Here is a 144179-nt window from a genome sequence, read left to right as displayed (position 1 = left end):
ATAACCATGCAAAAATTGGTCCACATCGGTCCATAATTATATATAGCCCCCATATAAACCGATCTCCCGATTTGGCTTGCGGAGCCTCTAAGAGAAGCAAATTTCATCCGATCCGGCTGAAATTTGGTACATGGTATTGGTATATGTTCTCTAATGACCATGCAAAAATTGGTCCACGTCGGTCCATAATTATATATAGCCCCCATATAAACCGATCCCCCGATTTGGCTTGCGGAGCCTCTAAGAAACGAAAATTTCATCCGATCCGGCTGAAATTTGGTACATGGTATTGGTATATGTTCTCTAATGACCATGCAAAAATTGGTCCATATCGGTCCATAATTATATATAGCCACCATATAAATCGATCCCAGATTTATCCTCCGGAGCCTCTTGGAGGAGCAAAATTCATCCGATCCGGTTGAAATTTGGAACATGGTGTTAGAATGTCGTCTCTAACAAACACGCAACAATTGGTCCATATCGGTCCATAATTATATATAGCCCCCATATAAACCGTTCCCCAGATTTGATCTCCGGAGCCTCTTGGAAGAGCAAAATTCATCCGATCCGGTTGAAATTTGCAACGTGGTGTTAGTATAAGGCCGCTAATATCCATGCCAAAATTGGTCCATATCGGTCTATAGTTATATATAGCCGATCCCCAATCACACAAAAATTGGTCCATATCGGTTCATATTCATGGTTGCCACTCGAGCCAAAAATAATCTACCAAAATTGTATTTTTATGGAAAACATTGTCAAAATGTTATTTCTATAGAAAATTTTGTCAAAATTTTATTTCTATAGAAAATTTTGTCAAAATTTTATTTCTATAGAAATTTTTTCCAAATTTTATTTCTATAGAAATTGTTTTCCAAATTTTACTTCTATAGAAAATGTTGTCAAAATGTCATTTTGTCAAAATTTTATTTTTATAGAAACTTTAAACTTAATTATATACGTATTTAATCGGCCTTTTTTAGTTTAATATATACTACGTATGGACTACCTTGTAATTTAGAAGACGATGTTAAATAGGAAGTTTTAAGATACCTTACCATCGGCAAGTGTTACCGCAACCCAAGTAATTTGATTGTGGATGACAGTCTTCAGTAGAAGTTTCTACGCAATCCATCGTGGAGGGTACATAAGCTTCGGCCTGGCCGACCTTACGGCCGTATATACTTGTTTCTTCTAAAATGCGTTGAATTTTGCAGGGTATGCAGTTAGGGAAACAAGGATTCGCCCACTTCTCGCAAATCAGACACATAAATAACATGGTTGCGACAAACATGTTACATGTTCCCCGTCCAAATATAACTTTTTGCTGTTGAAAGATGTTTAAGGTGATCTTATGTTATTCCTTCTGTGGGTGTAGAATTGACAAGCAATCGCTGATGAGAGAGAAGTTCACCACGTGTGGTATCACAATGAGTGAGCCTGAAAATAACGGGCTGCCACACGCAAAGAAAAAAAACGTTTGGAAAACGTGTACAGAAAACGTTTTTCTTTTGTTAGAGTTTTTTGAATTGCTTCGAAAATTTTAAACTTTTATCACCAAAAAAATTCGTTTGTTACAAAATTTTTTATTTTTTTTAATAAAAAAACGTTATTTTTGAAGCAACAACACAGTCCATTTCGTTTATGTCAAACACTGTTCTTTTCTGACTTTAGGTCTTTAATAAGACACATTTTACAGTTCAGAATTTAATATACTACAATGTAATGTTGAACATTTTTTCGGAATCTTCCGAACATATCTGGAATATATTAAAAAAAACAAAAAAAAAACTTTGGTCGAAGCAGGGATCGAACCCACGACCCTTGGCATGCAAGTCGGACGTAGCAACCACTGTTCCACGGTGCCAAACTAAGTATTTGTTTCTGTTAAATAAACTTTGTTTATTCGGTTCGTGGGCGCCGTAGGCTATGCTATATAAATATATCGTATATGGATAATTATCTATTGATGACCATAACAGGTACATAGCTCAGTGGTTAGTGTGTTGGCTTACAAAGTGCATGGTCCGCGGTTCGATTCTCCGTCCAGGCGAAAGGTAAAAAAAATATTAAAATTTTAGAAAATCGTATAATTTCTTCTACATTGTTGGTATTACAGGAAAAGGTGTTAAGAACTAAGAAACCTCGTGGATGTGAGAAAGATATGAGGGAAAATGCAATTAGCAAGAAAACAATGTTTTTTTTTGAGTTAGTCTTTATGACATTGTTTTTACATCCTGGAAAAGAATACACGTTTATCACAAAAAGTATATACTTTTCTACCAAATACACTTCCTTACAGCGAAAAGCAAATGAGAAACGAACTTTGTTTGTCTAAAATTTCGTCTACCTAACCACCAGATCAATCTGAACGCATTTCAGTGATGTATCGCTCTTTTGTTGGATTTTTGGAGTGAACGAATTTGTGATTATTATCAAAACTTATCAGGTACGCGAACGGAACTATTATTAATATTATCGGTCTGCAACAGGAATTTTTTCAAACGCTTTAATGCCCTTTGCAGAAAGATGTTAGTTCTAAATATCGAAATTTCGTGCCTAGTGAGAACGTAGGATTTACTGGTCTTAATCCTACGTTCTCACTAGGCACGAAATACAGTTCTAGCGTATATTTCGTTTACACGCCAATAACACAGTTTTGCCATGTATATCTTATAGTAGAAAATATTCGTTAGATAGACTTTTGATAATGAATAATTCTTAATGTGTTATTTTCGTATCAGAAATTTTCAGTGGAATGACCCAACGTGAGGTGTCGTTATCGAAAAAAAATACATGCACTGCAACCTTCGATATATGAAATTTATAAATAAAATGTTATCCCATCATTGTGTTGTAATAATTTTAAATTAGGAAAATTTATGGGCGACCCATATTTATTCATTTTTATAGATTAAAAAACAAAAACTGAAACTGAAACAAGAAAACTTCTGATCAACATTATGACTTATCTATGAGACGTGTTGGAAATTTCCAATAGTACAAAATTTTCGCTGGATTACAAACAAATGTTTATGGCCCTTTTTTTGCACAATACGTAAATATTTGTTTATCATAAAGAAAATAAAGCTTAATTAAAAAGCCTTTAGGCATATTTATAATTTGCTTTTTACACCATTTTACAAACTGCAAAACCTACAAAACAAATATTCAAAATTTATTATTGGACAATACAAAATGCACAATGGCATCATATAGTAGAACAATACAGCAATGACCTTCCCCTCCGCCAGGCCCACAGCAAGCTTTGCACTTTGGTGTTTTGTTTAATATTGGTCCGTCCCATTGCCCTATGAGGCCCTTTGGCAATTATGTTAATTGCTTAAGCGAATACACTGACATAGACTCAGTCTACCTTTGCATGTGCATATATGTACTCACTGATTCTATGATAGTTATCCAACTACCATGTTTTGTAGAAGTTAATTTTGTCATACAGCAGCCAACTAAAATATATAAAGTAAAAATCATAGATAGTCAACAAGGATATTTAGGGCCTTTAACTGCTAGTGATAAGTTAAAGTTTAAAAAAGTATAAAAAATTATTATCGATATTATTGGATTACAATAAACTATGCTCTTCTCAACAATAGCGTGTGACTCTTAACCCTCTAATGTCCAAGTACTCCTATAGACTGCATTTTATTAAAATGGAGGACATTCAGTGAAATTCGCCCTAACACAACTAAAATGATTTCGATATAAAAAACGTTGCTTGAACTATAAAAGACAGTACAACATATACTAAGTTTTACCGCATTAAAATTTCGTAAGCAAAACTGTCTACATATTTCTTATGGTAGCTGGGTTAAGAAATATTTAATACAGCCTATTTCTCATATCCGAAACGAAATGTGATTTTCCTTTACAAATTCAGCTGTTTAGGTCTCTAAGCATGGTTGCCACTCGAGCCAAAAATAACCTATCAAAAATTTGGATCAAATTTTACTAAAAAACAAGTAAGGAAAGTTTAAAGTCGGGCGGGGCCGACTATATTATACCCTGCACCACTTTGTAGATCTAAATTTTCGATACCATATCACATCCGTCAAATGTGTTGGGTGCTATATATAAAGGTTTGTCCCAAATACATACATTTAAATATCACTCGATCTGGAAGAATTTGATAGACTTCTACAAAATCTATAGACTCAAAATTTAAGTCGGCTAATGCACTGGGGTGGAACACAATGTAAAAAAATATGGGAAACATTTAAATCTGAAGCAATTTTAAGGAAACTTCGAAAAAGTTTATTTATGATTTATCGCTCGATATATATGTATTAGAAGTTTAGGAAAATTAGAGTTATTTTAAAAACTTTTCGACTAAGCAGTGGCGATTTAACAAGGAAAATTTTGGTATTTTGACCATTTTTGTCGAAATCAGAAAAACATATATATGGGAGCAATATCTAAATCTGAACCGATTTCAATCAACTTTGGCACACATGACTAATTGTACTCGTAGTGCAAAATTTCACCCAAATTGGGCCAAAACTCTGGCATCTGGGGCCATATAAGTCCATATCGGGTGAAAAATATATATGGAAGCTATATCTAAATCTGAACCGATTTCAATCAAATTTGGCACACATGACTGTACAACCAATTGTACTCCTTGTACAAAATTTCAAGCTAATTGGGATAAAACTCTGGTTTCTGGGTCCATATAAGTGCATATCGGGCGAAAGATATATATGGGAGCTATATCTAAATCTGAATCGATTTCAACCAAATTTGGCACGCATAGCTACAATGCTAAATCTACTCCCTGTGCAAAATTTCAACCAAATTGGGCCAAAACTCTGGCTTTTAGGACCATATTAGTCCATATCGGGCGAAAGATATATATGGGAGCTATATCTAAATCTGAATCGATTTCAACCAAATTTGGCACGCATAGCTAAAATGCCAAATCTACTCCCTGTGCAAAATTTCAACCAAATTGGGCCAAAACTCTGGCTTTTAGGACCATATTAGTCTATATCGGGCGAAAGATATATATGGGAGCTATATCTATATCTGAACCGATTTCAATCAAATTTTGCACACTTGACTATACTACTAATTATACTCCTAGTGCAAAATTTCAACCAAATTCGGCCAAAAATCTGGCTTCTGGGGCCATATAAGTCCATATCGGGCGAAATATATATATGGGAGCTATATCTAAATCTGAACCGATTTCAATCAAATTTTGCACACTTGACTATACGACTAAGTGTTATGTTTGTACAAAATTTCAAACAAATCGGTATAAAACTCTGGCTGCTGGGTCCATATTAGTGCATATCGGGCGAAAGATATATATGGGAGCTATATCTAAATCTGAACCGATTTCTTCCAAAATCAATAGGGTTCTATTCTGACCCAAATTAGGAACATGTGCCACATTTGAAGGCGATTGGACTTAAATTGCGACCTAGATTTTGATCACAAAAATGTGTTCACAGACAGACGGACGGACAGACGGACATGGTTATATCGACTCAGGGACCCACCCTGAGCATTATTGCCAAAGACACCCTGTGTCTATCTCGTCTCCTTCTGGGTGTTACAAACATATGCACTAACTTATAATACCCTGTTCCACAGTGTGGCGCAGGGTATAAAAACTACCAAACAAAAAAATCTTATTTTGTCAAAAGTTTATATTTAGTAAATTTGGTCAAAATTTTATTTCTAGAAAATTTTGTCAAAATTTTATTTCTATAGAAAATTTTGTCAAAATTTTACTTCTGTAGAAAATTTTGTCAAAATTTTATTTCTGTAGAAAATTTTGTCAGAATTTTATTTCTTTAGACAATTTTGTCAGAATTTTATTTCATTAGAAATTCATTCAAAATTTTATTTCTATAGAAAATTTTGTCAAAATTTTATTTTTATAGAAAATTTTGTCAAAATTTTATTTTTATAGAAAATTTTGTCAAAATTTTATTTTTATAGAAAATTTTGTCAAAATTTTATTTTTATAGAAAATTTTGTCCAATCTTTATTTCAAAAGAAAATTTTGTCAAAATTTTATTTTTATAGAAAATTTTGTCAAATCTATATTTCTATAGAAAATTTTGTTAGAATATTATTTCATTAGAAATTTATTCAAAATTTTATTTCTATAGAAAATTTTGTCAAAATTTTATTTTTATAAAAATTTTGTCAAAATTTTATTTTGATAGAAAATTTTGTCAAATCTTTATTTCTATAGAAAATTTTGTCAAAATTTTATTTTGATAGAAAATTTTATCAAAATTATATTTTTATAGAAAATTTTGTCAAAATTTTATTTTTATAGAAAATGATGTCAAAATTTTATTTTTATAGAAAATTTTGTCAAAATGTTATTTTTATAGAAAATTTTGTCAAAATTTTATTTTTATAGAAAATTTTGTCAAATCTATAGAAAATTTTGTCAAAATTTTATTTTTATAGAAAATTTTGTCAAATCTTTATATCTGTAGAAAATTTTGTCAAAATTTTATTTGTTTTTGTTGTTCCTTAATCATTGTTGTTGTTTTTTATTTCAGCTTAAATCCATGCACCCTCTACTTGCAGCAAAAATATCAAACAATTATCAGAATAAATTCAGGCAGTTCACTAAACCCAAAAGTGAACCACACTTGAACCTTCCGAAAAAGGATTTACACGATAGCCGGCTTAACATATGCCGAAATAAATTTGTACGAATTTATTTCGGCATAAGCCGGAACCACACTTGAACCTTCCATTTTTCGGAAGGTTCAAGTATGGTTCGCTTTTGAGTTTAGTGAACTGCCTGAATTTATTCTGATAATTGGTTGATAGTTTTGCTGCAAGTATAGGATGCTGATGAGGAATGTGATAATTCCGAAACGTGCGTCCATCCAATCATCTTGCAGTCTATAGGGCTTTGCCCAAATAAATTTGACAAACATTATTTTCCTCTGTTGGTTAAGCTACACTTGTAGTTTTCAATGCATGGTTTTAAGCTGAAATCAAAAACAACAACAATGATTAAATAAAATTTTATTCTTTTTTTATAGAAAACTTTGTGAAATCTTTATTTCTATAGAAAATTTTGTCAAAATTTAATTTTTATAGAAAATTTTGTCAAATCTTTATATCTGTACAAAATTTTGTCAAATCTTTATTTCTATAAAAAAAATTTTTCAACGTTTTATTTCTATAGAAAATTTTGTCAAATCTTTATATCTATAAAAAATTTTGTCAAATCTTTAAATCTGTGGAAAATTTTGTCAAATCTTTATTTCTATAGAAAATTTTGTCAAAATGAGGAACTTGCTGATAGTCTGCCACATTGACACGCAACAGGAATTTTCGCTAGAGATGCATCCGAGCTTAATGCCTAAAACCACCCAATACACGCGTCAGCGATTGCGTTTCTTAAGCACGATATCATTTAGGTCCACCAGAGTATAAAGACACAAGTGAGTAAACATAACCAGTGCGATAGACGGTATACGAAACGTTTATTCCGCGAATAAACTTGGCGGCAAAAATAGCATGAGTCCTCCTGCATTTAAATGTGAATATATGTTTTGTTTCTCTGGCCATTGCTCGCTGCCGTGATATGTCCAAAAAGTGGACGTATAAACGGTACAAAACCAGAAATGATCCGAAGAGAGAAGGCCAGATTTGTTCGAAATCTACGTCGCAGTGGTAGAAAACTTGCTTCTGAGCGAGAATGATACACTGCATATTGAAAATTAGCTTAGACTAAAGCCATTGAAGGGGGCCAATGCAATGGTTAGCATGCCCGCCTTGCATACACAAGGTCGTGGGTTCGATTCCTGCTACGACCGAACACCAAAAAGTTTTTCAGCGGTGGATTATCCCACCTCAGTAATGCTGGTGACATTTCTGAGGGTTTCAAAGCTTCTCTAAGTGGTTTCACTGAAATGTGGAACGCCGTTCGGACTCGGCTATAAAAAGAAAGTCCCTTGTCATTGAGCTTAACATGGAATCGGGCAGCACTCAATGATAAGAGAGAAGTTCACCACTGTGGTATCACAATGGACTGAATAGTCTAAGTGAGCCTGATACATCGGGCTGCCACATAACCTAACCTAAAGCCATTGAAGTTCCAAAAAGTGCAAGAGCTAACCGATGCACAAAACAAGTTACACTGGAAAGAGCAAAGGAAGGTCTTCACTCTCACGAAAGTGGCCAATTATCAAACGTAGTTTTCTCCAATGAGAAGTAACGTAGGAACGTAGTTTTCTCCAATTAAATGTAATGGGGAACAAACAGTACGATCCGATTTACTTGCCACCATTATTGGCCACCAGAACACAAACGCCACCGATAGTAATGGTTTGGGCGCTTCGTCGGGACTGGGCAAAGATACCGCAAAGCTTCTTTCGCGCAGAGTGTGATAGATTTTTCGGTCATTTGAAGACTATAATCTGCGCCAAAGTTAGTCTGTAGTCTGAATGGACCAAAATATCGCAGAGTAACTTTTTCGCGCAGCGTGAGATGTATTTTTTTTGCCGTTCGAACACCATAATTCATGTCATGATAGGAGGAAGGTTTTCGACATTCCTTATGGCAATCCGAAAATATGCGACACCATAGCGTGACGGTTACCATCGCGTGGACAAATTAAAATCTATTCTAATTCCTTGGCGGAAAATGGGATTGTGTTTCCATCGCTTATCAATTTTTTAACTCAGTACTGGGGATTGTTGTTACCTGGATATGCGGAAATTCTTGTATCTTTAATTAAATCAACAATTGCCGAGACGTTTTTATTCGACTCCAGTGTTAAATATCAAACAATAAAGGGTGATACGGTCAAAATTTGGTCAAGGGAAAACGCGTGTAAATCGGTGAAATCGTTTATTTAAAAAATCAAATTAAATTTCTTTTTCAAGTTCAATTAGTATAAAATTCAGGAAAAATATTCAGTTAGGCTTTCGCTTTTCCAAATCCGAATTGCCGGGCCTCACGCTTGACACCTGCCATCAGATTTTGTACAGCCACCTTGTCCACCTTCTTCGCCGCAGAAAGCCAGTTTGCCTTAAACTGCTGCTCGTCCTTAGCAATTTTTTTTTGGTCTTCTTTAGGTTCCGCTTGACAATAGCCCAGTATTTCTCAATTGGGCGGAGCTCTGGCGTGTTGGCGGCGTACTACTCAATGGCCTTTTTACCGTAATGGCAAGATGCCAAATCCGGCCAAAACAGTACGGAACAACCGTGTTTCTTCAGGAAAGGTAGCAGACGTTTATTCAAACACTCTTTCACGTAAATTTCTTGTTGGCAGTCCCGGAAGCTATGAAAATGCTGCTTTTCAAGCCACAGGTACAGATGGCTTGTCAAACCGGATATTTCTTTGCGAACTTTGACAGTTTTATGTGCTTGAAAATATCTGCTACCTTTCCCCTTCCTTTTGCCGTATAAAATTCCTGTCCCGGAAGCTGCTTGTAGTCGGCTTTGACGTAGGTTTCGTCGTCCATTACCACGCAGTCAAACTTCGTCAGCATCGTCGTGTACAGCCTCCGGGATCGCGCTTTGGCCGTCGTATTTTGTTTATCATCGCGATTTGGAGTCACTACCTTCTTGTAAGTCGATAGTCCGGCTCGTTTTTTGGCTCGATGCACGATACACCCAGCTTATTTGCGGCATCTCGGAGAGAGAGGTTAGGAGTTCGCTTGAAACTACCGGCAACTCTCTTTGTCGTCTCAGCGGCTTCCGGTTTTCGATTTCCCCCCGATCCAGACTTCCCGGCTGTCGACAAACATTCCCCAAACACTTTAATTACATTTGTAACGGTTGATTTGGCAACTTTTAGCGATTTTGCCAATTTTGGGTGCGAGTAGCTCGGATTTTCGCGATGCGCGAGCAACATTTTGATACGCTGCTCTTCTTGCTTGGACGGCATTTTGACAACTGAAGAGTGAATTCCAAAATCAAAATAGGAGCAACATTCTACACACACACACCTGAACACCAAAATGTTCAGGTTTTTTAAATGCAAAATTGAAAGAAATACGTCAAGTTTATATCGACCAAATTTTGACCGTATCACCCTTTAATGTAGCAGAAAAATATTTCGTCTTCTGCCTATCGCCATGTTTGCACACATAGTACCGGCCTATGAACTACGGTGTAGAATGTGTAATTATTCGATTTTATTGTGGATAAACGTTTCCAAATATATCCCAGCGATAGCCTGAAATTTTTTCGTGCTCTGCTCAATATAGCTGACTCTCTGTTTTACCTACAATATCATCAAATTGGAAATCTATGACCTTTTACCTCTTTTTCCGTCTCTGTATACTCACTAATTTTGTTTGAGCTTGATATGAACTGCATGTGGAAGTTGCTGATGGTGCTTCGACTCAAAGTGCCGCAGCGCATCTAATGGCCACTATGAAATTGCGACAGAAATGACAAATAACAGACAGTAACTGTCATTTAATGCCACCAACATTCACACTTTAACTTTATTATGGTTGTACCCAAACACAAACACAATCATTCGCTCCCATGCACACACACACATATAACGCATCCTTGTCCCTATGGCTTGCGTCACAGGACTTCATACGGATGCATCAATGGCATCACCATAATTCGCGTTAGTTCTTTCACTACAACGAAACTCATACCCCATAGCGCAGAGACATGGAAACAAAAACAGGAGTGCGCGAATTGTATTCGCAAATCCTGACACATTCATGCAGCCGCTTGTCTGTGTGGTAACCAACAGCTGTCAAATATTATTATGATGCCTGATCATATTGGTTTGGGCCACCCGGGTCCCGGGAATGGTATCATATTGATAGCTCAGTGTGTAACACACAAAACGTGCGTCCCAAGCAACCATCACTGAGTCTGCATAAAATATGGGATTTTAGCGGAGGGCCAGACGAACACTGAATTCGAGGAGTGATGGCCAGCACCATTGTTTGCCTTTTTAGAAATTGTTTCCAATTAAAGTTTTAACTTTTCCAAAGGCCAACGCATGTGACCATTATTCTGTTTGTACCAAAAATTTGTTTGAGTTTAAAAATTTAATACCCCCAGCCTGGAAAATTATCACGTTTGACATCGTTTGACAAGCGAAACGGAAAGGAGAACGAAAAGCCGACACTATGTGGTGTGGTGCTATGGTGCATCATCTACTGATAGTGTCCTTCTTTGAAAGACTTAAATAATGCAATGGCAGCATTTGCTATTGAATCAGCTGCGAATGCAAGCGTACGAAAATTAAATGCCACTCTTTGGGGCGAAGCAAATTGCATTGAATGGTATGGAATGACCTCACAAAGGCATCATTAGAAATGGATCAACAAATATTTGTAAGAGTAAAACCATCATTAATACATTTTGTAGAATATTTAGTAGGAATAATGGAGAATAGGTTGAAGAATGTAATATATTTTTTTTTGTATATATTTTTTCGCAACAATTATGGAAGACTTAAAGTGAAATGGGGGATATAACGAAAAACTTTTCCTCTGAACTCAAATGAAGCATGTAATTAAAAAATTATTAAGAGATGCGTATGCAGTATCTTAGACAGATGAAGGGGAGAGTGTCTACATTCAGTTTGGCCGAAATGAGCTGCCTCTATTAGATGCCTGGAGTTGGTGTCAAGTCCACAGGATTAGCAGACACGCAATAAGACCCCTGCTGATTGAGTTGAGTGGGTACATTTGGGACATTTATCTGTAAGTCTCGGGTTTTGCGGCTGCAATAACGTAAAATGGAAGATCTTAGTTGGCCTCTTCAAATTGGCGCTTTCATCATTGCTGAGGGCGGTGCTGTCTTTCTCCCATTACAATTCTGCGCTTGTACAAATATATGACTTTTTTGAAGCGCCCCAGTGTATACCTTTCTCAATTCCACATGCCTAACTTCTCACATCAATTGATTACACGATTCTTCCATACTGATAGACTACGACGCTAAATACGTCATGATTTATGTGGTCTACCCAATGGCACTTCATAAGGTCCTGGTGAATGAGAAATGATATTTCCGAGTAGCTTCAGGATCTTATTTCTTGCCTCCAGAAAATTTGATAGACAATTCCGCTGGTTTCCTATGCGGGGGTTTTAAAACGACACACCACGAACTTTGGGGTTCCTGGACATGGGAACATCACTGGTGAGCAGTATGCAATATGAGATGGCAGGCATTAGCTGGACTCTTCAAACAGTCGCTTTCGTTATCAGTGGCAGATCTGCAAAACACAGTGCCTACCAGAACTATTGATGTTAAGCCCCACAAAATATATACCGATCGACTCAGAATCACCTCCTGAGTCGGTTTATCACTTGGTGTCCGTCCATCTGCCCATGTATTTGTTGTTCACATGATTCCGGTCGCTTTAAATAACCGATTTTGATACAAATTTGGTACAGTGTTGATGGAAGAATGGATGACTATAGGTGCAGATACAACAAAAAATTAGTCCATTCAATGTCTAGACGGCTTGATGCTGTTATCAAACAAAAAGGAATGTCCAACAAGTACTAAATGTACCGAAAAACGAATTGAGAACTACCACCGTGGTGCAATGGTTAGTATGTCCGCCTTGCATACACAAAGTCGTGGGTTCGATTCCTGCTTCGACCGAACACCAAAAAGTTTTTCAGCGGTTTCTCAGTAATGCTGGTGATATTTCTGAATGTTTCAAAGCTTCTCTAAGTGGTTCCACTGCAATGTAGAACGCAGTGCGGACTCGGCTTTAAAAAGGAGGTCCCTTGTCATTGAGCTTAACATGGAATCGGGCAGCACTCAGTGATAAGAGAGAAGTTCATGTTCACATGTGGTATCACAACGGACTGAATAGTCTACATGGACGAAAAGGACGGTTTATACCCTTCACCACTACTATGGTACAGGGTATAATAAGTTTGTGCATTTGTATGTAACGCCAAGAAATAGTGGTCATAGACCCATCTTTTAGTATACCGATCGGCTTAGAATTAATTCTGAGTCGATTTAGCGATGTCCGTCTGTCTGTATATGTAATTTTGTGCACAAAGTTCAGCTCGCAATTTAAGTCCGATCGTCCTCAAATTTGGCATAGGGCCGTTTCTTGGGACAGAGACAATCGCTATTGCTTTTGTTCGGTTCAGATTTAGATATAAAGCTGCCATATATATTTTTCCCCGATTTGGTCATAGTTAGCGTGTTTATCAACCGATTTTCTTAAAATACCGTACATCCAAATATTTTATTAATCTCGATAATCTTGCAAAATATCAGCCAAATCGGTTCAGATTTAGATATAGCTCCCATATATATCTTTCGTCCGATTTAGACTCATATGACCACAGAGGCCAAAGTTTACTACCGATCTTCGTGAAATTTTGCAAAGAGGGTAGAATTGACATTCTACCAATGCTTGGTAAATTTGATTGAAATCGGTTCAAATTTAGATATAGCTCCCATATATATCTTTCGTCCGATTTGAACTTATATGGCCACAAAAGCCACAGTTTTGCCGTGATTTGCTTCAAATTTTGCACAAGGGGTACGTTTAATAGTATCGTTAAGTGTGTCAATTTTTGTTAAAATCTGTTCAGATTTAGATATAGCTCACATATATATCTTTCGCCCGATTTGGTTTATATAGTCTCAAAAGCCAGAGTTTTGTTCTGACTTACTTCAAATTTTGCACAAGCGGTACTTTTAACGAAACTACCCAGCAAAAACTGGGTAAGCACTAGTGATTCTTTCAGTAATACCGGTAATCAAAAAGTTACTACTTGCAGTATTACCTGGGATTTAAAAATAATAACTTACCTGTGTAGGCAAAAAGTGTTTCTTTCTATTAATACCGGTAATCAAAATCATATCTGGAGGTCCGGGTTCGGCTCTACAGTGGGCACATTTAATAGTAGCGATAAGTAATGCCAAATTACATTTCAAGAAAAAATTGCCAATAAAATATACCTTTGTTTTCTAAAGTTGTATAGTACATAATTTATTACAAAATAACATCATTGAATAGATCCATGTCGTGGACCGTGGAATAGTGTTTTTGATTACAAAACAACAAGGGTGAGTTCGCACTTTTTGGGTATTTTTATGGTAAAGATATTATTTTTGGAGAGCTGGTATGCTTGCGAAGAAGTACTTATTTTTCGACTGCTGGTATGCTTGCACGGAAGTACTTTCCTCCAATGTCATGCCCATGTAAAAGTATTACTACTGATATATGTACGAGGAAGTTGTTACCAATTTGGCGCAGGCATACTTGTACTCATACCTGGTAATAGGAGTTTTTGCTGGGTATTGTATGTACCAAATATGGTCAAAATCGAGTCAGATTTAGATATAGCTCCCATATATATCTTTCGTCCGATTTGAACTTATATGGCCTCAAAATCCAGGGTTTTGCCGTGATTTGCTTCAAATTTCGCACAAGGAGTACGTTTAGTAGTATCGGTAATTGTGCCAAATTTGGTTAAAATCGGTTCAGATTTAGATATGGCTCCCATATATATATATATATATATATATATATATATATATCTTCCGTCCGATTTGCACTCATATGACCAGGGGGGCCAAAGTTATACTCCCATTTACGTGAAATTTCGCATAGATAGCAGAATTATTATTCTAACTATACATGTCAAATTTAGTTTTTCTACCAGTGTATGCCTAAGGTGAAACATAATATGTTTGAACAATACAAACAATATTTTGTTTGGACCAATCCTGAAAATATATATGCTTGAAGCAGAATGTGTTTGGGGTATATGTTACAGAAGCGATTTTTTTTTTTGAGGGTGTAAGTGAGCCTGATATATCGGGCTGCCACCTAACTTAACCCAAGATGGGTAGTGGCTGAGAAGTTTACAACACTGATTCAATGCATTCATGCTACAAAGTAGAGGTGTGCACGTGAGTAATATTTTACTCACGCTCACGCACACTCACGACGGAGAAATCTTATTAACGCACACTCACGCACGATATTTTTTGGTAGGACTCACGCACGCCCACGAAAAAAAAATTGTACTCACGCACGAAAATCTTTTAAATGTCGTGACTCACGAAAAATGTCGTGACTCACGAATCATTTTATGAGTAATTTACCTATAGAACCTGACTGAAAATATGAGTATGATTGAAATCGAGAGCGTTATAAAACTTTTAACACTTAGGATGTCACTAAAATTATAAATGAATTGAACTCGTAAGCATTTTATGTTCGAAGCGGGATTATTTTCTTGAGCGTGTTTTTCCGAAATTCGTTACTCACGCATACTCACAAATATATTATTTTCGTGACTCACGCTCAAGCACGACATTTGGTTAGCTAATCACGCTCACGCACACTCACGCCGTTATCATCAGCGTGACTCACGACTCACGCGTGAGTCACGAAAATTTCGTGTCACGTGCACACCTCTATTACAAAGTATTAATCAGTAAATTAGGCCGCCTAGCAGCGCCGCCGATTTTAGACGCCGCCAATTATTTTTGGCCTGACGACCCTCACGAAAATTTCGTGTCACGTGCACACCTCTACTACAAAGTATTAATCCGTTAATTAAGCCGCCTAGCAGCGCCGCCGATTTTAGACGCCGCCAATTATTTTTGGCCAGTAGATGACCCTGCCGATTATACCAGTTAATATCGACTGAAATATACATTCCTCAAAAGCTGAAATAAATCTCAAAAAAAATTATCTTTCATCCAAACTAATGCAATACTTCGATTGTATAATAATTTCCAGTAAAAACTTGCAAAGATTTAATTTTTTGATATTAGCAGGAAAATTCGCAAACAACTTGCAGTAAAAATTTTCCAATAACTAATCTGCAAATATAAATCGAACGAAAGTTTTTTTATAAGAGTTTTATTGAAATCTGAACCGATTTTAAACCAAATTTGGCATTCAAAACTAGAAAGCTATTTCTACTGGCTGTGCAAAATTTCAGAGTTAAACTTTGACCCCTTATCTAAATCTAAACCGATTTCTTCTAAAAGCAATAAGGGTTAATTCTGACAAAAAAACCATACTTGTGCCAAATTTAGAGTCTATAAAAATATGAGCTAGACTTTGATCACAAATATGTGTTCCCAGACAAACGGATGGACGGACATGGCTGGATCGGTTCTGGGACCGGCCCTGAGAATTATTGCTAAAAACAACAGCCCAGAGAAAATATATACAGAGAAGTTAATAATTAGAATAAGGTCGATAAACAAAATAATCTTATACAACATGTGTCTATCTCACCTCCTTCTGCGTGTTGCAAATATATGCACTAACTTATAATACTCTGTTCATCAGTGAGGCGCAGGGTATACAAGTTTCTAATTAAATTTTTATACGTTTTTTCCATGAAATTATGAAGTCTCGTGTTTATCTAATTAGATTTGATAAACGCAATATTAATTTATTTTTTAAATTTCGTGGCAAATGAATCCTTAAAATTAACAATTCTTGGGAGAACCCGATTTATGTGCTACAGAAAATTTTCTTTGCATACTTTCAGGCGTCAGAGTGGTCCGCCTGATAACTTTATAGTTTGAGAAGGAAAAACGCTTAAAATTATTATTTCGGACACATTATTCGGACACAGGGTGATGCGGTCAAAATTTGGTCAAGGGAAAACGCGTGTAAATCGCTGAAATCGTTTATTTAAAAAATCAAATTAAATTTCTTTTTGAAGTTCAATTAGTATAAAATTCAGGAAAAATATTCAGTTAGGCTTTCGCTTTTCCAAATCCGAATTGCCGGGCCTCACGCTTGACACCTGGTATCAGATTTTGTACAGCCACCTTGTCCACCTTCTTCGCCGCAGAAAGCCAGTTTGCCTTGAACTGCTGCTCGTCCTTAGCAGTTTTTTTGGTCTTCTTTAGGTTCCGCTTGACAATAGCCCAGTATTTCTCAATTGGGCAGAGCTCTGGCGTGTTGGGAGGGTTCTTGTCCTTGGGAACCACCTGCACGTTGTTGGCGGCGTACCACTCCATGGCCTTTTTACCGTAATGGCAAGATGCCAAATCCGGCCAAAACAGTACGGAACAACCGTGCTTCTTCAGGAAAGGCAGCAGACGTTTATTCAAACACTCTTTCACGTAAATTTCTTGGTTGACAGTCCCGGAAGCTATGAAAATGCTGCTTTTCAAGCCACAGGTACAGATGGCTTGTCAAACCGGATATTTCTTTGCGAACTTTGACAGTTTCATGTGCTTGAAAATATCTGCCAATTTTCCCCTTCCTTTTGCCGTATAAAACTCCTGTCCCGGAAGCTGCTTGTAGTCGGCTTTGACGTAGGTTTCGTCGTCCATTACCATGCAGTCAAACTTCGTCAGCATCGTCGTGTACAGCCTCCGGGATCGCGCTTTGGCCGTCGTATTTTGTTTATCATCGCGATTTGGAGTCATTACCTTCTTGTATGTCGATAGTCCGTCTCGATTTTTGGCTCGATGCACGGTTGTAGACGATACACCCAGCTTATTTGCGGAATCTCGGAGAGAGAGGTTAGGGGTTCGCTTGAAACTACCGGCAACTCTCTTTGTCGTCTCAGCGGCTTCCGGTTTTCGATTTCCCCCCGATCCAGACTTCCTGGCTATCGACAAACGTTCCCCAAACACTTTAATTACATTTGTAACGGTTGATTTGGCAACTTTTAGCGATTTTGCCAGCTTTGCATGCGAGTAGCTCGGATTTTCGCGATGCAAAATTTTGATACGCTGCTCTTCTTGTTTGGACGGCATTTTGACAACTGAAGAGTGAATTCCAAAATCAAAATAGCAACATTCTACACACACACATCTTCAAAATGAGGGGTGTTAAGGTTTTTTAAATGCAAAATTGAAAGAAATACGTCAAGTTTATATTGACCAAATTTTGACCGTATCACCCTTTAGTTCAATTTTATGTTCAAGCACCAAACACCAAACGGATCCAGAATCCGAGATAAATATTTACGAAAACTATTGATATTAAAATGGAATTAATTTTAAATGTGGCAGGCGCAATTGCCACTAAAGTGTCACAACGATAAAACTGATGACAATTGAATTGCATATAGGATAACATAATTATGTGTCTTGCATTTTCCAGCAATCACATGTGGTCAGTTAAAAGTAATACACCATCTTTGATGGCTTCACGATCTGATTCCGTTCTCCCTTAACAGAAACTGCCAGCAGAAATAAGCCTACTTTCTTCCCTGAGCAAACTAACATATGTCAGATATTCAAGTTACAACATAATTAAACTATGAGATTATTTAAAAGGTTTCGATACCACACAAATAATGTCGGACATCCAAAAAGCAATTCTATGTTTTCACAAAAATTACTCGGACAAATTTAAAATGACCAAAATTGAAATGGAAACATCTCTTAAGACTGCAGATTACATTAATTTTCAGATCCCCATAAATGAAAGACTACGACATGGTTGTATCCAACATTGATTGATGGTGCATCCATCATTGCATAGAGACATCGACCGGAATCAGCCAACACTGCACTCTGCAATCTGCAGGTACTTATTGGAACATGTTATTTAATTAAACTTCTATAACAAGAATTTAGTATTTTGGAAATATTTCAAAACTTCCAAATAGAAAATGCAAGCACCAGCAACACCAACAACATCAAGAATCACTCACAAGTACATGGGGGTACCAGGCAGTAAGAGCAATAACATCGATAACAACAGGGATAACATCACATCCATATTGTCAGCAAAAGCAGCAGCATCATCTCTCCAAACATCAGAACTTGAGTAGTAGCAACAGCAGCAGCAACAATGATAAATGGCTAACTTTCAGTTTGATTGCCACAAATGCATCAATGTTTACCCCAGGAAAGGACACGTACGTCTACGTGTATCAAATACTTCAATGCTGCAACAACACAACACAAAGGTGGTACCGTAGTCATGTGATATACATGTGAACCATGGAGAGATGGAGACATGAAGGTAAAGCTAACCCAGCTTATCTAGCTGAATATGTCAATGTGTTGATATTCCCTCCTTGCATAGCAATTTCATGTTTCCCAAAAATTCCAAAAAGGGATTTTTCTAATGGTTACATTTATTAATGTATGCTGTAGTCACATCTAATACCCAATACCAAAAATTGTTATTCCATTTCTATCATAGCGATCTCTGGATGTGTGTGTGTGAGACAGAGAAGGATATCATGGTCATGTCCAGGGTTACCATTTTGATCCGATCGAACCATAATTGGTCCACAAAATTATTAAATTTTAAATTTGGTCCGATGGTCGGACCAAATGGAATTTGGTTGATTTTTGTACATTTTCTTAAAATCGGTATTTTTTAAAATTTTTTAAATCTTGACAAAACTTTTTGTAGAAATAAAATTTTGACAAAAATTTGTATAGAAATAAAATTTTAAAAATTTTTTCTATAGAATCAAATATTGGCTAAATTTTCTATAGCAATGGAATTTTGACAAAATTCCTTAAAGAAATGAAATGTTGACAACATTTTATATAGAAATAAAATTTTGCTATAACTTTCAATAGAAATAAAAGTTTGACAAAATTTTCTATATAAATAAAATTTTGGCTAAAATTTCTATAGAAATTAAATTTTAGCTAAATTTTCTATAAAAATTGAATTTTGACAAAATTTTCTATAGAAATAAAATTTTGATAAAATCGTCTATAGAAATAAAATTTGGACAAAATTTTCTATAGAACTAAAATTTTGGACAAAATCGTCTATAAAAATCAAATTTGGACAAAATTTTCTATAGAAATAAAATTTTAACAAAATTTTCTATAGAAATAAAACTTTGAAAAAAAAAATCTATAGAAATAAAGTTTTTACAAAAATTTCTATCGAAGAAAAAATTTTGGAAAATTTTTAACTTTAAAGTAATTTGGAAAAATGAACCGTTAGTCCAAAACAACTATATACGGCCGTAAGTTCGGCCAAGCCGAATATTATGTGCCCTCCACCATGGATTGCGTAGAAACTTTTACGAAAGACTGTCATCCACAATCGAATTACTTGGGTTGTGGTAATACTTACCGATGGTAAGGTATCTTAAAACTTCTTAACATCGTCTTCTAAATTGTAAGTTAGTCCATACGTGGTATATAGACAAAAAAGTATATATATAGGTAAGTTTAGATACCCAGAATTGAATTTTTATGTGTGATTGGGGATCGATTTATGTGAGTGCAATATATAACTATAGACCTAGTTAAGCACAGTTAGTTAACGACCATATACTAGCACAATGTACCAAATTTCAACTGACTCGGATGAAATTTGCTCCTCCAAGAGGTTCCAAAATCAAATCTCGGGATCGGTTTATATTGGAGGATATATAATTATGAACTGATATGGACCAATACCTGCATACTTGTTAGAGGCCATATACTAACACCACGTACTAAATTTCAAACAGATCGGATGAATTTTGCTTCTCTAAAAGGCACCGGAGGTTTAATCTGGGGATCGGTTTATATGGGGGCTATATATAATCATAGACCGATATGGACCAATTCCTGCATGGTTGTTAGAGACCATATACTAACATCACGTACCAAATTTCAACCGAATCGGATGAATTTTGCTCTTCCAAGGGGCTCTGGAGGTCAAATCTATGGATCGGTTTATATGGGCCTATATATATAATTATGGACCGATTTCGATTTTTGTATGGGTGTTTAAGGCCATATATTAACACCACGTACTAAACTTCAAACAGATCGGATGAATTTTGCTTCTCCAAAAGGCACCAGAGGTAAAATTTGGGGATCGGTTTATATGGGGGCTATATATAATTATAGACCGATATGGACCAATTCCTGCATGGTTGTTAGAGACCATATACAAACATCACGTACCAAATTTCAACCGAATCGGATGAATTTTGCTCTTCCAAGGGGCTCTGGAGGTCGAATCTATGGATCGGTTTATATGGGGCTATATATAATTATGGACCGATGTGGACCAATTTTTGCATGATTGTTAGAGATCATATACTAAACCATGTACCAAAATTCAGCCGGATCGGATGAAATTTGCTTTTCTTAGAGGATCCGCAAGCCAAATCTGGGGGTCCGTTTATATGGGGGCTATGCGTAAAGTGGACCGATATGGCGCATTTGCAATACCATCCGACCTACATCAATAACAACTACTTGTGCCAAGTTTCAAGTCGATAGCTTGTTTCGTTCGAAAGTTAGCGTGATTTCAACAGACGGACGGACGGACATGCTTAGATCGACACATAATTTCACCACGACCCAGAATATAAATATTTACTTTATGGGGTCTTAGAGCAATATTTCAATGTGCTACAAACGGAATGACAAAGTTAATATCCCTCCATTCTGTGGTGGAGGGTATAAAAATCTTTGCGGCAACGTTGGTCATGTCTCAGATATTGTAAAAGATTTACGAGTTTGTGGCGATGCAGTCCTTTCTCTTTATACCCATGAATTGCTAAACTTATTCCAGGATTGAAGCCAACTTTGGGTTATGTCCAGGATTTAAGTGCGTATTTATTAGGGTGAAATCCTTAAATCTGAATAAAGAGAATGGAGTTGCTCCACTTTTGGTCGATGGCGGTCGATGACTGCCAAAATTTTGTCTACACGGCGGCGGACTACTACCTAACAGGTTGGTTGGTATGTCCCCGGTCTGACACATAGATGGCGTCGCTAGTATTAAATGCATATTATTTTTATATAGTACCAAAAAATAGTACAAAAAAAATGGAAAAAAAGGAATTTCGTGTTTTGATAAAATACTGTTTTCTGAAGGGGAAAAATACGGTGGAACCAAAAACTTGGCTTGATAATGAGTTTCCGAACTCTGTCCCAGGGAAATCAACAATAATTGATTGGTATGCAAAATTCAAGCGTGGTGAAATGAGAACGGAGGACGGTGGACGCCCGAAAGAGGTGGTTACCGACGAAAACATCAAAAAAATCCACAAAATGATTTTGAATCACCGTAAAATGAAGTTGATCGAGTAGCAGAGGAACGTGTTGGTCATATCATTAATCAATATTTGGATATGCGGAAGCTATGTGGGTCTATGGGTGCCGCGCGAGCTCACATTTGACCAAAAACAACAACGTGTTGATGATTCTGAGCGGTGTTTGCAGCTGTTAACTCGTAATACACCCGAGTTTTTCCGTCGATATGTGACAATGGATGGCTCCATCACTACACTCCTGAGTCCAATCGATAGTTGGCTGAGTGGACAGCGGCCGGTGAACCGTCTCCGAAGCGTGGAAAGACTCAAAAGTCCGCTGGCAAAGTAATGGCCTCTGTTTTTTGGGATGCGCATGGAATAATGTTTATCGATTATCTTGAGAAGGGAAAAACCATCAACAGTGACTATTATATGGCGTTATTGGAGCGTTTGAAGGTCGAAATCGCAGCAAAACGGCCCCATATGAAGAAGAAAAAAGTGTTGTTCCACCAAAACAACGCACCGTGCCACAAGTCATTGAGAACGATGGCAAAAATTCATGAATTGGGCTTCGAATTGCTTCCCCACCCACCGTATTCTCCAGATCTGGCCCCCAGCGACTTTTTCTTGTTCGCAGACCTCAAAAGGATGCTCGCAGGGAAAAAATTTGGCTGCAATGAGGTGATCGCCGAAACTGAGGCATATTTTGAGGCAAAACCGAAGGAGTACTACCAAAATGGTATCAAAAAATTGGAAGGTCGTTGTATCGCTTTTGAAGGGAACTATGTTGAATAATAAAAACGAATTTTGACAAAAAAAATGTGTTTTTCTTTGTTAGACCGGGGACTTATCAGCAAACCTGTTATATGTTGTGATATTTTATTCAGAGAGCGACAGAGAGAGTGTATAGAGAAAGAAATAGAGATGGAAACCGGGAAGGTTGACGAAAGATATCAACATAACACAGCGAGAGAATGAAAAGAGAGCAATTTCTGTGAAACCGCTTGTATGTTGTTTCGGAAAACTGTTTTATGATAAGGCCAAAAATTTGATATGCTTAAGTCTAAATATTATTTAATTTATTTAAATATTAGAATGAGTATTCGGAGTAAAGGGAATAGATATTCGGAACCAAGAGAATAGACATTTGAAGAAAAAAACAGCGTTTGTTTTCGTCTTGAGAGCAGCATTTTATGTATGTGTGGACATGTGTTTTGTTTATCATTTTGGCATTATGGGAACATTTTTTTTCTTGGTTCGTTAAAAGAAATCGGAACGTATGCTAACCACTGCTCCACGTGGCCAACAAATGTATGTTTCTGTGAAATAATGTTATGTTTGCATGGGCTCGTGGGCGCTGCAAACTATGCTATATAAATGTAACTTATAACGATAATTGTCTATTGGTGACTATAAAAGCTACGTAGCCCAGTGGTAGTGTGTTGGCTTACAAATTGCATGGTTCCCGGTTCGATTCTCCGTCCAGGCGAAAGGTAAAATTTAAAAAAATTATAAAATTGAATAATTTCTTCAACATTATTTGTATTACAGAAAAAGGTGCCAAGATCTAAAAATTTCGTGGAAGTGAAAATTATGTGAGGGAATAAGCACAATCTTCGTGGGGAGAAAATTCTTCCAAGCATATAATATTTTTGGGCTCAAAATGCTTCCAAACATATAATATGTTCACATAAAACAAACATAATAATGTTTCGGCAATATCCAATAATATATGTGCTTCCTGCAAAATATGTTTGGATCATATGTTAGAGAAGCGACTTTTTTTGAGGGTGTACATCCTAATAAACCAGAATACTCTCACAAAGACCACCATCCATTCATTCATTTAAACCATCGTTTATTTCAAGATAAATCAACAGTTGCACTTGCAATATTCTATCCATGTCTCTTACCCTGACATAGAGCCCAAAAACATGGCCATTAGAACTCAACAACTCTTCTCAAAGACATCAAAAATAGCCTCACTCTTAATAAATTGATGGATGATGAATTCGTTCGTATTTGGTAAGTGTGGATTAACTTCGAAACCACAGGAACCTTGGCAAAGGTAATGACTCAACTATGAATGTGCATCTTAAAAATGAAATTCAGTATGGCTATTTCTAGAAAATAAAACTAAATTGATGATTTCGAGCTTTCGTAGAAATGGAAAAGAGCCTAGTACATATAAATACAGGCTACTTATTTAACCATCCACGTATTTTGTAGGATAGTATAATATTCTAAAGTAGCACTAAACGTCTGATGTGACCATAAACCAATACAACACCTCCGTTTCAAGATCAAGGCCCCATCACCCAAATATTCGAATGTGAATTTGATGTAGGTTGGAAATATCAAAGCCATATAACATAATCTCCAAACCATTCCAGAAAAATAAAATACCTTTCGCATCACCGATAGAGGTAATTGTGATAAGCCGGGAATAATTGTTTGTTACCTTATCAGTAGATAGCTTTCGATTATTGCTTACAATTGCCTATTGCAAATATGTCATCTGTAGGGGGAATTTTTTTTAGAATTCACATCGATAAATATATATAAGAGTAGGTAAATACCTAATAACGGCTATTAAGAAAAGACTATTGGCCTATTTATATTATTGTAACAATTTATTGCTGTTGAATAACTCACAAAGAAAGTTAACATGAATCCAAAAATTTTAAAGATAGGTATCCTAAGAAGTTTAATAAAAAAATGTAAAGCATTTAATATTAAATAGACGTATACCTAATTTTTTTACAGAAGCTTGGTGTTAAATAAAGGGTAGTCGAAAATGTTTTTTAAGTATTTTGTCAATAGATGTCGTTGAAGTCGTCTATCTTCAGTGCTACCAATCGTATTCTTAACATATGGCATTTGACAACAAAAAATTTAAATTTTGCGTATTAGCTGTAGAACATTTAATGGACGGAATCAGTACCAAAGTTGCACCACTTTAGTGGCAAATTTGCAACATTTTAAAGCTTTGATAATTTTGTGCCATTGAATGACACATGTTTTGTCACTTTTTTGCCATGTTGTAAACATTTTTAATTATTTTCTTTTTTAAGGTTGGATTACATACCACGCGCCCCTTGAGCCATATCCGCCCGTCCGTATGTCTGTGAACACATGTTTGTGCTCAAAGTCTAGGTCGAAATTTTAGTCTAATCAACTTAAAATTTGGCAAACGTTTTTTTTTTTTTGTCAACCTAATTTTTTACAGAAGCTTGGTGTTAAATAAAGGGTAGTCGAAAAAGTTTTTTTAAGTATTTTGTCAATAGATGTCGTTGAAGTCGTCTATCTTCAGTGCTACCAATCGTATTCTTAACATATGGCATTTGACAACAAAAAATTTAAATTTTACGAATTGGTTGTAGAACATTTAATGGACCTAATCAGTACCAAAGTTGCACCACTTTAGTGGCAAATTTGCAACATTTTAAAGCTTTGAAATTGTTATGCCATTAAATGACACATTTTTTGTCACTTTTTAGCCAAATTGTATATATATTGAGCCATATCCGCACGTCCGTATGTCTGTGAACACATTTTTGTGCTCAAAGTCTAGGTCGCACTTTTAGTCTAATCAACTTAAAATGTGGCAAACATTTTTTTTTGTCAGATTAGAACCCTATTAATTTTGGAAGAAATCTGTTCTGATAACTCATATATCGAAAATGTATACCTTCAAATTGGTGTTGCCCGACTTTTGAGTTTCCTTACTTGTTTTATATATTATAAAAAAGTGTGCTACTTTCTTAAAATTAAAGTGCAACCTTTTATTTCACATTACACTTATTGTGCCACTTTTTAGAAATTATCAGCGGTAACTCAAATTCATAATTTTATAGAAAAAACTTATATAATTAATTTTATTCATATTTTCTCCAATGTGGAACTTTTTTAAGCATATGCTACCTTTTATTGAATGTGGCACTTTTTGTGCCACTTTTTATACCCTCCACCATAGGAGGGGGGTATATTAACTTTGTCATTCCGTTTGTAACACATCGAAATATTGATCTAAGACCCCATAAAGTATATATATTCTGGGTCGTGGTGAAATTCTGAGTCGATCTGAGCATGTCCGTTCGTCCGTCCGTCCGTCTGTTGAAATCACGGTAACTTCCGAACGAAACAAGCTATCGACTTGAAACTTGGCACAAGTAGCTGTTATTGATGTAGGTCGGATGGTATTGCAAATGGGCCATATCGGTCCACTTTTACGTATAGCCCCCATATAAACGGACCCCCAAATTTGGCTTGCGAGGCCTCTAAGAGAAGCAAATGTCATCCGATCCGGCTGAAATTTGGTACATGGTATTAGTATATGGTCCCTAACAACCATGCAAAAATTGGTCCACATCGGTTCATAATTATATATAGCCCCCATATAAACCGATCCCCCGATTTGGCTTGCGGAGCTTCTAAGAGAAACAAATTTCATCCGATCCGGCTGAAATTTGGTACATGATGTTAGTAGGTGGTCTCTAATGACCATGCAAAAATTGGTCCATATCGGTCCATAATTATATATAGCCCCCATATAAACCGATCACCAGATTTGAACTCCGGAGCCTCTTGGAAGACCAAAATTCATCTGATTCAGTTGAAATTTGGTACGTGATGTTAATATATGGCCTCAAATACCCATGCTAAAATTGTTCGATATCGGTCCATAATTATATATAGGCCCCATATAAACCGATCCCCAGATTTGACCTCCGGAGCATCTTGGAAGAGCAAAGTTCTTCCCATTCGGTTGAAATTTGGTACGTGATGTTAGTATATGGTATCCAACAACCATGCAGTAATTGGTTCCTATCTGTCCATAATTATATATAGCTCCCATATAAACCGATCGCCAGATTTGACCTCCGGTGCCTTTTGGAGAAGCAAAATTCATCCGATCTGGTGGAAATTTGGTACGTGGTGGTAGTATATGATATTTAACAACCATGCCAAAAGTGGTCCATTTATAGCCCCCATATAAACCGATCGCCAGATTTGACCTCCGGTGCCTTTTGGAGGAGCAAATTTCATCCGAGTGAGTTGAAATTTGTAGATGATAGTCTTTCGTAGAAGTTTCTACGCAATCCATGGTGGAGGGTACATAAGATTCGGCCTGGCCGAACTTACGACCGATAACGCTGGACTGACTTAACATTTGCGATTTTTACTGAAAAGAAATGAAATCGAACTATTGAAGGGATTGGTAAAAAGATTGACAAAAGACGAAACGTTATGGTGCAAAAAATTACATGGTGATCGCCAAGCCAGGATTGTGACGTCGGAAATTTATGCTAAGAGTTTATTGGGATTCGAAAGGCATCATTCACTATGACCTGATCGAGCCTGATCAAAAATTTTTATATACACTTTACTACCAATAACTTATGACATGGGGAAAAACAGTCAGAACCATTTTTATCGGCCGTGGCTGATACTAAACTTTTGCCTCCGGCAGCGGCGGCGGCTTGACGGCTAAGCCGAACATGTATCTTCGACGGCGGAAAATTGTCCATTATAAAATCTATTTGAAGTTATTCGAATGGTAATGAGATTTGTGGTACAACAAATCTTACAATCAAATTTACATTTCATTCAAATTTTCGAAGCCAAATTTGTGCAAAATTATTATAGCAGCTTGAAATTATTTGATTGTGGGTGAAAAGTTCAAAATTTTGGCAAAATATACGACAATAAATAATAAATTTTTCTGATGTAAACCGATATTTTTGACTAATTGGCGGCTAAATTTGAATCGACTTGTTCGGCGTCGACTGGCAAAAACATGGTCGGCGGAGGCTGTAATCGGCGGCGCGACTCGGCGGCTTCATTCTCTGGTCGGAACTGATGAACAGAAAGGTCTTCGTCTTCCATCAGAAGACTACAGACGTCGTTAATGGAACAACTTGATTGGGAAGTGTGTATGCAATCACACTCAACTTCCTTAATGGAATAAAGTTGGCTTCAACAGAAGCCTGTGGAAATTACCTGTCGAAGTCTTTGGTTGAGAAATTACAAAAGTTTTTCACTGATGGAATAATGTCTCTAGGGCGAAAATCGCAAAAGATGATGCGTACACCCTCAAAAAATCGCTTCTGTAACATATACCCCAAACACATTTTGCATCAAGCATATATGTTTTCAGGATTGTTCCAAACAAATATTGTTTGTATTATTCAAACATGTTATGTTTCACCTTAGGGCATACACTGGTAGAAAAAAATTGTAATGAAACTTTGTTTGTGTGGATATATTTTTAAGGCGCCAATTGGTTACTCCCATTATTTTACTTGCAGCTTACTCTCTAGGTCTCTCTTTCTAAATTAATATATGTTTGCATCTGAGCATATTATATTTACAAACATTTCATGTCCCAAACATAATATGTTCTAACATATTAACATATATGTCCCAAACATGTTACGCTAGTTTATGAACATTATATGCTTGCACTTAAAAATATTGTGTTAAAAAATTTGAGTTTCAAACATATAAAATTAATTAAATTTGTAATTAAAACAAAAACTTACTATCTTGAATTAATTAATTTAATTCAATTCAAATAAATAATTTAATTGGGATTAATTATATATGTTTTAATTTTTGAATTAATTAATTTAATTCAATTCAAATAAATAATTTAATTGGGATTAATTATATATGTTTTCATTTTTCATTGAATGAAATAGTATTATTAATAATTAATTTAATTATGACAATTAAAATCAAATATATTTTTGGTGTGAGTCCCAACATTTTTCCCCCAAATAAATTCTATTAAGCATACTCTGCCGTGTGATTAAAATATTTTCAATTTTTTATTATGATTTACAATAGAAATATTAACTAAACATACATTCAACAATATTACAACTTAACAAGAGATTATTTTAGCCACAAATATGAGAATTATCATGGTGAAAATGCTGGATGAATAGGTACCAACGGAGTTTTTGGTATTGCATAAATCTTTCGAACACATATTGCAGGTATGTCTAGTCCAAGTTCCATTAATCAAAGGAGTGGTACAGTTCACTGTACCAGGATTAATGCAGCCACGTATATCCGCAACGGTTTTGTTGCCTATTGAAAAAAAAAGAAAAAATCAATTAGTAAAGTTAAAAAAATTTCAGAGCCTATGAAAGGTAACTCTCTTTTTCATGAAACTCCACTAGTGCAAGGTTAGATAACACACAAAATTAATTGATTCAATTAAATTTTAATTGAAACGTTTTCAATCACAGAAATGATGATATCAGTCACCAAAGTCAATAAATAAATTAATTGATTCAATTAATAATTAATTGATACTATTATTTTTTGTGATTGATTTTTGTTTTAGTTGGAAATATTTAGGCGGAAATTTTCTATGTGAACAAACTTTTTAAATGTGCTACAGATATAACCTTAATTTAGGCATAAAACCTTTTTCTCGTTTTTAGTTCATATCATTAAAGTAAACAAAAGATTTAGTTTGTAACAAAACTTAACTACACCCAAAGAAATTTGTTAGTAGGGACAGCAGAAAAGTCTGTTAAAACAGCAGAAAGTCTGCTGAAAAAGGGACAGCAGTAACTGTTTGCTGAAATGGCAAACATTTCCTGCTATTTTTTAAGCTCGATTACAGCAAAACATGTTTTATTTTGGCTGAAACAAATAAAAATGTCAACTGACATATATTGTTTTAACATAATTAAAACAATATTTTATGAATATCTAAAGTATTTGACCAAAAATCTGAATATTTATCGAATTGAGGCATAATTAGGGTTTTTTTCCCGGGAACGGGATCCCGGGAATTCCCGGGAAATTGCTATTTTTTCGCTCCCGCTTTCTTTACAATATTTTATGTATAATAGAGGGTTTTATATGACAGTTGAAATCTAGTTAAAGTGGATTTTGGAAGTGTAATGTGAATAACTATGGTACCAAGTCGTAGTAGTTGCCTTGAGGATCATACATAGTCGTGGGTTCCAATCCAGAATCCAACGGGCTCCCAATTGCTAAAAAGAAGTTTGCACTTCCTAATTTATGATTGTCATATTTCTGTAAACCGACATTCCGATAGACTGGTAGACTGAGTAAACCTTTAAAAACAACGGGACATTTTACCTTATGTAACCCACGTTGGCAATTGCATAATTTCAAAATTTCATAATTATTGCAATGATGTTCTTTTTATGAAATAAGTAAATTCCAACCTTTTTAAAGATGTTTATTTTAATTTCAAATTTATACCTTATACACATTAAGCTTGAAATCTATTAAAATTGGGGTTTAAAGCCCTTATTTATAGGACATACGACAATTGAAATCTAGTTAAAGTGGATTTTGGAAGTGTAATGTGAAAGTCGTATTACATGGTAGTGTTTCCCTTTTGGGAATATTGACTGAATATGTGCATTTATTGACCCCGTTGAACGATGATCGAAATAAGTTTCTTTCATTTTCAAACTGGTTTTTAGTGTTACAAAAAATCCCACTATATTAAAAGTGTTCTTCCGAAAACTATACCGAAAGAGACTGCTTTAACCATTGTCAAAATGTTTTGTATTACAAAATATTTCGTATTTTAGTATGATTTTTGGTGATGTAAGAGAACAACATATATTATTATTATTACTACCTTAATAATAATAATAATAATAATATATATTATTTCTAATTTATTAAAATGTCTAAATGTATTCCACATCAAAGTAGGTTTCCCTTTGACCGGGATCCCGGGAAATTCGAAAAAAATTCCCGCTTTCCCGGAAATGCAAAAATCCGGGAAAAAGAAAACCCTAGGCATAATAGCAAACAAAATGTTTGCTGATCGTATTTAGGAGCTTGTAAGAATATTAAAGTGCAAAAATATACCAACAACTACTTTTGGTTCTTAAATATGCTTTGAGGAAAAATTTATAACCTAAAAATTTTATAATTTGTTGTTCATTAGGTCCTGAAGTACAAAAATATAACAGCAGACATCGACTGCTGTTTTAGCAGACTTTTTTCTATGAGTGTAAGATCAATTAATTTGCATAAACCAATATAAAATTACATTGGATATATACATTTGCGTTGTATTTTATATGAGACAACAATCAATATTTAACCATATTATTATGTAAATGTTACTACCACTAATTTAAAAGGGTATAAAATTTACTACCACTTCCGGATATGCTACAAATTTTCACCTAATAGGTTTAAGGTTAGTATTATTTTCATTTACTTCTTAGGGGAAGTTAAACAGATTTATAACCTCGTTTAGATACCTATAGGTCTGGTTTTGTACCAGTTCCCGAATAAATAATAAAAAATAAAATAACTTTTCGAAGTGGTGCAAGGACTAGTTCCAGGTAATCTAAGAGGAGACAATTAATTGCATTATGTCCTATAAAAGTGTTCGAGTTCTTTTGAACCAAAATTTTTTCATCCCACTTATCGTAAAATATATATCCACCTCCATAGATAAAGACAAATCAAGGAATGTACACCCAAAAAAAGTGAACCCACCGTGGAAGAAAATGTAGGCTTATTTTAGAAAATTTTAACTAAAATAGTTTTCTAATTGCAACATGTTACAAATAATTTAATACTTTTTGTCAATTTGAAGAAAAATTTTTTTAAATAATTAATTTTTTTTTCTGTTGTTTAAGAAAATTTCATATGTTGAAAGAAAAAATTGGATTTAAAAATTGTTAAAATGTCTTTAGCGCTGTACGAAGTTCGAGACAGGAACAATTTTAGTAAAACTTACTCATTTGAGAGACTTATGAAATCAGTTTAAGCAAACTTCTGCCATTTTAGGAAAATATGAACTATTTTATTTTTTAGTAAAATTGTGCACTATATTTGTATACAACTTTTTTTGTTATTTTTAGTTCACTTCATTAAAGTTAGCAAAATATTATTCAAGGAACATTTACTCATATTGTGCAAAATTTAACTAAACTCAAGTAATCTTCATGAACTAAAATAAAGTTCGGTTTGCATTAGAGCCCCTTTTTTCTGGGTGTAAATAAACGTAATTACGAAACCACCAATCTACATTCAAATATTATGGAAGTGAATACCGAAAGTCCGGTCAACAAACAGTCAAGATGTGAGGATTTTAATCTGGATATTTCCAGACTTGGATCCTGTCAAATTGAGGAAAGAGAAAATCAAAACAGATTTGCCATAGGTTAATACCTTCTCGAAGTGATGCAAGGACTAGTTCCAGGTAATCTAGGAGGAGCCAATTAATTCCATTATGTCCCTATAAAAGTGTTCGAGCTCTTTTGAACCCAAATTTTCTCATCCCACTTACCATAGGTGTAAAATCTACTACCAACACCTCCACGGATATGCAAAAAATGAAAACCTCATAGGTTAGGTTAGGTTATGTGGCAGCCCGATGTATCAGGCTCACTTAGACTATTCAGTCCATTGTGATACCACAGTGGTGAACTTCTCTCTTATCACTGAGTGATGCCTGATTCCATGTTAAGCTCAATGACAAGGGACCTCCTTTTTATAGCCGAGTCCGAACGGCGTTCCATATTCCAGTGAAACTACTTAGAGAAGCTTTGAAACCCTCAGAAATGTCACCAGCATTACTGAGATGGGATAATACACCACTGAAAAACTTTTTGGTGTGGATTATCCCTCCTCAGTAATTTCTGCGGGTCTCAAGCTTCCCTAAGTGGTTTCCCTGGAATGTGGAACGCCGTTCGGACTCATAGGTCAAAAAGTATTGTTAGTTTCAGTAACTTTCTTGGGGGAACTTAAATGGACTTACAATAACTTTAGATATATTCTTGTACCAATTCCTAACTAAATAATTCTCATAAGGATTCGGAATAAAAATACATATTTGCGAAACTATAATGTAAAATATTCTTCTCGAAACGGACACAAGAACTTGTTCCAGCTTATCTAGGAAAAGAAAATTCATACCATACAAAAGTGTTCTAGGCCTTTTGAAACAAAATGTTGTCATCCAACTTACCATAGGTATATACTCCGACATAACAGGTGTAATCTGTAGTATTCTTAATATCAACTTGGCTATAGATGGTAAAGAGAGCATCACGGGTGTTATTAGCCTGGCTTTGATCGCATTGAACTGATGCGGGTTTTTGGCACTCTTCAACACTTCGACATGTATGACATTTTAAAGAATTTACTATAATAAAGAAATTTTTATTTGTTTTTATTAAGTAGTAACACATTTAATCATTACAACACTTTACCTAAAGGCAATGCAACAAAAGCCACAAGGATCACAGTGAAAATTAATTTTCCGTACATTTTTGAATATCTATGGATATTTTATTTTTATTGAAAATATTGAATTCGTTTGTTCGATTCTTAACTGTCGTCTACACTAATTGAAATGTAATTTAATACTGTGAATTTTCTGTGATGACTTTATGGATTTTATATATAAATAAAATTCCGTGGTTTTATCTCTAAGACCTTATCGCAGGGTGCCTTTGGTGAAATACACCAAAACGGCTTATACTTTTATTTTTATTTCACCGAGAAATCTTTTTATTTCGACACACTTATCTACCAGCACGAATGGTGGTCACCACCATCATACACTGGCGGGAAATAATAGTATTTTATTTTTAAAATAAAGAAATCAATTACTCATATTATGGTGATGGCGGATGAAAGTGGTTATAGATTTTTTCGTCACCATACGGAATTAGTCACTATACTGTATTGTGATAAGCAGATATTAACATTTTTTCTCACACGAAAATATCCTCAATGTTGAATGTCAAGTGTGTGGAAAATATATAAATATAAAAATATACATATACCAATATACTCATACTTGGCCCACCATAAATATAATGTCTTGGGCCTTACCGGAAAAAATAATCCTAAAATTTTTAAGAACGGGCAAAAGATAATATAATAATAACAAATACATATATGATAGAAAAGTTTCAAATGGTATGAAGACGATGCTGGATTCCGCCGGACCAAAGCTCATACTCGGTCCACCATGCTCATACTCGGTCAGCACAAAATTCTCAACATTTTTACAAACGGACAAAAAATGGTTTAATATCCATAGCACTTAAGTCTGTGGGTCGAAATAAGAGTCGAATTTCTAGAAGTGGAAAATCAGAGTAACCTTCGGATTGAATTGAAACTGATCCAAAGATTGGTATGCAACTTCCTCCTCCCCAAAATTTCGTACGGAATACTTTCACAAAATTCTCTCTCTATTTTTCAACTTATTCTCCGTGGTAGTCGTTTTCGGAGCACATAGGCGTACTTTATCAACATCCAAGATGTGACAACGATGAACTCTTTGAACACCTCTTCCAAAAACAAGAATCTCCGGCCGATATTGCATGTGTCCATTTTTCTGGCTGAAAATGTATCTTTCGGGGGAGGAGACGCTCCTTTGGCCCGTATTTTTGTCTAGCATCAAAATTTCCAGGGAAATATTTGGCCGAAAATGTGAACTATTTCTTGTCCGACTTTTTTTATAAAAAGTTATTCAGAGGATGGTTAGGTTATGTAAGCAGAGGATGAACTTGTGACAAAACTTTCATACTTCATATCTCAATATTTAAAAACCCACTTTTAAAAATCCATTTTTTAAATTTCAAAATGTTATTTCTATAGAAAATTTGATTAAAATTTTATTTCTATAGAAAATTTTTTCAAAATTTTATTTCTATAGAAAATTTGGTCAAAATTCTATTTCTATAGAAAATTTTGTCAAAATTTTATTTCTATAGAAATTTTGATTAAAATTTTATTTCTATAGAAAAATTTGTCAATATTTTATTTCTATAGAAAATTTTATCAACATTTTATTTCTACAGAAAATGTTGTCAAACTTTTATTTCTGTAGAAAATTGTATCAAAATTTTATTTCTATAGAACATTTTATCAAAATTTTATTTCTATAAAAAATTTTGTCAATATTTTACTTCTATAGAAAATTTTGTCAAAATTTTATTTCTATAGAAATTTTGATTAAAATTTTATTTCTATAGAAAATTTTATAAAAATTTTATTTCTATAGAAAATTTTATCAAAATTTTATTTCTATAGAAAATTTTATCAAAATTTTATTTCTATAGAAAATTTTATCAAAATTTTATTCTATAGAAAATTTTATCAAAATTTTATTTGTATAAAAAACTTTTTTAAAATTTTATTTCTATAGAAAATCTTGTAAAAATTTCATTTCTATGGAAAATTTTGTCAAAATTTTATTTCTATAGAAAATTTTGTCATAATTTTATTTCTTTAGAAAATTTTATCAAAATTTTATTTCTATAGAAAATTTTGTAAAAATATTATTTCTATAGAAAATTGTGTCAAAATTTTATTTCTATAGAAAATTTGATCAAAATTTTATTTCTATGGAAAATTTTGTCAATATTTTATGTCTATAGAAAATTTTATCAAAATTTTATTTCTATAGAAAATGTTGTCAAAATTTTATCAAATTTTTTTTTTGTATAAAACATTTTGTCAATATTGTATTTCTATAGAAAATTGTATCAAAATTTTATTTCTATAGAAAATTTGATCAAAATTTTATTTCTATAAAAAATTTGTCAATATTTTATTTCTATAGAAAATTTTATCAAAATTTTATTTCTCTAGAAAATTTTGTCAAAATTTTATTTCTATAGAAAATTTTATCAAAGTTTTATTTCTATAGAAAATTTGATCAACATTTTATTTGTATAAAAAATTTTGTCAAAATTTTATTTCTATGGAAAATTTTGTAAAAATTTCATTTCTATAGAAAATTTGGTCTATATTTTATTTCTATTAAAAATGTTATCAAAATTTTATTTCTATAGAAAATTTTACCAAAATTTTATTTCTATAGAAAATTTTGTCAAAATTCTATTTCTATAGAAAATTTTGTCAAAATTTTATTTCTATAGAAATGTTGATTAAAATTTTATTTCTATAGAAAATTTTGTAAAAATTTTATTTCTATAGAAAATTATGTCAATATTTTATTTCTATAAAAAATTTTATCAACATTTTATTTCTACAGAAAATGTTGTCAAACTTTTATTTCTGAAGAAAATTGTATCAAAATTTTATTTCTATAGAAAATTTTATCAAAATGTTATTTCTATAGAAAATTTGATCAAAATTTTATTTCTATAAAAAATTTTGTCAATATTTTACTTCTATAGAAAATTTTATCGAAATTTTATTTCTATAGAAAATTTTATCAAAATTTTATTTCTATAGAAAATTTTATCAAAATTTTATTTCTATAGAAAATTTTATCAAAATTTTATTTGTATAAAAAACTTTGTCAAAATTTTATTTCTATAGAAAATCTTGTAAAAATTTCATTTCTATGGAAAATTTTGTCAAAATTTTATTTCTATAGAAAATTTTGTCAAAATTTTATTTCTTTAGAAAATTTTATCAAAATTTTATTTCTACAGAAAATTTTGTAAAAATATTATTTCTATAGAAAATTTTATCAAAATTTTATTTGTATAAAAAATGTTGTCAAAATTTTATTTCTATAGAAAATCTTGTAAAAATTTCATTTCTATGGAAAATTGTGTCAAAATTTTATTTCTATAGAAAATTTTGTCAAAATTTTATTTCTATAGAAAATTTTATCAAAATTTTATTTCTATAGAAATTTTTATCAAAATTTTATTTCTATAGAAAATTTTTTCAAAATTTTATTTCTATAGAAAATTTTATCAACATTTTATTTCTGTAGAAAATTTTGTAAAAATTTTATTTCTATAGAAAATTTTGTAAAAATATTATTTCTATAGAAAATTTTGTCAAAATTTTATTTCTATAGAAAATTTGATCAAAATTTTATTTCTATAGAAAATTTTGTCAATATTTTATTTCTATAGAAAATTTTGTCAATATTTTATTTCTATAGAAAATTTTATCAAAATTTTATTTCTATAGAAAATGTTGTCAAAATTTTATCAAAAATTTTTTTTTTTTATAAAACATTTTGTCAATATTGTATTTCTATAGAAAATTGTATCAAAATTTTATTTCTATAGAAAATTTGATCAAAATTTTATTCCTATAAAAATTTTTGTCAATATTTTTTTTCTATAGAAAATTTTATCAAAATTTTATTTCTATAGAAAATTTTGTCAAAATTTTATTTCTATAGAAAATTTTATCAAAGTTTTATTTCTATAGAAAATTTGATCAACATTTTATTTGTATAAAAAATTTTGTCAAAATTTTATTTCTATGGAAAATTTTGTAAAAATTTCATTTCTATAGAAAATTTTGTCTATATTTTATTTCTATTGAAAATTTTATCAAAATTTTATTTCTATAGAAAATTTTACCAAAATTTTATTTCTATAGAAAATTTTATTAAAATTTTATTTCTATAGAAAATTTTGTCAAAATGTTATTTCTTTAGAAAATTTTATCAAAGTTTTATTTCTATAGAAAATTTGATCAAAATTTTATTTGTATAAAAAATTTTGTCAAAATTTTATATCTATGGAAAATTTTGAAAAAAATTCATTTCTATAGAAAATTTTGTCAAAATTTTATTTCTATAGAAAATTTTGACCAAATTTTATTTCTATAGAAATTTTGATTAAAATTTTATTTCTATAGAAAATTTCGTCAACATTTTATTTCTATAGAAAATTTTGTAAAAATTTTATTTCTGTAGAAAATTTTGTCAAAATGTTATTTCTATAGAAAGTTTTGTAAAAATTTTATTTCTATGGAAAATTTTCTAAAAATTTTATTTCTGTAGAAAATTTTGTAAAAATGTTATTTCTATAGAAAATTTTGTTAATATTTTATTTCTATAGAAAATTTTATCAAAATTTTATTTCTATAGACAATTTTATCAAATTTCTATATTTCTATAGATAATTTTGTGAAAATTTTATTTCTATAGAAAATTGTATCAAAATTTTATTTCTACAGACAATTTTATCAAAATTTTATTTCTGTAGAAAATTTGGTGAAAAATTTTATTTCTATAGACAATTTTATCAAAATTTTATTTCTATAGAAAATTTTGTCAAAATTTTATTTCTATAGAAAAATATGTTTAAAATTTTATTTCTGTAGAAAAGTACCTTTTAGTTGGATAGTAACACAAACTAAATTACTTAAATAATTATTGAAGAAAATTGATTTTGATGGGAAAATTCCTATAGACAAACATTAAAAAGCCAAGGTTTGGAATGGACATCGATTTACATATCCATTGCTATCACAAATAGGCAAATCTTCAACTCAGAAATTTGCTATTCCCTGTTTTTGTTCTATTGTAGAAATAATAACACGAAATATATAACAAAAAAAATAAAATGATACGTGATAGTAATACACGAATCATATCCACATCCCATATGTACCCCTTGCGAAAAGGATATATGGGAGGCCAGCCCATGAACATGCAAACGATGGGTGTCGAGCTCATGCCCGGAACATCTATAAACATGAGTATGATGTGATACTATGCCATGCAATGTAATGCTTTGTGATGGGACATTATCCAGGAATGTGGTTGTTGGATGAATTTCATCTAACTGCATGGAGGAGTGCCTTAGTAAAACCAACAAAACAAACATTTACATTGTGACAACATTGGCGAATGAAGCATTTGTATGCGACGATAAAATGTTTGAGGGAATGTGACCCAAGACATAGCAAAAAAAATAGCAAAACTACCCAGGATACGGAAATATATAGAATTGTTCCAAATATGAGATCTGCACAACATAACTGCCTACGAGGAGGGTATTCATCCATAGTCAAACTAAAAGGGGACGGTATACATTGGCCACATCTATGAGTATAAATGTTTCTTGTTTTGCATAACCTTTCCCATTGTCAAACAGAATTCTTTGCTGGCTCATCATCGACATGAAGGATCTGTTTCAGTATGCTGTTGTATTTTTTGTCATTTGTTTACTATTTTTTTTTTTTAGCCTACTAGCTGGTGCCTTATGACCCTTTCCTCTACATTTACTCAAAATCTGCCATATCTTCCTCGATTTGTCGTTTCCCGTTTGCTATCATCATCTAAGCCGTGGCTCGTGGAAATTCATTGTTTCAAATAGTTGTGTTTTTTAGTTTAATCTTTCTAGTCACGTATCCTTTTTAATCCTGACAAGAATATTATTCCCATAACATGACACACAACTACATGGCGGATGAAGCTTACCAGCTCATCAGCGTTAAAGCAACCTCCAATGGAGACAACTACACTGTTAGAAAAATATGTTTTTCATATGTTCCGATATAAACAAAATGTGTTTCGGGCACGATTTTAAACCACAATATATTTAAGTGCGAACATGTAATTTTCCTAAACTAACACTAAATGTTTGGGACATCTATGTTAATATGTTAGAATATATTATGTTTGGGGCATGAATGTTTCATAAAAATCATATGTGTGAATACAAACATATATAAATTTACAAATTTCAACTAAACATACATATGTTGTAATATTTTATTCAAAGCGACAGAGAGAGTATAGATTGAAATAGAGATGGAAACCGGGAGAGTTGACGAAAGATATCAATATAACACAGCAAAAGAGTCAAAAGAGAACAATTTCTGTGAAACCGCTTGTATGTTGTTTCGGAAAACTGTTTTATGATAAGGCCAAAAATTTGATATGTTTAAGTCTAAATATTATTTAATTTGAATAAAGAGAATATACATTCTGAACCAAGAGAATAGACATTTGAAAAACAAACAGCTTATGTTTCGCCTTGAGAGCAGCATTTTATGTATGTGTGGACATGTGTTTTGTTTATCATTTTGGCATTATTTTTTTCTTGGTTCGTTAAAAGAAATCAGGGGTCTTCATAAAAATAACGAAAGGGCACTATACTCTTTTTAGAGTTGGGACGGTAAAATGAAATAAGGAGGAAATAGTGAAAAATTACACAGTAAAATGTAAAAAAAAACAAAGTTTAGTTTTTCTTTATTAAAAAGTAGTCCACGAGGAGTTGACGGACACCATCAAATATAAAAGCGGGCATTAAGTTCGACTTTTACAGCTAAAACAATTTAAAAAGTTTATTTTCTTTAAAATGAATTATTAAAGAAAAATAAAAGGAATTTTAGAGCGATGGTGTTAAATGCTAGTAAAAAACTGTTCACTCCTAAATAAATTTATGTTTATATTATAAAATTATGTATGTATGTTTATACTCGACTCCACGTTCTTCTTTTGTTAGTTTTTGAATTCCTTCCAAATTTTAAAGTTTTGTACAAAAACAGTTTTTGATTACAAGATTGTTATTTTTGCAATAAAAAATAATATTTTATCCAAAAATCATTCAATTTCGTTTATATCAAGCACTGTTACTGACTATAAATCTTTAATAACGCACACTTCGATGTTTCATTTAAAAAATTAAAAAAAAAAAAAACAAAAAAACAATGTTCGGTCGGAGCAGGGATTGAACCCACGACCCTTTGCATGCAAGGCAGACATGCTAACCACTGCTCCACGTGGCAAACAAATGTATGTTTCTGTTAAATAATGTTATGTTTGCATGGGCTCGTGGGCGCTGCAAACTATGCTATATAAATGTAACTTAAAACGATAATTATCTACTGGTGACTATAACAGCTACGTAGCCCAGTGGATAGTGTGTTGGCTTACAAACTGTATGGTCCTCGGTTCGATTCTCCGTGCAGGCGAAAGGTAAAATTTAAAAAATTTATAAAAATGAATAATTTCTTCAACATTATTTGTATTACAGAGAAAGGTGCCAATAACTAAAAAATTTCGTGGAAGTGAAAATTACGGGTATGTTAGGGAATGAGCACAATCGTGTTTGGGAAAAATTCTTCCAAACATATAATATTTTTGGCTCAAAATGCTTCCAAACATATAATATGTTCACATAAAACAAACATATTAATGTTTCGGCAGTATGCAATAATATATGTGCTTCCTGCAAAATATGTTTGGAACATATGTTAAAGAAGCGATTTTTTTTGAGGGTGTACCAATACAGATATGCGTAGCGTAACAGATCCAAAATATCCAGACTTATACGGTTTCAGTTTAGTGTGTTTAGTTTCACCTATCGTTTTGCATCAACCGAATAAAATATTCAGCTGGTTAATGGTGCAGTAATATTCGGTGTAACCATGTAAATAAGCAAAGTTTCAGCGCAGAAATCGAATATTGTACCTACGGTATGCACCTCTATTGAAATTTTCGCCAAGCATAAGAAATGCATTGGTATTTTTGCTACCGAAAATTGAGCCGTTGTTATGGATTCTTTAAATTTTTCTCCCACAAGAAATGTATGGCAAAACTATATCATGAGCATGCAACAGGAGTTTTCACAAAAGCTGCATACCGGGCTTTAAGGCCGGTCGCGCCGCTAACGAAATCTCCGTGACCCATATTTGTTAACGAAAATACCGAGGGGTGTTGTTATCGATTGTTTACATTTTGTTCCCCACAAAAACTGTGATATTGGCACGCAAACCAAATTTCCGCTAGAGGTGTTTTAAGATATAATTCGACACGCAGTTCTTGCGAAAATGCTACCTTGGCTACCTTGTGGCCCTGGCCGTGCTCATTCTGGGTCGGTTCTTGTCCATCAAAGAAAGGATGTGATGAGTCAACAAAAATAATTTTAAGGTAGCTATGGAAAAAAAGTGAAAGAATTTAGTATAGAGGGTACCAGTGAAATTTTAGGGTAGCATATGATGTAATTTTGCTACCCCATTTCTGTACCCGGCCGTAAAATTATAACACAACTTACAAATATACACCACTTTTTTCCATAGCTACCTTTAAAATTTTTCTTTTATGTTGACTCATCATATTCTTTCTCTGATGGACAAGAACTGCCCCAGACTGAGCACGGCCAGAGCCACAAGGTAGCCAAGTCCAAAAGAGAAAGGGCCTTTCGGTAGATCGTCACAATGTCAATAATACAATTTTTCAATGTATTTCTTATGAAAGCAAAACGTAAACAATCCATAACAACTCCTCACAGAAATTTCTTTAGCAAATGTAGCAATGCCTTTTCGTTCCCAGGTAAAAAGTAACATTATGCTCATGAAACTTGTTCGGTGTGATCGTATTTCTCACTCAAGAAATTTAAGCTATCATGCTTCGTTTCTGCGAAAAACGAATATCTTCATCTATCTCCGTAAAAAGGGTTTCAAACCCACGGATGTTAACTTATTTATGCGAAATAATATGCCTGTCTATTTTTCGTGTGAAAAATCCAGGGTTGTATAAATATGTGTTTGAAAATACTCAAAACAAAGATTTCGCATTTATTCCGCCCTAACGTTTTTAGTATGGAGTATAACAGTTTTTGGCACGAAAACGTGATCTTAGTACTAGGCTTCAAGCAGAAAATTTGTTTACATGCTGATAATACAGTTTACAATGTGTTTCTTATAGGAGCAATATCTAAACAATCTATAACAACGTTTCGCAGAATTTCCTTTTTGAAAAATAGATATGCAATTCTTATGAATAGCTGGTATATTCTTCAAGTGGAAGAGTAAACGTAGTTGGTCTCCATATTCGGTTGGCTATTCGTATTTGATATGTACAGCCAAACATTGCTTCCATAGTTCAATGGAATATATTGCTTACAAGCTGCACAGAGCAGATGCTACGCCAATATACATTAGAATAAGCCGATTACATAGTGGAATTATTCCGGAAATTTTTTAGTAGTTTACATTTACACCAATGAGAAATAAACGCCACAAATAGACTTTATTTATTTATTTTATATTTATTGTAAAAATAACCAAGCATTTAGGCCAATAGAAAATGGTTACAAAAAATAGGAATATATAGCAAAAAAACTAGAAATAATAAATTATAATCGGGAAAATCATATCATATCAAATCATACTTTTAAAACTGAGAACCAAAATATTTTTTATAAGAAAAAAATACTGAAAAGGTTAATATATAACGCTACTATTGCTAATGGCGAAATGACCCATCATATTTTTTCCCATCCATCCTAATATACACAAATAGTATTGTGATCAGCAAGGAAACAGAAAATTCACTTCTCAAAACATTTTGCATATTTTTATGGAATATTATTCTATTCTCCCGCATACTTATTTCAATGCTTGTGTCATAAGCTTAAGTCCATAGCTTTTCCTGGATTTTCAATCAATTTACAAATAGAATACGAAATACTTATGGAAATTGAGTGAGCCATACGAAAAACTTGGTTCTTGTTAAGAATGAAGACGAGAGTTAATCAAATCTGAAATGAAAATGTTGCTTTTTTAAAAATCTCGTGGCACGAAAAGTTTTCCAATCGTAGAGAACAAATAAATAAAATAGGTGAAATTGTCTTCATTTCGGTCGATTCGTTTAGTAGCCCTGGAAGGGAGTATCATATTTCCAGCGAATGTTCCTAAAGGTTCAAGGGAATGAAAAACTACTTCATACAAAGTTTTCTGGAACAAATATTAAAGCTCGCTCTTTTAGCAAAATGGATAAAATTCCTGTTGAATGTCACAGCTTTGTCATGCATTTCTTATGGATGTAATCAATAAAATCTTTCCAACGAAACTGCATATGCATTTCTTATGGGTAACAGAAAAATGCAGTTCTTTCGAAAATAATACGGTTTCGATGACATCGTTCTTAAACATTTTTCGCACCAACCGTTACAAAAAGCAAACTATCGATAAAAACACCCTATAGAATTTCTGTATACACTGTTATCAGCTGTTTAAAAACAATCACAGAAAACAAGTGAAATCTTACATTTTTAATGAATGAAATGCCCAAATAGTAATAAATATTTACCGCTGCGATTATTTATGACACTGTACTACTTTGAATTTCATGTTATTCGATAAATTGTCGCAATAAATTGCTTTTGTGAATCTAAATAGAGCCACTTTATCAAAATGAAATCTGGTAACACCGACGCGACTTGCACTGCAGAGAAAAAATTCCACGAAAATGTTTCCAATTAAAGTTTATTCAATTAAAAATTTAATTGATTCATCAATCAAATAGTACACACAAAAAAATTTCACGAAATTTTTTCTAATTAAAATTTTAATTGAGATTTAAAAAATATTCAATTAAAAATTTAATTGATTCAACAAATTTTTTAATTGAAACAAAAATCAATCACAAAAATAATAGTATCAATTAATTTTTTAATTGGATCAATTAATTTTTTAATTGACTCTCAATTAATTTTTTTAATTGATACAATAATTTCAGTGATTGAAGACGTTTCAATTAACAAATTAATTGGATCAATTAATTTCGTGATTGAATCAGAAAAAAAAATTGTGTGTGATGAGATGTTCTGAATAGAACACCAGTGCAACGATGTTCTGGATAGCCCATACAAATGGTACATCCCATAGCCCATATGTAAAAGAAACTATTGTATAACAAGCGTCAAATGTTAACAAAGAGAAAATATGTAATTTTATGAAATTTTTTAATTTTATTTAAAAAAAAATTATATAAATTTTATAAAAAGTTATATTATAAATTTTTATTAAAAAAAAACAAATTTTATATATTTTGTAAAATCAAAAAATATTTTAGAATTTTTACTTTATTTGTCAGCTCCAATAAGAAATACCTCACAAAACTCTGTTATCGGCACGCAAAAAGAATTTTCGCAAGAGATTCGATACCGGGGTTAAGGGGAATCGATAATAAGTCTTCGTATAATTTTCGTTAGTAACTATCAGGCCGGTTCCCATAATCGTAATCGCAAAAAATTTGCGATTTCTCCAATTAGACTTGTTCCGGTCATCGCAAAATTTTCCGATTTCTAATCGATGAGACTTGTCTCTGCGAATTCAAAATAAATTAATCAATTTTTCAAAGATATTGTTTTATACAAGCTTTATAAACCATGCTTAACAATAAATTGCTATATGTCTTGGCAGTAAATCAAAACTATAAAATATCGAAATATTGTACTTGTCAAGTAATAATCGCGTATATTTTGGAACGACCCCATTTTGACACAATCTACTGAAGGGAAGTTTTGCTATTCGCATATCGTGTTCCAAATATTACGATTTTATTTAGAAACTGTTGCGAATAAAACTCAATGCAACACTGAGTAGCGTAGCACCATAATTATTTTGCTAATTTTGCGGCATCGATGTATTTCGAAATTGGCAATTGCAATCAAAAAAGCCATTCCTTGTAACTTACAGATTCATTTATTGTTTTCTTTTTCAAAAAAAAAATATTTTTTCTTTAATAGCTGATTTTAACAGCTATGATCGCACGATTTTATTTTCCACACAAATCGCAAAATTTTGTGAAATTGGGAACAGGCCTGTATATCTTTGCATTTCCTATGGATTTTGCTAGAAAAAATATCAAGGCATGATTTTGCGAGTATGTGCGGTCACTCGCATTCCTCTATTTCAAGGTCCGTCAAACGATGCAGTTGTCTTCATTGTCTCAAGTCCGTTATGCACAGTGCTGCCGCTAGTGAAAAATTGAGTGAAGTAGATTTTGGAAAAAAGTGGAGTAGATTGAATAAAATTGAAGTAGCATATATTTTTGAAAACAAAACAATAGAATTCATTTTATCATACCCTCCACCATAGGATGGGGGTATATTAACTTTGTCATTCCGTTTATAACACATCGAAATATTGCTCTAAGACCCCATAAAGTATATATATTCTGGGTAGTGGTGAAATTCTGAGTCGATCTGAGCATGTCCGCCCGTCCGTCCGTCTGTTGAAATCACTCTAACTTCCGAACGAAAGAAGCTATCGACTTGAAACTTGACACAAGTAGTTGTTATTGATGTAGGTCGGATGGTATTGCAAATGGGCCATACCGGTCCACTTTTACGTATAGCCCCCATATAAACGGACCCCAAAATTTGGCTTGCGGGGACTCTAAGAGAAGCAAATTTCATCCGATCCAGCTGAAATTTGGTTCATGGTTTCAGCATATGATCTTTAACAAGCATGCAAAAATTGGTCCACATCGGTCCATAATTATATATAGCCCCCATATAAACTGATCCCCCGATTTGGCTTGCGGAGCCTCTAAGAGAACCAAATTTCATCCGATCCGGCTGAAATTTGATACATGGTGTAAGTATATGGTCTCTAACAACTATGCAAAAATTGATCCACATCGGTTAATAATTCAATGATTAAAACCGCTATGTTCATCGTAATTAAAGGATTGGGAAAACAATTAGGTAATATGGGGAAAATTTTAAAAATTTGAAGCAGAAGAAAACGTGAAGCAGATTTTTGGAAGAAGGAGTGACGAAGTAAATTTTGTGAAAATGAAGCAAAATACTTCGATTGAAGTTGTAGCGGCAGCACTGGTTATGCACCTCTAGCAGAAATTTTGTTTACGTGTCAATAACACAGTTTTGCCCAAAGACAATAAACTCTAGGAAGATAGGAAATTGGAGGAGATCAAACCATTTACCCTGTTAGTTTCATACTCGAACCAAACGCGTATACGACAAGTATTGACATAGCATTAAAATGCAAATAAAAATAAATTAAGTGCACGAAATAAATTTCCATAAAGGGGAAAATGTATTTTTTTTTTGTTGTAGCCTAAAATTTAACATTGTTTCATTAAGAAAATTAAGTTTTTCATTTAAAAAATAAAAACGGAAAATAAATAAAAAAATTACAAACATGTATGGAACTAACATGGTAAATGCAACATTTGGTATGACGCAAGCCAATTTCCTATCTTCCTCAAGTTTATTGTCTTTGGTTTTGCCTTGAATTTCTTATGGGTGCAATTCGTAAACAATCGATAACAACGTCTCAATTTCCCCATTTCTTATGGGTAGCCGAAATTTCGACAGCGAAATTTCGACTTGTGTAATTAAAAAATCTTAAATCAATTTTTTTCATTGTGTGTCGTCGGTAGTAGTAGTATTGTTGGTGGTGTTATTTTATTTATCGCCTATATCTATAGATTTGTGTATTGGAACTGTAGCTAATGTCTGGCTGATTTCGGTCTGTCGTCGTCTGTGTGCTTTTAATTTGAGCCAAAGTCAAGCTTGGAATAGAAACTATCAATTTGATACCACTACATGGATTTTATAAATCCGAGGTTTCGCAATGGCTAATATAACAAGAAGAGCACATCCCGACTGCCTACGATATTTCCTAATGCATCTTCGTTTTCCTGAAATTTCAAGCAATGTAGAAGACGGCCGGGAGAACACGTGTCACGTTGACAAGCTTGTGGCGACTCTAATAGAAAAAGGAGGATATTCAGCAAGTAAGTTTCCTCTCATTTCCAATTGAAGGTTTCTTATGGATCTTTTCTTTATTGAACTTTTTTTATATTTCGTATAGCCACTGCTGAAGAAACGATTGTCCTTGCTCTAAGCGATGGCTTGCTTATACCAGTATATGCATCAAGTTGTGGCGTGGTGGACTCAAAAATTGTTCGCCTACCAAATTCTGCCGAAGTTAAAAGAAAGTCTCCTCATGACTGGTATTGTTACGAGTGTCATTTGCCAGGACAACTAGAGAACTGCATAGAATGTAGACGCTCATTTCATCGTCTGTGTTATCGGGAAAAGCCTGATAGGCCAAATTATGCAATACCTTCTACTAAAACACAAGTTATTTCTGTACCAGACCCCGTTTCTGCTAGTACCAATATTGACCTTGAAGCCTTGATGTCAGCAGCCACCGCACCTGACAAGAGAAATAATCGACCGCAAGAAATAGTCGATCATGAAGTTTGTAATGATGTGTCTCATCCTAACCAGTGCTCATCAGCATCTAAGCAATCAAAAAAAGCATTTTCCAGCAACGAAGGAAAACAGAATCATGATCTTTGTACATGCTGTCGTCTGCTAAAGAGGGTAAACAAGAAGAATACCCCCAATCTTCCCTCGAGCGAATTGTGTCATTTACTCAACTATACATTTTCGACCAATCGTCAGTGGCTTACACATGATATTCGTGAATATTTGAATTTTCGAAGCTTGAATATAAAGGAAATGGGTCTGGTCAGTGCTTTGATGCTTTATTCAACACTAACGATGGATGACATTGACTTTAAAATACAAAGAAAATGTTACAATTCCCTCACAGAGTTTTTTGTGGACTTGTTAGATATACAACATAACTTTGGAGTCTTTTTCGGACGTAAGTAATAACAAAGATGGTATATGACGCTAAATATCCACAAAGTTTGATTGAATTGCACACAAATGTAAAAGGCTTTCTAATTTTTGGTATTCAAAGAACACCCAAAGTGGCTGGCCTATTTCCTCGATTGCCCCAAGAATACTATATTTAAGGTCTTGAATCGACGCTGAGCCTTTGGCCTTATCTATCACACGGCTCCAAAGGGAGAAGTCACAATGCTTGAAATCACAGACTTCGGTGGCACATTTTGATCAACTCTTCGATGGAAAACTCTCCTACAAAAGAGCAATGCTTTTTTCGAGTTTATAGCACCTAACGCCACCTTGTCGAAAACAAACTTTTTGCAGATCAATATCACCAAATTGCAACTATAATTTTACCGCATCCATTCGCATTAATCATGGATCCCAGCATTTCTGTATAGAATTTAGGAAACTTTTTGGACATTTTTATTTCTTGATAGATACTCATTAAATATAATAGACTTCGATATTTTTATTTTTACCTTCGGGCTTTTTGGAATTTGGCCGCAGGAAAGTTAAGTTCGAAGATGAGCTATATATAGGTCCACTATATGAGGATTAAGAAACACATACAAACACACATTCAATAAGGTATTGATACATTTCTATTTTGTCTCTCCATAGCGTATAGTACCGAAATGGAATCTACAAAATGGTTAATACGTGACGTGGCTCACGACCTGTCGGAAATAAGACATTGTCCTGATTGTTTCCGCCACTCTCAGGAAAAAGTATCGTCTATATGGTTTGCTATACCTTGTGCAAAACGTCACAAACTGGTTTATGCTAAACACACTATATTTCCATATTGGCCTGCAAAAGTGATTCGTTCGTTGCCAAACAATAAGTATGAAGTGATATTTTTTGGAGGAACACATTTCAAGGCTGTCATAGATGCTGCTTACATTAAGCCCATCGATTCTGATGTCAAATCACTTAATATGGGAAGTGGTCGCACTATGAAAAAAGCAATGGAAGAGTTACGATTTCATCAAATGCTCTCTAAATATCCATCAAAAAAATTTGCATTTAATGCTGACCCCCATGAAATGGATGATATCCTACGTTCTGTAGTGGGCACTAATTCAAAGGCATTAATAGAAAAAGAAAAACGTACTCGGCTTGGTAAACGCAGAATATCGGCCATTTTTAACATAGAAGAAGATATGGCAGTAGTGGAAAAACATAATACATCCAAAGAATGTTTGCAAGGAACAAAACCACACAGTCACTTAGACAACCCTCAAATTTTGTCCGTTAATAATTGTATCAGTGATGAAGAAACTACTGAAGAATCGACTGAGCATTCCACAGATAATAATCCATCACAATCAGTAAGAAGTTATTGAAATGTTCCTCTATAAGTGTCAATTATTGTTTTCCATCGTTTAGTTGAAAGAAATGTTAAGGGAAATTGCTGAGGTGCGTAGAATGATAAACGAGTACAGACAAAAGAATGATCAAATGGAAGCCCAGAAACGAAAGTTGAAAGAAACTATCGAAAAGCAGGAGCTGGAACGTAAGACAATAAAAAATAAACAATGGGTATGTAAAGACGTTATCAAGCCATAGGTAACTATAATACACAAAAATCTATAGCGTTCTTAGGGAAATACAAGAGATTGAAATTATTTAATATAGTGGTTATCATTTTGCTCTGAACCGAAATAGGCTCGAAGGTTCTATATATTTCGGGCTTACGCCAAACCCCGTTATGTGGTCTCATTAGTACTGTTACTATGTTTCAAAGCTTCTCTAATTGATGTGACATGGTGTTATTGGACGGTGATCCGTCTCGGAAGAACATCAACATTCTTCCCAACGATCGTTCATCATCTGATTCTGCCCTTTGCTATTATAGCAACCTCTGACCAAAGATTATAGAAGAGGAATATGGAAGATTGGATTGCGTCATACCAAATGTTGCATTTACCAGATTAGTTTAATACATGCTTGTAATCTTTTTGTTGTTTTTCTTTTTTATTTTTTAAATGAAAAATGTAATTTTCTTAATGAAACAATGTTAAATTTTAGGCAACAACAAAGAAAATTACATTTTCCCCTTTATGGAAATTTATTTCGTGCCCTTAATTTCTTTTTATTTGCATTTTAATGCTATGTCAATACTTGTCGTATACGCGTTTGTTTCGAGTATTAAACTAATGTGGTAAATGGTTTGATGTGCTCAGTAGCCAATCTCCCATCTTCCTCAAATCTATAATCTTTGCCTCTGACTGCTTTCCATTCGCTGATTATATTAATTACAGTGGCAGCCCGTTATTTTAGACTTACTCGTATTCAGTTCGCTCTCTTATCAATGAGTGCTGCCCGATTCTAGTTATCTCAATGAGAAGGTGAAACCACTTAGGGAAGCTTTGAAGCACTCAAAAATTTGCCGAGCATTACGGAGAATGAATAAACCACCGCTGAAAACTTTTTGGTGTTTGATCAAAATCCACGACCCTTTAGATGCAAGACGGACATGCTAACTTTGGCATCACGGTGGCTTCTATATACATAAAATTTAAATTTCGATTAATGTATACCTATTCAAGAACAAATGTCTGCTGAAACACGAATTTCTTCTGCTAAATAAGGTGTGTTTTGTCGGTGTTTGCAAACCAAAGTTTGCTAAATTAACGGTAACATCTGCTTTTCCCACAGCAAAACAGTTGAATTTTTGATCGATGTTTTTCTATATTGAATTCTCTCAAATGTTACTTCTGACCGGGAGCCCTTTGTCTTACTTACTTAAATCCTTGATATATTTTAGATATTCCTTTATAGCATCGAATTAAAAGCTACCTTTAATTTTTCACCATCATAATATATTTTTTAATTTAATTTTATTATAACAGGTTGGCTGATAAGTCCCCGGTCAGACACATAGATGGCGTCGCTAGTATTAAATGCATATTATTTTTATATAGTACCAACCTTCAAATGATTCGTGTCAAAATTTGACGTCTGTAAGTCAATTAGTTTGTGAGATAGAGCGTCTTTTGTGAAGCAACTTTCGGTATTGTGAAAAAAATGGAAAAAAAGGAATTTCGTGTTTTGATAAAATACAGTTTTCTGAAGGGAAAAATACGGTGGAAGGAAAAACTTGGCACGGAGGACGGTGAACGCAGTGGACGCCCGAAAGAGATGGTTACCGACGAAAACATCAAGGTTAGGTTAGGTTAGGTGGCAGCCCGATGTATCAGGCTCACTTAGACTATTCAGTCCATTGTGATAACACATTGGTGAACTTCTCTCTTATCACTGAGTGCTGCCCGATTCCATGTTAAGCTCAATGACAAGGGACCTCCTTTTTATAGCCGAGTCCGAACGGCGTTCCACATTGCAGTGAAACCACATAGAGAAGCTTTGAAACCCTCAGAAATGTCACCAGCATTAAAAACCAGCTGAAAAACTTTTTGGTGTTCGGTCGAAGCAGGAATCGAACCCACGACCTTGTGTATGCAAGGCGGGCATGCTAACCATTGCACCACATCAAAAAAATCCACAAAATGATTTTGAATGACCGTAAAATGAAGTTGATCGAGATAGCAGAGGCCTTAAAGATATCAAAGGAACGTGTTGGTCATATCATTCATCAATATTTGGATATGCGGAAGCTCTGTGCAAAATGGGTGCCGCGCGAGCTCACATTTGACCAAAAACAACAACGTATTGATGATTCTAAGCGGTGTTTGCAGCTGTTAACTCGTAATACACCCGAGTTTTTCCGTCGATATGTGACAATGGATGAAACATGGCTCCATCACTACACTCCTGAGTCCAATCGACAGTCGGCTGAGTGGACAGCGACCGGTGAACCGTCTCCGAAGCGTGGAAAGACTCAAAAGTCCGCTGGCAAAGTAATGGCCTCTGTTGAGAACGATGGCAAAAATTCATGAATTCATGAAACACGTGTTTTTCTTTGTTAGACCGGGGACTTATCAGCCAACCTGTTACATATATATTTTTATTATATTATATATATTTTCTCTTCCCTAGTGTTATTGGTGCTTATCGGAGGCAATATTCTCCTGCTGTTTTCTTGCTTCATATTGCTCTCAAATATGTCAATCACGTCATTGGAAGGAAGGACATTCTAAGGAATGCAACAATAAAGGAAGACCACAGTCCATCGATATTGCATAACCTGGCAGGGCAATAAAGATCAGTTTTTAGTTGACAAATTTTGTTAAGCATGCCTTAAACAATTTGAATTCAACAAAACTCGATTCTAGATTTCAAATTGAAATTTTCAATACATCAAAATTGCAACGTTCCGTTTGCATTCGTTTTGTTTATCTTTAATATTCAAACAAGTAATTATATTTACGAATACCTTTTTCCAGCATGAAATGTTAGTTTTTAAGCATGAAATCATTCTATTTTTTTTTTTCTTTAATATACAAACAAGTCATATTTTTGTAAACTTTTTTCAATATGAAATTTTAGTTTTTAAGCATGAATTCCTTTTATTATTGAATATTCGTTTAGTTTGTTATTGTTGGTAGATTAAAGTTATGAAGTATGTCTGTGACAAATAAAAATTTCAATTACCACGTAATTTTAATTATTTGTATCATTTGTAAGGTAGCCTTACTAACCCAAAAATAACAAAAAATATAAAAGCAGCTCATCACAATCTCAGTAAAAAAAAGTAAATAAACAAAAACATAGTTGTTTGAATTCTATATCACTCATGAGAAATGTTTATTAATGTTATGAAAATACATTTTTCGCCATTTTCACAATTTACCCGCTTCTAACAGAGACAACATTTACGTATTTCTTCCTTGTATTTGAGTTATTTCCGAATTTCTAATTTCAATTACATATTTTTAATAACAAGAGTCAAAGTTTTTGGCTTTTTGATTATCCCTTTAAAGTCACCTGATGAATAAGGACCAACTTATAAATAATTATACCAAACCATGGAATGGAATAAAAAAATATATATTTTTTTGAAGTATACAAGAATTTTATTCAATACTACGATTTGTTTTCAAAGAGGAATGTTTACATCGCAACATATCACATTTTAATGCATAACAATGATTGCAAACGGGACATGCGTAGGGTTTCATTCCCAAATGGAATCCCCTCATATGTTGCAGTAGGCCATTTCTTCGCTTAAATGGCTTATTACACAAATTACATACATGCTTTCTTTCTTCCACGTGGGTAATACTATGTTGGCGTAAACTGTTGCCATTCGGAAATGTCTTGGAACATATGGGACAATTGTAGGAGGAGATTTTCTCCGCTGGTAATGTGGTTACGCTATTGGAGTGAAGTTTTATTTCTCGATTTGATTTTTTATATTTTATTGCTTGTGGTGGTGGTGGTGGTGGTGGCGAGGCCTTTGTCGATGGTTGCATTTGTAATTGTTCAACATTTTGTTCTAAATTCAAACATTTATCCTGCAGTGTTTGATATAATTTTCTCAACTGATGATATTGACTGGCCATAGTATTCAGAGATATATTCCTTCGTAGTATCTTGCGGTTTTTACAATGTCTCTGTTTGGCTTTTAAAATAATCGATTTTCTTCCTTTTCGCCTTACATCTGAGTGAGATGACTTCATCGATTGTTCCATTGGTTTTTGCGAGTCAAATTTTGTTGTAATTGCACTATTCATGGTGTCCATTTTGAATTTATCATTGCTAGTAACAACATTTTCGTTTGACTCCTTTAAAGTTGATTGTTTTGCACTGAAGATCTCTACATTTTCAATTATTTCCTTTTTCATATTGCACTTGCCCTCCAAAGTATTTCTCTCGAAGACTATATTACTCGTTGGCACAGTCACCATTGGTGTACCATGCGCTTGAGTGTAATGCTCTTTGAGACTTTCAACGGAAAAAAATTTTAGATGACATACCATACAAGTATGAAGATGACATCCACCTACTGATTGGACTATGCTTTCGTTTAGAACCACTATGCCATTCGATTTGGATGGCTGCTGTATTGCACTCACTGATGTGACTATGGGTTTTAATGCTCGATTTTCAAAAGGGGAAACCATATTACTGGGTTCAGTTATAGGGTCATTTTGATATAGGGTACTATTGACACTATTAATGGAGGGTTTTATACCACTGAGGTCTGGTAACACTCTCTCGTCTATATCGGACTTTTCTGTTTTATACACCTGACTCTCCTCTTTAAAGTCCTCTGTGGTATCCACATAGGCATAGTTATGTTCATCCATCAGCATATGAGCTAGTAATAACTCATGAGCTGTTGGCAAATGGTTAACAGATTCGTTAATGGGTTTCTGAATTTCTTCATTCTCATTGATCACGGTGGTATTGTCGTCATCGGGAATGTTTATGAAGGGGTCATCTAAATTGATGATCTCCATTATGTCACAGTCGTTTATGGGAAAATCACAAAACTCATATTTTTGATCCACTGAATCGTCGCCTTCTTCATGGTTTCCCTCGGCCATGGTATCGTAATCATCATTGCCTCCCATGCAAGTGCTGGGATCTTGTTGTTGGTCATAACCCACCTCGGCTACCTCTTGTTTGACACGAACCCCTAAAGGTTCCTGTTTAATCTTTAATTGTGGCTTTTCTACAGCTTTCGATTTATACTTCTTTTGTAATTCTGCCTGGGCGGTCCATACTAGGTCCACAAACTCGCTAAATTGTTGCAAATTTGTATAACATGAAGAGCAGAGAACCTTTGGTAGCGTATCATCTTGGTCAATGTTCAATGTGGGAAAGCATTTTTGCAAGAGACCATATAGTTCGTAGTTATTGGGACTAAATGTGGCTACCGGCACGGCACTAACTCCACATAATCGGCAGTTAGTCTTTGGTGTGGCCACATCTTCCAATTGTTCCTTTATAGCCAAGATTTCTTTGAACTCTTTATCTTTCTGTGAATCTTTATCAGCCTTGGTGACATCAGTGGATGTTTTTCCTCGGCTTAAGGCCCCGTTGTCCACTTCCAGAACACTTGGGACTGCCGTCTTTTTTAATGTTTTCCGTTCATTGAGAGATCTGAAATCTTCCTCACGAAAATGTCGACTGCATAAAGAGCTCCACCGTGATGCACGCCATCCTGGACCTCTTTGTATTTGTATGAATGATTCCCACTGCTCCAATAGTTCTTTTCTTTTCAAAGGAAACCTGTCCAAAACAAAAAGATATTACAGTAAGAAAACTTTTGGAAATCGGCAAATAGATCTCACTTGTGGAAGGATATATTCTCAGAATGACCATATCTATCGTTACAGTTGACAACAGCGCAAAATGAAGGCATTGTTTTCAGATCTTGTTTTTCTACATATAAACAATTTACACAAGCTAAATAGTTGTAGGAACGCAACAACAAAATAGAACTGCTCAACACAGCTGTTAATTTAGTATGGCCGAATAATATCAGCTGAGATTAAATTAATCGGCCATACACATATCAAGATGTTTATTTGAGATTACACTCAGAAAACGAAATGAGTAGTACAACGTTCACACTATGCAATTGTTATTACATATATTATACTCGATATAAAAAACGTTAGCGCGGAATAAATGCGAAATCTTTGATTTGAGCATTTTAAAGCACATATTTATACAATCCTGGATTTTTTCGCACGAAAAAATAGGCAGGTATATTATTTCGCATAAAGAAGGTAACATCCCTGGGTTTGAGACCCAATATACGGAGATAGATGAAGATATTCGCTTTTGCAGAAACGAACTTAGTACTAAGCATTACGCAACGAAAAGTTTTGGGAAACTCATAGAAAAACTTCCAAAGTAATACTACATTCAAACTGGGCAGGAAATCCCCTTAGTATGTCTCGTCTCTGGCAGCATTAGAGCTGTTTTCTTTTAGCACTGGATACCCTAAGCCGTGAAGGACTAAAAGAAAACAGAGTACTCGTTTATCCAGGACATCTCCAAAAATATGCAACACTGTCATCAACTGTTCAAAACAAATCACAGAAAAGAAGTGAAATCTTGAATTTTTAATGTATGAAATGCTCCAATTAGTAATAAATATTTACTGCTGCGATTATTTGTGACACTATACCACTTTGAATTTCATGTTTTTCGATCAATTAGTCACAATAAAGTGCTATTGTGAATCGATGAAGCGTCACTTTATCAAAACACAATCTGGCAAGATCGGCGCGACTTGCACTGATGAGATGTTCTGGATAGAACACCAGTGCAACGATGTTCTGGATAGCCCATACAAATGTTGTATCCAGTGCAAAAAGAAAACAGCCCTATTTTAAAATTTAATTTCATCCCCATCGCTATAGCGATCGTATACAATTATCCGGATGATAATCCCGATGTCCAACATTTCGAGACATATTCCAGATGTTGGCCACACTATATGTTATGTTCAACGGAATAATTAGAGCTATCATTCGGGATTAATCTCGTCACGAAATCCCGGATTTTTTTTATTTTGAATCCCGGGATTTTTACGGTATCCCGAAAAAATAATCCAAATTTGTTAAATTTTTAGCTTTCTGGATTTTTTTATTAATAAACCGGTGAGATGTTTTTCATCTGCAATTAGATAAGATCGCGTATATCTCATGAAATTGTGGATGCCTTGATATTTTTAAGAGGCAGTATCCCTGCTAACATTTTTTGATGAACCCCCACCACGTCGAAAACAATCGTATACGGCATCCAAAACTCGTCGGAAAAGCGCCGTCACTATTGAGAAGTTGTACCACGCCAAGTTATTACAAAAATAAATTTAGAACGACCCCAATAAGAGCCCCTTCAAACAATCAGAAAAAGTGCATTTTAAGATAAGGCCGGTATGCACCTCTAGCGAAATTTTCGGCAGCAAAAATTTATTTAAGTCTACAACAAAAAAACAGGGATGTGTACACAAATTTTAAACCAGCTAATCGCTTTTAAAAATTGTTAATATATGTTCCAAATATTCCTCAAATAAATTGTTTATTATTTACAGACCTTTTAAAACTTTTACGCACACAATGATTGTAATAAATTAAATGTTTGCTGCCAAAATATGCTTTTGACAACCCTGTTATTTTTATTAGAGGTGCGTACCAGCTTACGAAATGGAACGCTACCGAAAATTTCGTTAGCGTAAATAGCAATGCATTTCTTATGGGAATGAAATTTTTCGCTAGAGGTGCATACCGGCCTATAGTTGTAAAAGAATCATTGTGGTCAAGTAAAACACGATTGTTTAGATGTTTATTAATTGTATTAAACATTTATAAATTTTTATAAATGTAACATTTACACCACTATCACAACCCTGCCAACATTTTTTGAATTTGGGGGCGCTTCAGAGAATCCCCACTACGTCGAAAACTCCTCGGAAAAGCGCCGTCACTATTGAGAAGTTGTACCACGCCAAGTTACTATAAAAAAGTATCGCATGAGTGCAATTATTAGGAGCCCTTCTGGATACATTTAGAAGGACGCCAATAAGAGTCCTTCAAACAATCAGACAAAGTGCATTTTAAGATAGTTGTAAAAGAATCATTGTGGTCAAGTAAAACACGATTGTTTAGATGTTTATTAATTTTATGAAACATTTATAAATTCTCATAAATATAGCATTTATACGGCTATCACATCAAATTTAACACATTTTTATGCATTCATAAGAGATTGATGTTGAGTTACAAGTTGTAAGTTAAATGTTGTAGCGTCTATCAGCCAGTACTTTTATTCCCAGCGTGTCTGGAAAAATATTTGAAAAAATATCACTTTATTCCATTTGGAAAGTCAAAAATTGTTCACCAATTTACTTTTCACAATTTTAAGCGTAATAACTATGTTTTCAGCACTTCATTTTCGTTTTCATTGAAATAAATTATAACCCTGCCAACATTTTTTGAATTTGGGGACTCTTTTGAGAATCCCCACTACGTCGAAAACAATCATATACGACATCAAAAACTCGTCGGAAAAGCGCCGTCACTATTGAGAAGTTGTACCACGCCAAGTTACTACAAAAATGTTTCGCATGAGTGCAATTATTAGGTGCCTTTATAGATCAATTTAGAACGACGCCAATAAGGGACCCTCCAAACAATCAGAAAAAGTGCATTTTAAGATAGTTGTAAAAGAATCATTGTGGTCGAGTAAAACACGTTTGTTTAGATATTTATTAATTTGATTAAACATTTACAAATTCTTAAAAATATAACATTTATACCACTATCACATTACATTTAACATAATTTTTGGCATTAATGATGATGTTGAGTTACAAGTAGCGAGTTACATGTTGCTGCGTCTATCAACCAGTGTTTTTATTCCATGGAGGCAGCGTGTCTGTAAAATATCTGAAAAACAATCACTTTATTCCATTTGGAAAATCACCAAATTGTTCACCAATATACCTTTCACAATTTTAAGCGTATAATCTATGTTTTCAGAACTTTATTTTCGTTTTTATTTAATTAAAATATAACAAGCTGGTTGCGCTTGGCGTTTCACAAAAAAAATGGCTTTTTTTAACAGTAGGGATGGCAAATTACTTGCATGTACTTTTTGATGTACCTTTTCATGATGGTTGAAGTGACATTTACGAGACTGTGGTAGCGATGAGGATGATATGGAACTTTGAAATGCTGGCAGGGTATATACTCAAAATATTTAATCTCGAGAAATTCGGGATCCCGGAAAAAATACCGGGATTCATTACTTTGAAATCCCGAATCCCGGGATTTATATAAAATGTGGCATTTTTTTTCAAGCACAAACATTCCGACCCGATTAACTTAGAAGCGTTGTTGACGTTGTTACCGCAATAGGAACCCCGCTGTTCCTTTCGAATTACCTTTTCGTTTTGTGATTGAAGATTATGCCATGTGAATGTTTGGCAACACTACTCATGTGTGTCAAATTGAAATGTCACTTGCTGTCAGTATAAAAAAAAATAGTTGTAAGAAAGCAAAAAACGGAAAGTTATTATAACTTATTTACATAACGGGCTTGCATTTTTGTTAATAATTTCTTATAGTTTCATATTTCCGTAAGAGTAAAATCTCGCCGTCATATTTTCCTGGTCGAATGTATGAAAAATTTTCGGAAAATCTATCAAATCTATTCTGAAAAAAAGTAGAAACGTCGGAAAAAGAAAGTTTAGCACTCAAGAAACGAGCAAGAAATTTGAAGAGCGCGACCGACGAGAGAACCAACACAGAAACATACGTATAATAAATTGAAAACAAAGCGAAGTGGTAAAACAAGATCTATCTGTCTTCGACACACCAGTGTGATTAGAAAAAGAATTCCAAGTTTTTAAAAATTCCAATTCGTATGCAAAGCATATACAACAATAACACCAAACAGCAGTGAATAAAAGACAAAAACAATAACGTTTCTCGGGAGGTGTATGCGAATGAGAAGAAGGGAAACATCATCATCATCATTGTCGTCGTCCGAAAAATCAAACCAACCCAGCAAGGGCCACTACAGTCTAGTCTGGCCGACTGAGAAGCAGAACGACAACGAGAAATAGTCAGGGCAGCGTAATTTTTTGTAAACGTAGCAGTCATTGAGAAGTTGTGATGGTAGTGGAACCAAAGTAAAATATAGTACATTGCAGCGAAGTTGCGAAACGGCCATACAGCAAAAACGACGAGGAGGAAGAAGTGGCACAAGGCATACTGAAAAGAAGATATACGACGACAAGTAAACGTTCCCGTTGGGTCCCAGTTTTCCAATTTGGCAGCTGACAGACAGACGGACGGACTGGCAAGCAAACAAACAACAGAAGATAGACGACCATTGTTTTAAGTGTGAGTGCTGTAACCAGTAAAAGAAGGGGATCCCACGATCTCGCAGGCCTTCCGCCATCGTCCACCCTCACCACACTTCGAGACCATCAATTGGTCTTCGTGCTCACACCTTTCCTCTTGATCGGGTTGAATTGAAATCTGTGTGTTGCGTTTGTTTGCTCATTGTCATCGTCGTCGTGTGAGAGAGTGTTTGAGGTGTGCGCCGCTTATAATTGAAGTGGCTGCTGTCGCAGCGTGCCCATGTTTACGGAAGTAGCCGCAGTCTTGTAGTGGATCATTGTTTCTATTAAGGGAGAAGTGTCTTGTTTTGTTGTTTGCCTTTGCTGCATCACCCGAAAAAGGCGGAAGAGGAAACCATAGCTGCCGAGTGTAGCCGCCACAGCAGCAACACCTGGAGGGGGAGGAGGAGAAGCAGTCTGTGGTTGTAGATTTGAGTGCAGCACATTTAGACGGACACATTGCCACCGCCATCATCATCTGCCCACCATGTCGTGGACAGAGGTAAGTTTTTGCAAACCTTTTTCCTGTTAATTCGGGAATATTTTGGCCATATCTTTATGGCCCAGATAAGTCCCAGTATTTGTGCCATCATCGACACTAGTCCCAATACCACCGCTACTGCCATCGGCCCCCCAAAATAAATGAGATCATCAATCACTATTTGTTTTTACTTTATCGCAGTTTTTGCTGTTATTTTTTAGCCACATTCTTTCGAAATTAATTTTTCTTTTGCCTTAAACTCTTACAAATCACATTCTCACACAAACAACGGCGGTAGAACTGGTGACTTAGTGCACAAGTAGACTGGTATTAGCCTCAGCTGCTGCCGCCGTTGGAGGTGGCAAAGCAGCTATTTGGAATGTTTTGGTTAAGAAATTCAGACAGTTTGACCTTACCAACTCTTATAGTTATTTTAAATATTTCGAATACTTCCTTCCACGATGTTTCCACAGCAAAAGGTCGATCCGGAGTTGATCTTCACAAAGCAAGAGCGCATAGGCAAAGGGTCATTTGGTGAGGTCTTCAAAGGCATTGATAATCGAACGCAACAGGTGAAAACATTTGGAAACATGTTTTAATATTTGATCCTTGGCTAAATGTGATGAGTGTTTTATTTCAGGTGGTAGCCATAAAAATTATTGACTTGGAAGAGGCTGAAGATGAAATCGAAGATATTCAACAGGAGATTATGGTGTTGTCGCAGTGCGACTCACCATTTGTCACCAAATACTTTGGCTCTTTTCTCAAGGGCACCAAGCTATGGATCATAATGGAGTATTTGGGTGGCGGTTCAGCTTTGGATCTAATGAAGGCGGGTTCTTTTGAGGAAATGCATATAGCCATAATACTACGTGAAGTCCTCAAGGGTTTGGACTATTTGCATTCGGAACGGAAACTACATCGTGATATCAAAGCGGCCAATGTATTGCTTAGCGAAATGGGTGATGTAAAATTGGCCGATTTTGGAGTGGCCGGTCAGTTGACCAATACCACTTCGAAACGCAATACATTTGTGGGTACGCCGTTCTGGATGGCCCCGGAGGTGATTAAACAGTCCATGTATGATTCCAAGGCCGACATATGGTCTCTAGGCATTACGGCCATAGAACTGGCCAAAGGAGAACCGCCCAATTCTGAATTGCATCCTATGCGTGTCTTATTCCTAATACCTAAGAATAATCCGCCACAACTGACGGGAAACTACACGAAGTCTTTTAAAGATTTCGTTGAAGCGTGCCTTAATAAGGATCCCGAGAATGTAAGTTCACAAACTGGTGTATATGGCTCACCTCTATATTCTTCTCATCTCGTTTTTTAGCGTCCTACAGCAAAGGAGTTACTCAAGTATCCTTTTATAAAGAAAGCTAAGAAAAATTCGTACCTTATCGATCTGATAGACCGCTACAAAAAATGGAAATTACAAAAAGGCGACGAAAGTGAAACTGAATCTGAAAATTCCGATTCGTAAGTATACTATCGGTCAAAAATACGTTGGCGTAATTATTAATGATATTCATTGTTTGCAGGGACGATTCCAAGCCGGGCTGCAATACGGATGAACCCTGGATTATGACCGTTAAGGGTTTACATCCCAACAGTGAACCTTCACACAAATCCCTTACCAGCAATCATTTCAATAGACTTGATTCCCAGCATGAACTGAAAATGGATAAACTGGCACAAGGTATGGATGTGCTCTCACCCATTTCGCATCATGGGGCTGGCAAACATCTTCAGCAGCAAGGCAGCAGCAGCTCTTCCGTCACAAACCAAAATAAACGTGACAATATGGTTGCAAGTGGATCATCGTCTTCAGCATTATCACCATCATCCGCAACATCTGCATCCGCTTCGTCCTCGTCGGTCACAACGGTTACGTCCTCAAGTTCGGCAGCTCCACCAATTAGTGCACGCGAGTCGTCACTATCGTCGAATCATCACATTCATTCAACACAGCATTCCCATCATCAATTACCAACCACCTCCTCTTCATCATCAGCGTCTTCGTCGTCCAATGTTAACTCCTCGCATAGCAAACAGCAACATATGTCCTCATCTGGCAATTTGCACGAAAGTTCATCTAAGAATGTTATTGGTGGCGTTATGCAGAGTTCATCTAGTACTAACTTTAAAGAGCAACAAAAGGTTAATCTAAGACCGACCCGTACCACATCTCTGGATGCAGATATTGAAAGGCGTTCCTCGGTAAGTTGACACAAAACACAACGAATTTCGAATTATCGAGTTACTAAAGTCTTGGAAAATCTTTTCTTTTTTAAGTTTTGGGAAATTTTAGAAAAGGGTATCATTTAGTTTTCTTATTTTAAAAATTGAAAAAAAATCAGCTTTTTTGATTTCGATCCAGTTTTTTGTACAATAAGAAATATGCCAATTGCACTTGATACCTTTGACACACTTTTTCCCTGAGATATATTGTTTTCTTACTTCTTTCCTTTAAAAACGTTGATATTGAGTTTTGAAACTCTCCTTGGCTAACATATTTACTGTACCATCAGTAGGTTTAATTATGGTTGCGGCCCCATATTTCAGGCTACGGTAGATATTTAGTTCATTGTAATGCCACATTGACTAGAGATACTTATTTAATAAAGACATTTCAGCTTTCCATCCAGACAATTAAACGTTTCAATTTCTGTTTATTATTGTTCCAAATCCCTTAGCCACCGTGGTGCAATGGTTAGCATGCCCGCCTTGCATACACAAGGTCGTGGGTTCGATTCCTGCTACGACCGAACACAAAAAAGTTTTTCAGCGGTGGATTATCCCACCTGAGGGTTTCAAAGCTTCTCTAAGTGGTTTCACTGCAATGTGGAACGCCGTTCGGACTCGGCTATAAAAAGGAGGTCCCTTGTCATTGAGCTTAACATGGAATCGGGCAGCACTCAGTGATAAGAGAGATGTTCACCACTGTGGCATCACAATGGACTGAATAGTCTAAGTGAGCTTAATACATCGGGCTGCCACATAACCTAACCTAAATCCCTTAGCAGCAGTTAAGATTTTCCAGATCCACCTGTACTCCAAAGCTATAAAACCACAGATTCCAGTTCCCCCATAATATGTAAAGTAGTTCCTATTAATGATAACTCATTCGTTTTGAAATTGTTTGGTATGTTCCTGTAGTCAGACACTCATATTAAAGGGTGATACGGTCAAAATTTTGTCAATATAAACTTGACGTATTTCTTTCAATTTTGCATTTAAAAAACCTGAACACCCCTCATTTTGAAGGTGTGTGTGTGTAGAATGTTGCTCCTATTTTGATTTTGGAATTGCCAAATCAACCGTTACAAATGTATTTAAAGTGTTTGGGGAACGTTTGTCGACAGCCAGGAAGTCTGGATCGGGGGGAAATCGAAAACCGGAAGCCGCTGAGACGACAAAGAGAGTTGCCGGTAGTTTCAAGCGAAACCCTAACCTCTCTCTCCGAGATGCCGCAAATAAGCTGGGTGTATCGTCTACAACCGTGCATCGAGCCAAAAAACGAGCCGGACTATCGACTTACAAGAAGGTAGTGACTCCAAATCGCGATGATAAACAAAATACGACGGCCAAAGCGCGATCCCGGAGGCTTTACACGACGATGCTGACGAAGTTTGACTGCGTGGTAATGGACGACGAAACCTACGTCAAAGCCGACTACAAGCAGCTTCCGGGACAGGAGTTTTATATGGCAAAAGGAAGTGAAAAGGTAGCAGATATTTTCAAGCAAATAAAACTGTCAAAGTTCGCAAAGAAATATCTGGTTTGGCAAGCCATCTGTACTTATGGCTTGAATTTCATAGCTTCCGGGACTGTCAACCAAGAAATTTACGTGAAAGAGTGTTTGAATAAACGTCTGCTGCCTTTCCTGAAGAAACACGGTTGTTCCGTACTGTTTTGGCCGGATTTGGCATCTTGCCATTACGGTAAAAAGGCCATGGAGTGGTACGCCGCCAACAACGTGCAGGTGGTTCCCAAGGACAAGAACCCTCCCAACACGCCAGAGCTCCGCCCAATTGAGAAATTCTGGGCTATTGTCAAGCGGAACCTAAAGAAGACCAAAAAACTGCTAAGGACGAGCAGCAGTTCAAGGCAAACTTTCTGCGGCGAAGAAGGTAGACAAGGTGGCTGTACAAAATATGATGGCAATATTGAAGTCCTTAGCCTACTTGTTGAGAGATCTACGGCAATATGTTCCCGATTTGAGAAATACAGAGTTGGCTACCTGAACAACCCTAGAGTGATTAGAAAATTTGTACGCAATGCCAAGTTCCATGTCCTTGATCTAAGTTTTTTTATTGGTGTTTAAAATTTATTTAATCCATCATAATCGAGCCGCTATTGGTTTCTTCTTTGCGCACCTGCAATTATTTTATTGTGCACCTTTATCAAAGCGAATTTCAATTAATTAAGGATTCGAGTTAAACTTTGGGTATCTAAAGTACCATGCAGTACATAATCAGTCCTAGCACTATAGGTTTGACTGTAAGCCCATTCTCCCCAAAAAGTTTTTTTCTATATTATTACAAAACTAACCGTAAAAATGACGGTTTTTAGCACGTTCTTATTCCTAACATTGAAAAGTTTTTCCTCTATAGTCATTATTCTAGGAACTGAGATTTTTTCTAGCAAATTTATTAAAAAAAATTGGTCCCAATTGCTTTGAAAAGCTATAGTGAGCCAACAATTTTTTTCACTTTTGAACACTAACTTTTTGTTATTATATTTTTGGTCATGTGCCATTTGCTATTATCTCTAATAATAAAATGAAATATTAACAATTTCTTTAATATATTTGTCATTAGTTGCAATTGATCGATCATGGTAAACAACAACGAGATGAAGATGAGGAAAGAGCTATGCGGCGCAGTACAATGGCAGCTTCTATTTCATCGGTAGCAGTGGCTCCAGCCAGTGGTGGTGGTCATATGCTAGCGACCAGCAGCAGTATGGGCAATGTTTACAATGGTAATTCGCATACATCATCCTCAACGGACTTTATAAATCATGAGTCGTCATCATCGGCTCTTTCGCCTACATCCTCCAATGCTAATCATAAGAGTGCCTCGGCAGTCGGTGGTCGTGTTTCACACTCCAATAGTGCATGTCTTAATAATTTCCTATTTCCTATACTTTCTGATGTAAGTAAACATAGAGCATTGCTAAATTTTAATAGGTATACCAAAGGAATTATACCTTTTCCTATTTTCTATAGATTCAGCGTAAATATAGCAGTAATTCCAGCAAGAATATGAACGTTATGGATATAAGCGATTTGAAATCAGTCTTTGAATTGGCCGAACGTAGTCGCCCTGGTGTAAGCGATCTATTTCTAAAAGAGATCATACATAAACTGGTACCGGGATATTCGGAAACACGCATCAACAATATTATGGATAGAGCAATTAGGTATGGTGGAGAGTTAATTGTTTACTAAGCTAATTATTTTGCTATCTTATCTTATCTCCGAATGGGCCAAGTATTCAATTAATCTAAATGGTTTTGTCCACTTTGCTAAGGTGTTTTGCAATTTCATTCATTTTTTATTTTTTCTCTTTATTTTGCAGAAACAAAAAGTAGATATGTACATGCCCAAGCGACGACAACCCCTGGTCCGGTTTTGTTGTGGATATTTTTATGTTATTCCTTCTTAACGTTTTTTTTTATTATTATAATTATTTTATATTTGTATTATTATTATTATTATAACTATTATTCGTTCTTCACGATGATGTTACGAAGTTATCTTCTTCACAATACTTCCATTGCCACCACTTTAAGCGGAAGCAGTTATGCGTTCTCTGTAAAAGCAAAAAATTGAAAAAATTGACAAGAGAAATGGAATGCAAACAAAAGCAAAAAACGCATAAAATCTAAACAAAAAGCATGGAAAACTAAAAACAAATACAACAACCATATACAGCAAGAAGTGCAAACCTGCAAGATTTGCTGCAGTAAAACAGCAAATGACACATGATAAATTAAACAAATCAACCCAATCAAACAATCAATCAATTATTATAAACTTTATATGTACTAGATAAATAACAAGAGCAACAGCAAGTAAATATAGACTAGACTCAACAACAAGAAGAACATAGAACATGAAGTGCAACAAAAACAAAGCTAACCAAAATTTACAATCCATAACAACCATGAAAATTATCCACTTTTGTTTTCTTATCACTTATGGTGATGATGATGACATCCCATCCTTATGCCTTTTCTGTAACAACTTTAGACAACAATAAACTGATATATGATTAAAAAAAAACAAAAACAAAAACATAAGAAATAAGTTTATCTCGCCACAAAATAAACAGAACAACAATTACATAGGCATCCCAATGATTTTTAGTAAAGATCATAGTTTGCCAGTTAGCAGTGAATAAAAATAATAGCCTGTTGTTGTTGGTAGGTCCAACACCCAATAATTTTGTATGTAGTTAAAATATTTAAACACAAAGTGAACATACAAAAACGAAATCCCAAAACAAACGATAACAAAAAAAAATTAGAACAGATTTATATTCTATTCCTGATCCAAGCTAAATTTTCCCCTCACCCTCACCCCATATAAATATTTTGGTTATTATTATTTTGTATTTTTTTTAAGGTATAACTTAAAACTGACCTATTTAGCATTTCCTTGTTTATTTCTTGTTTTTATATGGGGCAATTATAGGCCAAAATATTGAATAGTAGCCCCTGTACAAAAGATCCTTTATCATTTTATTTATAATAACTCCTAACTTAAATACTTTTTGCGCATAGCATATAACTATAAAACAACAAACTTAGATACACACATAAAACATACAGAGGAAACTTTAAAAAGTAAAAAATATCATGTTATTGAGGCATAATTTAAATTAATAATTCAATATACATAAAAAAGCAAAAACAAACAACATCAATGAACATGAAAAATAAATACCTAAACAATAAAAAGCCGATCGTATGTAGAATAAAGTCTTAAAAGAACCCTGTCTTTTATTTCAGTGAATGGGATACTGAATATGGGCCTAAAAATAGACACAAATCATCGAAAAGTCCAAGTCTCTATTTTTGCATTCATAATAACATGATAGTATAATATTGAAATAAGCTATAATCCAAGAGTGCTTTAATTTAATTCCGACTTTTAAAGTTCGTACAAACTCGAATTAAGTCAAGTTTTTGTGAACTTTTGCCGGCCAAAAGTACTACACTCATAACAAAGGTCTGTAAGAACAGCAGACGGTGTCTGCTGTTATATTATAGTGCTTCATTCTCTGGCAAAGTTTATTCAAAGTATTCAAAAACCAAAAATATTTTTTAATATCGTTAAAACTCCAAAATGTGATCAGGAAACATTTTGTTTACTGTTAAGGTGGGTATTAAGTTCGAGTTTAGCCGCTAAAATCGTCATTTTTTCACTAAAGTGAAAACTAAATCAGTAAAAAAAGGCATACAATTATACATATTTGTTGCATATTTCATTATAACTTGATGGGGAATAGCCCAAAGCAAATTTTAGCAAAGTTTGTATTCCTTAAAATGGATTATTAAAGAAAAGTAATCGTGAAAAAATGACGATTTTAAGGTGGGTATTAAGTTCGAGTTTAGCCGCTAAAATTGCTATTTTTCACGATTACTTTTCTTAATTAATCCACTTTAAGGAATACAAACTTTGTGAAAATTTGCTTTGGGCTATTCCCCATCAAGTTATAATAAAATTTGCACCAAAATTTGTATAATTGTATGACTTTTTTACTGATTTAGTTTTCACTTTAGCGATTTTAGCGGCTAAACTCGAACTTAATACCCACCTTTAGCGGCTAAACTCGAACTTAATACCCACCTTTAGGCCCTAACTTAAGAAATTTTCAGATTTTTCAGAGCAATTTCATTATATTTTTATATTTTTAATTTTTAATTTTTTTTATTTATTTAATCCATTTTTGCTGTATTACCAGATTTTTCGGTTTACTAACACATTTCTTTGCGTGTACTTTTTGCTATATTACCAGATTTTTCGGTCTACTAACACATTTCTTTGGGTGTAATAGGCTCCAAACGAAAAGTCGTCTAAAAAGGAGAATTTTATGTTGTTTAAATTCATTCCACAGTCAAGGAAGCGATCCGACTCTGCTGAATTCGTTCCTGTGTCTTGGTCGATGGCAGCCCGTAGAGCTGTACATATTTCCATTTCAGTTGTGGGGTCATATATGATTAATATAGTAATATTATAAAGCAATGAGCAAATAAAAAATTATAATAACCAATCGGTGTTGCTACTTCTACTAAACAGGTAGTACATAATGCATGAGGGGATGACCAATTGATCCACCAAGTGATTTTTTGTATAATCTCCCTTTTGTATATTTCTCCCTTAAAGGATGAACTTGTTATACCCCCATCTTCTCTTTGTAAAACATTATTGATTAGGATGAAATCCAAAGACGTTTTAATAACGTTGCTTCCAATGGCGAACCATCTACAGGCTGACCATGTTCGAAGATGGATTATACACTCTATTTCCCCATTTTCCATTTTGAATTCTGTAGAACCTGGAAGCACGGTTGCCACAGTTGGTAGGATTCTACCAAAAAATGGTAGATTTTTTACTGTTTGGTAGATTTGTCGAATTTTTAATTTTTTGCAAAATATTCCTCTCTAACTTAAGGTATTTCATAAAAAGAAATAAAATTTGGCAAAATTTTCTATAGAAATAATATTTTGACGAAATTTTCAATAGAAATACAATTTTGACAAAATTTTCAATAGAAATAAAATGTTGACAAAATTTTCTATAGAAATAAAATTTGACAAAATTTTCTATAGAAATAAACATTTTTAAGAAATTTTTCTATAGAAATAAAATCTTGAGTAAATCTTCTATAGAAATAAAATTTTGAGAAACTTTTCTATAGAAATGAAATTAAAAAAAAAATCTTTCGAAATAAAATGTTCAGAAAAATTTCTATAGAAATAAAATTTTGAGAAAATTTTCTGTAGAAATAAAACTTTGAAAAAATTATCTATAGGAAAAAAAATTAGGAAAATTTTCTATAGAAATAAAATTTTGATCAAATTTTCTATAGAAATACAATTTTGACAAAATTTTCAATAGAAATAAAATTTTGACAAAATTTTCTATAGAAATAAAATTTTTAAAAAAGTTTCTATAGAAATAATATCTTTAAAAAAATGTCGATAGAAATAAAATTTTGACAAAATTTTCTATAGAAATTAAAAATAAGTTAATATCCCTTTTTGCTCAGGAAGCTTAACAGTTTAGTCATTGGCAGTTTCTGTCTCACACTTATTTACAATTTTTTTTTTTTGAAAATGTTCATTGAGGATTTTGCTAGATTTTTAGATTTTAAGTTTTTTTTTATAGTTTTAGAATTAGTGCCTTAGCAATTTTTGATGTATGTTACTTATATTTTAAATCAAGTTATTGTTCTACATTATATATCTATCAACATATGGCCCATGGAGGATCAGTTTGATTAAATAAATAAATAATTTAAATTTTTTTTAATTTTCTATAGAAATAAAATTTTTAAAAAAATTTCTACAGAAATAAAATTTTGACAAAATTTTCTATAGAAATAAAATTTTAGAAATTTTGATTTTATTCGATCTTTCTTTTATTCAATAGAAAATAATTATTCAAGCTTGACATCGTTTTTCAATCTTGAATAATTATTTTCTATTGAAATAAAATGTTGACAAATTTTCTATAAAAATAAAATTTTTGACAAAAATTTCTATAGAAATAAAATTTTGTTTTGATCTCAGTTTAAAAACCATTGCGTTGACTAAACTACAAGAGAAGCTTAACCAACAGAGGAAAAGAATGTTTGTCAAATTTATTTATTTTATAAAATTTTGCCAAAATTTTCTATAAAAATAAAATTTTAAAAAAATATAGAAAATAGAAAAAAAATTTTTAAAAGTTTCTATAGAAATAAATTTAAAAAAATAATAAATTCCGTAGAAATAAAATTTTTAAAAAATTTGCTATAGAAATAAAATTTTGTTTGTTGTTGATATTGTTGACCTTTTTATTTTAATTTTTATGATTTTTTATCTCATAATCTCGGCTATGGGTCTATAAATTAAACTTGAAATTGTTGGTTTCTTGTGTTTTTTATTTTCCCATATTTCGGTTGACTTCGTCAGAACTGTTTTAAAAAATTTTGACAAAATTTTTTATAGAAATAAAATCTTTAAACAAATTTCTATAGAAATAAATTTTTTTAAAAAATTTTTATGGAAATAAAATTTTGACAAAATTTTCTATAGAAATAAAATTTAGGCAAAAATTTCTATAGAAATAAAATTTTGACAAAATAAGATAGTTTTGTTTGGTAGTTCTTTGGTAAAATTTTCTTCCAATTTTGATAGATTATTTTTGGCTCGAGTGGCAACCGTGCCTGGAAGGCATATTTCAAATGCGTTTTATTTCTTTAAACTTTTTAGATTTATTCCCTAGTTTTACTACTTGAACATAATACCTCATTCACATTACACTACCAAAATCCACATTAACTAAATTTCAACTGTCATTTGCTTTACAAAAAAAATGGATTTCAAATCTACTTTTAGTAGATTTCGAGCCTGTGAATGGGGTAGGTATAAGACAATTTTGATTTCTATACGATTAAATTATGATATGCAAAGTTATGCGACTTACTAGGTATACCAGCTACAAAATGTCTCCTTCAAATTATTAGAATCTTAAGGTGAGTATTAAGTTCGAGTTTAGCCGATAAAATCGCTAAAGTGAAAACTAAATCAGTAAGAAAAATGCATGAAATTATACATATTTGTTGCAACTTTTATTATAACTTAATGGGGAAAAGCCCAAAGCAAATTTTCACAAAGTTTGTATTCCTTAAAATGGATTATTAAAGAAAAGTAATCGTGAAAAAATGACGTTTTTAGCGGCTAAAGGTTGGTATTAAGTTCGAGTTTAGCCGCTAAAAACATAATTTTTTACGATTACTTTTCTTTAATAATCCATTTTAAGGAATACAAACTCGAACTTAATATTCACCTTAAACTCGAACTTAATACCCACCTTTACTTTGAAATCATTTACAATTCTATGGCCAATATAAAACATTTCATTTGTTAATATTTTTAAAACTTTATTAGGTTTTGTATAATCTATTTGTACAAAAGATTGGGGGTATTTCACAATTATCTTGTGGTATATTAAATTTGTAAACTTACAAATGCTGTTGTAGATACTAAATGGAGCTTAAACTAAGAGTCTTTCAATTTCCTGTTGTATGGATGTAATTTGGGACTTCAATTGCGAACCCTCATTGGTTGTTACCGAACAAGCAATAATCGGACGAGAAACGCCACATGCACGTCCCAAAGCCTGTTTGGAACGTACAAAAACATAGGGCACGTTTTTATCTTCACACAATAATGGTAAATGCAAAAGAATTTCCAAAGGTTCAGCATCGGCGGCCATCACAATAATATCGGCCAAACCACGATTCAATGTCTTGGTAGCTTCATTGGCTCCTTTGCGCAATTGATTGTAGTTCAAAGCTTGCTGTAATAGATTCATGATTTTAGCTGTTAGTTGGGCATCGGCCAAGGGGAAAGCTTTTGGATTGACTTCTTCTGTCTGTAAATGTACACATAAATCATTTTTGAATATATATTTTATAGTATGTTTAGTGTAATGCCTTACCATGATTATTAGTTTTTGGTATTATTCACAAAATGTTAATAATTTCTGTTTATTTTTTAATAATTTTAAGAAACCTCTCTGCTTGTTGCTTCACTGAGGGATCTGGAAAACGTTTATGCACGTGTTTTCGTTTAGATCACGAAGTCGACATAGTCACAGTAACGGCTTAAGAAACACATTATCATCAGGGATGCAAAAGAAACGTATGTTTTTTATACCAACTCTGTTAATATTTTACCGAATGACACTACCCAATAAACTGTGTACACTTAAAAGGTAGAATTAGTAGCCAGCTGATTGCAATTTTTTTTACTTTGACAGAATATTTCTGTCATTTGTGTTTTTTGTTCTTTTGTTGTTGTAATTTGGTATGTTGAATCATCAAATCACAAATAGTGACTTTATTGATGTCCATAGATCCAACCTGCTCGTCGTTAGAGTTTATGTATCGCACCGAATTGGATGAAGTTCCAGGACCTTTGTGTGTTTTTCAAGGCAGATTACTAACTGGATGTGGCCGCATACTACGTATTTACGACTTTGGTAAAAAGAAGCTGCTATGAAAACGTGACAATGAGCATATTCAGTATCAAATTTATCCATATCAATTGGAGATAAATTTGGCAACATGTGCATATAACGCTTACCACATTCCGTTACCGACGACGTTGATGAATATCCACCAGGCACAAAGTCATTGTGGGATAGAGGTTTTTTTAAACATTTTTCATAGGATTAGGATTATATTCAAGTTGAGAAAATCACGTTCTCAACGACAACAAAAATTACCCACAACAGCAGAATTCAGCACATTAGCAAGAATATTCCTCAAATTCTAATTTTTCAAACTGTTTTCGATTTGAGGCAAATTCTTTGTATAATATATCCATTTTCTAAAAAAAATATATATAATAAATAATTTAATAATGGGGCTGTTTTCTTTTGCACTGGATACAACATTTGTATGGGCTATCCAGAACACCGTTGCACTGGTGTTCTATCCAGAACATCTCATCAGTGCAAGTCGCGCCGATCTTGCCAGATTGTGTTTTGATAAAGTGACGCTTCATCGATTCACAATAGCACTTTATTGTGACTAATTGGTCGAAAAACATGAAATTCAAAGTGGTATAGTGTCATAAATAATCGCAGCAATAAACATTTATTACTAATTGGAGCATTTCATACATTAAAAATGCAAGATTTCACTTCTTTTCTGTGATTGTTTTTGAACAGCTGATGACAGTGTTGCATATTTTTGGAGATGTTCTGGATAAACGAGTACTCTGTTTTCTTTTAGTCCTTCACGGCTAAGGGTATCCAGTGCTGAAAGAAAACAGCCCTTTCCTTAAAGTTTTTATTTTGATTTATGTGCCGTCAAGACTATAAGTTTGTCCGGACATATCCCAGATATTGGCCACACTATAAGTTATGTTCGAAGACAAAATCGATACCGCAGCTTGTTAATGGGATCGAATACACATTTATCGATTATTTAGTGATCGCCGATAATTCCTAGCGATTGGCCACACTGTAAGATACTTTACAAAATCAGACATTTCGTCCGAATAAATTTATAACCTGAATGGCCAATAATGCGCCGCCCAGACTTACAGTCGGCCTAGGGCTGCACATTTGAAAAACGGTCATCATATGTTTATTGGGTTTGTACAACAAATGAAGAATTTTCACATATTTGTTTTATTTTTCATAGTATTTTATATCGAGTTCTACAATAAAGCCGATAGACGCATAATAATACGCAATACGCTTTAATTTAGAAATATTAGAATTTTATATCGTAAAATATAACGGCGTTAGCAGTGCAACTCCGAAGTATAATTTTGTGGGGGGGGGTGCAATCCCCATTTGGAGCGCTTTTGCATTCTGTTTTGACGAGAACAGCGCATAAGAATGGCACATATAACCGTGAAACCGTGAAGTGTAAGGTGTAAGAACAAAAATAAATTATTTAACTTTGCTCCGCGCCCCGTCGTCTTATTTGAAAAGCCAAAAGCAAACATAAAAACGAAAAAATAAATCACTAAAATAACTTAATCTAAGTAGAGTGCAAGTAAAAAAGTGTTACTAATTAATCAATCGCACATACACATATTTTTACCAGCTCTAAAATCAAGTGTAGAAAAGTAACAAGTAAAGGTTGGTTGGCCAAAAAGAAAATTAATTCTCCATTTTCTAATTGGATTTAAGTGCTATAAGAATGAAAAATCGATTATTCAATACAAAAAAGTAATACCAGTGACTACGAGGAAATTTAGAATTAATTATTAAATAATACTGCAATGCCAATACAAAAGTGAAAATCTCAGCCAATGGGAAATTGAAAATCCAGCGTAAATATAGATGTGAAAAAAATCGAGGCTAAATTAGTTGAAAAATGTGTACATAGAAAATATAATGAAAAAAAAAGATAAACACTCACACACTAACACGAATCGCTCGTTCGCTACATACGCACACACATACATACCACATTTCAAATATATACAATGAATATGAAAGATGGAAAAAGTAATCGAGTACATAGTACAATCAAGAAGAAGCAACAGAAAACGTAAAATATGTGAAAAATACAGAATTAAGGCTTTTGTCAAAGTGAAAATGCGTGCAAGAAAAAAAGAGGAGACGAAATCTCAAAACAAGTGTTTGACAACAGGATGAATGTATTTCTATGTGTATCATATTGCCTGAGTATTACGAAACACGAGAATTTGAGAAATGTGAAAATGCGTAAAAACTCGTAATCTACCGCTTGGTCCACTCATTTGTTGCAAATGTGTTTAATGAAAAAAATTTAAAATCATATTAACTTTGTATCAAAGGGCAGAGAAAATTTTCCTAATGACGCAAAAATCAGCTGTAATCGAATGTTTGCATTTTATAATATGAAGAAAAGAAATAGAGAAGTAGAGAGATCGAGAGAGAGAAAGGCGGAGAGCAAAATGATCACCTGAGCAAAGAAAAAATTAAAAAAAAAAATGATTGCTTCCGTGTATTCTTCAAGTTTTTATCATATTAAACTCGATATTCATTTACTATCAATCAAAATACAGAATTTTTCAGCATTTACTGGAAGTGGAAAAAATCTGTTGTAGAATTTATTCTCAAAGTAGTGGGCTTGTAATTATTGTTTTTTTATTCAGAAAAGCATAAGTAAACCTAATCTGCTAATGTTGAAGAATATTTTCTATGTGAAGTCTATATAAAAAATGAATCGATATTGATTTTAATCACATTATAAAGAAATGGAGGACAAAACAAAATCGAAAGCAAGTTCTTGGGCTTAGCATACAAAATATATACAAATTATTTGGCTTAGATTTCTAATTTATTCGTTATTTATTTTTCTTTTCAGTGTATAGCATGTTGAATAGTAAATAAATAACAATTATATTACTATAATACCAATAACACCCGGCAATCAATCTACAAAGATTTGATCTTTGAAGGATCTTTGATTTTAAGTGATTTTCAAACCTCTCTAGTCTCACTCTCTCTCTCTCAAAATACGATGACAACTCTATCTCTCTCTATCATGTGATAATGTGTGTGTCGCGTATGTGAAGAAATCAAGTATTAGTGGTCAAAATAATACCCAAAACTTCATAATGGATTTCTTTTTTTACATTTGAAGAAGTGGTTAAATTACTCTTTATTATTTTCCAGATGAACCATCAAAACACATATAGAAAGTCAAATAAAAATTAAAATTAAATCACCAAAAGTAAAGTGCATAAAACAAAACAGTGAATCCCACAAAAAATACTCTTGGAAAACAAGAGAGATCATCAGAATTTACCAGCATCATCATCCCTTCCATCGCATCGAATAACGAAATCATCAAGGCGCTACATTGTATAGCCAAAATAATTTCATTGCAACCAGGTTTTGAAAATTCATCAAAATTGCGAAACATATTTTGAGCTTTTTGAAAAAGAAGAAAACTCCCCAGTCTTCTAGCAGCGGCAGCGAGGATAACAAATCCAGCCAGCAGCAGGAGTCCACACATTTGGGAAAACAGCTTGAGCCAAGCAGTCCAGGCGCGTCGTCTAGCAAGTCGTCGCCGTCATCTTTGGCGACAGCGACTAAATCCGACACAGCTGCTGCAAGGCCCCAGGCGTCCACATCCGCTACATCATCTGCACTGAATTTGGGTGCTGCCGGTGTGCAAAAAGGCCCCAAAATATCACCACCTACAGGTCCTCAGTCATCGACTTCGTCGCCTACCACCCAGGCATCTGCCGCCGGTGATTCTAATACAGACGTTGCCAATTCGGTGTCGGCTACAGCGACTTTCCGCCTCTCTTCACTAACTGGTACCATATCCAAAATGGGAAATAACGCCACCACCTCCAACAAGAAAGTGGATGCTGCCGAAACCGTCAAAGAGTTCCTCGAACAGGCCAAAGAAGAGTTTGAGGATAAATGGCGTCGCAATCCAACCAACACCGCCTCTCTTGAAGACTTTGAACGCATTAAAACTTTGGGCACAGGCTCCTTCGGCCGTGTCATGATAGTACAACATAAACCGACAAAAGACTATTATGCCATGAAGATTCTGGACAAGCAAAAGGTTGTCAAACTAAAACAGGTCGAACACACGCTCAACGAGAAGCGTATCCTGCAGGCTATTTCATTCCCTTTCTTGGTATCGCTGCGCTATCACTTCAAGGACAACTCCAACTTGTACATGGTTCTAGAATATGTTCCCGGCGGAGAGATGTTTTCGCATTTGCGTAAGGTTGGTCGTTTCTCCGAACCCCATTCACGTTTCTATGCGGCCCAAATTGTACTAGCATTCGAGTACTTGCACTACCTTGATCTTATCTATCGCGATTTGAAGCCAGAGAACTTGTTGATTGACTCGCAGGGCTATCTGAAGGTAACTGATTTCGGTTTTGCCAAACGTGTCAAAGGTCGCACTTGGACCCTTTGCGGCACACCTGAATACCTCGCCCCCGAGATCATTCTCTCAAAGGGCTATAACAAGGCCGTCGACTGGTGGGCCCTTGGTGTTCTTGTCTATGAAATGGCTGCCGGTTATCCACCATTCTTTGCCGACCAACCCATACAAATCTATGAGAAAATTGTTTCGGGCAAAGTTCGATTCCCCTCCCACTTTGGTTCAGACCTCAAGGACCTGCTGCGTAATCTCTTGCAAGTCGATCTAACCAAACGCTATGGCAACTTGAAGGCGGGTGTGAACGATATCAAAAATCAGAAATGGTTTGCCTCCACAGACTGGATTGCGATCTTCCAAAAGAAAATCGAGGCTCCATTTGTGCCCCGGTGTAAGGGCCCAGGTGACACCAGTAACTTTGATGACTACGAGGAAGAGGCGTTGCGGATCTCAAGCACCGAAAAATGCGCCAAAGAGTTTGCTGAATTCTAATTCTGTTCAAAAGATATTTATACATTGCAAACAACTTTTCTTTTCCACGCTCCCTGTTTGTCCGCCGCTCATTCGTCCGTTCACCATCGACCTCTGCGTCCATTATTATTCTAATCATCACTGGTTGTTGTGTGGATACTGAGTGATACTTACTACACTTTGTTTGTTCGTTTCCAAATTCATCATGATCATCTTCGTAGTCATCGCCCTCGACTTAGTACTTTTGTGCTTTTATGGAAAAGTAAAATAAAATGTTGAAGCAAGGTCCAATGGATAAACTGAAAAAAAAAACAGACCATAAAGAAAAATTCTTTGCATCTAAATTGGAGGGGTGGTTAATAATACCAAAGCATAGTTGGTCGGAATTAAAAAATGTTTGTGTTTTTTTTTCTGGAAATCAATTTCTATGATGGAATGTCTAAGGATGTGAAAATAAGTGCAATTTTTCGCCAACAACTAAAAACATTTTCCGGAATGTATTCCCATAATAACTCGCGGGTTTTTATTTTATAAACAATGGACGCATGAATGGTGTTTCAAAGTAGCATCCAAATTTTATGAAAAAAAAAAAACAAATCTGAAAAGACATAAACATTGATATGAAAATCCACAGCTACTATGGTGATTTTTCTTATTTCTATACTACATTTATTGATCGATCGTAATAACTCCATCTATCCTGTATCCTATACACGTACTATGTTAGAACAACAATCTCCACATCTTCGACAAAAACATTCTTGGATTTAAACGAAACCAGACACAAACCGAATAACAACATAGCAATGCAATTCCTTGTGTCGGCAACTGCCCATTCGAGTTTGCATCTGCCTCAAAGCTATCAGCCATCATTGTTAATAAGAATAACTATATATGGTGAGTGTTACTACAAAAGTGTGTCCATTGGAATTCCATTAAATAGTTTGCATTTCTTCATCATTCATTCCTTACCATTATAATTTGCCACAATGCTTTGTCATAAATGTATGCAATCAATTTGTGTTTATGCATAAAATTTCCTTTCCCTATTATGTGTCCTGTTTTTTTTTTGTTAAATGTGTGTATAAATATATTTTAAATGTATTTTAATCGTTTTTATTTAATTAAACTGAGAGTGATGTTTGTATATAAAATTAGCTTTGTTTATTTATTGACATTCCTCATGAATGGGAATGTTCTTAGTGGCTCTGCATGTATTCCATTATTTTTTTTTTGTAATTGTTGCATTTGCTAAGGTCAATTGAATGGCTTTCCAACAGCGTAGATTTTTGTTATGGCTTGTAAACAAAATAACATGTGGAGATTTTAATTATAGGGATTTGGCATCCATTTTAGCTCCCTAGAATATCCTTATGGTATTTGTTATTTAAATAGAAAGACGTTGAAGGGGGAATTTTATACAAAGCGCCTTGATACTTGGCAAGTTGGTTAAGAAGAAATAATGAAAAAAAAGTCCAAGTCCAATATGAGTTTAAATCTATCGCCTGTTTTAATAAATGATGAAAACCTTCATATTAGAGCCAAAAAGAAATTCAGTATGGTTTATGGTCCGTTTACACTGGACAAACAGTTGGCCGAATTCAAGCAAGAATCTGAGATTCAAACCATTAATTTTTGAGCTTGCGTTGAATATATAGCATAATGGTACAAATACTATTGAGAAACAGCAACAAATTTTTAAAAAATCCTCCTGTTAAAAATTTTTAATCTATTCTTGCAAAATTTATGAAACTAGAAATGTTCACAATATGGTCCCATTACGGTAAAATTGTGATAAGTAATTAGCCTACAAGTAAATACAGAAAAAATTTCCACAAAAAAAAATTTCCAGTTACAGTCTAAATTGATTTTTAAAAATATGCAATTAAAAATGTAATTGATTCAACAAATTTTTTAATTGAAACAAAAATCTATTACGAAAATTAATAGAATCAATTAATTTTTTAATTGACCCCCAATTAATTTTTTAATTGATACTATCATTTCTGTGATTGAAGACACTTCAATCACAGAAATTATTTGAATCAATTAACCCTTTCACTACCGAAACAAACCTAATGTTAAAAACTTTTATTTTTCTTCTATTTTTACTTATACTAACAGCATATAGAAAAAAATTGTTATTTTGAAAACCTACCTCAATTACTTCAAGAGCTATATGAGCTTGTTCTGAAAAATTGATTCTTGATTTATGATCAAATGGCCTTACGAAAATAAGCGCTATTGTTTCTTTCTTTTATTGTTTACCATCATCACTACTGTCAAAAATTTCACAGTTTGAGAAAAAAATATAAAAAAGAACCCGTAAAAATATCATCTAAATTTTTTATATAAATGTCCATTTACTAGAAACATACAGTAGAAAAATTGTCTCAAATTTCGTATTTTTCGTTTATTGTTAAAGAAGTTTATAACAATGTATTTTAGACCTCACCAATATGGACAATATTTATAGCTTATTTAGATTAAAGCCTCTACTTTAAAACAACATCGATAAATAAATCGAAACTAAGTGGAAAAATAGAATTTAGTGTCTTTTTCAAATGTCCTTCTAAGTGGACATCGGTAGTGAAAGGGTAAATTTCGTGATTGAAGACAAGAACTATTTTTCTGTGTGAAGAACAAACCTTTTGGAAATTTTTTTTTTGTTTTTTCAACGTATCCTTCTTTATTATCTATCTCAAAAATACGTTTTTCTGCGTATGACATAGTGTAGCTCTATGATCGTTCTACCCTCTTGCAGAAAGTCGATATGGTTCACCTCTTGTAAAACCCTTAAAATTATATTTATCACCTTTTGTTGGGTCCATATAACGTTAAAAGCGAAAAGGCTCAAAAAATCTTTTTGACTAAAAGTTGTTTCCCGGTTGTACCTATGGCCCGGAAAGGCAATTGTACAACCTACTTTCCCTATTCTTATGCTCTGAATATCGTACAGGATATGACATTCACCATCTTTTGAAAAGTCTATTGTTTCCCCTATGACACAAAATCATTCCGATGGAAAATTTGTATAAACTGCTGAAGGCAAGCTCGAGTATCAAAACCATTTTTTTTCAGGAGGTCCGGGTGTAATTCACAATAGGTTTGGTGAATTCATGATAATTGGTTGGTAGGTTAGGTTAGGTTAGGTTATGTGGCAGCCCGATGTATCAGGCTCACTTAGACTATTCAGTCCATTGTGATACCACTCTCTTATCACTGAGTGCTGCCCGATTCCATGTTAAGCTCAGTGACAACGGACCTCCTTTTTATGGCCGAGTCCAAACGGCGTTTCACATTGCAGTGAAACCACTTAGAGAAGCTTTGAAACCCTCAGAAATGTTACCAGCATTACTGAGGTGGGATAAACCACCGCTAAAAAACTTTTTGGTGTTCGGTCGAAGCAGGAATCAAACCCACGACCTTGTGTATGCAAGGCGGACATGCTAACCATTGCACCACGGTGGCTCCTTGGTTGGTAGGATATTGATGAGGAATGTGGCAATTTTGAAACGAACGTCTTGCATTCTAAAGGGGTTTTCACTAAACAATTTGACAAACATCCTTTTTATATCTCTTGGTTAAGCTATAATAATAAAATGTAGCCATCGAAGGAGAAGATTTAGGGTCGCATACAAACGCTCGGATTTTGGTGCGAGATGTGCTTATAAAAAATAAGAATCGAATGATCAACGGATGTTGCTCTCTTCTCATTTATATAGAATCTTCTGATACTCCCGCTTTTACACACTGTAAAAACAAATATCATCCTGTCTAATATGAACTGCGTTGCCGCAATGAATTTTTATTTTGGACCAACAATTTTCCAAAATTGGATCAAAATTCGTACCAGCGGATGATTTTTCTAAATTGCATTAATATAATTTAAAAGATAAAATTTTTCCAAATTTTTTTCTACGATAGAAAATTTTGTCAAATTTTTATTTCTATTCAAAATTTTTATTTCTATATAGAAAATTTTGTCAAAATTTTATTTCTTATGAAAATTTTGTCAAAATTTTATTTCTATAGAAAATTTTGTCAAAATTGTATCTTTATATAAAAATTTATCAAAACTTTATTTCTATAGAAAATTTTATCAAAATTGTATTTCTATAGAAAATTATGTCAAAATTTCATTTCTATAGAAAATTTTGTCAAAATATTATTTCTATAGGAAATTTTGTCAAAATTTCTTTTCTATAGAAAATTTTGTCAAAATATTATTTCTATAGGAAATTTTGTCAAAATTTCATTTCTATAGAAAATTTTGTCAAAATTTTATTTCTATAGAAAATTTTGTCAAAATATTATTTCTATAGGAAATTTGGTCAAAATTTCATTTCTTTAGAAGATTTGGTCAAAATTCCATTTCTATAGAAAATTTTGTCAAAATTTTAATTCTATAGAAAATTTTGTCAAAATTTTATTTCTATAGAAAATTTTGTCAAAATTTTATTTCTATAGAAAATTTTGTCAAAATTTTATTTCTAAAGAAAATTTTGTCAAAATTTTTTTTCTATAGAAAATTTTATCAAAATTGTATTTCTATAGAAAAATGTGTCAAAATTTCATTTCTATAGAAAATTTTGTCAAAATTTCATTTCTATAGAAAATTTTGTCAAAATTTCATTTCTATAGAAAATTTTGTCAAAATATTATTTCTATAGGAAATTTTGTCAAAATTTCATTTCTATAGAAAATTTTGTCAAAATTTTATTTCTATAGAAAATTTTGTCAAAATATTATTTCTATAGGAAATTTTGTCAAAATTTCATTTCTATAGAAAATTTTGTCAAAATATTATTTCTATAGGAAATTTTGTCAAAATTTCATTTCTATAGAAAATTTTGTCAAAATTTTATTTCTATAGAAAATTTTGTCAAAATATTATTTCTATAGGAAATTTGGTCAAAATTTCATTTCTTTAGAAAATTTGGTCAAAATTCCATTTCTATAGAAAATTTTGTCAAAATTTTATTTCTATAGAAAATTTTGTCAAAATTTTATTTCTGTAGAAAATTTTGTCAAAATTTTATTTCTATAGAAAATTTTGTCAAAATTTTATTTCTATAGAAAATTTTGTCAAAATTTTATTTCTATAGAAAATTTTGTCAAAATTTTATTTCTATAGAAAATTTTGTCAAAATTTTATTTCTATAGAAAATTTTGTCAAAATTTCATTTCTTTAGAAAATTTTGTCAAAATTCCAAATTTAGCAAAATTTTATTTCTATAGAAAGTTATCGCTAAATTTTATTTCTATATACATTTTGTTCAAAATTTCATTTCTTTAGGAAATTTTGTCTATAGTAAAATTTAGCCAAAATTATATTTCTATGGAAAATATTGTTAAAATTTTATTTCTATTGAAATTTTTGTTAAAATTGTATTTCTACAGAAAATTTTGTCAAAATTGTAAAAATTGCCGATTTGAAGAAAATGGACCAAAATCAACCAGATTCGATTTGGTCCGATCGGACCAAAATGGCAACCCTGAACATGAACCTTTTTAAGTGTATTTTCTAACGATTAAATAAAGGTTTTAATTGACAACTATGATTGTATTAGCTATTTAATGATTGAAGCTAGTTCACAAAAAGAAAAAATCGGATCCTATGAGGAAAGTTCTTCTCCGCAGCATTACCAAGAGCTAAATTATAAACGTGGATGAGATATGTACGTGGTAGTACTCATGAAAATCTCTTGTAGTTTAACCGAATCTTTCGTATGATGGTAAGTCATTACTCTCAAGCATATGGTATTGCAGGAGGTACGATACTATTGGGAGCTATAAGCTTTTCAGGGTGTCCTGCCTGGAGAGGTTTGACTGTAGTGTTAATACTCTTGTACTACAGTAGTTGTGTGGAATTATTTTATTTGTAAATATATTAGGATTTTAGTTTATTAAAAAAATTAAAAAATAGCGGTTTTAATAAAATGCATTTAAGAACCGATGCAAATCTTATCGATCTAAGATTACATGATCACCCCATTGAATAGTCATTTTCAACTTGTTTTTATTTTTCCAACTCAGCATTTGCATAAATTCAAATTTAAACAAAAAAATCGTACAAAATGAAAACAAAAGAAAAAAAAAGCCGATTGATATCTGCCTTACTTGCCATTTATTTTTATGGGGCAAATCATACGTCTGTTGACTTTTCGAAGCTGTCTGTTGTTCTGTTTGTTTTTTTTTTTCTTTTCGGACGATCTACAACAGTGTACCGAGTATTATGTGTGTATATGTCATATTATATATTTACTAATTATTTGATTTTGTTAAAACAAAAACAATAATGCTGTTTCGTTGCTAGTCTTATTTGTTGGCGAACAACTGGTTTTTCGCCGTTGCGTCGATTATTAAAAACGAAACGTCGCGACATGGCTTTTTAATGGTGGATGGCTGTATGGCTGGTATAGCTGTCAGGTGCCACTATGACAGTCTCACCGACCGGCTAGCTAATAGCCATAGTGTTGGCTGATTTTCTTTTTGGGCTGTTTAAAAAAAACGCTTTTAGAATTTATTATTAATTGCTGAAATTGTTTTTTTTTTTGTATTTTTGTTGACGCTGCTTAATGTTGTCTGCTGTTGCTGTTTGAAATTTGCGATCATCCACCATCTAAGTTTATTTGAGGGCACTGTTACAAGGTTATTTACCTACTTAGTGTAGTGTTGAAGTAGCACCAAAACTTTATTAAGATTAGTTTGGCTTAAGAGTTTCCATAGTGTTTTTTCTTTTTCTATAAGGTTAGTATAAAATTTTTAAAAAGATAAGTATGAACACTTTAATGCATTTAAATAGAGACTCAGTCGTTGTTATCTACAAGCTTTGAGGGTTATAAAGAAGAGGCAAATATCAAGTGTTGGGAACAAAAAAAATTAAGATCATTTGATAATTATTACGGAAAAGTTAGAGTTTTATGATATTAATTTCAGTTGAAACTATAGACTATAGGTGTAATATTTGTGAAACCACTTAGAGAAGCTATGAAACCCTCAGAAGTGTCACCAGCATTACTGAGGTGGGATAAATTTTTCAGCGGTGGATTATCCCACCTCATTAATGCTGGTGACATTTCTGAGGGTTTAAAAGCTTCTCTAAGTGGTTTCACTGCAATGTGGAACGCCGTTCGGACTCTGCTATAAAAACTTCTGTTGGATATTTGTATGGTCACATACCGAAGTAGTACAAAGCCATTTTCAAAGTCCCAGAACATAAAATCCCGAAAAACCTTTTTTCAACGATGAAGAAAGAGAATAAAAATCTTCTGAAACTCCCCCATAAAAAGGGACCATAATGGACTAAGTTCATATCCTTTTTTTACAATTGAATTAAACACGTAACATATTTCAGTGTTTCTTTGTAAAACAAAAAAACACACGAGTCCTATGATTTTTTAATAAGTTTTCTTCCAACAAAATTAATTTTTAAAATTTGTCTATTTTTTTTTATAAATTTGGCTCTTTAAAAAAAGTCATCATCAACGCTGGGCATTTTGTGTCTCGTCTCGGGTATGAATTTTAATGTGACCTTGTTAACTAAATTCAAAGAATGACAAATTCATCCAAAGGGAACAGATTTAAGATTTTATTCTTTCACATGGTTTTGACCCAACCTTGCAACCGTCAGAGTTATTTCTTTCACATGGTTGCTACTGCAAATTTTGACCCAACCTTACAACCGTCACTTTTTTACTGCACCCTCAATGCAATCACTTTAATTAGAGAAAAATAAAAAGGAGCAAAAAAAACCGAAAAATTAAAAAGAGACAAATTTGGAGCCAAAATAAAAAGGGCCAGAAAAGAGCCAGCAGTTCAAAAAGGAGCCAAATTAACGGCAACACTGAACATGCCTAATGTCGGCTTGGATTATCAATGGCAACGGACCTCCTTTTTATAGCCGAGTCCGAACGGCGTTTCACATTGCAGTGAAACCATTTAGAGAAGCTTTGAAACACTCAGAAATGTCACCAACATTATTGAGATGATACAATCCACTGCTGAAAAACTTATTGTTGTTTGGTCGATACTGGGTTTCAACCCACGACTCTGTGTATGCAAGGCGGGCATGCTAACCATTGCAACACGATGGCTCCCAGCGTATATCCGCCGACGAGTCAGGGACACATGTATCGTCTTTTTAACCCGAACTAACCCAACACTTCGACTTGACTCGGCTGCAATGGTTTAGTCCAATTTCGTGAACGCTAGTATCCGAATTTCATACTGAATTAGGTTCTTGTTTTTATTTTTAACGCGTGTCAAAGCATGCGTGTTCTAGGATTGAAGAGAAATGGCAACAGACCAATATCGGGCGAAACGTTGTGATGGGGCATGTCTCGGAGAACAAAGTGAAGAAACCTCGATCTCGTGTTTACAAACCGCCGATTGACAATGCAAAAGACAACAGATATTTCAAAGGCTCATGTGCGTCATATACTGAAAAATATTTTTGACATGAATTAGCTGTATGTATACCACCGAGACTAACTGACCACTGTATTCATGTATTCTGGTATTCACAAAGAGTTATCCGCATTGACTTACTCGTACTTACAGAAGCGTGAAAAGAGCACAGGGAAAAAAATGATGCCTTTGGCGAAGACAGAACCTAAGGTTGAGTTACATACCATGCGTTAATGCGTCCGTTGATTGAAGAGTTGAATTTTCTCTTTGAAAGCAACAGTTTTGTTAGAGTGCTTCAAACTGAAAAATATCATCCCTTCCAGCAATGCACGGATTAACGCATGATATGTAAATCAACCTTTAGTTTTGTTCTCAAAATAAAAACACATGAAATTCTTTTTTAATAAAGTCAGTTAGGTAAATATTTTCAGTTTAAATTAATCCGCAATGAAAATATATTCAATTTACACTTTGTTAAGGGGATTTTTCAGGCTATCGGAGGTGCAAGAGAAAGGGCGTAAATGGAGCCTTTTAGTGAAATCAAAATCCAATCAACGAAAAATTAATTGAACTAAACAATTTTCGAAGATTGGTGATTGATATTATCATTTCAGTGATTTGCTTAATTGGCCAATTAATTTTGTTATTAAGGACAAAGAAAATTTTTCTGTGTATTTGTAAACTCTTACTGGTTTTGATTTAAGTTCACTTTGGGTAGGGAAATCAAAATTCGAAACTTATGATAAAAAAAAAAACATAGTTTCGAATTAAGAAGCTCGCCTTCAGTATAAGAAATTCAGGGTATCGAATTCCATTAAGCACTTGTGGCAACAATTACGAGAGACTTTAAATTGCCTTTAAATAAATTTTCCCACACTTAATTGCATATGAAACTTTAAATCATTATTTGAAATTTTATATTGCATTTCGTTGTCTCATCAATTTTGAATTTGCAACTCCAAAAATACTTTTTGAATATCAATATTATTTGGAAATGTTATACCACATCAAAAGATTTAAAAGTATATTTTCGAAATGGAATTTCCCAAGAAAAAGTTCTGTGTGGTATATTTTTTTAAATATTTTTAAAAAGTTTTGTTATGATATTGATTTTTAAAAATTAATGTTACATATAAACTAGAATCATACTGCTGTACTACCTCTTGCCTTTAAAGTTCAGTTTATTGGACTTGGTAATAAAGAAATATGCATTGAAACCTCTCACAAGTGGACATCCAACGCCGCTTAAATTTTGTCCACATTTGGGAGAGGATGTTTGGATTAAAAAGTAATTGAGAAAGGTCCAAATTCGAGAGGTTCCACTGTATTTTATTTATTATCATAATGTGAGTTTTTAATTTTTACATCCCTTTCCCCTACAGTCTTATTTAATTAAAATTTTCAGTTTTTTTGTTTTTTACTTTAGATGCTTGTAATTCAAGGAAGGAAAACCGCAATATTGAATTAGGAAAACACACACACATGCCCAATTTTACATGCAAAGAATGTTGTAACAAAATTGACAAATCCAATATTACCAACAACCACCAACAGCTATTGCCAATAATAGAAACAAATTATCCAAGTCTATGTAATATAAGCAAATGTGCTAACATCTTGAAGAAATTAGGATTATCCCCCACCCCCCATGTCGTAGACATAAACAATTCGTAATAAATGCCTTTGGGAGAAGAAGGAGGGAAATGATTAATGACATTTATTGCCAACGATGACATTATTTTTAGAGGCATTTAACTTGGTACGATACAAAACAAAAAAAGGAGGCTTGTTGTTGTTGCATAAACCTATATATGCTGTCTTTTATTGGTCTATTATAATAAATGGGACCGTATTATAATACTTTTTATTCCTTTTTGCCACTGTAGAATGGTTATAAGTATTTTTTGTATACATAGTAGTACAATGTCGAAATAACACGAAAATGGGTGAATTGATTTGCTGGAAATTTTGTAATAAAGCTCACTTAGAGTATTCAGTCGAATGAAGTTTTTAAGCAAAAATGTCATGTAAACACTGCTGAATAACTCCAAAACCCTGACTGAACCCTAGCCCGTCTGTATGCAAGATGAACATGCTAACTATTGAACCACTGTGGTAATAGAAAAATCGATTTTTCCAAATTTTACAAACCCCAACTTAAGATTTTTATACACACAAAAAAATTTTTTTCTGATTCAATCACGAAATTAATTGATCCAATTAATTTTTAATTGAAATGTCTTCAATCACAGAAATGATAGTATCAATTAAAAAATTAATTGAAGGTCAATTAAAAAGTTAATTGATCCAATTAAAAAATTAATTGATACTATTATTTTTGTGATTGATTTTTGTTTCAATTAAAAAATTTTTTGAATCAATTAAATTTTTAATTGAATATTTTTTAAAACTCAATTAAAATTTTAATTGGAAAAATTTTCGTGATTTTTTTTTTGTGTATATTAAAAACTTTAGGTCCCTAGTAGAGCTCGACCGATGCGTTTGTTCTTTTGAGGCCGAAGCCAATTTTCGGCAAAAAAGCAATAATCGGCCGAAGCAAAATATTTTCCTACATTTTTTAATTAAATAAGGTTGCATTGCTTTAGCTCAATATTAGCATATTTTATTGAGCAGAGGCATAAAAAACAGCAAAGGTAATTCAGTCCATCTCTTACAATATTCTTTTGGAACTTATCGACTTTTTGGTGTTCAAAATTTAGTAGTTTGATATTATAATGACAAAAGAAAGATTTTTTTTTGTATATTTTTATTTTATTTTATTTTTTAATTTTATTTTCATTATGTAATTTGGAGTCATAAAGCGGCCAATTTCTCCATGTAAACTCGATCTTATTTCGTAAAAAAGAAGTGCCACTTCTTTCAACAATCGTTCGCTGCACAGAAAAAATATAATAAAAATGTTTCCAATTAAAATTTTGAATTGAATTTTAAAAAGTATTCAGTTAAAAATTTAATTGATTCAACAAATTATTCAATTGATACAAAAATCGAGCACATAATTGTATCAATTATTTTTTTAATATTAATTGACTTTGATGGTTGATATTATCATTTTTGTGATTGAAAACATTTCAATTAAAAATTAGTTGGATCGATTAATTTCGTGATAGATTTCTATATAGATATAAAATTTTCTATAGATATAAAATTTTGACAACATTTTCTATAGAAATAAAATTTTGACAAAATTTTCTATAAAAATAAAATTTTGACAATATTTTTTATAGAAATAAAATTTTGACAAAATTTTCTATAGAAATGAAAATTTGAGAATTTTTTCTATAGAAATAAAGTTTTGAAAAATTTTTCTAAAGAAATAAAATTTTGACAAAATTTTCTATAGAAATAAAATTTCGACAAAATTTTCTATAGAAATAAAATTTTAACAAAATTTTCTATAGAAATAAAATTTTAACAAAATTTTCTATAGATATAAAATTTTAACAACATTTTCTATAGAAATAAAATTTTGACAAAATTTTGTATAGAAAAAAATTGACAAAATTTGCTATAAAAATACAATTTTGGCAAAATTTTCCATAGAAATAAAATTTTGACAAAATTTTCTATAGAAATAAAATTTTAAAAAAATTTTCTATAGAAATAAAATTTTAACAAAATTTTCTATAGAAATAAAATTTTAACAAAATTTTATATAGAAATAAAATTTTGACAAAATTTTTTATAGATATAAAATGTTGACAAAATTTTCTATAGATATAAAATGTTGACAAAATTTTCTATAAAAATAAAATTTTGACAAAATTTTCTATAGAAATAGAATTTTGACCAAATTTCCTATAGAAATAAAATTTTGTTAAAAAAAAAAATAAAATAATTCTCGCAAAAAATCCCTACAAAAATTCCCAAATTTATGAAAATTCCCCACCAAACCCCCATGTCCCCAACTCAGAAATTTCGTCCCCATTCATGAAAATATATCCCCAATTTGGGGGAAAATCCCCAATACTGGCAACACTAATATTGGTATGCTATTAAATTGAAATTTTTACTTTTTCAAGAGTCTGTCTTGTGGATAAAGTATTTCCCTGTAGCATTACCAAGAGCTAAATTGTATGCGTGTACGAAATATGAGCAAACATTATATTTACAAAAAATAAATGATAAATCTATCGGTTACAATCAATTATGTCTTGTATTATTTTCTATTTTTTTATTGTGCTTAAAAAAAATCAATAATTTTCTTAACTCACTTTCTTTTTTAATTTGATCAAAAACTTAATTGTTTCATTTGGAGTTTAAATTTTAATAATTTTTTTTAATTGGAATTATTTTTTTTTGTTTTTTTCTAGGCATATTTAATTTGAAATTTTTGTTATTTTATTAAAATTTTAAATGGAATCATTTTTAATAAAAAAAATGTAAAAAACTTTTCAATCAATTCAATACAATTTTCTTAACCCTTAAATGCCCAAGATCAATGATTCCTCCGAAAAAAATATATAATATGCAAAATGGTAGAAAACAACATCTGCATACCTCATTTTTTTTCAAAAAAAAAATGTTTTTTTTTTCAAAAAAAAAAAAAAAAATGGTTGTATTTTAAAAAATACAGTGTGCATTAAACTAAGTTTTTAATTACAAATAAACAATTTGATTTTAGTAGATAATAGAGATATTTTTAACAACATTACTTCCATCTCTGGTAAATATTATTTAAGTTCCAATTTGTAGTTTTATGAATTTTTTTGTTAAAATTGGATTTCCAATCACTTTCGAAAAAAAAAAATATTTAAAAAAAGCATTATGATGTTTTAAATGCATCAATTTTGATTTCATAGAATTCGGCCAACATTTTAAGACGTAAGAATTTTTTTCTTGGTTGTATCTTAAAAGATACAGTGCGCAATTAAGGGTTAAGTCTTTTTTTATGTTGATTAAAATTGTTATCGTTTTTATGTTATTGCTCAAGACCCGCGCATTTCTGGCCCAAAAGATTTATCTTTCTAGAATCAGCACACCAGATTATATAACATAATTCATATTAAATAAATAATAAAGGGCAGTTAAACCTTAGAAACCTTAAAACTCTAGCTATATTCCGATTCCTTTAGAGCTTCTCTAAGTGACTATACCAAACTAAGGAACACAAACTGCTTAACTAACGTCATTGTGGTGCTATAAAACATAATATCGGTAATTCAAATGAGCTTTTTTATGCATCTACTTTGTTTTATACTCGAACAAAGCAGTATATTTAATGGCTGCAAAGAAAACTTTGATTAAATTAATACCACATTGGTGGGGAGTTATCATTTGATTTTTTAGATTTCTCAGAAAGACAAATTGGAAAAACAAGTGTTTTATATTCCCCCATGAGGTATAAATTCAACCAACCATAACAACATTATAGACTGCTTCTGGTTTCTGCCGTTTGTTGTTGTTGGTGGTTTTTTTGTAGCTATTTTCAAATGTTTCAGATAGCAAATTGATTTTTGTGTTCCTTTTCCCCCTTTGACGCTTTTCAATTTATTTTGTGTTTTGTTTTATTTTTACTGTAGCGGAGGGGTTCCATCGTTGTACTTCAAAAGCCCATTTTAAGTTCTATCGTGAAGGGCAATTTGTGGGGTGTTTTGTAGGCAAAACTTTTATGGCTCAACCACATATAAATCAACGAATTTGATTATGGCTTTTGCTCGTACGAAAGGGTGAGGTGGGGGAGTTTATGTAAAGTGGCTAATATAAATTGACATAACTTTTCCGAAAAAAAAACACTCAGATAAAAAATAAACAAAACAAAAAATGTACAAAAATAACTACCATCACTAATCAACAAACCCTTAGTGCGGGGGAAGTAGGGTAGAGGAGAAACAAAGAGAAACGGGGAGTAATAAAAAATAAACAGAAAAGAAACAAATTTTACACACATTCTTAATTGATTTGTCTCGAGGCTAAATTTTGCGAGACAATTAAAATACGCAAAAAACCGGCCGGTTGTGATGGTTTAGCGTGTAAGACTATCTATGATTGTCTATCTGTCAGACAAAGCATGCTAGAAAGAAGATAGCAATACATAAAATAACATTAATTCAAATAAATTTTGTTTACTTTTCATTGGAAACTATAGACTTCAGCCACTGTGAAACTATTCCAAAAACTTGAATTCCAAATTTTAAAATAAAAATATTTGAAAATTTAATATTAACTTCGCAAGTTTTTTTTTTTTCAATGTATAGTTTTTTTTTTGATCTAAGAATACAGTTTTACGATATCAACTTTGGTTTAGAATATCAATCAAAAACAAAATAATGTATAGCTACACCAAAAAAAAAAAGTGAACCCACCGTGGAAGAAAATGTGGGTTTATTTTAGAAAATTTTAACTGCAATAGTTTTCTAATTGCAACATGTTACCAATAAGTTAATAATTTTTGTCAAATTGAAGAAAATAAAAAATAAAGTTCAGTTGGCATTAGAGCCCCTTTTTTCTGGGTGTACCCCACAGCTTTAATCTCAGAAAAAATATCACCAAAATATTTCCAATTACAAAAATAATTAATACAATTAAATTTTTAATCAAACTTGAATGTCTCAGGCAGTCAGTTGAACAATGTTTTTTTTTTTTTAAATTTTTAATTAAACATTTAATGAAACAATCCATTTTTTAATCAAACTGAAAACACTAACATAGTAAAGAAAGCGATTAAAGATATTTACGTTTTTAATTAAAAAATTAATTGTGTTATACAATCAACATCAATTACATTTTTAATTGAATCGAAAATTAATTGAAAGTTGCTAATGAAATTGATTTAAATATTTTTTATATCCATATTAAAACTGTGGTTGAATTTTTAATTGAATCAAAAACTAATTGAAAGTTGCTAATAAAATAAATTAATTTTTTATTACTTAATTTTTTAGTACTGCTTATGTTAAAAATACAACAGTTCTCTTGCGTTATATTGAAGCCAATATATATATATATATATATATATATATATATATATATATATATATATATATATATATATATATATATATATATATATATATATATATATATATATATATATATATATATATATATATATATATATATATATATATATATATATATATATATATATATATATATATATATATATATATATATATATATATATATATATATATCGATATGTCATCCCTACATTTAAAACAAATAAAATTGTTTTTTTAGAGTGCTTGTTTAAAATTCTACTCAATGAACTACATAGTTGAAATACCTTATTACTTTTAATATTGGACTAGGTCACGTATGATTATTTTAATTTCGGTGAAATGGTGCGTATGATTAACATAAATATATAATATAATAATTTTTTAGGATGAAAAACACGAAACAAAATTGCAGTAGTAATATTGAATGTCGTGATATTTTATAGCGGGATTCCAACCACGGTTACCACTTGAGCCACAAATAATCTACCAAATTTTTAACAAAATTTTACCAATAAACTACTTAATAGAAAAATCGTATTTTGCAGTGTTTTATCAAAAGTTTTGTCAAAATTTTATTTCTACAGAACATTTTATCAAAATTTTATTTCTACAGAAAATTTTATCAAAATTTTATTTCTACAGAAAATTGTATCAAAATTTTATTTCTATAGAAAATGTCAAAATTTTATTTCTATAGGAAATATTGTCAAAATTGTATTTCAATAGAAAAAATTTTGTCAAAATTTGATTTCTGTAGAAAATTTTGTAAATTTTTTTTAGAAATTTTTTTAAAAAATTTATTTCTATAGAAAATTTTTTAAAAAATTTATTTCTATAGATTTTTTTTTCTAAATTTAGTTGGTAAGGAATTTTAGCGAAATTTCATTTCTATAGAAAATTTTGTCAAAATGTTATTTTTATAGAAAATTTTGTCAAAATGTTATTTTTATAGAAAATTTTGTCAAAATGTTATTTTTATAGAAAATTTTGTCAAAATTTTACTGCTATAGAAAATTTATAAAAATTTTATTTCTCTAGAAAATTTTCTCAAAATTTGATTTCTGAAGAAAATTTTCTCAAAATTGTGTTTCTATCGAAAATTTTGTCCAAATTTGATTTCTATAGAAAGGATCCATATTAAAACTGTGATTGAATTTTTAATTGAATCAAAAATTAATTGAAAGTTGTTATAAAATAAATTAATTTTTTATTTAACCCTAGGATAGACTACTTGGTCTGGCCAGACCAAATTTGACTTTGCGCGCTTAGTGATCGAAAGCTTATCGCCTATCCTAGGTTAAATAAATCACAAAATTTGTTTTTTGTGTACTGCTTAAATTAAAAATACAATAGTTCTCTTGCGTTATATTGAAGTCAATATATATCGATGTGTCATCCCTACATTTAAAACAAATAAAATTGTTTTTTTTAGAGTGCTTCTACTCAATGAACTACATAGTTTAAATACCTTATTACTTTAATATTGGACTAGGTCACGTATGGTTGTTTTAATTTCGGTGAAATGGGGCGTATGACTAACATAAATATATAATTAATAATTATTTAAGATGAAAAACACGAAGTAAAATTGCAGTTCTATTGAATGTCGTGAAATTTTATAGCGGGATTCCGACCACGGTTGCCACTTGAGCCAAATTTTTAACAAAATTTTACCAAAAAACTACCAAATTTTGCAGTGTTTTATAAAATTTTATTTTATTATTTCAAAATTTTAATTTTATTATTTCAAAATTTTATTTCTATAGAAAATTTTGTTAAAATTTTATTTCTATAGAAAATTTTGTCAAAATTTTATTTCTATAGAAAATTTTGTCAAAATTTTATTTCTAAAGAAAATTTCTCAAAATTGTATTTTTATAGAAAATTTTGCCCAAATTTGATTTCTATAGAAAATTTTCTCAAAATTTGATTTCTAAAGAAAATTTCTCAAAATTTGATTTCTAAAGAAAATTTCTCAAAATTTGAATTCTAAGAAATTTTTGTAAAAAATTTATTTCTATAGAAAATTTTGGTAACATTTTATTTCTATAGAAAATGTTGTCCAAATTTGATTTCTATAGCAAATTTTGTCAAATTTTTATTTCTATAGAAAATTTTGTCTACATTTTATTTCTTTAGAAAATATTGTCAACACTTTATTACTATAGAAAATTTTCTCAAAAAATTGATTTCTATAGAAAATTTTCTCAAAATTTTATTTCTGTAGAAAATTTTGTCAAAATTTTATTTCTATAGAAAATTTTGTTAACATTTTATTTCTATATAGAATTTTGTCAAAATTTTATTTCTATAGAAAATTTTGTCAAAATTTTATTTCTAAAGAAAATTTCTCAAAATTTGATTTCTGTAGAAATTTTTGTAAAAATTTTATTTCTATAGAAAGTTTTCTCAAAACTTTATTTCTAAAGAAACTGTTCTCAAAATTTGAATTCTATGGAAAAATTTCTCAAAATTTGATTTCTATAGAAAATTTTTTCAAAATTTTATTCCATTGAAAATTTTGTCAAAATTTTATTCTATTGAAAATCTAAATTTTATTCTACTGAAAATTTTGTCAAAATTTGATTTCCAAAGAAAATTTTCTCAAAATTGTATTTCTATAGAAAATTTTGTCTAAATTTGATTTCTATAGCAAATTTTGTCAAATTTTTATTTCTTTAGAAAATATTGTCAAAACTTTATTACTATAGAAAATTTTCTCAAAAAATTGATTTCTATAGAAAATTTTCTAAAAAATTTATTTCTATAGAAAATTTTTTCACAATTTTGTTTCTATAGAAAATTTTGTCAAATTTGTCTACATTTTATTTCTATAGAAAATATTGTCAAAACTTTATTGCTACAGAAAGTTTTCTCAAAAATTTATTTCTATAGGATTTTTTTTTTCAAAATTTGATTTCTATAGAAAATTTTGTCAAGATTTTATTTCTATCGAAATTTTTGTCAAAATTTTATTTCTATCGAAATTTTTGTCAAAATTTTATTTCTAATAGATAATTTTCTCAAAATTTGATTTCTATAGAAAATTTTCTGAAAATGTAATTTCTATAGAAAATTCTTTCAAAATTTTATTGCTATAGAAAATTTTCTCAAAATTTTATTTCTATAGAAAATATTGTCAAAATTTTATTTCTATAGAAAATTTTCTCAATTATATTTCTATAGAAAAATTTCTCACAATTTTATTCCTATAGAAAATTTTCTCAAATTTTTATTTCTATAGAAAGTTTTCTCAAAATTTTATTTCTATAGAGAATTTTGTCAAAATTTTATTTCTATAGAAAATTTTGTCAAAATTTAGTTGTTGAGGAATATTTTGCAAAATCTACCAAAACATCAAGAATTCTACCAATCTACCAGATAATAAAATCTTATATATTTGTTATCTAATTAGTTTAAAAATTATAGTTGACACATTTATTTTATTCCCAAATTGCTAATATTTTGCTCATATAAATCAGGTGAATTGCTTAATATATTTCTATTGTAAACTCTGCTTTGTAGATTTGTTTTATGAAGCTAAGTCACTTGATTGTTCAAAAAAAAATTTTTTTTTTTTTCAAAATATTTACACATATTTGCCATAAAACAATACAAATGTATGGCAAAAATGTTAAAAGAAATAAAAACTGAAAGAATGACTGTCATTGTGTGTAGGTCATATGAAATGAAGTAAAACTTAAGATGCTTGGTTTGTTTTTCTTTTTGTATTTCAAAATATTTGTTTTGTTAATTTTTATTTGGCTAAATGTGTGAACAAAAATCACGGTCTAGTCTTTAATTGCGTGGGTTTTGGTATTTCTTCTGTTTTTGTTTTTTTTTTGCTGCTTCTGATTCCACCATTCGCCTGAGGAGAACATATTTTTAATGTGAATATACACAAATTAAAATCGTATCTATAAACATATGTATGTACTATGGTATAGTTTATTTATATACATACATATATGTATATTTATCATATAAAAAATATTATCTATATTAAAATATTTTATTTTTTTTTGTATTTGTGTCCATACACTTTCATACATGCTGTTTATGCCCATTAAATTCTATTATGACATCTTTTCGTGTTCTTTGGCCAATAATGTTGAAAATACTTTATTTTGAATAATTCACAAGGGAAAGTGCCTCATTCAATTTTAGATAATCGTAACTTTCTTTAAGTTTTTTTTAGTAGCAAATGTCATCTCTCTACCCCGATCAAGCGAAATATGGGAAAATAATGATTTTCTTTTTATTACATTGACTTGGGGTCTAAAGATATTGACCTTCATTTATAAGCTAAAGATGCGAAATCAAATGAAATGATTTGAAGGAAGAAACACAACTTGAAGTCTAGCTTTTATATTTTTCTAATTAAGAAAATCTCGTATCGATAATCTTCAAATTTGTTTTTGTACATTTTAATGTTTTGACATCGTTTACCGTTTGAGTAATTTCTATAAATTGCAAACATATTTTAACATAACGATGTTAAATTATTTTTTTTCCATAACTGCATTATTGACATTTTTTCTAAATTTAACAAGAACAGTTCATAGTATTGAAAAATAATTTTATACCATGTATATATAGACAATTGTAATATAGAGAACCAGACCCCTTCTATAAATATTTGAATTATTTTTTTATTCATTATTTTACACGTTCATGCATTTAGCTAAATATAAATGCATACAAATGAGCAATCAATCGTGCATTCCTACAATGACTTATCAACGAAAGACGCCGTGGAAATATGACTTTAATTAGTGCAATAATTTTGAATTATTGTGGGCAAATTTGCACGCAAAGATACTTTTTTGGATTTAATTAAATGTACAACGAAAATATTTTGTAATTATTTCTTTGATTAATTTTATATTAAAACGGGGAAATAATGATAATTTCGAAATTTTCAAAAAAAAATTTTTTTTTTTGGATTATAGAGATATGTAAACATGTATAAAACGGAATAAATTAAGAATTGAATGATGTAATTTGGTGATAAAAAAGACATGATTTTTTATTCATTGCAAAAAAAAAAATCAAGGAATTTTATGACGATTCTATAATATTTTTGAAGGGGTTAAGATTTATTAAAGCCAATTTGACTTTAGTTCAGTTCAGTTCAATTCAATTAATTATTAAATAGTAAGTACACTTGTAAAACATCCTTTGGAATTTTATTTTATTTTATTTCATTTCATTTTGTTAATTTTTATTATCTTTTATTATACCCTCCACCATAGGATGGGGGTATATTAACTTCGTCATTCCGTTTGCAACACATCGAAATATTGCTCTAAGACCCCATAAAGTATATATACACACAAAAAATTTTTTTTCTGATTCAATCACGTAATTAATTGATCCAATTAATTTTTTAATTGAAATGTCTTCAATCACAGAAATGATAGTATCAATTAAAAAATTAATTGAAGGTCAATTAAAAAATTAATTGATCCAATTAAGAAATTAATTGATACTATTAATTTTTGTGATTGATTCTTGTTTCAATTAAAAAATTTGTTGATTCAATTAAATTTTTAATTGAATATTTTTTAAAACTCAATTAAAATTTTAATTGGAAAATTTTTCGTGAATTTTTTTTCTGTGTATTCTGGGTCGTGGTGAACTTCTGAGTCGATCTGAGCATGTCTGTTGAAATCACGCTAACTTCCGAACGAAACAAGCTATCGACTTGAAACTTGGCACAAGTAGTTTTTATTGATGTAGGTCGGATGTTATTGCAAATAGGCCATATCGGTCCACTTTTACGTATAGCCATACAAACGGACTCCCAAATTTGGCTTGCGATTGCTCTAAGAGAAGCAAATTTCATCCGATCCGGCTGAAATTTGGTACATGATGTTAGTATATGGTCTCTAACAACCATGCAAAAATTGGTCCATATCGGTCCAAAATTACATATAGCACCCATATAAACCGATCCCTCGATTTGGCTTGCGGAGCCTCTAAGAGAACAAAATTTCATCCGATTCGGCTGAAACTTGGTACATGGTGTTAGTATATGGTCTCTAACAACCATGCAATAATTGGTCCACATCGGTCCATAATTATATATAGTCCCCATATAAACCGATCCCCCAATTTGGCTTGCGGAGCCTCTAAGAAAGGCAAATTTCATACGATCCGGCTGAAATTTGGTACATGGTATTGGTATATGTTCTCTAATGACCATGCAAAAATTGGTCCACATCGGTCCATAATTATATATAGCCTAGCCCCCATATAAACCGATCCCCCGATTTGGCTTGCGGAGCCTCTAAGAAACGAAAAATTCATCCGATCCGGCTGAAATTTGGAAAATGGTGTTGGTATATGTTCTCTAATGACCATGCAAAAATTGGTCCATATCGGTCCATAATTATATATAGCCCCCATATACATCGATTCCCAGATTTTTCCTCCGGAGCCTCTTGGAGGAGCAAAATTCATCCGATCCGGTAGAAATTTGGAACATGGTGTTAGAATGTGGTCTCTAACAAATACGCAAGAATTGGTCCATATCGGTCCATAATTATATATAGCCCCCATATAAACCGTTCCCCAGATTTGATCTCCGGAGCCTCTTGGAGGAGCAAAATTCATCCGATCCGGTTGAAATTTGCAACGTGGTGTAAGTATAAGGCCGCTAATATCCATGCCAAAATTGGACCATATCGGTCTATAGTTATATATAGCCGATCCCCAATCACACAAAAATTGGTCCATATCGGTTCATATTCATGGTTGCCAAATTCTACCAAAATTTTATTTTTATGGAAAACATTGTCAAAATGTTATTTCTATAGAAAATTTTGTCAAAATTTTATTTCCATAGAAAATTTTGTCAACGTTTTAATTCTATAGAAAATTTTGTCAACATTTTATTTCTATAGAAAATTTTGTCAAAATTTTATTTCTATAGAAAATTTTGTCAAAATTTTTTTTCTATAGAAAATTTTGTTAAAATTTTATTTCTATAGAAAATTTAGTCAAAATTTTATTTCTCTAGAAAATTTTGTCAAAATTTTACTTTTATAGAATTTTTTTTCCAAATTTTATTTCTATAGAAATTCTTTTCCAAATTTTACTTCTATAGAAATTGTTGTCAAAATTTTATTTTGTCAAAATTGTATATCTATAGAAAATTTAAACTTAATTTTATATGTATTTAATCGTTTTTTTTTTAGTTTAATATAAACTACGTATGGACTACCTTGTAATTTAGAAGACGGTGTTAGGAAGTTTTAAGATACCTTGCCATCGGCAAGTGTTACCGCAACCCAAGTAATTCGATGACAGTCTTCAGTAGAAGTTTCTACGCAATCCATGGTGGAGGGTACATAAGCTTCGGCCTGGCCGTATTTTCTTGTTTATATCATTTCATTTCATTTTATGTTATTTAATTTTATTTAATTTTATTTTATTTTATTTAATTTTATTTTATGTTACGTTATGTTATTTTATTTTATTTTATTTTATTTTATTTTATTTTATTTTATTTTATTTTATTTTATTTTATTTTGTTTTATTTTATTTTATTTTATTTTATTTTATTTTATTTTATTTTATTTTATTTTATTTTATTTAATTTTATGTTACGTTATGTTATTTTATTTTATTTTATTTTATTTTATTAAAGCTGTTTATCGCAATCCGATACTGATTACTGGTCTAGAATTGTTGATTTTCTCCCACAATTCCGACGAATCGAAGCCGAACTCTCCGAAACTTTCCCTTTCCTCATGTTTTGTTGTTGTTCTCTTGATTATTATTATTATATTTTGTTGTCTCATTCCTTAAGGACACACGTGTATACATACACCTCTCGAGTTTTTTGTGAACGAAAGAGATGGGAAAACTCAAAATTGCTTGTTCATCGGTATAGCTCATAAAACTGCTGCTGTAGTTGTTATCATTGTTGCATTGTTGTTGTTGTTGTTGTCATGTCATTACTGTGCACTCTCGTTAAATGTAATGACCTCTAATTACAACAAAGAACGTGACACGAACATTACTTACACTCGCGTTCACATTCACGCAATTAAAGTGGCAATGCTTTGTCGTCTATGCAATTCAACATCTGCAGGTTGGGCTAGGGTTGTTGTTGTTATTGCTACCGTTTATTTTTCGTTTTTATAGTGAGGGCTTGGTTGTTATTATAGAGAGACGATTTTAATTTCAGCATTTTATGGTTCATTTTGTCCATTAAAATGACTGTGATAAGTGTTTTGTTATTGTCAAATGATTGTCCACACAAAATCTTTGAGGTTCAAAAATCCATGCATTAAGGTCGAGAGATACAACAAAGATATCGTCAGGGCTTTTAAAATACAGAATGACAGAAAATTAACAAGCATGTAAATATACACAAAAAAAAATCTTTAAATCAAAGAAGCAAAATCCTCAAAATAAATCTTACGGGTAAGTCACACAAAGGTAGATATCTAGCTACTGGAAAATAGTTTGAAGCCCATTTTGGTCAAATATTTGCCTAGTGTGACTTTTGTCTATATTTGAACTTTTTATATATTTAATCCAATGATTCAATATTTCTCGGATTATATATATAGGAATTTTCCACATATTTCAAAATCCAATGATTATATCCTCTCTTCTTATAAGATAAACAAATACATTACATCAATATACCAAATATCTATGGCCCATTTGCCAATCTGTCTCTTCTAGTCACGATATATTTTATATATTATTAGTTGATTTCGGCAGCAGATCTTAATGATTCAAATCTATATTTTGACCGGTTCAACTTAGAGCGTTTTTTACTTGTTCCTATATCCAAAGAAAAAATACTTTCTTAAGGAAAGAAATTTTAGAAAAACGAAATTCCACTTTCTTAAAAAGTATTGTCATCAAGAGCCATTAAACCTGAATTTACTCCCGAAAACTTTTGGTAATATATTTTAGTCTTCATTTATCTTTTTTTTTCTTAAATAATTGTGTTGCAAGTCATATGTAATTTATTTTCTTGTTTACTAACTCTATGGATTGCATGTGGTGTTTGTTAAATTGAAGTGTTTTATATTTATATACATCATAATATTGAAAATGTGGCAAAATTCAATTTAATTTCATTTCATTTATTACGTGAATACTAAACATATAGATTATCATGGACATTCGAATTAATATTTTATCCAATTATAATATAACCTATATATAATTAACTATTTATTATTTTTTTCTTTCTCCCCTGTTTTTCTCTATTCCATATAATCCCTCTGTTGATTTCATTCTACAACTTGTGATCCTGGTAATCCGGTCATTGTCATTGCAGTAAACACCAAAGCAATATTATAAAAATTAATAAATAAATAATTGAGAAAAATAAAATAAAACATAAAAAAATGGAACAATGTTTTTTTGATACTTTGCTAACTATACACACATACACACAACCATACTACTACATATAAAATATGGGAATGTCCTTGAGTGTTTAAAAAAAAGAGGATAAACTGAAAAGACAATGGCATGGATAAGAAGAACTCTTAAGAAAATCACAAAATCAACTCTTTGTCAGCCTGAGAAGGATGTAACTGTTAAAGACCTGGTCTTGGCTAAAGATTCCAAGGTATACAACAACCTTAAAAGTGCAGAAAACATCTAGGCCTTTAATCCTTACATCATCATCAAGAGATAAATATAGCAGAGACAATGCGCAAAGGAAGCAGTGAAGAAGAATGAGATGCTTTGTAACTACAACAACAACAAGAACAACAACTAGAACATCAATCACAACAATAATAACAATAACACACCATTCTCATGAGCTAATATGAAGGATAGGGTGTGCGGAATATACGGGTTATCATTTCAAAAAGTTTATAAAATAACACACAGTTACACACATCCATAGACACTATACTTACTTAGTAAATACACACTAACCATTGAAAAAATAACACCAACAAAAATCGACAAAATAAGAAAAACATTTCGTTAATAAATCACCGTTATGTTGTTTACTTGCCATCATGCATACTGGCACGATGTGTATATGTGGGGTATATGCCACCACAGAGCATAACCGAAATTCATATTCAATGATGAAGAGAAGGAGAAAAAAAGACATATTATCTCACAAACCCCATACACACCTATATAGCTAATACAAAGGAGTAACAAATGTCGTTTGCCATAACTCTCGCCATCCATTGTCAAAGTTATTTCACACACAGCTACATAGAAACACTGTCACTTTTTATACATGGAGATACGAGCATATACATTTGTTTCTTTTTCGAAGAATAAAAATTTTATTCTCATGAAAACACTTTAAAGAGAGAGAACAAAAACAACAAACAACAACACAGGATTATTAAGAGAACATAAATAAGTATATATGACATTTCGAAAGTTAAATAGAATAATTGATCGTTGTTATCATAAAAACTGAAAGTAAGACAAACTAATAAAAAAAAAAAGAAATACCAATAACAACAAGAACAACAAAAGCTACTACTACAATACCAGCTACTGAAGGAAAACAAATAGAAGACAAAATACAAGACTTCTGTCTGCATATGTCATCATCATACTTTCTCATAAATAACAACAACACGAGTTCATGCAAAAAATAACCATATTTGTTTATATATACTATATTTATATGTATATGTAATATATGAAAGAAAAAAAAACAAAAACAAAAGAAATCAAGAAAAAGATGAAAAATATACTTTCTCACATAGAAACACCCACTCACGCAAAACCATCCCCATCCCCATATCCATATCCACATCATCATCCTCATCATCATGTTTATACAAAACACATTTCTTACATACCATCATACATACATTTATCGGCATTTTTATATAAACAAAAAGAAGACACTGAAACAAAAAGTAATAGGAACAACAACAAAACTATAACCAAGTAAGAAAACAAAAAAAAAAAAAACAAAATAAATATAACAATTTAATCACAAGACTATTCAGGTGTAAATGATGAAGACAGAAGCAAAATATAAATAACAGCAAATGCCCTTATAATTACAAAAACAAACAAGAAGAAAAAAAAAATCATTTAAATATGATGATAAAGAAGAAGATGTAAGAATAAATAAAGAAAACAAAACAAAAAACAAAAACGTATTGTAAAGTAACGCTTTATTTTAATATTTATATTTACAGCTCTATTTACTACATAGCTACAAAGAAACGTATATACCTATATAAAAACAAAAAATAAATAAAAATGAAACTAAATATCCCCTCTCCTCAGTAAAAACCCCCCTTCTACAGCTTTAATGTATGGAGAAAGATGTGTTAGCTTTTCCTTTATAATACAAAAAAAGGTTATATATTTATATGATTTCCTCTGAGACTTCCTCTTGTATTTTTGTTAAACTATTTTTTTTTATGAAAATAAAATATCGTTGAGTAGAAAAATTATGTAATTAAAAAACTAGAAATTAATAATAACTGAAAAAAAAACACATACAGAAAAAAAAAAACATTAAATCAACAAGAACATCAAATGAGTTTATATTTGTAAAATTCTAAAATAAATTAATTACAGGCGAAAAGAAAACAGCACAAAACAAAACAGTGAAAGAGACAAGAGTAGAAAAAAAGTAAAACAAGAACCTCTAGAAAAACACATCGTCGTCAGAAATCAGCAAAATTTATATATAAACGCTTTAACAGAAAATGAAATAAAAATAAATACAAGTTCTAATCGGTGTCACGTGTTTAAGGGAAATTAGATGAAAACAAAACGAAAACTAAAGAAAACAAGTTGTTTTTTGCGTTTCCTTTTATTTCCTATCGAAAAAGAAACATTTAAAAATGAATCTAATTAAAGAAATAAACAAAACTAGGTATGTCTAATACAGAAATTGCGTTGGGAAAATTAAAAACGATTTGTTTTATACATGGCCACTAGTCACATATTGATTTGCATTTCTTTTCGATAACTCAATCTTTCATCTTCTCTTTCCAAGAATGATGTCTAGATCCCTTTATTTATTATTATTGAATAATTTGTTTCTTAAAATTTGTCAAATGGAAATATTTATTGAAGAATATGGAAAAATGGTAAAGTACTATATGGCAATTTTTGTAATTTTGTGATCATTTTGTGTTTTTTTTTTAATGCAAATTCATATAAATCAATTTTTATTTATTGATATTTTATAAATTTTTATTTATTATGCTAACTTCTATACTAAAAATTGGGACCCAACACCTATCATTAGGTAGTCAGTCTCTTTTGTCAATGTCCCATATTGTTTTGCTATTGGTTTTAATTATAGAATTTTGGTTTGCTCCAATGGTATGTCATAGTTTAAAAAAAAAAAATTCCGCAAATATAAATTGAATACTAGAAAATACTAGGCCAGTATCGATGTAGACCTGTTGAGCATTATTTATGTTTTGTTTTCTATAAAAATAAGATTATTGGGTCAATGAAGAAACAACCCTCTCTCTCTCGCCCTCTCTTTCATATACACATCCAAAGAAACCCGTTGATACAAAACAAACAATTCATACATACCCGTAACCATATCTATCGACTGTGACCAATTTCAAATGCAGTAAACGGAAACGGAAGTAAGGCAAGTACTCTCAGTCATTCACACTCACACACACACACTTCAATATTCTCAAAGAGTATAGAGGACAGTAAGTTATAGGCGCTATAGAATGCATACAATGAAATCAGTATAGCCACATATAACAGACAAACAACAAACACAGGACAGTAGGAAAAGAAAAGGCAACTAGAAAATAAATAACAAAAAGAACTATAAACATAAACAACTAAAAGAAAACAGCAACAAAAAGTCTTTAGAGTTTATCTACAAATGAAAAACATCAACTATAAAACCACAACAACAAAAAAAAGAGTACATTAAATAAAAATTAATGAAATGAAGGAAATTAAATTTGCGATAAACAAAAAAGTCTAGAACAAAAACAAAGTTAGTAAGTGTATTTTTTAATTTTGAAATCAATAAGAAGGAAACAAAGTTAAGCCATTTACGAAAAAAACTGTAACGACATCCACATCCACACACTAATACAAACAACAAACATATGGAAATGGTAAAAAAATTCTTTTGTAAGGATTTATAGAGAAAAAAAAAACCAACTTTTTTTGAAAACAGAAATGATAAATTTATAGTAAAGGATAAAAAGATGTGTATTCATTTTTAGGGTTTCTTTATAATTGCGTTCTTTTTCTATTATTACAAAATGAAAACAAAAAAATTGAAACTACAAAGAAACAACTTCAACTACTAATATGTATAATTCATAAATATGTATAATGAAAACAAAACAAAAAAAAATGAATCATATTTAGCATTATTATTTCATTTTATGTTTTAATTTATTCTTATATTTAACATTACTTTTACATCTACTATTATAACTACATCTATGTTTACTATTAGCAAAAAAATGTTTTTCTTGTGGTAGATCTTAAAGCCAGAAATATACTTAGGTCTAAACTGAAACAAAAAAGGAGGCCTTTTTTCAATAAAGAGCTTCTTTTTCCCTTTATCTGTTCCTTGAGCCTTGTTAATACCAACAAACAAATATTTTTTTTTTATTATTGATCATTGAAAATGCCTAAGTTAAATTTATTTTATTTTATATTTGTTTGCATTTTACATCACATATTTTTTAATTCAAAAACTATGATTTAAAAAAAAAGAAGGTGAAAAAATATATATAAAAAAAACAAGAAAACATTTAATGTTTTTTCTTTGTAATTTATGTTTCTGAATATAAATGAGAAAAAAAAAGTGCATATATAGAAATTTAAAGATAAATGGTATACCTAGAATTCATAGAAAACAAAATAAGAAAAACCACAAAAAAATCGTAATAAAAAAAAAACCAACAACACAAATTGCAATATCACTTGTGATGTGTGAAATATTTAAAATAATATACATACGTATATATATTTAATTATATAAATATTTTAGTCATTTTGTTTTTAAATGTATTATCTTCAGCTTCCCATTTTTTGTAAAACGAAAATAAAAACTAATGTGTTTAAAGTTATTATAAATATTTTTGTTTGTTTTAAATGTCCATTACGATATTTTTTGTTTTGTTGTCCCCAGATTTTCAACCATTATCCGTCTAACATTTTTTTTATAATTTTTATTTTTAATTAAGTTTTAGCAATTTTTAATTTTACCCTAATATACAATTACAAAAAAAACCAGAAGAAATCGCAACAACAAACAGTAATGGAGAAATTTAATTTATATAATTTAATATAATAATAAAACTATAATTAAAAATGATACAAGAGTAAACAAAAATAAACAGAGAATCTTAAAACTGATCCCCAAAAAACAAACTTGAGTTTTTATTTATATTTGTGTTTTGTTTTATTTATTCCCAAGAGATTTTAGGTGGAAGAAAATAAACTACAACGTAGTTATATTAGTTTTAAAAAATATGATGTTAGTATTTGCGGGTATTATTTAAATAGCCTTTGAAAAATGCAAGAACTCAAATTTCTGCATTGCATTGAATTAAAATAAATCTCAAACGCAACAAGCTACTCCCAATTTATGACAAGTTTGTTACAATCAGCGTTGCCACAAAGAATTTTTATTTTGGACCAACATTTTTCCAAAATTGGACGAAAATTCTTCTGAATTAAATTAATATAATTTAAAAGTTAAAATTTTTCCAAAGTTTTAGTTCGATAAAAAATTTTATAAAATTTTTATTTATATTCAAAATTTTTATTTTTGATATTTATGCAAGAACTCAAATTTCTTTCCAAAATGCATTGAATTAAAATAAATCTCAAACGCAACAAGCTACTCCCAATTTATGACAAGTTTGTTACAATCAGCGTTGCCACAATGAATTTTTATTTTGGACCAACATTTTTTCAAAATTGGACGAAAATTCTTCCAAATTAAATTAATATAATTTAAAAGTTAAAATTTGTCCAAAGTTTTAGTTCGATAAAAAATTTTATAAAATTTTTATTTATATTCAAAATTTTTATTTTTGATAATTATGCAAGAACTCAAATTTCTTTCCAAAATGCATTGCATTAAAATAAATCTCAAATGCAACAAGCTATTCCCAATTTATGACCAGTTTGTTACAATCAGCGTTGCCACAATGAATTTTTATTTTGGACCAACATTTTTCCAAAATTGGACGAAAATTCTTCCAAATTAAATTAATATAATTTAAAAGTTAAAAATTTTCCCAAGTTTTAGTTCGATAAAAAATGTTGTCAAATTTTTATTTTTATTCAAAATTTTTATTTCTATAAAAAAAAAATTGTTAAAATTTTATTTCTATAAATTTTGTCAAAATTTTATTTCTATAAATTTTGTCAAAATTTTATTTCTATAAATTTTGTCAAAATTTTATTTCTGTAAATTTTTGTTAAAATTTTATTTTTATAGAAAATTTCGTTCAAATTGTAATTCTATAGAAAATATTGTCATAATTTTATTTCTATAGACGATCTTGTCAACATTTTATTTCTATAGACGTTTCTATCAACAGTTTATTTCTATAGAAAATTTTGTCAAAATTTTATTTCTCTAGAAAATTTTGCCAAAATTTAATTTCTTTGGGAAATTTTGTCAAAATTTAATTTCTTTACAGAATTTTGTCAAAATTCCGTTTCTATAGAAAATTTAGGCAAAATTTTATTTCTATAGAAAATTTAGCCAACATTTTATTTCTATACAAATTTTTACAAAATTTTTGCATAATTTTGTATCTATACAAAATTTTATTAAAGTTTATTTCTGTACAAATTTTATTTCTATATAAAATTTTGTCCAAATTTTAATTCTATAGAAAATTTTGTCCAAATTTTAATTCAATAGAAAATTTTCTTCAAATTTTAATTCTATAGAAAATTTTGTAAAAATTTTATATCTATGAAAATTTTGTCAAAATTTTATTTCTATAGAAAATTTTGTCCAAATTTTATTTCTTTAGGAAATTTTCTCTATATTCAATTTTTATAGAAAATTTAGCCAAGATTTTATATCTATAGATAATGTAGCCAACATCTTATTTCTCTAGAAAATTTTGTCAAAATTTAATTTCTTTACGGAATTTTGTCAGAATTCCGTTTCTATAGAAAATTTAGCCAACATTTTATTTCTATAGAAAATTTTGCCAACATTTTATTCCTTTAGAAAATTTAGACTATATTTTATTTCTATACAAGTTTTTACAAAATTTTTGCATAATTTTGTATCTATACAAATTTTTATTAAAGTTTATTTCGGTACAAATTTTATTTCTATAGAAAATTTTGTCCAAATTTTAATTCTATAGAAAATTTTCTTCAAATTTTACATCTATAGAAAATTTTGTCAAAATTTTATTTCTATAGAAAATTTTGTCAAAATTTTATTTCTATAGAAAATTTTGTCAAAATTGTATTTCTACGGAAAATTTGGAAAAATTACTGATTTGACGAAAATGGACCAAAATCAACCAAATTCCATTTGGTCCGACCATCGGACCAACTTTAAAATTTAATAATTTTTTTGGACCAACTTTAATCCGAACGGACCAAAATGGCAACCCTGGTTACAATAACAACTATTGTGAATAGAAAAACGTCACTGTACTAAAATCCAACCCGGCAACACTGGAGAAATTTGCATAGATAGAGATTGTGATAGAATACCAGTGCAACAATGGATAGCTCAGGAGCATCAGGAGTTTGCACCTAACCTTTGTGTTTTCTTTAAACAATGTTTCGTTAAATGTACTTGTGTGTGCATTACACGCTGGTCTATATGTACACAGAAAAAAATTTCACGAACATTTTTCCAATAAAAATCTTGAGTTTTAAAAATTATTCAATTAAAAATTTAATTGATTCAACAAATTTTTTAATTGAAATAAAAATCAATCACACAAATTAATAGTATCAATTAATTTTTTAATTGGAACAATTTAATTTTTAATTGACTGTCAATTAATTTTTTAATTGGTACTATTATTTCAATTAAAAAATTAATTGATCCAATTAAAAAATTAATTGATACTATTAATGTGTGAGATTGATTTTTATTTAAATTAAAAGATTTGTTGTATCAATTAAATTTTTAATTGAATATTTTTTAAAACTCAATTAAGATTAATTGGCTTACAAAACTGATGATCAGTCCGGACAAAAGGTAAAATTAAAAGAAAAAAATATATAAAATGTGATATTGGCTTCTAAATTCTTCGTATTAGGAACGAGAAAGTGGTAAATGTAAAGCAAAAGATGGAATTAGCCAGAAAATTAAAAAAGAAATGTTTGAGGTAGCCTTTATTAAATTTTGTTACATCCTATAAACGACATCAATATCAAAATCAAAAAAATTCATCTTCTAAACAAACTTTATTAACGCAAAAAAAACAAAAATACTAAAATTTCGTTTGGGAGGTACTTGTGAATGAAGTTCAAAAGTACCAACTTTATTACACAGAAAAAAATTCACGAAAATGTTTCCAATTCAATTAAAAAAAATTGTTGAATCAAATAAATTGTTTAATGGACTTTCCAATAAATATTTTAATTGACTTTCCAATAAATTTTTTAATTGATACTATCATTTCTGTGATTGAAGACATTTTAATTAAAAACTTAATTGGATCAGTTCGTGACTGAATTTTTTTTGTGTGTATTTCTGAGGTAGGTATAGTCATTATATTATCAAACACCAGCCAGTTATTTTAGGCTATATTTAGAATATTCAGTACATTGTGGTACTACAGGTGCTAAACATCTCTCTTATCAAAAAGTGCTGCCGTTTCTACACAAAAAAAAAATCACGATAATTTTTCCAATTAAAATCTTAATTGAGTTTTAAAAAATATTCAATTAAAAATTTAATGTTTTAATTGAAACAAAAATCAATCACACAAATTAATAGTAACAATTAATGTTTTAATTGGATCAATGAATTTTTTAATTGGCTGTCAATTAATTTTTTAATTGATACTATCATTTCTGTGATTGAAGACATTTCATTAAAAAAATTAATTGGATCTATTAATTTCGTGATTGAATCAGAAATTTTTTTTTGTGTGTATGTTTAGCTCAAAGACAAGGACCTCTTCTTTATAACCGAGTCCAAACTGCGTGAAACCACTTAGAATTTGACATCAAAAATCAAGGGTTTGATCATCTATCAATAAAGTGAAAATAGTGCAGCACTCAATGATTTGGGAGAATTTCCTCATGTCCCTCCAGGAATGTTTGTGCTGTTGAAAAATTGTGTGTTGTTTGAATACAGTTTTTTGAAAATTTGTGGTATTTTTTCACCATGGTAAAAACTCAACTCTCGTTTTTCCTCCCAACGGAAATGTTAGCACCATAACAATCAAATTAGGTTAATTTGCTGTGTTTTTATACCTTCGCAAGGCAGGCAACAGTTACTGTACAACTTTTAAATATAACATTTTTCATATTAAGTTCAATAGCAAAAAATAAAATGGTGAGGTGGGTGGGTGGGCTGGATTGGTGATTGGGCGTTTCATTTCGTTTCTTTCATTTAGTTGTACTAAAGGTTCCAACTACTACCAATAAAAAAATAATAATAATGAGAACGCATAGTCTTTGTGGCAAATGAACTTTCCCGTTTTATGAACTATTGAATTTATAGCCTTGGTCTTGATTTGAATGCGGATTGCATGATTGTTGTCGATTTATTGCAAAATTGTTATGTGACAAAAACCTAAAGTAGTAACCTAATAAAATCAAGAAGCTCCATATATATTGGCAAGGTCATAAATATGCTCTACGATATGGTTGCAAGTTGTAGTCATTACTGGTCCTTATATAAATGACAATGTGGTGTTTTTCGATTGTAACAAATCAATAACGGCGATAGTTTATTTGAGCTATTGCCAATGCCAATGAGAAAAAAAAATGCGGGAGAAAGTGAAATGAAGTATACGAAAAAGAACACAGTGAAGGTCCCACCAGTGTTGCCAGTATTTTTCGGGCTCTTGTCCCCAAAGTAAGACGCTTTCATCCCCAAAAATCCCCAATTTAATTTATAATTCCCCACAAAAATCCCCAATACAGTTTTTGGCAATTTTTTTTTTTTGAAAAAAGGAATAGGCTCTGCTGTATAAAATCCATTATAATTGAAAAATTGGAAAAATATGCAATTGTAGTTATACCAGTTTGCAAGTTATAATAAAATTAAGATTTCGGCGATAGTTTATTTGAGCTATTGCCAATGCGGAGAAAAAAAATGCGGGAGAAAGTGAAATGAAGTATACGAAAAAGAACACAATGAGGGTCCCACCAGTGTTGCCAGTATTTTTCGGGCTCTTGTCCCCAAAGTAAGACGCTTTCATCCCCAAAAATCCCCAATTTAATTTATAATTCCCCACAAAAATCCCCAATACAGTTTTTGGCAAGTTTTTTTTTTTTTTTTTTTTTTTTTAAAGGAATAGGCTCTGCTGTAAAAAATCCATTATAATTGAAAAATTGGAAAAATATGCAATTGTAGTTATACCAGTTTGCAAGTTATAATAAAATTAAGATTTCGGCGATAGTTTATTTGAGCTATTGCCAATGCGGAGAAAAAAAAAATGCGGGAGAAAGTGAAATGAAGTATACGAAAAAGAACACAGCGAAGGTCCCACCAGTGTTGCCAGTATTTTTCGGGCTCTTGTCGCCAAAGTAAGACGCTTTCATCCCCAAAAATCCCCAATTTAATTTATAATTCCCCACAAAAATCCCCAATACAGTTTTTGGCAAGTTTATTTTTTTTGAAAAAGGAATACGCTCTGCTGTAAAAAATCCATTATAATTGAAAAATTGGAAAAATATGCAATTGTTGTTGTACCAGTTTGCAAGTTATAATAAAATTAAGATTTCAATATCGAAAAACATGAGACGGGTGCTCAAAATATTATCTGACATAATTCCTCATCAGAATTAATTATTGGTATAAAGAGTCATCGAATTTGTATCTGTTGCTCCGATATGAATTTTATTATAGCTTTTGGAATAGGAAGTTTTTTTTTTATATTTTGAAGATTGTCTGTATTTCTTTATGCCATATTATGTTATACAGACCAGATTTCGAAAATTCCCCACAAAAATCCCCAAATTTGTGGAAATTCCTTACCAAATCCCGAACTCAAAAATGTTGTCCCCATCTAAGAAAAAATATCCCTGATTTGGGGTAAATTCCCAATACTGGCAACACTGATTCCCATAGTGTGCTCAGAAAGAAGAGATGGGAATAGCATTTGGGACAAACGAAATTTTCTTGTTTTCTTTAAAAAAAAATTGGAAACAATCGTCTCATCGTTTGTTATAAATTCGGATTTATTTGCTCTTAAAGAAAATACTTTTTCTTTGTCAAAATGTTTTTTTGGAGGTGAATACGTAACATATTTGTCGCAACCATATTATTTTCTCGGACATTGAAATATTTTTTTTTCATTAAGATATGTACATTGTACACGCTCACAAAAAATCGCTTCTGTAACATATACTCCCAAACATATTTTGCTTCAAGCATATATATTTTTGGGTATTGCCCAAACATTTATATGTTTGATCTCTTCCAATATATAATATGTTTGAAAGCATATTGGTCTAAACAATATATGTTTGGGTAGTCAATTTCCAAACATTTTGTATTTTTGCATCCAAATTCAATAATGTTGTTTTCCAAAAAACAATATGTTATTATGTGAACATATAATATGTTTGGAAGCATTTTGCACCCAAAAATATTATATGCTTAAAAAAAATTCTCCCAAACAATATTGTGCTCAAAATTTTATTTATTTATTTATATATTATATATAATGAATTATGAAAATAAACAGGTAATATAGGTGCTAACAACATAGGTTTTCGACCTGAATTCTCAAAATTTTGTTTCTGCCCAATTGTATATCCCCCGACATCTTTCTCACTTCCACGAGATTTTTTAGTTCTTAGCACCTTTTTCTGTAATACAAACATTGTAGAAGAAATTATTCAATTTTATGATTTTTTTATTTTATTTTAATTTTACCTTTTGCCGGACGGGGATTCGAACAGCGGACCACACAGTTTGTAAGGATCAAAGAAGTAGCTGATCAATTGCCCAAGGAAAAATAAAATGTTAATTTTGTAATAACAAGCAACAACCACCAACTTAATTCAATATCGCTCCCTGTTAAATAGCGCTCCAAGCTACTAAACACATATATGTTTATAGGCTATTTCTAAATTAATATATGTTTGCATCCAAGCATATTATATTTAAAAACATTTTATGTCCCAAACATAATATGTTCTAACATATTAACATATATGTCCCAAACATGTTATGCTAGTTTATGAACATTATATGCTTGCACTCAAAAATATTGTGTTTAAAAAATTGTGTTCCAAACATATAATGTTTATAGCCAAACATATGAAAAACAGTCTTTTTCATCCGTGTACATATGAATAGCTCCCCCATACATGAACCGGATTATTCAAAATCAATACAGACCCTGGATCACTTTAATAGTGCATTGGAATGTATACAGGTAAGTTTTCCATTTTTGAAGGAGTTTACATGGTATCCCAAGTCTTATGCTTTTAACTTAAAATAAATTTTATTAAAATATCCAATCCAAGCACAAAAAGATGTACGTCCTTTCTAAGCCTTAGCCGACCTCAAAACATGGTCTTCTAGAAATCCACATAATCTTTACTTCTGAAGAAGCTCTTTTGAGGTTGTAAATAAATATAATCATCGTTGACTAATAAATGAAATTTTTAAAATATAAAGAGAAAATCGTCTTACATTAAATTAATTTTTGTTTAATTGATATTTAAAAGTGGCTTAATGCCATTATCCGCTTTATGGCAAAGAAAACTCTCTTTAGTCCTTTGGGTATAATTGCGCAGAGCTACACGCAGAGAAGGAATATGATCACCTCAAACATGTTTCAAGAGCAAAATGTTACCGAAATGAGATATATAATTTCCAAGAAAATAAAAAAGGATGCGGCAAACATGTCACATACAGAAAAAAATTTTACGAAAATTTTTCCAATTAAAGTGTTAATTGCGTGTTAAAAAAATAAAAATTTAATAGAGTCAATAATTTTTTTAATTTTTAAAAACAAAATCAAACACAAAAATTAATAATATCAATTAACTCTTTGATTGGATCAATTAAAAAAATAATTGGATCAATTAATTTCGTGATGGAATCAGAATCAAATTTTTTTGTGTGCAGGGTCACCATCCAAAAATAACATTTTGCTTTTGAAACATATTTGAGGTGATCATATTCCTTCTCTGGGTGTAGGTAATGACTTCTTTGCAACCATACTGACAGCTAAATTGTAAGTGTAAATTGAAAGAAAAGGTTGAGATGAGTTTCGCAGGCGCGTTTTATCGCATAGTCGAATTCATTCAAATTTGTTGCTTGTGATTGATTTTGAGACACTAATGGGTTAATTTTTTTCTTCTGGATGTTGCAAATGAAAGAAACGGTTGAGACGAATTTCGTAGGCGCGTTTTTTCGCATAGTAGATCTCATTAGAATTTGTTGCTTGTGATTGATTGATTGATTGATTTTGCTTAGTATGAGACACTAATGGGTTAATTTTTTTCTTCTGGGGTTAAAATTTGTTGTTTGTGATTGATTTTGAGATATTAATGGGTTAATTTTTTTCTTCTGGACGTTGCGAATGAAATAAAAGGTTGAGATGAATTTCGTAGGCGCGTTTTTTCGCATAGTAGAACTCATTTGAATTTCTTGCTTGTGATTGATTGATTGATTTTGCTTAGTATGAGATACTAATGGGTTAATTTTTTCTTCTGGGTGTTGTAAAGACATGATCTCATATAACTTAATATATAATATTGTTTCCGTTTTAGTTTGTTCTCTTTGTTGTGTTTTTTTTTTATTCATAGCTTGCAGAAAATAAATTTAAATTAAAAGAAACGTAACAAATTAAATAAATAAAAAAAAACAATATTGTTTCTGTTTCTGTTTTATTTTATTTTATTTTCTTTGTTGTGTTTGTTGTTTGTTCATAACTTGCAGAAAATAATTTAAATTCTTATTTTAATATTTCGTTAAACAAATTAAATCGTATATATGTCAATATCTATTTTATTACTTATGATGGCCGAATGAGTAATATTAATATATTTATTGGTATTTATATGAAAATTTTCATTTATTAATAAAACCATTTTTTTTTGAAAAAAAAGATATTTATATATTTCATATAAATATATTTTTTTTTGAAAAAAAAAGATATTTATATATTTCATATAAATATATTTATATATTTATATGAAAACACAATAAAATCATTTTTTTCCAAAAAAAAAAAAAATAATTAAAAGTATTTCATAACATTAATTAAAATCAAGTAAACATTTTAAACAACAAACTATATTAGGTAGCAATTTAATTTTTTTTAATTATTTTTTTTTATAAATTAAAAAAAGGCATGTTAATTTAAAATTATGTTATTGTATACAATTTTAAAAAATATTTAACATTAATATTTGGATTAACAGGAATCTAAATATTAATGTTAATGTTATTAAATTACGTATACATTTTTTTTGTTATAAATTTGTTGATTTTTATCAAGTAAAAATTTTAAACAACAAAAAACTATATTAGTTAGCAATTTAATTTTTTTAATTAATTTTTTTTAATTAATTTTTTTTGAATTAATTTTTTTATATAAATTAAAAAAAAGGCATGTTAATTTAAAATTATGTTATTGAATATAATTTTATGTTATTGAATATAAATTTAAAATTAATATTTGGATTAACAGTAATCCAAATATTAATGTTAATGTTTTTAAATTACGTATACATTTTTTTTGTTATAAATTTGTTGATTTTTATCTCTATTTTTAGTATAATTTCAAAAACTTTTTTGTTCTAATTTTTCCATCGTTAAACAAATAAAAAAATATATTTCCTTAATACTTCATTTTTTTTTGTAAGAATAAATAAGTAAGAAATTCTTATTGGTAAAAAATAAAAACGAAACAGTTGTTATTTTAAAATCCGGTTTTTATAGTAACTACAATTTATAATTATTATTTTAATTCTGTAATTTATTTTATTAATTAAAACAAAAGAAAAACAAACCAGAACAAAGAACTCAAATAAAAATTCTAAAATAACATAGCAATTTGTATTGAGGAAAATAATTCTCACAAAAATTCTTAAACAAAATTATTGATGTCGCTTGCTTAAAAAAAGTAAGAAAATACAACTCAACTTATTAGAAAAAAAAAAATAAAAATCTTATAAAAAAATATCTATTATTGACATACAGCTAGGTGTATAAAAATATGAAGGTGTTAACAAATTTTAAGAAAAAAAATATATATATATAGAAAAGCTGCATTGAACTTTAAATAGCCAAGTCAATATTGATTTTTTATTTGTGATTTTATTTTTGGAATTCTTATTTCGCCAATACGTTCATTAAAATCCTCTTAAACAAACAGGGTTAATTAAATTGTTTAGGCAGTTGCAAATTCTCCAACGCACCGAAAAGGAAAATAAATAGAACTCCATAATATAACCGAAGCAAACACCAATACAAGTTTAAGTAAATACTCATATATATATATGATCTAGAAATTCACACAAACATACATTATATCTGTGGTCGAAAAATTGAATCGATTCAAAGTCGCCGTCGTCGTTTTCATATAGCGTAACCACAACAAATTGTCGTCTTTCAAATAATTAAGAAACAAATAAAAAAATTAAATATTAAAAGTAAGAAAAAAATGACAGGTTTTTACATACATCCATATATATTTATACTATAGTTTCAGAAAAAAAATAAAAAATACAAACGTCATTGTCGTATTTGATAAAAAAAATATATAAAATAAAAAAAAAAGAAAAGTCAATGTTTAATCTAAGAGAAAATATTATTGATATAAAAAATATTAAAACGAAAAAAATCATCTTACACAATGTCCTTATACAAATAACAAAGAATATTATCACTATAAATTCATAAAATACACGTACCAATTAAAATTACATTCCCTTTATTTCCATAGATGGGGTTGTTGGCACGTGGTTGAGGGTTATAAACTAGTTCCCTTGTTAAGGTGGAAACGGGGTCTGGGAAAAGTATAGCAATAAAGAAATTTAACAAACGCCAAAAAAAAAAAAAAATTTTTGAAACTTAATTTCCATTACAAACCTTTATTTATGAGATTTCCAACCTCATTTTCTAATTAGTTGTCGTTTCTTATTATGCTGATTTTATTAAGTAACTAAGGGTTAATAATCAAAAGGAAAGATAAGTAAACATATTTTTTTTTGTAGGAAAAGCAAAACATTTTATCTATCCTAATGATAATCTGGCAAATATGTTTTATGATTCTAAAATATTTTTTTTTGTTTGTAAAAGATATTATATTTTTTTATTAAATAACAGAAAAACAATTATTTTTATTCTTATAAAAAAAAATTGTTCATAAAATGTTTAATGTAATTTAAACATTGTTTTTCTGTAGAACATACCTCTCACGTAAATTTCATATCAATTAATTTGCCATGATATAATTTAATTTTATTTAGCCCAGTGTAACTATTCAATAAAATTGTATAATCACCAAGAAACCCATACCACTTGTATGCCATTTACATCAAGCCAGAAGCTGTGTAAATAACAGCGACATCTGTTGATTCCATAATAAACCATACACACATTCACATACACTAACATGAATGCAATTAACAACAACAACAACACAAATAATCAGAGCAATCCTATCGTAAGTCTCCAGAGAAAATGTAACTTTTATCATCCATCGTCTCATTTGATAAATAAATATTTGCTTAAGTAGTATTGGTTAAATAAGGCAAATTGTCATCATCAGAGAGCAAGGGGATAGAGACGTAAGAAAAAGATACAGTTGGCAAATAAGGCAAAGCAAAACTCTTTGCTTTTCTCCTTCTTAATAAGGTGTTAAAGACAATAGACTGCCAACCTCAAACCCCTATAACCATACAAAACATCAGACACAATTTCCCACTCTCTTCCGCTCTTTTTCCTACAGACAACTCTCTTCATTTTTTTTAGAAAGAATATGGAGTAATGGTGAACACGTGTATTTGTGAGTTTAATGATTTAAAAAATCTATGTTTTTTTATTTTAATATTATATACAATAATATAATTAAAAAAAAAATATTATATCAATTGAAAAATTAAATGGCAAAGACAAATCCAAATTTTATTTAACAATATATGTATGTGTATTTGGGCACAAGAGAAAAAAACGTAAGGCAAGCTAAAAAAAATACAAAAATGTAAAACTAATTATTTTTAGTTTAGAAAAACAAATACTTGAAAAATTATTTAATATTGAAAATAAGATTTATTATATAAATGTAACAACAACAAAAAAAACTTATAGAAAGCAAACAAGAAGCAAAACATTCATTGTTAAAAATTAAATAATGTGTATTTATATAAAAATATATTTAGAAATAAGTCTTATGTCTAATGAACATAAAAAAAGATGGTCCCAACAGAAAATCATGATTATACAGTATATAAAACATTGACAAACTGATTCTACATAAACTAAACAATTTAAATCGTGGAAATAAAAAACAAAACAAATATTCAAAAATATTTGAATAAAAAATAAAGAAAATACAGTGAAAAAAAAATTAATAAAATAAATAAAAAAAAAACAATAAAATTCTAAAGAAGATTTTACTTTTTATTCCAACAATGAGAAGTATTGGGATATATCTGAACGTTATGACCAAGGTCGACAAGGCCTAGAAAGCAAAGGAACGCCTATCAATATATTCACGATCTGATTCCAGGACTTGATTTATATTTAGCAGCTCAAATCACGAAATTAGATGCTGGTTTAGGCGGCATACATAAAGGTAAGTGTTTCCGGATATAAAAAGTTTTTTTTTACTACACTGGACAAAATATTGACCTTATATGAATGATTATGTGGCCTATAATTAACATCCCATCTAATTAACAAAATATCATGAATAAATTCTTTGATTAAAAAATTGATTTACATTTTTTTTACATAACGATCACAGAATTGTATTATATCGAATTATTCTCTCCAAAACAAATTTAAATTCTCAACGTATTTTATTGCCACTTAAGCGCAAAATTTGTCATGGTACAAGATGATGCAAGTCTCCGATAATAATTAAAAATAATCTTCCATTTAGGTTAAACATTACATTTGCTATTGGATGCGTTTGTAACAATCGCATTAATATACTATGGATTTTCTCTTCTCGTTTGAATAATAAAATATGTTGCAACAGAAATGTTCAATTAAATCAGCCAAAGTTTGTATCATTTAGTTGAAATTTCCAAGAATCTGCAAAACAGAATGACATTGACTTTTATAAATATTTCATAGTGTCACTGTAGTTGATATTCGGGGGAAATGGCTTATCTTCGTCTCATTTGAGGCGAATAAACAAAATGTTGGGAATTCTTAGCTGATGTACGAGGTTGGGCCGATATGTACCAAAGTAGTAATTAAGAAACAAACGTGACAATTTAACCTGAAAAAAGTCCTCTTAATTACACTGAAATGTGTACCTTTCGGGTGATTTTTTAAGCTTGCAAACTACAGCAGTAACAAGGGGTCAAGCGTGATTGTTACGTTGTGTGGAGCAGGAGTTTGTATTCCAATTTGACCATGACGAAATGGGAGTTTTGAATCAAACCTCGTGAATCCCAGCAAACCAAAGTCTTCGCTTTGAAATAATTTCACTTATGCGCTTGTTGCTCAGGTTGAGCAAACTTTAGTGACAAAATTACCATTTTTTTGCGATGATCCTTTTGTGCCACTAAATAGTACTGTTTGTATTTTTGTGCCACCCTTTTGTCAACGGGTGCTACTTTTTATTATTTTATTTTAAATAGAAATATTTTTTTTTTATGAATTTTTACCTCAAAGAATTGATTACGAATATGATTGGTGCATCTAACATTATCATCCATGTTCCGATATTCGGAATCGCAAATCGCAAGAATTTATTTTATTATCACAAAGAACTCCGATACACTGGAATTTAAATCAAATTTCCTTTTGAACCATTTATTAACGAGACTTATAATGCCAAATTATTATTATAATTATTTATTGAGTTTTATATATAAATAGTATATATGTATATATCTAAATCGATTCCGAATATAGGAAGATGGGGGTATATTTCCGAGTAGCTTTTTCTTTGCATATCTTAGTGTTTTGTAGCAGACACAGTTGCCCCTGAAAGTATACCAAGAAAAATTATTTAATAACATACAAACAGGGTTATCGCCACGGTTGCCATGGTAGGAGCCACCGTGATGCAATGGTTAGCATGTCCGCCTTGCATAGATAGGGTCATGGATTCAAACCCAGTTTCGACCAAATACCAAAAAGTTTTTCACCTCAGTAATGCTGGTGACATTTCTGAGTGTTTCAAAACTTCTCTAAGTGGTTTCACTGCAATGTGAAACGCCGTTCGGAATCGGCTGTAAAAATGAGGTCCCTTGTCATTGAGCTTAACATGGAATCGGCCAGCACTCAGAGATAAGAGTGAAGTTCACCACTGTGATATCACAATGGACTGAATAGTCTCAGTGAGCCTTTACATCGGGCTGCCACCTAACCTAACCTATTGCCACAGTTGCTGCAGTTGATAGTATTCAACAAAAATGGTAAATTTTTTACTATTTGGTAGAATGGTCGAACTCTTGATATTTTGGTAGATTTTGCAAAAAGATATAAAATATTGACAAAATTTTCTATAAAAAATAAAACTTTGGCAAAATTTCCTTCAGAAATTAAATTTCAGCACAATTTGCTATAGAAATGAAATTTCTGAAAATTTTTCTACAGAAATACAATTACCAAAATTTTCTACAGAAATGAAATTTTGGCAAAATTTTCTATAGAACTAAAATTTTGGCAAAATTTTCTATAGAAATAAAATTTTGGCAAAATTTTCTATAGAAATAAATATTTGGTAAAATTTTCTATAGAAATAAAATTTTGGCAACATTTTCTATAGAAATAAATATTTGGTAAAATTTTCTATAGAAATAAAATTTTGGGAAAAATTTCTATAGAAATAAATATTTGGTAAAATTTTCTATAGAAATAAAAATTTCGTAAGATTTTCTATCGAAATTTTGGCAAAATTTTCTATAGAAATTAAATTTTGACAAAATTTTGTATGGAAAAAAATTTTGGCAAAATTTTCTATAGAATTAAAATTGTGGCAAAATTTTCTACAGAAATAAATATTTGGTAAAATTTTCTATAGAAATAGAATTTTGGCAAAATTTTCTATAGAAATAAATATTTGGTAAAATTTTCTATAGAAATAAAATTTTGGCAAAATTTTCTATAGAAATAAATATTTGGTAAAATTTTCTATAGAAATAAAAATTTCGTAAAATTTCTATAGAAATTAAATTTTGGCAAAATTTTCGTAAAATTTCTATAGAAATTAAATTTTGGCAAAATTTTCTATAGAAATTAAATTTTGGCAAAATTTTCTATAGAAATAAAATTTTGGCAAAATTTTCCATAGAAATAAAATTTTGCCACAGTTGCTGCAGTTGATAGTATTCTAGCAAAAATGGTAAATTTTTTACTATTTGGTAGAAGGGTCGAACTCTTGATATTTTGGTAGATTTTGCAAAATATATAAAATATTGACAACATTTTCTATAAAAAATAAAACTTTGGCAAAATTTCCTTCAGAAATTAAATTTCAGCACAATTTGCTATAGAAATAAAATTTCTGAAAATTTTTCTACAGAAATACAATTACCAAAATTTTCTACAGAAATGAAATTTTGGCAAAATTTTCTATAGAACTAAAATTTTGGCAAAATTTTCTATAGAAATAAAATTTTGGCAAAATTTTCCATAGAAATAAATATTTGGTAAAATTTTTTATAGAAATAAAATTTTGGGAAAAATTTCTATAGAAATAAATATTTGGTAAAATTTTTTATAGAAATAAAATTTTGGGAAAAATTTCTATAGAAATAAATATTTGGTAAAATTTTCTATAGAAATAAAAATTTCGTAAGATTTTTTATAGAAATTTTGGCAAAATTTTCTATAGAAATTAAATTTTGACAAAATTTTCTATGGAAAAAAATTTTGGCAAAATTTTCTATAGAATTAAAATTGTGGCAAAATTTTCTATAGAAATAAATATTTGGTAAAATTTTCTATAGAAATAAAATTTTGGCAAAAATTTCTATAGAAATAAATATTTGGTAAAATTTTCTATAGAAATAAAATTTTGGCAAAATTTTCTATAGAAATAAATATTTGGTAAAATTTTCTATAGAAATAAAAATTTCGTAAAATTTTCTATAGAAATTAAATTTTGTCAAAATTTTCTATAGAAATTAAATTTTGGCAAAATTTTCTATAGAAATAAAATTTTGGCAAAATTTTCTATAGAATTAAAATTTTGGCAAAATTTTCTATACAATTAAAATTTTGGCAAAATTTTCTATAGAATTAAAATTTTGGCAAAATGTTCTATAGAAATAACATTTTTGGCAAACTTTTCTATAGAAATAACATTTTTGGCAAAATTTTCTATAGAAATAAAAGTTTGACAAAAGTTTCTATAGAAATAAAATTTTGACAAAATTTTCTATGGAAAAAAATTTTGGCAAAATTTTCTATAGAATTAAAATTGTGGCAAAATTTTCTATAGAAATAAAATTTTGGCAAAATTTTCTATAGAAATAAATATTTGGTAAAATTTTCTATAGAAATAAATATTTGGTAAAATTTTCTATAGAAATAAAATTTTGGCAAAATTTTTTATAGAAATAAATATTTGGTAAAATTTTCTATAGAAATAAAAATTTCGTAAAATTTTCTATAGAAATAAAAATTTCGTAAAATTTTCTATAGAAATTAAATTTTGGCAAAATTTTCTATTTTTTTTTGTTTTGTTATTGTTGGTTTTGTTCTTTAAGCATTGTTGTTGTTTTTTATTTCAGCTTAAAACCATACATTGACTAAACTACAAGAGTAGCTTAACCAACAGAGGAAAAGAATGTTTGTCAAATTTATTTGGGCAAAGCCCTATAGACTGCAAGATGGTTGGATGGACGCACGTTTCGGAATTACCACATTCCTCATCAGCATCCTCTACTTGCAGCAAAACTATCAACCAATTATCAGAATAAATTCAGGCAGTTTATTAAACCCAACAAAAACCACACTTGAACCCTCCGAAAAAAGGTTTTACATTGATAGCCGGCTTATGCCGAAATAAATTCTAAACAAACATATCTCTTTTCCTATGCCACTGTCAAATCATCGATTTGAATTCACATGGCTGGGTTTATTTTGAGCGTGCCTCCTCTTCTTTTTCATTTGTTTTGTTTTGTTATTGTTGGTTTTGTTCTTTAAGCATTGTTGTTGTTTTTTATTTCAGCTTAAAACCATACATTGACTAAACTACAAGAGTAGCTTAATCAACAGAGGAAAAGAATGTTTGTCAAATTTATTTGGGCAAAGCCCTATAGACTGCAAGATGGTTGGATGGACGCACGTTTCGGAATTACCACATTCCTCATCAGCATCCTCTACTTGCAGCAAAACTATCAACCAATTTTTTCGGAGGGTTCAAGTGTGGTTTTTGTTGGGTTTAATAAACTGCCTGAATTTATTCTGATAATTGGTTGATAGTTTTGCTGCAAGTAGAGGATGCTGATGAGGAATGTGGTAATTCCGAAACGTGCGTCCATCCAACCATCTTGCAGTCTATAGGGCTTTGCCCAAATAAATTTGACAAACATTCTTTTCCTCTGTTGGTTAAGCTACTCTTGTAGTTTAGTCAATGTATGGTTTTAAGCTGAAATAAAAAACAACAACAAAATTTTCTATAGAAATTAAATTTTGGCAAAATTTTCTATAGAAATAAAATTTTGGCAAAATTTTCTATAGAATTAAAATTTTGGCAAAATTTTCTATAGAATTAAAATTTTGGCAAAATTTTCTATAGAATTAAAATTTTGTCAAAATGTTCTATAGAAATAACATTTTTGGCAAAATTTTCTATAGAAATAAAAGTTTGACAAAAGTTTCTATAGAAAAAAAATTTTGTCAAAATTTTCCATAGAAATAAATTTTGACAAAATTTTCCATAGAAATAAAATTTTGGCAAAATGTTCTATAGAAATTAAGTTTTGGCAAAATTTTCTATAGAAATTAAATTTTGGCAAAATTTTCTATAGAAATAAAATTTTGGCAAAATTTTCTATAGAATTAAAATTTTGGCAAAATTTTCTATAGAATTAAAATTTTGGCAAAATTTTCCATAGAAATAAAATTTTGGCAAAATTTTCTATACAAATAAAATTTTGGCAAAATTTTCTATAGAAATTAAATTTTTGGCAAAATCTTTTTATAGAAATAAAAGTTTGGTATAAATTTTCTATAGAAATAAAAATTTCGTAAAATTTTCTATAGAAATAAAATTTTGGCAAAATTTTCTATAGAAATTAAATTTTGGCAAAATTTTTTATAGAACTAAAAGTTTGGTATAAATTTTTTATAGAAATAAAATTTTGGCACAATATTGATCGAAATCTTTAAAATAAGAATTTTAAATTTGGTAGACTTTTGGTAAAATTTTCTTCAAATTTAGGTAGATTATTTGTTGGCATTGCAGTAACCACGAGTGGCAACCGTGGTTACAGCACTGAACATTTAATATCAAGGCTTGAGTTCCGATGATTTCAGAATTCGTAATTTTTCTTTTTAGAGAGAGCCGATGATTTTTTCAAATGGATATGTTAGTGTTTGTAGCAGACACATGAGCCGCCTAAAAGTATGCAAAGAAAAAAGTTTCTATTGTATGTAAACGGAGATATTGCCCTGAACTATCAAGGAGTGATTGTTATATTAATGGGTTAAGTCATTGAACCTAGGAAATAAATTCGTTAATACAACGTTAATTTTTCGTAAGTTAGTAATAAATATTGTAATAATCAACGGAACGCTTCCTACACCGAAAAAAATGAACTGTTTTATAGGAAGAATGAACTACCTCGCACGAAAATTGAACTAAATTTTACTCCACATTTTGAGATTTCCACAAAGCGTTGTTAAAACCAGAAAATTTTAATGCCCTGTTGTACTTTTTAACTGCAGTTCACGAAATTACATCATCTCATAGAAGAAAAAATTAACTAAAAGTAAAGAAGAAAATCATTGGCGCCAAATCATGACCATTTTAACCATAGTTCATTCTTACTATTTTTGGGAATCGTACGAAAATCTTCTTTTGCTTTTGTCCATATTGAACTTATGTGTACGGTCATTGAACTTCATACTCACGTTTAGTTCATACAATTTTTGAGACATACTTAAAAAAAGTAAGATTTCATTAAGCTGTGGAAATTTTCGATAAAAATAATAAAAATGTTTTTCCAATAAAAATAAGTTAAAATTAGCGTTAGTTTAACTACGGAAATTTTTTTCTGTGTACTATAAACGAATCTTTGCATTGTCTTTGGTTAGGTTAGAGGCAGCAGCGATATTTCAGATTCATTTAGACTGTTCATTCCATTGTGATACCACAGTGGTGAACTTCTCTGTTATCATTGAGTGCTGCCTGATTCCACACTGAAAAAAAAAGCATACTCGGTTCCAAAGATTTTGTCTTTACTTTAAAAAATTTGGTATTGAGCCAAAGAAGCGGAGAATACAAGTAAGGATACTTTTAAGACACAGTTCTCTTTTAAATTTAGGTTTTGTGTACTTGCTTCTAGGAAGCAAATTTTAATTTTTCGTTTTCTCAGCTTTTTTTCTTCATATGCTATAAAAGTCCTTTAAAAACGAGTTAACGGCAACTTTATTTTCCAAATTAGGACTCGACTTCCAGTAGAAATTATGCTATGTTTGAAGTAAAAAACTTCTTTAAAATAAAGTTTTGAAAAACATGTCCTATATTTGAACGATTTTTTGCTTTGTAATCAAGATGCAAAAAGACAACAAATTTAAAGACAATTTCATTAAATTTAAAGATTTTTTCTGAATTATTAAAGTTAAGTTAACCTTAGCCTATAAATTTTTTCTTTCATGTTAAGATACCCATTTTTAAGTCAAATCACTTAATTATAAGGACAATACGACTTCATTGAAAAGTTTATCGACTTTTGGACAAGGAAAATGACTTTATATTAGAGAAATGCGTCTTCTACGCTAAGCAAAATTTGTATTCGTATTTTAAAGACATGAAATCTTTGACCTCACGACAATATTTTTTTCAGTGCATGTTTAGCTCAATGATAAGGGACCTTCTTTTTATAGCCAAGTCCGAACGGCGTTACACATTGCTGCGTAAACACAAAAAACAAAATCTTTGAAACATTCAGAAATGTCACCAGCATTACTGAGAGGGGATAATCCACCGCTGAAAAACTTTATGGTATTCGATTGAAACAGGAATCGAAACCACGACCATTTGTATGCAAGGCGGGCATGCTAATGGCTCTCAATTGCATTGTCTTAATGAAAATATTTCGTTGAACACAAAAAAATATTTTTTGTCTTTAAACACGAAATTAATTGATCGAATTAATTTTTATTTGAAATCTCTTCAATCACAGATATGATTGTATCAAATTAAAATTAATTGATATTATTAATTTTTGTAATTGATTGTTCGTTACAAAAAATTTGTAGAATCAATAAAATTTTTAATTGAATATTTCTTTTTAAAATTTAATTAAGACTTTAATTGGAAAATTTTCGTGAAATTGTTTTCTGTGTATATCAACAATGCTAATAGGATTCGATTTTTTCCTCTGCTAGACTCAATTTCAAGACAAAAAATTGGCGACCATTATTTTGCAACAAAAAATTATTGGTTATTTTAGAACTAACCACTAATTTTATTTGCTTTTTCTACTTCCAATATTACAATTAAAAAAAAAAAGTTATTGCTCCCATGTGAATTCATTGGGATTGTGCAAATTTAATGAAATGAAAATAAAAAAACCCACAACATAAAGAAAAACTTCTAATTGGCCATGGAGCATCTCTCTTTCACTTTCATATCGATATATATATTCACTTAACCCTTATTGCTATGACCTTTTGACCTTGTCACAAAGAAATTTCCACAAAAGAGAAAAGCTACTGCGGAAATTATTCTGTGTAGAGCTATTAAAACAATTGCATAACAATGCCACTCATCACTTGAAGCCAACAAGACTTGAGAGCAATTTCTAAAATGATTGTTGACCATTTGATGTATCCATCAAGCAGGAGGAATGAATAACATCAATGTGACCTCTTTTTGTCTTTGGGAATTGTTTTGAATTGTGGTTAGGTTATGATAATCAAGTAATATGGTTAATTGAATGGGAAGTATTCAGGAAATAGGTGAAATAGGATGGCAGGATGATCAAAAAAATTGACCCTACAAAGTGATTGGGAATAGTTGCAGCTTAGTAGCTAAATATATATATCTTAAGGAAAAGGGCATCGTATTATAAAAATACCATGAGTTAAAGAAAAGGGGTAACCATGGATCCCTCCTTGACGATAAAGGTAAGCGTTACAAGGATAATAATAAGTTAATATTTTCTGACTTCATTTGAAGAAGTTGTACACCCAAAAAATAAAAATGCTAGTCCATAATTCGGAAAAGGTTACCCACTCTATTATATTGTCATGAAACAAAAATAGGAGAGTCACTTCACAAGCCGTAAGTAACAAAAAGGTTTGTCGCTGATTATACGCAATGTGAAGAAGTTTCTTCTTCTTTTTGTGGCAATCACAACACGAAGCCAATGGTATAGACCATAGATAGAGGAACGTTCTATATAAGGGACTGTACCAGGTGAATAGTTCAAAAAGTTCAAAAAGATTTGACTATTATTTGGTTCATGAACGTATACGAATGAGTTATATTTCCTCATTTACGCTCACGAACAAAGATCTCTCATGAACGACTTCACGCTCATAAAATTCAATCTCTTGAAATAAAAGAAAAAGCTCTCATTATTTATATGCTCTTTTTCTCTTAGATACATATTTTTTATAAACATCTTTAGACTTCATCTTATTTCTCTCTTTGCTCACAATATTATTATCCTCATTGATTGTATGTATGTGTTTTCCCAACAAGTCTTGGTACCATTTAGGTAATTATAGATTTTTTTTTGCTTGCTATGTTCTACTACAGAAGGTGCATTTAATAATAACCACCTTCTAATTAAGGTGATTGTTCAAATTGCAATTTGCCAAAATGGCAAATGACAACATTTTTCTCAAAGACTTGTTTCTGTTGTTGACAATGACCACCTAATGACACATAATGCGTTCAAATGAGTTTGTGGTTGGTCAACTACTGTGCAGTGCTGCCGCTAGTGAAAAATTGGGTGAAGTAGATTTTGGAAAAAAGTGGAGTAGATTGAAGAAAATTGAAGTAGCATACATTTTTGAAAACAAAACAATAGAATTCATTTTATTATTCCCTTCACCATAGGATAGGGGTATATTAACTTTTTCATTCCGTTTGTAACACATCGAAATATTGCTCTAAGACCCCATAAAGTATATATATTCTGGGTCGTGGTGAAATTCTGAGTCGATTTGAGCATGTCCATCCGTCCGTCCGTCTGCTGAAATCACGATAACTTCCGAACGAAAGAAGCTATCGACTTGAAACTTGGCACAAGTAGTTGTTATTGATGTAGGTCGGATGGTATTGCAAATGGGCCATATCGGTCCACTTTTACGTATAGCCCCCATATAAGCGGACCCCCAAATTTTGCTTGTGGGGACTCTAAGAGAAGCAAATTTAATCCGATCCAGCTGAATCAGCATATGATCTCTAACAACCATGCAAAAATTGGTCCACATCGGTCCATAATTATATATAGCCCCCATATAAACTGATCCCCCGATTTGACTTGCGGATCCTCTAAGAGAGCCAAATTTCATCCGATCCGGCTGAAATTTGGTACATGGTGTACATCGGTTGATAATTCAATGATTAAAACCGCTATGTTCATCGTAATTAAAGGAATAGGAAAAACAATTAGGTAATATGGGGAAAATTTTAAAAATTTGAAGCAGAACAAAAAGTGAAGCAGATTTTTGGAAGAAGGAGTGACGAAGTAAATTTTGTGAAAATGAAGCAAAATACTTCGATTGAAGTAGTAGCGGCAGCACTGCTACTGTGTGCTGGCCAACTTAAATTGGTGATAGAGCTTTAAAAAGATATTATTAAGTTTTTACAAAATAACTATGAAATTTTTAATTTATAAAAAAAAATACATAAAATCTCCATGGTACTCGATTTTTCAAAAGTCCTTTAAAATGCTTGGCTCCTTTACCATCGAAATTTTTACAAGTTTTTCAGTTATTCGATTTTGAGAAATTTTTTTATAGAAATAAAATTTTTTCATTCGTTTTGTTTTGTTATTGTTGGTTTTTTTCCTTTAATCATGGTTGTTGTTTTTGATTTCAGCTTAAAACCATGCATTGACTAAACTACAAGTGTAGCTTAACCAACAGAGGAAAGGAATGTTTGTCAAATTTATTTGGGCAAAGCCCTATAGACTGCAAGATGGTTGGATGGACGCACGTTTCGGAATTACCATATTCCTCATCAGCATCATCTACTTGCAGCAAAACTATCACTAGCCGGCTATCGGAAGGTACATGTGTGGTACACTTTTGGGTTTAGTGAACTGCCTGAATTTATTCTGATAATTGGTTGATAGTTTTGCTGCAAGTAGATGATGCTGATGAGGAATATGGTAATTCCGAAACGTGCGTCCATCCAACCATCTTGCAGTCTATAGGACTTTGCCCAAATAAATTTGACAAACATTCTTTTCCTCTGTTGGTTAAGCTACACTTGTAGTTTAGTCAATGCATGGTTTAAGCTGAAATCAAAAACAACACCGAAATAAAATAAATGTTGAGAAAATTTTCTATAGAAAAAATATTTTGAGAATATTTTCTATAGAAATAAAATTTTGAGAAAATTTTGTATAGAAATCAAATTTTGACAAAATTTTCTATAGAAATCAAATTTTGACAAAATTTTCTAGGGAAATAAAATTTTTAGAAAATTTTCTATAGAAATAAAATTTTTAGAAAATTTTCTATAGAAATACAATTTTGAGAAAATTTTCTATATAAATACAATTTTGAGAAAATTTTCTATAGAAATACAATTTTGAGAAAAATTTCTATAGAAATAAAATTTTGAGAAAAGTTTTTATGGAAATAAAATTTTGCGAATATTTTCTATTGAAAGAAAATTTTGATAAAATTTTCTATATAAATAAAATTTTCTATAGAAATGAAATTTTGAGAAAATTTTCCATAGAAATAAAATTTTGAGAACATTTTCTATAGAAAAAATATTTTGAGAATATTTTCTATAGAAATAAAATTTTGAGAAAATTTTGTATAGAAATTAAATTTTGACAAAATTTTCTATAGAAATCAAATTTTGAAAAAAAATTTCTACTGAAATAAAATTTTTAGAAAATTTTCTATAGAAATAAAATCTTGCGAATATTTTCCATAGAAATAAAATTTTGAGAAAATTTTCTATAGAAATATAATTTTGAGAAAATTTTCTATAGAAATCAAATATTGACAAAATATTCTACTGAAATATAAACATTTTAGACAATTTTCTATAGATCTAAAATTTTGAGAAAATTTTCTATATAAATAAAATTTTGACAAAATTTTCTACGGAAATAAAATTTTGAGAAAAATTTCTATAGAAATAAAATTTTGAGAAAATTTTCTATAGAAAAAATATTTTGGGAATATTTTCTATAGAAATTAAATTTTGTATAGAAATCAAATTTTGACAAAATTTTCTGTAGAAATAAAATTCTGGGACAATTTTCTATAGAAATAAAATTTTGAGAAAATTTTATATAAAAATGAAATTTTGAGAAAATTTTTATGGGAATAAAACGTTGAGAAATAAAATTTTGAGAAAATTTTCTATATAAATAAAATTTTGAGAAAATTTTCTATATGAATAAAATTTTGAGAAAATTTTCTATAGAAATAAAATTTGGAGAAAATTTTCTATAGGAATAAAATTTTGATAAAAGTTTCTATAGAAATAAAATTTTTAGAAAATTTTCTATAGGAATAAAATTTTGACAAAATATTCTATAAAAATAAAATTTTGAAAACATTTTATATAGAAATAAAATTTTGACAAAATTTTCTATAGAAATCAAAAGAAAATTTTGTATAGGAATAAAATTTTGAGAATATTTTCTATAAAAATAGAATTTAGAGAAAATTTTTTATAGAAATAAAATGTTGAGAAAATTTTCTGTATAAATAAAATTTTGAGAAAATTTTCTATATAAATAAAATTTTGAGAAAATTTTCTATATAAATAAAATTTTGAGAAAATTTTCTATAGAAATGAAATTTTGAGAAAATTTTCTATAGAAATAAAATTTTGAGAAAATTTTCTATAGAAAAAATATTTTGAGAATATTTCCTATAGAAGTAAAATTTTGAGAAAATTTTCTATAGAAATAAAATGTTGAGAAAATTTTCTATAGAAATATAATTTTGAAAAATACAGTTTTTTATTTGGAAGTTTTTTGGTAAAATTTTCTCCAAATTTTGGTATGTTATTTTTGGCTCGACTTGCAACCGCGGATGGGATACCTCCCTGCGAATATCAAAAATGGAAAACTTAAATTGCTGTTTAAAAATGTTCAAATATCAAAATAACCATCATTATTTTCAAGCCAATCAATTCAATCCTTTCCATTGTTTGGTTTTGAAATATTTATGGTTTTTGAGGCCAGAGAAAAATTCTGTTACAAAGTAACACCAATTCACAATATTGTGCTTTGAAAATTTTTGTTTTCATGATTATAAAAATATTTCCGTGTGACCAAAATTTCCTTTTACCCTTCAAGACCGGTCCAGTAAACCTTAATACCTTTGTTGCTAATTCTCTTTAAGCAAATTGACGTAATAATGACAATTTGTTGGTATAATTTTTATGGCATTCTTTTGGCAGAGGGATTTGAATACCAGCAAAATTTGTATCAGAGAGTCTGGCACAGAAGATGGTTTTGTGATGGGGATTGGCTGGTCTGGTTTGTCCATTGACGTTTCATTGCTTTTTCGCACCAAACAAATAAAAGAAAACAAAAAGATTTTTGCTTCGTTTTTTTCTGTTTTGGATTCAATAAACGAAATTCATGTGATTTGAGTGTGGTTGTTCGAGACATCTCACTTCGAACCGCTAGCCTCTAAGAACCTCTGTCAACAATCACAAAGACCAGAAGCAGTGTGGGACATTGGGGAGTCGTCATCATCACAAGTTTCATCGCTGGCATTGCCAGAAAGCATCTGCCCACCACATTGCCACTTTTTTTATTTATAAACTGAGCATGCGTTTGTAGCTATAAATGAACCATCAGATGCCGCCAAACCAATGCCCACTACCATCCCTCAAGGCCAGTTTTTGATTATCCTCTTCAATCGGTGCGATGTCTTCTTCATCTTGGTCCCTGCCTTGCTCTTAACCTCGCCATAAAATTATTAACAAATTGCTTTGGAAAATTTGTTTTTTTTTTTACTATGCGACAATATTTCTGTCTGTCCGTCTGTTTGTTTGTTTATTTATTTCACCATGCGTCTGAACATCCAACCATCCATCGTCCATCGTCTGTCCCTCCATTCATCTGTTGGTTTTTTTCAATTAACACGGTTATGATAAATGCAAAGAAATCAAACCATTGTGCGGTAGCCCCTGAACATTTCACCGTTACACACTGGGAGAGGAATTGTAAAAAGGGTAGTAAATTAAATTAAAATTAGCTAAACATAAATAAAGGAAATTAATTAATTGTCCAGTAAAAAAGCGTCACCAAAAAAGTAGTGAAAATGTTTTTTTTTTCGGATCCGGAAGTGGTGCTAAATTGGCGCAGAAGCGATGATTTTACCATGGGCTTGTCATAGGACCATTTCAGTAGCCGTTGCACTGAATTTGCATCACTTCTTAAGGTGTGATGCGAATTCAGTGTTTTGGGTGTAAATTAAGAAAATATGTATGTGATATTTTGACAAATAAATAAATTTAAAATTTTTTTATGATTTTTAATGCATTATTACGCTTGTCTGGAACGATTGAAATCAAATGTTTTCAAAACCTCGCAAGTTTTCTAGAATGGATTTAATATTTTTTTCGGCAAAATTTAAATAATTTGTATGATTTTATTAACTCTTAATCTGTTTTTAACCTATTTCAAACAAAAAATTTTAAATTTCCCATTACAATTATGAAAAAACGGGTTATAAAAAATTGACTAAAAATAACTTCCTGTACAGTTAAAATAAAGAACATCTTTGGGAGAACATTTTTGGAAGTGCTTTTAAAGTTGTGCCTTTAGAAGAACTTCCAAATTTTTTTGCTGGGTGATATTAATTTTATTTTTAGATTCATTTAATTAATAATTTGTTTTAACTTAATTTATTTCAAAGCTGGAATAATTTATTAAGTTGTCTATACTTAGAGAAAATATTTTTTTTTTAATTTTCATTTTACTACAAATTTAATTTTAAATTAAATTAAATTAAATTAATTTTTGGTAATTTAGTAATAGGAAATATTTATTATTTTAAATATATAAATTCACTTTATTGTTAATTTCATTTAATTAATATTATTGGTAAATTTTAAGTGTATTTAATTTATTTTAATCTAGACTCACTTATGTTAATTATGTTGCTCATACATTTAATTTATTTAAAATTAGTATTTAATTTATACCATGTTTGATTTCATTTCATTATAAAGTTTTATTCACATTTTAACTATAAATATTTATATATTTTTATGAATTTAAACTTAATAGCATTCAATAAAATTTTATTTAATTTAGTATTATTAATTTTTAATTTAATTTCAAATCTATTAAATTGAATTTTTATTTATTTTGAGCTAAATCAAATTATATTAAAGTTGCCATGCATATAGGAAATATCTAAATTAAAAATATTGTTAATTTCATTACATTAAAAGTTTATTATAATTTAATTGAATTTTATTTATATTAACTTTGTTTATTTTAATTAAATTGCCAATAATTACAGGAGGTATAAATTAAATTTATTTTGATGTTAATTCATTAATTCATTTCCTTTTTAATTATAAATTAAATTCTAATATTAATTAAAATTTTTTTAAACTGAAATTTATTTTTACTAAACTCACTTTAAGCTAAACTAATTTATTATAATTAAGTTGCCGATACTTATAGGAGGTACAAATAAAATTTACTTATTTAAATTTAGTATAAATTAGAGGTCTGCATCGAATAACTTTTCACTACATGTACACACAAAGAAAATTTCATTAAAATTGAGCCAACGAAACATTTTCATTGATATAACGAAAAATGTTCATTAATACAATGAAATAAATCGTTAATAGTACAAAACGTTACGTTGATTAACAGAAAATTCGTTATAATAACGAAAAATTTCATTGTATTAACGAATTTGTTTCATTGGCTCACTTTTAATGAAACATTTCGTTAATATAACGAAACTTTTTCTATCAGTGTATGCAATTCGCTGTCGAATATGGTACATACACACTCTTTCTCTCATAGCGCAAGTAGTGAAGTGAAGAGAACACTTGCTTATCAAATACCAACGTGTACTTATCCGAAACTATATGAGTTCCTAAAAAAAGGAACAATAAAAATGTAAGTACTTGAGAAAGAGTGCAAGATGTATTCTGTTCACTTCACGTGGTACCACAAGTTATGTATAAAGCAATACTTTCCATTGTAATTAACCATAGATATGTATGTATGTATGTCACATATTTCATATATGTATGTATGTCACACACTTACTTTCACGTTAGGCTTTCTGTTTAACTAAGCGAAAACATATAGAATGGAGAATAACTGTTCTTTCTATTTCTTAAACAACATGTTGTACATGTAGTACTCTATGCAGTTTTGTTCTCGCGATGTTCTCGACGTGATCACTCTGAGTACACTCATAGACCTTATAATACATAGATGATCCATGGGTGTCAAACTATGTTTGACAGTTCCGAAGTTCATATTTGAACAAAAAATTGTGATCAAAACCGCGAAAATACGAAAGAGAATAGTGGATCATCTATGTATTATAAGGTCTATGAGTACACTTCAATAAGAGCGAAAGAGGAACATGTGTTTGTTGGTAATGAAGACATCAGAGTAGCAACAAGAAGTTACTCGTAGCTTTTGGTGTTCATCAAAATGTGTACCAATTGTTTTGTGACTCTCTTAAATAGATATACTCATGTAGTAAATACACGCGTACTCTGCATATACAAATACAATTGTGCAGACATCTAGTATAAATTCATTTCATTATTTCATTTAATTAATAATTCAACTTCCATTTTACTTTTAAAGTTAATTTTAATTTCAAATTTAGTTTAAGATTCATTAATTTATTTTAATTAAGTTGTCCATTAATATAAGAGAAAAACGATTTTTTTGTTCATAGTCCTAAAAGTTTCTTTTTTTCAATTTCCTGCCACTGTGATTCACTTCATTCCTTTCAGTTCCGCTGGACTTGCGTCAAATCAGCTTTCATCTGCTCTGCTCGAAATTGAATTGAAATCAGTTGAAATTTGTATTTGCCAGTTTGATTTGTATGTGTTTGGCCATTGTTTATCTGTCCCGGCAAAAATATTATGGATTTTTTGTATGCTCCAGAAATTTTCTAGATAGTGCGAAGAAATATGTAGATATATGGGGGGAAATGATGAGGCCTTAAATGTAAGATGGATTTGATGAGGAATATTCTATCTTCGTGATATGAAATAAAATAAGAAAATAAATATGACCGCATTCGAAGAGAAAAATATAAGAGCGGCTCATATTTTCAAAACTGTTTCGCGATAATAATAATAATAATAATAACTATGATTATTAAACAAAATAGGATAATCTCAAAATCGGTTTATTGATGTCAAAAAACATGATTATCGCGAGTAAAAGACATTTTCGCCAATTAAAAGACTATGGTGATCAATTAGTTTGACACTTTGAATTGCATTTTTTTTGGTATAGCTCATTGACTATCTCATTTTAAAGGCCCCATATATAACGTACTTTGCTTTTATGTTTTTCCTCTGGTTTATTAATTTCAGCCCGATTTCTTGCCTTAAATTAACTTCAAATACAGAACTGGGTACAGTACGAACAAGTATGAAATTAATAAAGCGAGAGGGTGGGAATCGGGGGAAGAGTATGGAGTTTAATTGAATTTGTTAAATTTTACTCAAACATTGCTTTCAATTTCTTTTTAACTATCTTAGTTCAATGTATTCGTTTGTAGACAATTAGGCGAAAAAATTGTATACAAATTGTATACGGCAATAATTTAAATTCTTATTTTTTGTTTTTTTTTTTGTTATGTTTATTTGCAAAAAGTACTAAGTCATGTAAACAATTTTAATGAAATTTACTTGAAAATTAAACATTCTGATATAAATAAAATAAAACAAAAATTTTTGTATATTCTCCAGATATATTTTCTATATATAGAATTAGGCATAACAAAAAATACTAAAGAAAATAATTAAGGTATAAATAGAGAGTTATGTCTAATTTTTAACATATCACGTTTCACAAAAGGCAGTTTCATTGTGCCTACTTAGTTAGTAAGGTGGAGAAAATTTTGGTATTTACTAGGATGACATTGTATGTTGATAGCTTTTCTGAATGGTTATTTGAAAAAATTTATTTTATATTTATAGGTTTGGGAGATAAACCGCATTTTAATATTTAAGAATATTAAGGGGTAAATGGTTATGGGAGATTTATCACAATCTGAACAGAAATGTCTAATATTAGGAGCTATAGTTGATTCTGAACCTACAGAGTTAGTATGCCACTAATACACCCAGAGAAGGAATATGATCACCTTAAACATGTTTCAAGAGCATCATGTTACTTTTTCACAGAGACCATGTAGCAGTTTTGTCGCAAAAAAATTCTTTTCTTGTCAAACATAACATGCTTTCCAATATCAGATACATACGAACATGGTTTCGACAAACACGCTACATGTTTTCCGTGAAAAAGTACCATTTTGCTCTTGGAATATGGTTGGGGTGATCATATTCCTTCTCTGCGTGTACTGAGTCCATTATTAAACAAGTAAGGAAAGTCTAAAGTCGGGCGGGGCCGACTATATTATACCCTGCACCACTTTGTAGATCTAAATTTTCGATACCATATCACATCCGTCAAATGTGTTGGGGGCTATATATAAAGGTTTGTCCCAAATACATACATTTAAATATCACTCGATCTGGACAGAAGTTGATAGACTTCTACAAAATCTATAGACTCAAAATTTAAGTCGGCTAATGCACTAGGGTGGAACACAATGTTAGTAAAAAAATATGGGAAACATTTAAATCTGAAGCAATTTTAAGGAAACTTCGCAAAAGTTTATTTATGATTTATCGCTCGATATATATGTATTAGAAGTTTAGGAAAATTAGAGTCATTTTTACAACTTTTCGCAGTGGCGATTTTACAAAGAAAATGTTAGTATTTTGACCATTTTTGTCGAAATCAGAAAAACATATATATGCGAGCTATATCTAAATCTGAACCGATTTCAACCAAATTTGGCACGCATAGCTACAAAGCTAATTCTACTCCCTGTGCAAAATTTCAACTAAATCGGAGCAAAAAATTGGCCCCTGTGGTCATATGAGTGTAAATCGGGCGAAAGCTATATATGGGAAATATATCTAAATCTGAACCGATTTCAACCAAATTTGACACGCATAGCTACAATGCTAATTCTACTCCCTGTGCAAAATTTCAACTAAATCGAAGCAAAAAATTGGCCTCTGTGGTCATATGAGTGTAAATCGGGCGAATGCTATATGTGGGAGCTATATCTAAATCTGAACCGATTTCAACCAAATTTGGCACGCATAGCTACAATGCTAATTCTACTCCCTGTGCAAAATTTCAGTTAAATCGGAGTAAAAGATTGGCCGCTGTGGTCATATGAATGTAAATCGGGCGAACGATATATATGGGAGCTATATCTAAATCTGAACCGATTTCAATAAAATGTGGCACACTTGACTACACTACTAATTGTACTCCTAGTGCAAAATTTCAACTAAATTGGAGCAAAAAATTGGCCTCTGTGGTCATATGAGTGTAAATAAGGCGAAAGCTATATATGGGAGATATATCTAAATCTGAACCGATTTCGACCAAATTTGACACGCATAGCTACAATACTAGTTCTACTCCCTGTGCAAAATTTCAACTAAATCGGAGCAAAAAATTGGCCTCTGTGGTCATATGAGTGTAAATCGGGCGAAAGCTATATATGGGAGATATATCTAAATCTGAACCGATTTCAACCAAATTTGACACGCATAGCTACAATGCTAATTCTACTCCCTGTGCAAAATTTCAACTAAATCGGAGCAAAAATTGGCCTCTGTGGTCATATGAATGTAAATCGGGCGAACGATATATATGGGAGCTATATTTAAATCTGAACCGATTTCAATAAAATTTGGCACACTTGACTACACTACTAATTGTACTCCTAGTGAAAAATTTCATCCAAATTGGGGTAAAACTCTGGCTTCTGGGGCCATATAAGTCCATATCGGGCGAAATATATATATGGGAGCTATATCTAAATCTGAACCGATTTCTTCCAAAATCAATAGGGTTCTATTCTGACCCAAAAGAGGAACTTGTGCCAGATTTGAAGGCGATTGAACTTAAACTGCGACCTAGACTTTGATCACAAAAATGTGTTCACAGACAGACGGACAGACGGATATGGCTAGATCGACTCAGGGACCCACCCTGAGCATTTTTGCCAAAGACACCATGTGTCTATCTCGTCTTCTTTTGGGTGTTGCAAACATATGCACTAACTTATAATACCCTGTTCCACAGTGTGGAGCAGGGTATAAAAACTGGTAATACATACGAATATATATGGGAGCTATATCCAAATCTAAACCAATTTGGATTATATTTTGCAGCTTTGGTTGATATTACAGGAGATTTTCTTGTGCTGAATTTGAGTATGATCAAATCTTTGAAAAATTGGGCGCTACAGATATATGGGTGCTATATCTAAATCTAAATCGATATGGATGATATTTATCACATATAGTCAGTACTATTCAAGATTGGAGTAAGATCGCTTGATAAATAAGGATTACATGACAAAATTTGTGAAAATCGGGCGATGCATATATATGGGTGCTATAGCTAAATCTGAACCGATTTCGATGAGTTTTTGCACATATAGTAAGTACTGGAGAAAATTAGAGTTGGCCAACTTTGAGTAAGATTGGTTCATAAATAAGGGACTTATGGTAAAATTTGGGAAAATAGGGAGATATATACATATATGGGAGCTATATCTAAATCTGAACCGATTTTTGTGAAATTTAGCACACTTAAGGGGTGGCACATTAGATTATTTTATGGCAAATTTGACGCTAATCGGTTAGTAAATGAGCGCAAGCTGTCCCCATTTATCGAAATCGGGCGATACATATATATAGGAGCTATATCTAAATTTGATCCGATTTTTTCCAAATTCAATAGCGTTCGTCCTTGTGTAACAAATTTCATCAAAATCAAATTTCATCAAAATCGTTTAATAATTGCGACCGAAATCGTGCGAACAACAACTACATGGACAGACGAACGAACGGACGTACAGAGGTGATTCTGAGTCGATCGGTATATATTTTATGGGGTCTAAAATCAATATTTCTGGTAGGCACATTTTTTGGCAGATCAAAGTTATTAAACCCTGTTCACTAAGTGGTTTAGGGTAGAGGTGTGCGCGTGACTGAAATTTCACTCACACTCATGCACATTCACGAAGCGAAATGTTTATTCACGCACGCTCACACACGATACGTGTGGTAGCCAATCCCACTCACGCACATTTACGAAATGAAAGCCAGTACTCACGCACCCAGAGAAGGAATATGATCACCTCAAACATGTTTTAAGAGCAAAATGTTATTTTTGGGTGGTGACCATGTAACATGGTTTTCGCAACCATGTTATTTTATCGGAAATCATGTATCTGACTTCGGCAAGCTGGTTATATTTGACGAGAAAATAACATTTTAGTGATAAACATGTTACATGGTCACCATACAAAAATAACATTTTTCTCTTGAACATGTTTGAGGTGTTCATATTCCTTCTCTGCGTGCGCACGAATTGCTTTTAAAGACTCACGTTCACGCACGATTCACGACAATTCACGTGATTCACGACAAATTCAGCAAAGGTAACAAAATTCAAAAATAGAATATAGTTCGAGAAAAATTCAAAAATAGAATATAGTTCGAGAGCTAAATTTATTTTAGTCAACATACGATTATGAATTAAATCTTGATTTTTTTCGTGAGCGTGATTTTGCAGAAATTTTATTCATGAACCGATTTTATTTCTCACGCACGCTCACGTACGACATATTTATTTTAGTCCCATTCACGCACATTAACGAGAGTTGCTTTGGATTTTATTCACTTTGTTTGTTCTTAAGAATTTGCTTTTAGCTTCAAAAGAATTTCCACAAACACGACATTTTGCTCTTGAAACATGTTTGGGGTGATCATACTCCTTCTCTGTGTGTAATGTATACGGAATCTACATTAACAAATTCTTTGTGATCCATTTTGGTATGCATCGGAAAAAGTTCATAACCGATAAAAATTAATGTATCCTTTGACCTTGGCTAGGGGATTGATTCCCTTTGTCGTAACAGTTCCAAAAATTCTTTCAAACCTCCAATGAAATTATCTATGACCTAAATATTGCACAATTTTTTTCTTTCCAACCAATGGACGAGTAATTTATATATAACCACATATTTTTCCATATAGTTTTCTAATAATATCAGTGTAACCATGTGCCAGCCAACCTCCCAATATCCATTTTGTAGAAAAAAAGCGTAAGCCAATGAACTGCCAGAAGAGTAGCAATTCAAATACCACTGATATCCACTCGTACCGAGAACCAATTTGACCTTGTAACATATTTCTTGTTTTTGTTGTTGTTTTTTTTGGGGGGGGCTTTTCATGTAACGAACAAATCAATTTTTCAATTTATCCAACGGCTATAGGCCCAGGTAGAAATACATGCAGCACCATGTTGCACCTCCATATTTTCATCAGAGCACACCAATGGTATTACCACCCAGTTGAAACGATGAAATTACAACAGCCCACTCTTTTGTGGATAAAAGACAGCAAACGGTAACCACTGAAAGTAAAAACGATGGAATACTACCACAGCAGGTTGCTGCAATCTATGCTAATGGAATTAGGCCAGTCAGTACATCACATATTGGCTAGATTAATTTAATTATTATGTAAAAATAATTATTATAGAAAACATTAAAATAAATATAAAATAGCTTGACATTGTGAATATGTGGAGGTAACGATACATTATGCATAGAGTTGAAGTGCTCATTAAAGCTAATAGAGGAAAATTCTTACAGGAAAAGCCCATAAATTTAATGAAGACAAATCTGCTAATCGATGCTAATCGAATTAAACCATTCAGTCCTTTAGCATATATTGGCTGGATTAATTTAGATTTAATTATAGAAAAATAATTTTTATGGAAACATTACAAATAAATATAAAATAGCTCGAGTAATTTTCAGGTTATAATGAAAGCATGGAGAGAAGGTAACGATAAGATTTCCATGGAGATGAGTACTCATTAAAGGTTACAGAGAAAAACTCTTACTCTATACACGAAAAGCCTATAAGTCATTTTAAGAGTAATCACTCGAAGTAATCAATGGCACTAGAATTAGTTATAGCCAAACTGAAGAGAGTGAGAGAAAAGGGAGAGAGTGATTATTTTAACAGTTAATACTTCTAATACTTATGTAGATAAGCTTTCAAGTAGAATACACTCTTCTACTTTTACAAATGATCGATTGTTATTGTTTTTTTGTATTTTTTGTATTTCTGTTATTGCCGTTTGTTTTTTTTTGTAACAATGTCACTTGTTAAAAAAATAATAATTTCACTTAATTGCAAATGTTTACACATTAACGTAACTTGTTAACAATAAAGCTGTTTTTGTTAGTTTTTTTTCTTTTTTTTCATTTTTTTTTGTAGTAGTATTAACGATTGTCTCCAATATTCCCCCTACCAACTAGAAGCGAATTACAATTATTTTACATAAAAAAGTTAAGGTGTACTGATAATGGCCGTAGATATCTGTCTCTAGTAAATGACAAACAAATTAACTAGCCTCACTCAGCAACTGTAGATGATTGTTAACAGCTCGAGAATTGTACGTAACATGGGAATTGCACAATGGGAAGTGATGAGTTTGAGGATAATCATATATCTGAAAATAAATGTAAATATATAAGGCGAATTTTGGGAAACCAGGAAAAATAGAGAAAATCGAATACACAGAAAAAAAATATTTGTTGTCTTCAATCATTAAATTAATTGATCCAATTACTTTTTAATTGAAATTTCTTTAGAAATCAATTACAAAATTAATTGGCAGAATGAAAAACAAGTATATACGGCCATAAGTTCGGCCAGGCCGAATCTTATGTACCCTCCACCATGGATTGCGTAGAAACTTCTACGAAAGACTGTCATCCACAAATTTCAACTCAATCGGATAACATTTGCTCCTCCAAGAGGCCCCAAAACCAAATCTCGGGATCGGTTTATATGGGGGCTATAAATGATTATGGACTGATATGGACCACTTTTGGCATGGTTGTTAAATATCATATACTACCACCACGTACCAAATTTCAACCAGATCGGATGAATTTTGCTTCTCCAAAAGGCACCGGAGGTCAAATCTGGGTATCGGTTTATATGGGGCCTATATATAATTATGGACCGATATCGACAAATTTTTGCATGGATGTTTGAGGCCATATATTAACATCACGTACCAAATTTCAACTGAATCAGATGAATTTTGGTCTTCCAAAGGCTCCGGAGGTCAAATCTGGTGATCGGTTTATGTGGGGACTATATATAATTATGGACCGATGTGGACTAATTTTTGCTTCGTTGTTAGAGACCCTATACTAACACTATGTACCAAATTTCAGCAGGATCGGATGAAATTTGGTTCTCTTAGAGGCTCCGCAAGCCAAATCTGGGGATCGGTTTATATGGGGGCTATATATAATT

The 144179-nt window shown here is 31.2% G+C and overlaps 6 protein-coding genes and 1 long non-coding RNA gene across 9 annotated transcripts; 3 read left to right on the top strand and 4 right to left on the bottom strand.

Moving 5' to 3' along the window:
* Positions 1-28726: 28726 nt before the first annotated feature.
* Positions 28727-33339, bottom strand: LOC142223336 (uncharacterized). Its single transcript, XM_075293208.1, has 3 exons — positions 33163-33339; positions 32919-33095; positions 28727-29020 (listed from the first exon to the last, which is right to left on the bottom strand). Exons 1-3 carry the CDS (start codon positions 33218-33220, stop codon positions 28812-28814), a joined length of 444 nt encoding a protein of 147 aa, XP_075149323.1. The 5' UTR covers positions 33221-33339; the 3' UTR covers positions 28727-28811.
* A 13414-nt stretch (positions 33340-46753) lies between these two features.
* Positions 46754-52663, top strand: LOC142223335 (zinc finger MYND domain-containing protein 11-like). The gene is made up of 5 exons (XM_075293206.1): positions 46754-47192; positions 47270-48073; positions 48724-49433; positions 49492-49644; positions 52102-52663. Exons 1-5 carry the CDS (start codon positions 47030-47032, stop codon positions 52246-52248), a joined length of 1977 nt encoding a protein of 658 aa, XP_075149321.1. The 5' UTR covers positions 46754-47029; the 3' UTR covers positions 52249-52663.
* Positions 52664-53055: 392 nt separating this feature from the next.
* Positions 53056-55453, bottom strand: LOC142223334 (uncharacterized). Its single transcript, XM_075293205.1, has 2 exons — positions 55305-55453; positions 53056-55242 (listed from the first exon to the last, which is right to left on the bottom strand). The coding sequence occupies exons 1-2, from the start codon at positions 55373-55375 to the stop codon at positions 53079-53081; spliced, it is 2235 nt and encodes a 744-aa protein (XP_075149320.1). The 5' UTR covers positions 55376-55453; the 3' UTR covers positions 53056-53078.
* A 2765-nt stretch (positions 55454-58218) lies between these two features.
* Positions 58219-58976, bottom strand: LOC142223331 (uncharacterized). Its single transcript, XR_012718685.1, has 2 exons — positions 58470-58976; positions 58219-58412 (listed from the first exon to the last, which is right to left on the bottom strand). It is a non-coding gene; the product is annotated as an uncharacterized LOC142223331 (long non-coding RNA).
* Positions 58977-59037: 61 nt separating this feature from the next.
* On the top strand, positions 59038-66261 carry GckIII (Germinal centre kinase III). The gene is made up of 8 exons (XM_075293204.1): positions 59038-60374; positions 60827-60925; positions 60994-61632; positions 61693-61838; positions 61901-62579; positions 65183-65518; positions 65593-65786; positions 65945-66261. Exons 1-8 carry the CDS (start codon positions 60360-60362, stop codon positions 65955-65957), a joined length of 2121 nt encoding a protein of 706 aa, XP_075149319.1. The 5' UTR covers positions 59038-60359; the 3' UTR covers positions 65958-66261.
* A 5234-nt stretch (positions 66262-71495) lies between these two features.
* Positions 71496-72240, bottom strand: hoip (NHP2-like protein 1 hoip). The gene is made up of 2 exons (XM_075293203.1): positions 72082-72240; positions 71496-72015 (listed from the first exon to the last, which is right to left on the bottom strand). Exons 1-2 carry the CDS (start codon positions 72082-72084, stop codon positions 71635-71637), a joined length of 384 nt encoding a protein of 127 aa, XP_075149318.1. The 5' UTR covers positions 72085-72240; the 3' UTR covers positions 71496-71634.
* A 1740-nt stretch (positions 72241-73980) lies between these two features.
* Positions 73981-104096, top strand: Pka-C1 (Protein kinase, cAMP-dependent, catalytic subunit 1). Of its 3 annotated transcripts, none has more exons than XM_075293200.1 (3): positions 73981-74241; positions 75769-78370; positions 102161-104096. In XM_075293200.1, exon 2 carries the CDS (start codon positions 76433-76435, stop codon positions 77492-77494), a length of 1062 nt encoding a protein of 353 aa, XP_075149315.1. In that variant the 5' UTR covers positions 73981-74241; positions 75769-76432; the 3' UTR covers positions 77495-78370; positions 102161-104096. The 3 variants fall into 3 exon arrangements, with proteins under 3 accessions (XP_075149315.1, XP_075149317.1, XP_075149316.1); XM_075293202.1 differs by having other exon boundaries at positions 74003-74025; XM_075293201.1 differs by having other exon boundaries at positions 74009-74032.
* The last annotated feature ends 40083 nt before the right edge of the window (positions 104097-144179 follow it).

This window comes from Haematobia irritans, chromosome 2 (assembly GCF_050003625.1).
Source record: "Haematobia irritans isolate KBUSLIRL chromosome 2, ASM5000362v1, whole genome shotgun sequence".
In the NCBI taxonomy this organism is placed as follows: Eukaryota; Metazoa; Arthropoda; class Insecta; order Diptera; family Muscidae; genus Haematobia; species Haematobia irritans.
This window is presented reverse-complemented; position numbering and strand designations above follow the sequence as displayed.

What these genes read in the sequence shown, in the direction of transcription:
- Pka-C1 (XM_075293200.1), top strand. Translation starts at nt 76,433, where the DNA reads ATGGGAAATAACGCCACCACCTCCAACAAGAAAGTGGATGCTGCCGAA.
- LOC142223334 (XM_075293205.1), bottom strand. Translation starts at nt 55,375, where the DNA reads ATGCCTTCATTTTGCGCTGTTGTCAACTGTAACGATAGATATGGTCAT. An exon ending in GAGAATATATCCTTCCACAA is followed by an intron (nt 55,243 to 55,304) that starts GTGAGATCTATT and finishes TGTTTTGGACAG; the next exon opens with GTTTCCTTTGAAAAGAAAAG.
- LOC142223335 (XM_075293206.1), top strand. Translation starts at nt 47,030, where the DNA reads ATGGCTAATATAACAAGAAGAGCACATCCCGACTGCCTACGATATTTC. An exon ending in AAAAGGAGGATATTCAGCAA is followed by an intron (nt 47,193 to 47,269) that starts GTAAGTTTCCTC and finishes TATTTCGTATAG; the next exon opens with CCACTGCTGAAGAAACGATT. An exon ending in CAATAAAAAATAAACAATGG is followed by an intron (nt 49,645 to 52,101) that starts GTATGTAAAGAC and finishes TCTCTTCCCTAG; the next exon opens with TGTTATTGGTGCTTATCGGA.
- LOC142223336 (XM_075293208.1), bottom strand. Translation starts at nt 33,220, where the DNA reads ATGTACGGAAAATTAATTTTCACTGTGATCCTTGTGGCTTTTGTTGCA. An exon ending in TTTTGTTGCATTGCCTTTAG is followed by an intron (nt 33,096 to 33,162) that starts GTAAAGTGTTGT and finishes TCTTTATTATAG; the next exon opens with TAAATTCTTTAAAATGTCAT. An exon ending in TGTCGGAGTATATACCTATG is followed by an intron (nt 29,021 to 32,918) that starts GTAAGTTGGATG and finishes TTTTTTCAATAG; the next exon opens with GCAACAAAACCGTTGCGGAT.
- GckIII (XM_075293204.1), top strand. An exon ending in TTAATAAGGATCCCGAGAAT is followed by an intron (nt 61,633 to 61,692) that starts GTAAGTTCACAA and finishes CTCGTTTTTTAG; the next exon opens with CGTCCTACAGCAAAGGAGTT. An exon ending in GAATCTGAAAATTCCGATTC is followed by an intron (nt 61,839 to 61,900) that starts GTAAGTATACTA and finishes CATTGTTTGCAG; the next exon opens with GGACGATTCCAAGCCGGGCT.